The sequence below is a fragment of the Rattus rattus genome, chromosome 4, assembly GCF_011064425.1.
Source record: "Rattus rattus isolate New Zealand chromosome 4, Rrattus_CSIRO_v1, whole genome shotgun sequence".
In the NCBI taxonomy this organism is placed as follows: Eukaryota; Metazoa; Chordata; class Mammalia; order Rodentia; family Muridae; genus Rattus; species Rattus rattus.
In genome coordinates this window covers 159,192,616-159,329,626 of record NC_046157.1, presented here as the reverse complement: position 1 = coordinate 159,329,626, position 137,011 = coordinate 159,192,616, and the positions used below count along the sequence as shown (strand labels likewise).

Here is a 137,011-nt window from a genome sequence, read left to right as displayed (position 1 = left end):
TGAGTAACACTGCCAGTAAGATGTGGCAGTCAGCTTTTTGTTTTTTTGTTTTTTTTTGTTTTCTTTTTTACAAGGGAGCCAGTGCAACAGCCATCACCACCATCACCACCTCTAAGTTCTTACTATGTCGGGGAAGGGACACCTGCTTGCTGAAGCTGAGGCTACGACTCATCGCATTTTGTCCCGGAAGCCCAGTCCACTCCTGACTAATGTGCTACCCATTGGGAAGATTAGCAGCGCTACTGGACTGGGGTGTGTAGGTTACCCTGCTTGTGAATGTGACGTCCTGAGCCAAAAGGAGATGAGGCTCCAAGTCAGCCATAGAGGACAAGTCCTGACAGCACCCCCATGGTGCTGATGAGCTGCACAAAAGGCACTCTTGATTGGGTGTGGCGTTTGGGGGTTGTCATCTCTGGAGAGTCTACAGTCTCTTCAACTGGAACAAGGCGGTACCCATTGCCAGCAGCATTGCTTCAGTGGCAGAGAGACACTATGAAGACCTCTGTCAGATTTGTGTAGAGGGGTGACGGGGTGATTCTGAGGAGTCCTGGACTCCCTGCTTGTCTGGTGTGTTTTGGATCAAGATGCTTTTCTGGAAGGTCACCTTGCCTTTGTGGACAGTTCATGCTGGACGAAAGTAGGGTTTGTTTTGGGTTGAAATGGCTTTCCTTTTTCTCAGTCATATCTCAAGATTCAAAACCTCCCCTGCTGCTGTCAGGACCAAATGATGGAATCACTTTTCTCTGGGAAAATAGTTTAAGCTGTGAAGCCCTTACTGCACAAGGAGGTGAATACTTGGGCCACCAGCCCTTATTTTTGGTTTCTCTCTGCCACAGGACTAGGCTGGGATACAGGAGTACTGGGTATAAACCTCTCTGACTCATGTCCTGCAAACCAAGCCCACAAATAAGGTCCATGGCCACCCTTGGAGTATGGTAATGGAGTGGAAACTTAAGGGTTCTTTGGAAAGTCAGTTGTGTTGGCTGGTGTTTTGCAGGGGCAAACACGGGAAGGAGTGTTTTCCTGAAGTGGACACAGGAAAGGCAGACTCATGAAGGAACTTTTTGCTGAAGCAGACACAGATGAAAGGATGTTCTGCTGAATCATGCACGTGAAAGGACACGTGATGAAGGATTCTTTGCTAACAACATACATGTGGTTCGTCCTACACTGTGTAGTTAAGCTACATTTGTCAGGATGCCATAGAGAAAAATGCACCAAAAACCATACTACTTTTGATGGTGTTGTCTCTGCTTCTTGCTGCTCCTGAGGACTCGGGATAATTGGCAGGATGATGTCAGCCAAGACAAGACATGTGCTGAGGCAAGACCATAGGGCACATGTGATGTTTGAGGGGTATAAATAGGACTCAATGGACAGTGATGGGGGCTGGGCTACGCTTGCTTATAGAGCTAGCTGTGCAACGCTTGTGGGTCTCCTGTCTTTGCTGATCTTGGCTTCCCTGAGAGAGGCACAGGCGAGAACTTCTCCTGGTCCCTCCAGCTGACTAGAACCAAGGCTGAGGCTTGGCTGTCTCTGCTAGGTCATGTCACCACTGTAGCTAACCCAATTCTACTAACCTGGACTGCTGGTGTAACTGTGAAGTGTTTGTGAGTGGATCGAGCTGCCACTGCTAACCTGTGAACTGAACTGCCAATTTCCAGGCAGCACAGATGGGAGTTGCTCCAAACAACCTTTCTAAACAGACCCGCCCCCATCCCTACCCCATATCCTTTCTTTCCCACTACCTCTGGTGGGTGGTGGGCTACAAGGGAGGTTAAAGAGTTGAAGAACCATCATTAAAAACAGGACTTGAAAAAAATTAAAGGTACTAAAAATTAAGCTTATAGAACACAGGTACCTTAACCCCAGTGAGCAAGTTCAATGTTAGCGACAACCTGTGAGCAGGGTTCCTATGTGCATAAAAGACTGAAACTAAGGATTGGGGTGCGGCTAACTGATGGGAAGGCTTTCACAGATGCACAGGCCTCTGGGTTCCACCCCTGGCATCATAAAAGACTACAATAGGAGCGGTGGGTCCCTGAAGATCTTATGATAAGTGAAGCAAATTACCACAAACTCTCTGCTCCCACACGCATTTATCTCCAACAGTTTCTGAGGGTCCTGAACCCAGAAGTAGCTCAGCTCTCATCTAGAGGTCCTACCAGAGTAGAACGACCCTCTTTCTAGTTTACCTGCCAGTGCAGCTCTTGTTAGGTGGACCCTTCCGCAGAGTCTCAGTAGGGTGGTCGGCTTCCAAAGAGAGTGGGAGAGTTGAAGGGAGAGGCCACAGTGAGGGGTGTGTGTGTGTGTGTGTGTGTGTGTGTGTGTGTGTAGCCCAGGCTGGTCTCATCTGTCTGCCCCTGCTTCCTAAGTGCTGGGGTTATAGGTATGCACCATCATGCAGGAACAGCCATCTTAGAAGCTGTTCTCCGAGGAGCACAGCTTCATTTCTCCCTCATGCTACTTGCTACTCTGAACTGCCAGGTACAGGGTGCGGGGACTGTCTCAAGATGTGAATTGAGATGTGATTGTGAGCTTTGCAGGCTAGCCTAAGGCCTAGTCTCCTTGCTCCTGTCATTGATGGGACTCGGGATAGATCTGAATGCCCCTTCCCTAAGGACAGGGTTGAAGACCAAACTCAATAAGAAAACCGGGTACACATTTAAATTTGAACTTCCGATGAATGACGGATAAATCTTTATCACAAGTGCACCTCAAATATTGCCAGACAACCCTAGTTTGGAGAGCCCGGGGCTAGGAGGAAGGGACTTGGGGGTACGTACATTAGAGGGGCTGGGTACATGCTCTAGGATGTGTGACACACACTGATGGGGCTTTTATTGATGCCAAGAATGATCCTCCCACACCAGTCCCCTACTTCTCAGAAGGACCCAGACAGAACAACCAAGCAATCGGGGCCTGAGAGATGACGACCTGGACAGTCCACCATCATGGAAAACCTCCGTCCCTGGGGAATGGAGAGGAGTCACCCTCCCTGGGCCCCAGGTGGGTAATGGAAGGAAGGCAAGGAAACGCAGATTCTGACCTGCTCTGGAAGAGAGCGAGGCAGAGGAGCAGCTCAGGCTGAGGGACCCCCTCACAGTGCTCTTCCCAGGAAGCCAGTCCCAAGGTCACATCCCTGGCCCGAGCAAGGCCCTGCTTCTCCCCACAGCCCTGGGTCTCCTCCCCGCCATGTCCACTCTCAGCCAATCTCAAGTGTCTCTCTCCTTTATTTAGAAAGGAATTGCTCCTGGGAGGGAGATCTTCTTCCCATGACCTCAGCCCAGCCGCACAGCCCCAGATAGGCACAAGCTCAAGGGCAGAAACTAATTGCAATTCTCAGACCGCCGTCTGCCTGACTGTTTTACTCATGCCTGCTCTAGATGAAGCGCCTGTCCTGTTCATCATAGGAGAAGGGGTCCCCAGGGAAAGGCTGGGGCGGGGGCTGGTTGTAGACACCCTGCAGGAAGATCCAGGCTGTGCCCACCACCATGACGGGCGTCACCACAAACAGGCAGAGACGGTCCACTGTGCGGGCCACCTGGTTCCAGTTGTCCTTCTCCTATAAGTAGGGTCAAGACACCATGGGGTGAGGGAGGTCTTCAGACTGCAGACTCACACCCCTAAGCTAGGGCCCAGAACTGGAGGCTCATGGGCTTGGCTTCTATGTGTCTGTGGGGTCACCTCAGGCTTACGTCAGCAGGGTGGGTCAGGACAGGATGCCATTACTCCTACTAGGGACCCAAGCCATTCAGGGCTGCTTCTAGCCACATGGGAACAGGAGGATACAATGGAGAACCATTAAGAAGTTGCCTAAGACTAGACCACCCAGTCTTTGAAAGGCATGGTGCTGGGCTGGGGTACAGTGCTTTCTTTTCTAGCGTATATAAGGCCCTGAGTACCACAAAGGTAACATAATAATAAAGCAAATATTATAAATAAATATATAATAAAATATATTCATATGTAACATACCATATAATATGTAAAATATTTGTTATATGTTGTTTATTAATTCCTATTTTTATAAAATATATTTACACAATATAATTGTATAATAAATATACAATGTATAAATACACTATATATGGTATATAAAAATTATGAATATAAAAGTAAATAACTATAATGAATAGATTGTCTCTGGAGCATCTGAGCAGAAGATGTACTTAAAATTTGTCCTGGTCAAGTAGGGCTGTCTGTCTGTGTGTACCATGCAGTTTGGCCCAGTGTGATGTTGTGGGATTTCATGAAGGAATTCTGCCTTCCTGAGAGAATGTACACCAAGGGTCCCCTACCCACCATGCATCGCTTCATCTAAGTTGACATGTGTATATGAGGGGAAGACAGAATTCACTTGATCCCCAGTGTACTCGCACATCTGATTCCATGGTGAGCTTGGGTCACTCACCTCATTGTAACTGTTCTGGTCCCTCATGTGGTTGACGATGAAGTTCGCCCCATCCACGGCTGGCTTCATCTCATTGAAAAGCTCCTGTTGGACCTGCTCAGAGCTTGCTGGTGGCTTGCCTGTGGACATGGGCCAGGGGCAGGCGTGATACCTATCCCTGACCACCTCCCACACATGGACCAAGCTCCACAGCTACCAGAACTCACGGGCTGTGGTGAGGCGCCGGGCCAGCCCATGCCGCTCTGATTGCTTCTCAAACATGAGGTCACTGCGGGACTTAAGTGAGAAGTACTCCTCTGCCTTGGAGATGTATCCCAGAGAGCTGGTCCTCCGGATGAGAGCCCTGGGGCCCGGGTCTTCCTCTTCTGGGCGGGACATGTGCAGGAGCTTGGGCAGGGTCTCCAGGAAGAACTTTAGCAGTCAAGGGGACACAAGACAGACCATTTCACAAATGTGGAGTCATCTTTATACACTCTGATGAACCCGGTTGCTAAGCAGAGCTCCCAGGCTGACCCCATCGTCTGTCTCCCAGATTCCCCACTGACAGATGAAGGATGCTTTCAACTGTCCTTCATTACTCATAGCAACAGCGGAACTCAGTCACTGAAAATAAATCTTAAGAACAAAAGGAAACTGAGAGTGGGGGTTACATGCCTTTAATCCTAGCATTCAGAAAGTTGAGGCAGGAGAATTAAAAGTTTGAACATACGTTTTATCACTGATCCTTCTCCTCCTCCTCCTCCTCCTCTCTCTCTCTCTCTCTCTCTCTCTCTCTCTCTCTCTCTCTCTCTCTCTCCCCCCTCTGTCTCTCTCTGTGTGTCTCTCTGTGTGTCTCTCTCTCCCTCTCTGTCTCTGTCTCTCTCCCTCTCCCTCTCCCCATCCCCCTCCCCCCTCTAAGTTAGCGTCTCATGTATACTAGGATAACCAGATATCACTGTGTAGCTGAGGATGACTTTGAACTTCTGATCCTCCTACTAGGCTAAGTGGGGTTCACACTCAGTATTGGGCCTTGTGCACCCTAGGCAAGCACTGTACCAACTGAGCTGTGTACCTGTGCCCCTCTCCTGTTTATGAGTTATACAGTAAGACCCTGTCTCAAACAAATAAAAGCCCAAATGTTGAGCTCTTCCTTTAGTCAATTAGAGACAAAACCCATTAAAGGGCTGCAGAATCATCATCCGGAGGATGACTTGTTCCAGAAGAACCCGTTGGCCCACCGTGGCTTAGAGCACAAATAGTCCCAAACACCCTGTCCCCTGTGTCCTCACCTGCTTACCTTTACCTTTTGTTTTAATTTTAAAGTTATATTTATCCATGTACACATGTATGTGGGCACATATGTGTGCAGGGGTACACATGCCACGGTGCTCTAGTGGAGGAGGTAGGGAGGAGCATCCTGCAGGAGTTGGTCCTTCCCTTACACCACATGGGTTGTGGGGATCAAACTCAGGTGGTCAAGCTTGGTGGCAAGTGCTCCAACTCACGGCGCTATCTAACTGTCCCCTTATCTGTCTGTCGTCTGTCTGTCTGTCTATCATCTATCTATCTATCTATCTATCTATCTATCTATCTATCTATCTATCTATCATCTCTATCTATCTAAGTTTAGCAGAGCTGAGGAGCTGACCCAGGTCCTCACTCTAGGCAACAAGTCTGGAGATTCTGAGCCTGGTGCTTCTGATCACACCCATCACCCTCACAGATCCCCCTGGCCAGGACTTGGTTCCCATCTTTTATCAAAATCTCACCTTCTTGACTCCCTCAGACAGCACGTGCGTGCTGGGTGTTCGGAAGTGGATGTTGAGCACGATGACGCAGATCACCACAACCATGGTGACCAGCACCATGCCGAAAAGCAGGAACCTGAGGACACACAGCATGCCTGAGAGGGACTGAGGGCAGCGGCGTGGGCAAGGCTAGGTGTGGGCAGGGCTATAGATACTCACTTGCCTACCAAGGGAATGGCCATGGATGTGGCTGGCAGCCTCTTGGAGATAAGCAACAGGAAGACAGATTGGGCCAGGAGCACTGAGATGGCCACTGAGGTCTTCTCTCCACCTGGACAGGCAGACCTAGCTGGAAGCTCACACTTGGAGTCCACAAGGTCACCCCATGACAGGCCCTGCTACCAATGTTCACAGTGCCACCATACATATCATAGGGTATGGCATCCTGTGCCTGTCTTTAAATCCTGGCACCTCAGCTTATTAGCTGAGTGGTCTGGCAAGTAGCCTGAACTCAAACTCTCTGCCCTTTTCTCAAAACATTGCAAGCATAGAACTCGTTAGGTGAGCTACGCTAACTGTTATGTATCCCCAGCCCCTCAGAAACCTCTCAGGCATCCTGGTAGAACTCCAGCATGCAATTCCTAATCCAAAGACCAGCCAGGCCTGCCTGCTATTCCTCAGTTCTTATACAGAACGCCATCCATGGTCATTTCTCCCCTCACCATGAAGAGCAGGGTTAGGACTGGGAACACCTGTGCTAGGTGGCCTTGGGAGAGGCTGGCAGGGAGCCAGGGAGTGGGACATGAGGCTCACAGTCGCCTGGCAGGTAGAAGACCAGGTTGATCATGAAGGAGATGAGCACGCAGGGTACCAGGATGTTGATGATGTAGAAGAGCGGCTTGCGGCGGATGATGAGGTAGAAGGTGACGTCTTGGTGGTTGGTGCTGTCCATTGGGACACTGGGGTCCACGTTGACCTTGGCTGCCCGGTGCACTATTTCCCACTCACCGTTCTCTGAGGGAGGTACAAGGACGGCTCAGGATCAAGATGGAGGAGGGAAACCATGGGGTTAAGGAGCCTTAGGACAGAATAAGGGTCTGAGATAGAGCAAAGTAGGCCAGAGTACTGTCTAAGGCAGCTGAGGCATGGAGAAATTTTGGGTACTGTGGGGTCCATCTCTGGGGTTGGGCTGGCAGGGCCAGTTTTTGAGGAAGGAGGTTTTCTCTGTGACTTTTCCCGGAAGGTTATTTTATTTATTTGCTTGTTTGTTTATTGTTTCTTCTCTCCTTGGAAAAAGACAGAAGCTGAAGCCACACAGGGTTCAAATGAGGAATATGTTTTGGCTTAAAAGCTATAACAAGGGACTGGAGAAATAGCTCAGCAGTTAAGAGCACTGGCTGCCTTTTCAGAAGTCCTGGGTTCAATTCCCAGCACCCACATGGCCACTCGCAATCATTTATAACTATAGTCCTCTACATGTAGTCCCATGTAGTGCCATGTAGTCCTATACATGTAGTCCCTTGCCCTCTTCTAGTATGCAAAGCATATATGCAGTCAAGATACCCAGATACATAAAATAAATAGTAAATCATTAAAAAGCTATAACAAATCAAAAGTATGTTGCACGACAATTAAAGAGAGAGTTTTTAAAAATCACTGTCTGGAGCGATGAGTCAGACGTTATCTGCCAAGCCTGGTGACTTGAGTTCAGTCTCTGGGAAGGAGAGAACTGACTGATGCAAATTGTCCTCTGATATGGACACACATGCTATGAGACACATGCATGTACGCACGCATGTACACACACACACACACACATACACAGAGAGAGAGAGAGACAGAGACAGAGAGAGAGAGACAGAGAGACAGAGAGAGACAGAGAGACAGGGAGAGAATATAAAATGTAGTACCTTAAAAAAAAAAAAAACTAAAACAAATGCTCTTGGTCCTTGAGTTTGCAGTGCAGGCTGATAGCACTATGTCAGAGACAGTCAAGGCTGCCTTTGAACTCATGATCCTCCTACTTTGGCCTCTGGAGTACTGGACGTACAGGCATATATCACCACACTGACTTTTTTTTGTTGTTATGTATGTGTGTGTGCGCGCACAAACATGTGTATAGGTCAGAGGATAACTTATAGAAGTTGATTTTCTTCCACTGTATGGGCTCCAGGAATTGAACTCACGGCCTCGGCTTTAGCAGCAAGCACCTTTACCTGCTGAGCCATCTCATCAGCCTTGTTTCGTTGTTTTTGAAACAAGGTCTTGAGGTGTAACCCTGGATGGCCTGAAACCCCTGTGTAGACTAGACTGGCTTTGAAATTGGGGCAGTTTTTCTGTTTTTGCCTTCTGAGGGCTGAGATTACAGGCATGTGTGTTACTGTGACATTTTGAGTTTGTCTTCTAAGTCTAGTGATAGTTCTTGGCTGTCATTCCTTGGTCTAGATCTTCGGGAGAACATCAGATGAGTATAATACTCTCACTAGGATATCCCAGCCCTGCAACCGGAATACACGGGTTCTTCTTCTGGATAGGGTTGAGCAGGGAGCCCCACAGAGCTGAGCTAGTCATGGATAGGGTTGGTGATGGCTTACATCCATCCATGAAACCCCCCAGCCCCACCCTCAGTCTCTCCAGGCTTCAGAAGGTCTGCTCCCAGATGCATCAGCTACATCTATCCTCAGAGACCCTGCTATACTCGAAAGTATCTGCTGTGTGTGTGTTTGGGGGCAGGGGTCGTAGTGATGAGGGGGTTCCTGTTTCCTTCAGCTTTGCTCTGGAGCCTCTTTGGATCAGTGACTGTAGGTGGGTAGTGTGTAGGCTGTGCCCTAGCTGTGAGTGTGTGAGGTGCTAGTGCAAGTGAACTTCCACAGATGTGTGCGTCTTCGGGGCCCATCCACCATGACTTCTAAGGTACCTGTGAAACCCTCAGGGTCAATGATGATCCACTCGATGGGGTAACTGCGGTTATCTTCCTCCTCCTGCTTCAGGCTAAGTGTGATCTCCTTGGCTGTATACTTGAGTGAACTGGAGAGAACAGTGTCTGTAAGTCTCTAGATGGAGCTTCTGAGGGCAGGAGGTGGTGGCAGAGTGGGGAGGGCTAGTTGGAGAAGGCTATAGACTGAGGGCTTTTACTCAGCATGGGACCAAGGCCTCTGCCTGAAAGCATTCAGTTCACCACTTCCAGTCCATGGCTGGGTGCCCTGGACTGGGAGACACTCAGGTGGACGCACCTGAATTTGAGGGAGCAGTTCTGCCAATCGAAAGGGAAGTAGGTGACCGAGATGGAGCAGGAGGAGCGGAAGATGGCGGGTGGCAGCCAGGTCACATGGCCCGAGTCAGAAACAAGCACATTGCAGGCGTAAGAAATCTGGAATGAGCCGTCATTGCTGTGGGATGGAGACCATAATCACTGTGTGCCCTGGCCAGCCAGGACCAGAGAAGGCAGGAAAGGAAGGTGGGCAGGCAGGGCTGGAGGCCCAGGCGGAGGGGCATAAGGAAGGGAAGCAGGTGAGGCAAGAAGGGCGGGGAAGGTTCCTCTCAACTTGTTCTCCAGTACAATTTCTGGTAGCCACACCATGTCAGAGGGCAGGCGCAGGATGGTGATGTTCCCAAACTCGTTGGCATTCCACTGTAGCCGGCTGTCTATCCATGCCTAGAAGTCCATAAAGGACGTCAGAAGTGGGTTCGGCCACTGTCCACCCTCCCGGTGGTCCCTACTTCTCCAGGGAAGTCTGAACAAAGCCCGAGAGTTGGGACAAAAGGAATTTGGAGATAGGTAAAGAACAAGACTCAGGTCTGTCAGGACAGTTGTGTAGGACACACATTACACCACTAAGGGGCACAACTTCCACGCCAGGTTGGCTTGTTTCTATGTTGTGAACCTCTGCCAGTTCTGATATTTTGATCAGAAGAGTGTCCTCTAATGCAATCCCACCTTTAGTCCCAGTGCTTGGAAGGCAGATGCAAATGAATCTCTTAGTTCGAGGCCAGCCTGGTCTACTTCATAAGTTCTAGGCCAGCCAGGGAAATAGGGCCAGAGAACCCCATCTCAAAACAATGACAAAGCAAATCAGGACAGAGCAGCAATTTTAGCAGAGAGGAAACCTTGGTCTTCTGGGACATGTCCTCAGAGCTAGCAAGAGGCCTCAGTGGAAAAGGGCAGCTGAGTTCTCTGTAGTCAAGCTCCCCCAAAGGACTGTCCCCAGGAACTTGTGGGTCTCTAGCATAACTAGAGATAGCATAAGGGGACCTGGAACCTTCAGTGTGGGGTCCTTACGTGATCTATCCACACGTTGGTGGTGAGGGTCTCCTCCACTTCTTTCTGTAATCAAACAAGAGGGTTGTATCCAACGGTTCCCATCCACCTTTCACCCAAATTCAACCATCAGAATCTAATCTGCCTGGTTCCGAGGGCAGCTGGAAGGACCAGGGCCTACTACAGCAACCAATTGAGGTGGGTCAGCAGACTATGGAAGCGAAGGGCAGAGGCTGTTGATGTGAGGCCTGGGGGGAGCATGGGCATAGCTTGACAGCGGCAGGCAGAGCTGATGGCTTTGAGTGGCTGTAGGCCTGTGGCACCATCCGGCATAGAGGGTAGTCATGCGTGTCTCCCAGAGGAGGACCTGGTCAGGAGCTTTTGAGCAACTGCTCCTTCTTGCCTTCCTCTCCCCAGCCCAGGTTACCCCACGAAGATCCACTCACCAGGGAGATGAGGTTGGAGAGGGTCAGACTTAGGGCGACATCCACTGTGTCCTCCTTTCGAGCCACCGGCCGAAGTTCTTTGTTGTAGCCTTTTTCCTCGAACAGGTGCTGGATCAGCCTTTGTTCCTCATTCAGGCCCCAGCTGCCTGGGAGGGTTGGGAGAGGGACAGGGTGCTGGTCACTGGACCTAGGAAGGAAGCTTCCCTGTGGTCCTGCTGGGTCAGCCCTGGGCTGGGCAAAGCAGAGGAAAGCCAGCTGCACCCTGAGAGTGGGATACCTAGGGTTAGAAAGGGCCGAGTGGGAGTGGGAATTAGGCATGATGTGAGGGCGGGCACCATGCGGTGAGGGGCCCAGGTAGGCATAGAAGGCCCCCAGGAAGGGAGTCATTTCCACCCTTACCACACACAACAAGGGCAGCCAGCAGCCCCAGTGTGGGCACAGGCCCTGCCATCCCCCACCTCCGACTGACTGGGGTTTATGCCTTCCCTTCAGCCTGTTGGCTGTGGAATGAGGCAGGCAAGGGGACAGGTGCTGGTGGCTTAGGGGTTTGGAAAGAAGAGACCGGAAACGCAATCTGATACTTGAAGGCTGGTGATGAGAGGGTGGGGTTTGCCAGCTAGGGCAGGAGCCTAAGGGCAGAATGCAAAGATCCCAGGCAGGGACTGCCACTGCTGGTTGGTAGGGTGGGGCCTGGTAGGGTAGGGTGGCAGAGGGTGGGGGACAAATGGTGTGTGCGTATGTGTCTCTGTGTGTCTGTGTGGCATGCTGGTAGCTGTGGATAGGGTGGTGACACATAGGTCAGTTACTGCCACTTCTGAAGTGAAAGACATGTTAGCAGCTGCCCTGCGTCCAGCTTCTTTTGAGCATGTGGTATATGTGTATGGAGTGTGTACATGTGTGTACGGAGTGTGTATATATGTGTATGGAGTGTGTACATGTGTGTCTGTTTGTAGGTGGTTCTGTGGAAATCAAAGTCTATTGTTCACCATTTTATCTTTTTTGCATTTCTATTCTATTTAACATTGGTGTGTGTGTGTGTGTGTGTGTGTGTGTGTGTGTGTGTGTGTGTGTGTGTGTGACAGTTGTTTTTCTCTCTCTCTACAGAGGGTTCTGAGGTGAGCCCAGGCTTGTACGGCAGGCAACTGTTACCTATTGAGCCATCTTGCAGGTGCTGTACCTGTACTTGTGTATTTTTCCCCTGTCTTTAAAAATATTACACTTAACCCAGGAGTGGCAGTGCACACCTGCCTTAGTCAGGGTCTTATTGCTGTGAACAGACACCATGACCAATGTAAGTTTTATAAAAGACAGCATTTAATTGGGGCTGGCTTACAGGTTCAGAGGTTCAGTCCATTATCATCAAGGCGGGAGCATGGCAGCATCCAGGCAGGCATGGTGCAGGAGGAGCTGAGAGTTCTACATCTTCACCTGAAGGAAGCCAGGAACAGACTGAGCATCCTTAGGCATCTAGGAGGAGGGTCTCCAAGCCCACCCCACAGTGACACACTTCCTCCAACAAGGCCACACCTCCTAATAGTGCCACTCCCTGGGCCAAGCATGTGCAAACCATCACAACACCTTTAATCCCAGCACTTAGAAAGAGAGGGTGGATATCTGTAGTTCAAGGCCAGCCCTGTCTATATAGTGAGTTCCAAGACAGCCAGGATGTTATACAGAGAAACCATGTCTCAAAAAAAAAAAAAAAAAAAAAAAAAAAAAAAAAAAAAAAAAGAAAAAAAAAAAGAAAAAAATAAGTAAATAAATGAATAAAACCTGTCCACCCATCCATCCATCTATTCAGTGTGTGTCTGCTCAATTCATGGCATGTGTGGAAGTCAGAGGAAACTTGAAGGAATTTTTTTCCCTTTCACTATGTGAGTGGGTCCCAGGGATCAAACTCAGACCACCAGGCTTGGCAGCAAGTGCCTGTACCTGCTAAGCCCATTTCTTTTCTTTCTTTAATTTGAACTGAAGTCCCCTCGCCACTCCTGCATCTATGAATAGCCAAAACCCAAGGGGAAGGGGAAGGAAATCCACTGGGGCAAGGAGGGGTCATTTACAGAGTTAGACATGCCCGTTGTATGGCTAGAAGTAGGGATAGACAGTTTGAGGAAGGGCTGTACTCTCTTAGAGGGCAGAGCGGCAGTCCTGGTCTGGCAGGGTCTTGTCACCTGCTGAACCTCCCTGCTCTGCTCCAGGATGGTATCTTGGTCCTCACCCAGCCAGAGGAGCACAGCCTCTCTCTTCACCCCCTTTGGCATGGTTGACTTGCATACCAATCACTTGCCTGTCTCTGATCGATCACCTAGTGAGACACCAGAGGCCATGTTTTCGGAAAGGAGATGAAGACAAGGAAAGCTACGAAAGAACCGAGGCTCTGGAGCTGCTGTGACTGCTGGCATCCAGCCGAACTCCCCCACCTTACTTTTCAAGACAGGGCCTCTTCACTGAACCCAGACATCACCTGAGGGAGCTGGAGTGGTCAGTGAACTCCTCAGATCTGTCTGCTCCCCGCTGCCCTGCTTCCTGGCCAGGGCTGCGCTTTCCCGGTGTGCTGCTGCTCCTGGGCCCTGAGGACCTGAACCCTATGCATCGAGTACTTTACCCAGAGCCATCTCTCCCAGCCCCTGGTTTTGTTTCTTTGTATGTGTGTGTGTGTGGGGAGTGGGGGGGGTGGTCTTACTTTGTAGCCCAGGCTAGCCTAGAGATCACTATGTAGATCATGTTAGCTTCTAACTCATTGCAATCCTGCCTCTGTCTCCAGAGTGCTAGTACCCCAAGTACGTACGAGCCACCACTTACAGCTCCTTCCAGCTCCTTTGTGGTCTCTGTTACCTGCTTCTGGAGGTTGGCCCCACTCCCATCTAATGCCAGCTCCTTCCCATCCCAGTAAAGTTCCAGATTTTAGGCAGAGTATAAATAACATTTATTAAAGCAGCCGTGAGTGTCTGGTGACACATTTAGAAAGACATGTGAGGTCCAGGATCCCACTCTATTCACACATACAAGATCAACCGGAATAGTGAGACTTTGTTACATCTCACACAGCCCCTTTAGCCTTCAGGACAGCGTGGCCATCGCAGGGTCGCCTGGTTCAGGGAACAGGAGGCTGGAGTTGGCCCTAGTGCTCCTTTCCCAGCCTCTGTTCTTGTTCTGTACCTATCCAGGGTGCCTGGGGCTCTCCTTCTGTCAGGAAAGCTGAGCGGAAGGCCTTCAGGGCCTGCACTAGGAGCCGGGGGAGACTCTGGGCCAGTGTAGAAGGTTCCAAGCCCACCAGGCCACTGAAGACCACATGCTGGTCCCCCAAGCCGGCCCTCACCCAAGCTCTGAAGAGTCCTGTCAGTGTCTTGGAGCCCAGATCTGCCAGCACCTGCAGAGGGAAGAGGTTAGGACCTAAAAAACACTCGTGAGGGTTTTTGACCTGGGGGTTGTTCCTTCCTCCTGGAGCTTTTGAACTTACTTAGATCCTTGTCCTGCCCCCTTTTTCGAAGTCCGTCTAATTTCCTCATCAGGTGATGCTCTAATGAGCCCTTCTGCTCTTACCTCTCTGCCTTCCATTTTCACAGCTACCCGTTATCCTAGCTCACCCTGCCCCCACTCCCGCAAAAGCTGGATCCCCCTGTCTCTTCCTTGCACTGAGGTCCAGTCGGGTCAGCTTTACAGGCCACTGTGAAGAACCTACCTCATGAAAGTTCATGGCCAAATGCTCAGCTGGGATCTGTAGAATCCAAGCGTGTGCTCGCTGAATAGCCGCCAACTTCTGTTGCAGTGGCTCCAGTCCAGGGCAGCCTGCAAGAAGGGGAGCTCCACAGACTATGAAAACATTGACAGCAGAGGGATATCCCAGGGCCCGGTATCCTCTGCGTGGTCTAGATGGGGAAACTGAGGCTGGCAGAGGTTCTGTGATCATGCTAGGCAGAATACCAACAAGGGCTCGGTGCCACGTGTCTCCTTAAAAAGGAATCTGTTTTCTGGGAGGAGAGGGAGTGAGAGGGTCTTTTCTGTTGCGATTTGGAATTTTCTAGCAGACAATCCTACCACCACCTTTCTAGAAACCGCCTCTGGGCCGTTCCCTTTCAGCGACCGGCAGGGGGCGGCATTACCCTTCGTTTCCGCGCGCCGCTCCTGCTTTGGCTTCTGGAACCAAGCTCCTGCAACTCGGGATCCTGGAGGAGACCACGGAGTTAGTGGTTACGCCTCGGAGAGTGTACATGACTCCGAGACTCTGGGGCCTAGGCCTAGCTGGGGCACTCAGGATACCTGAGTATAACCGCTGTTCGCGGGCATTGTGACCCGGTAGCTCCTGGAGCGATGGAGCCGAGTGAGCAGGTGCTGGAACTCCACGCCGCAGCCCTGGCCGGGGGCCGAGCATCTCCTGCGCGCCCCGCAGCAGGCCGAGCAGCGTGTGCGCCAGTGACCGCAGCTCTGCGAGTGGTTCAGAGGTGTTAGCGGCCGACCCCGAGGTGGGGCCCGCTTCCCCATCTCCTACTCCCCACACCTACCCCACTCCCCTTATCCCCCCTATACCCCTTACCCCCTCCCCAACCCTGGCCGGGGAGAACCGGACGGACCACACCGCCGCCGGCGCTGCACACACTGTTGGAGCGCTAGGCGCGCACAGGAGCTCTGGGACCCTAGGCACTGGCGCTCATAGAAGGCACAGAGGCCCGGGGCGTCGGCGAACGGCTCCTCTTCCCGAGCGTTCCAATTTAGAAGTTCTCTGCAGCTAGGCTCGCGAGTGGAGGGGCCCGCTGCAAGCAGATGCCAGATCACCCCTTGTTATGTGGGTCTACAAGCCACCCATCCGCAGCTCCTCCACAGAGATCAGAACAAGGGATGGAAACCGGCTCGCCCAGAGCTGTCCGAGGGACCATTGGCTGGGGGATGCTCACCGCTCATCTGCTCCTGCAGCCAGTCTTTGAACACGGCCACACGGGTATAGACCCCAGGCTTCCCAGGCTCACCACAGCCATCTCCCCAAGAAGTGACTCCAAAGAGGACCTCTCTGGGGCGCGGGCCGGGCTCGGAACAGGTTAAAGGGCCCCCGGAGTCACCCTAAGGGACCAGAGCCAACAGAAAGCAGTGCATCCATCATTTCTCTGAATTATACCTGCCTAGTACTTGGTAGGGGAAGGCGGCTCTGGCCGTGTTTGTGGTTACTACTTGTTTCCATTTTATTTAGGAAGAATTAGCGGTTGGTAGGAATTTTTAGCTAGACCCCAGAGAGAACAGGATTATCTTGCCAAGGGGAGCAACACATCCAGGGCCCCTGTCACTTTTAGTTCATACCTGGCATGAGTCGATGCCCCCTGCCAGGTAACCAGCGCAGAGCATGGTGCTGGGACGCAGCCCAGGCCCCAGGGCCTTTTGACAGGTGTCTGCACTGAGTAGCGGAACGCGGGCCTCCCTCACTGCCTCAGACTCAGGCCCGTCTACAGGAAAGCAGGAAAGTCGGGTTTGGAAGGCAGAGGCTGTGTCTGGAGATCCCCTCTCACTAGCCCTCTTTGATTCCTGCCGGTTTGTGCGATGGAACATCATCCTAGCCTCCAATCTCTTCAGCTTACTTCCTCCTCCTCCTCCTCCTCTCTCTTCCCTCCCCTCCCTCCTCCTCTCCCTCTTCCTCCCCCTCCCCTCCCCTCCCCTCCCCTCCTCCTCCTCCTCCTCCTCCTCCTCCTCCTCCTCCTCCTCCTCCTCCTCCTCCACCACCACCACCACCCCTACCCCACTGGTTCTTCACTACTACTTGCAGCTAGCTTAACCAGGCCCTAGCTGGCAATACCTTCGAAGAGAGCCCCCCAGCCTGCGATGGTGCAGGGAGTGCCGGCAGGAGGCTCCCGAGAACCCTCGGGTAGGCAAATGGGGCGCGCAGGCCCCTCTGAGTTCACAGGCGTCCACAGCTGTACCAACGCTAGGTCATTGTGAAAAGTCTGCGGGTCAAACTAGAGAGCAGATGGCGGTACAAAGTCAAGGAAGAGGATTTGGGGTGCTGTTCCCAGCTCTGAGGACACAGGGTGTGTCTTCTCACCTTAGGGTGGGGCAAGATACGGTTCACCTGCACTTCCTCTGCTTGCTCCCCCTGGGGTCCCTCGGCTAGCATCACAGTCCACAGAAGCTCATTCGAGGCACTGCAGAGCAAGTAGTGGGGTGAAAGGATCAGGGACAGAGGTGGCATGAGGCCCCCTTGGAGGCCCAGCTCCCTCATGCACCCACACCCTCTAGTGAGCCTGTAAATGTGGCTGTTGTGACCCTAGGGTCAGAGAGGGAGACCCGGGAAAGGGCGGATACCCACAGTGGAAAAATCCAGTGTGATGTCCTCCTACCCTGGGATCCCAGCCCCCACCGCGCAACCGGCATTTTGAAGCTTGAGGTTGGGAGCCAGCTCCCGCTAGGGGGCAGCAGACACCTGCTCGCTGTGCTTTGGCCCATGGGTGCTAAGACTCCCATCGGATTGGGTAGCCCTGCTGAGCAGGTGCCTGGGATCTCGACGTCGTACCCGGAGAAGCAGTGTGCAGCCGTGAGCACCCAGGACGCTGCCACCAGAACGCCCCCGCACAGAGGCAGACCCCCAAGTTGCAGCCTCACTAGCCAAGGCCAGGCTCCCAATGGAGCCGTGCTGCCACCGACTATGCGGCCGTGAGCCCGGGTCCTGTTGGCAACGCTTTGGCGTCTTTCTCCACATGGACCTAGGCAGAAACGGCGTCATGAAGGAAACGTTTTAGTTGTCTTCACATTGAGGCCCACCTCGCTCTCTCCTTGGAGCCTTTTTGGTCTCACCTGGCTCTGGTGGTGGGTCCTGGAAGACCGAGGCTTGAGGCCTAGGGCGTCCAGGTCCTGCTGAGAAACCATTCTTTGAGCCTCGCTGCCGCCCTCTTGCGGATCTCCCACCCTATGCTGGGACTGAGCCCTTGCATTTCAACCACTCCCCTCTTGGCTCACCCTCTAGCACACGCAACTATTTGAGCAGCCATGAACTGTGACTTCCTGAGCCCACACTTTCCCTCCTCCTTCCTCAAGTTTGGCATATCCCTTCCACTTGGACCTTCAGAAAGAGTCTGACTCCCCCCCCCCAAGAGAATGGAACCTAAAAATAAGGGCTGGGCGTGGGCGGAAGGAGTCCCCCGTAATAGTGTGAGTCTATTGGGGTGCGGGTTGGGTAGTACTTCTGGTCCAACCTTGGCATTCATGCCGTCTGTGCTGGATCTCCATGGACACGCGCTTTATGGCCCACTGGACACTCCTCTGGGCAGCCTGCAATGCCTGAGTCCCCTGGGCAGACAAAACTGGGGGGACATGGGACACAAAGTCACATCCCCTTGGCAGAGAGCCTCAGTCTAAGTCTTCAAGAACCCTGTCTGGGGAGTCCTAGAGAGGCATGGTGAGCTCTGTGCTACCAGGTATGTAGAGATCAGGAGAGGAGTCAGGGTCTGAGGCCAGGCCCTCAGGGCAGATGGTGCTATGATCAACTGAACTGGGCTGGAATCTTTGGAAAGTTCCTTTCTTAAAGACTTCAGAGGAAAACCACTACCCACCAGCACCCAGGGAATGTGGCTATCTTTGGACCTGAATTACCAAAGCATGCTGCCTTGAGTCTTCTAACACTGTTATCTCTGGATCTCCTCGGCAGCGCTTGCTGTCTCTGCTTCCTGGGTGAGACCATCTGCCCTCCCCTCCTATATCCCAGTTCCAGGCTCCTCCCAGCAGGTGGGCGGAAGGACCTACAGGTCCTCACAGGTGTAAGAGACAAGCTCATTTTCCTTGTCTTTCCTTGACCTCACTTCCTCTATGCCCCTCCCATCCCAGTGACTTTCTCAGACCAGCCCGGCTCACCTTGCAGGGTGCTGGGGGACAGGCGCATGTACAGTGGATGCCCATTGGCAGTCTGGGAGTCTGGGGACAGTAGCAGCAGCAGCAGCAGCAACAACATAGCCAGCGGCATGGTGACCTGGGGCCAAGGCGGGAGACCCTGTTCTCTTTCTTCCTGGACTCCACCCTCTCCTGGGAATCTTTGTATCCCTTAAATCATCTGATCCCGTTGTTTTACACTAAGTTACCTATCTTTAGTGGTCTGCACCTCACCTGGCCCTCACCTCCTGGGAGCCCTCGGGGAAACGATGCTCTGGAGCTATATAGGGGACGGGGGCGGGGGGGTGCGTGGGAGGGCAGCCAGGACTCAGGGAGGGAATGAGGTAGTGGGCTGGACCCTCACCTTTGAAGTCTCATCATCCCACTCTGAGTCTCCCCACTTCTGTGAAAGCAGCCCTTGTTACTGCGGCCGCTTCAAAGGGGCTGAGATGGGGAAGGAGAACTGACCGTTGGGCTGGGGGCCAGGCAGAGGGAGACTGGTGGGCAGGGGCTGGGAGGGGGAGATCCCCATCTGTTTCTGCCACCCTGGGGAGTCCACTGCTCTCTTGGAGGGAGGAGAGCTAGGGATAGGGGTGGGTGTCCTGGGCATTCTCACCCCTTAAGCAAGCCATTGAACTTCCAGCCCCTCTGCCCCTAATTGCTTGCCAGTGTCCCTCCCCCGTGTGGCCATTTCTAAAGATGATCAAAGCATTCTAATTTGCGCCGTAATTGCTGCACTGGGGTAGCGGGGTGGGAAGAGGCAAAAGCAAGTGGGAGATGAAAGGCCTCACTGTGGCCCAGTTTGGGGAGCGTAGGACCCAGCAGTTTCTGAGTCTCTCCCAGACCCCCATCCCTGCCCGCTCAGTGTGTCCAGCATTGTTTTCAGTCGCCGTGACCCTGATCTGGCAGGAGGGGCTCTTGAAAGAAGGTTCATAAATAGGCAGCTGTCCCGATGGCCAGTCACCACCTGGGGTAGGGCTGGACCTTTGGGTACAAACAAAACAAAACTACCCTTGGCACCTTGATTTGTGCTGGCAGCGGGGCCATGTTGGTTAAGGATTTAGGTGCAGGAATTAGGACACGCTGTGACCAGGGGCTGTGTGCTCTTCAAAGGGAACAGTATGTAGCCCGTCTCCCACCAGCAGGATGCATCCAGGAAAGTGGAGAGAATGCTGGTTATAGATTGTTGTGTGTATTCAATGACACCAGGGATTGGAATTATCTACGCGTATCATGGGGTAAATCTCAGGTGGTCTCCAAGTTCTTAGCAGAGAGATGTGGCTCCTGTGTGCCTGCTGAAGCTGCCTGGGCCAGAGTGGCCAGCATAGAACTCTCTTTCCTCACTCTGCCTTCTTAGTATGGGTCAGGCTTTGAGTCCAGTCTGAAGGAAGTAGACTCTTCTCTCACCTACACAGCAAAGGGCAGGGCACATCGTTTCAGATCTGGCTCCTACACCTTGAGAAGATTCCCCCACCCCACTCCACCCCATCCTTGTCTCAACTCCTCAGATCTTACAAATTGTTAGGGGCCTGTGAAATCTCTTCCTGTGAGGCAAGATTCTCCCTTGACTGATGTCAGAACAATCTTTCTATTCTCCCAGGGTGAGATTCTCTGGGCAGTTTTAATACCCAGGGGTAGGGTGGTGCTTTTGTTTCAAGTCTCCAGGGAGCCAAATGGAAGGCCACAGCTCTTCCTCACCCCTCTTAAAGGCGGAGACAGCCCTTAGCCCCAGTGCTTCTACTTTGAAAGGAGGAGGGGGGAGGGCAGGGAACCTTGGGGGTTTTCTTCAATATATCTAGAAAGCCTTAGCGGGTTCAGGTGAGGAAGAAGGGTTGGGGGTGGGGAACATGGGTGGGAGGGATGGTAGGAGTGAAAGAGAAGGAATCCCCAGAAGCCAATGGTGTAGCCTCTTTAAAGGTATGCTCTGGGCGGGCTCTGGGGGTGTGTATGGGGTGTTCCCTTCCCTTACTTAGGCCTCCACACAGACACTGAAGGTCTGCCCCTCGCTGCATCACAAAGTCTCCTGACTGTGAAATCTCATGCATTTAATCGAGGCTCAGTCATGCCTAATCTACCTTGTATTTAAACCTAAATCAGCAGAGACAGGCTGAATCTGGTGAGTTTGGGGCCAACCTGGTCTACATAGTGAGTTTCAAACCAGCTAGAAATACACAGTGAGACCTTGTCTCAAAACAAAGAGATGCCCCTTGATCTCCATGCTCTTCCTGGAGAAGGAGCAGAAGGGGGACAGGAGGATATAGAAACTCCCAGACTGTCTTTGAGGACAGAATCTCTACTTCTCACAGTAACACCTGCGTCAGCATCAGCTGGACCATTGGACACAGGGGTGGCTGTGAGCTGATGTCTGATGCAATGAAACTTGAGAGGAGACTGACATCAGAGCCTCTGTGGGATGAGAGGCCATTCAGCTGTGACTCAGAGAGCCCTGTGAGGCTGACTGTACTCCTGGGCGAGCTTCCGTGAGTCACTTCCTGCTGGAGCCCAAATCATCTCCCCAAAGATATGCTGGAGTTCTAACCCCCTTACCTCAGAATGTGACCTGACTAGGGCTATGCACCAGTGAAGAAGTTTGGGGTGCTCAGTCCAATGTGACGTAGAGACAGAGGTCATAGAATGAAGGTTGTGTGGTGATGCAAGCAGGAATCGAAGGGATGCAGACCCAAGAATGACGAGACTTCCAGAAACACAGGGGGGAAGCTGTAATGTAGGGAGCAGGTTCCTGGCAGCAGCCAGGACTCTCCTGAGCCCTGGGTCTCAGAAATGTGGCTCTGTGTGACACCAGCCTCTGAGGAATGGATGTGTATTCATTTGGGAGGGCGGCTCAATATCTATCCTGCTGGGAAGATTAACAGAATTGAAGCGGTTCAGTCTTCCTGCTAGGGGATGGCGGGGTCATCGCTCTGGGTCTCAAAGGTCACTAGTTCGCTGTTGAACTGAATGAACAGGGAGGTAGAAAGGGAACTGTGGCAACCCCTGAAAAGGAAAAAGGACATGGAAGGTGGCAGTGGGAGGGGGCTCCCCAGTCAGTGGGCGTGGCCTGACTTCAGGGGATGGCTGGGAAGAGAGCCTTCCTCATGGCTAAGAGTTCCCTTCAGTTTGTCAGCTTTGCTTTTCACTCTGACCTTCCCACTTCCCCTAGGCTTTAGGAGGGACCTGGGGAGGTGGGGGTTCTGTCTAGGAGTGTGGGGTGCTGAAGCTGAGCTGCTTGCCACAGATCCGTGGATTGAGAAGCAGGGTTGTACTGGAATCTGCCAGAAGGGCTGGGGTGTGTGTGGGGGGCTAAGCAGACCCTACATCTCCTTTCCCTTCTTGCCATGGCTGGCCTCAAACTTGAAGCCTTAGCCAGCCACAAGACCACCAGGCAGATCTCTGTAGTTCACTGTCCAACCTGTAATGGAGAGGAAACAAACCATTTTCATGGCCAGAATTCTTTTTCTTCTTCTTCCCTCCTTCCCTCTCTCCCTCCCTCCCTCGCTCCCTCCCTCCCTCTGTCCCTTCCTGTCCCCTCCTCTCCTTCTTGGTACTAGGGATTGAACCTACAGCTTTGCCCACAGCAGACAAATTACTTTCCCATCAAACTACATCCCCAGCCTTCTTTTTAGTTAGTTATTGGTTTGTTTCTCCTTTTTTCTTTCTGTCTGTCTGAATCAGGATCTCAAGGAGCCTAGACTGGCCTCAAACTCTCTAAATACAAAGGAGCCTCATCTCTACCCCCCACTTGCTGGGATTACAGCTTTGCCCCATGCCTGACATTCTCTCTTTACTTTGGTTTTGAGATGGTCTCACTACTTTGAACTCACTCTGTAGCCCAGGCTGGCCTGATGTATATTCTCCAGCCTTAGACTCCCCAGTAGTGAGGATGACAGGGCTGTGTAAGCTTTTTCTCTTTCTCCTCCTCACTCTCTTTCCCTCTTTACTCCCTCTCCTCCTGTCTTTTCTCTCGTTCTTTCTTCCTTCCCATCTGCCATCTCTCTTCATATATTTTCTTCCCTTTTTCTGAATGTGGTTTACGCTGTGTTTCTCTAATATTTGGTAACTGAACACCCTCATTTCCGTTATCCCTTGTGATGGTTTAATACTGACCATCAACTTGACAGGACCTAGGATCACCTTAGAGGCAAGTCGATGGGCATGTCCATGAGGGTGCTTCCAAGAAGGGTTGACCTGGTTGGGAAGACCCATGCTAATTGTAGGTGACACCGGACTGGGGCCACGGGCTTCAAACTAGGGGAAAGATGAGCACCCCAATCCTCCCAGTGTGAGCAGTGCAGTGTGAGCAGCTGCCTGTCATTTGTGTTGCCATGACGACCTTGCCGTGATGGACTGTGCTCTTGAACCTTGAGCCAAAGCAAACCCCTCTTTGAGTTGCTGTTTTAGGTACTTGTCAAAGAGGAACGTAACAAATAAACCCTGCCAGCTGTGCAATATGTTTTTCTTGATCAGGATTTCAGATCTTCTTGTTAACATTAAATGGTCTTTTTATTTGTTTTGATTTTTTAAAAGATTTGTTTATTTTATGAGTCCACTGTAGGTGTCTTCAGAAGAGGGCATCAGATGGCTGTGAGCCACCATGTGGTTGCTGGGAAGTGAACTCTGGACCTCTGGAAGAGCAGCGGTGCTCTTAACTGCCCTGCCATCTCTCCAGCCCTTGTTGTGATTTCCTGAGACACAGGTGTACACTGTGGTCCAGGCTGTCCCAGAACTCACTGTAAAGCCCAGGCTCACCTCAAACTCAAAGCAATCCTCCTGCCCCAGTCTTACAAGTGTCTGGGATTACTGGGGCAAGCCATTAAGTCTGACTTAAATGGTCTTTTAGGAGAAAAAAAAAAAGTCTCTGGGGCCAGGGAGTGCTTGCCTGGTATGTAGTCCTCCCAGGACTCAGACGGTGGAGACAGGAAGATCAGAAGTTCAAGGTCATCGTAGTCTACGTTGAGAGTTTGAAGCCTGGTGGGTCTGGGGTGTGTGAGTGCCTGTATGTGTCTGGGAGCTGGGGGAGACTGAGAAGAGACACAAGAGTCATGTGACTCTCTTCAGGGTCACTTCTGCCCCTGCTTTCCACATAAATTAAAATTAAATTTTATCAATCCTATTAAAAATCTTCAGTTAGAGTCCTTCTTATGATGATATTAATTTCTATCAGTTTGTCTCTAAACGTCTATCTGCATCAATAAATGAGATTTCTGCGAAGAATGGCTGTTCATTAATATTAATAATGCTTAATTTCTTTCGTTCTTTTATTTATTTTCTTTAAAGACAGAGTGCCACTGTGCAACTCAGGCTGGCCTGAAACTCCAGGTCTTGCTGGCCTCCAGATGCTGGGAGGCCTACAGGAGCGTACCACCAGTCACCCAGCACCCAGCATCATCCAACACCCAGCATCTTCACCTGGGAGCTGAGACTCATTTTTACTTTAAAACTTCTTCCTTGTAGTTCCCTGCATGCGGGGAGCATGGGGTAGTCTTTAAAACCACAGGTAGCGTGGGGCCAGTACAGGGCATCAAGAATGTCTTTTAAAAGTATGAGATAGGGGGTTGGGGATTTAGCTCAGTGGTAGAGCGCTTGCCTAGGAAGCGCAAGGCCCTGGGTTTGGTCCCCAGCTCCGAAAAAAAAAAAAAAAAGAAAAAAAAAAGTATGAGATAGAACCCTTCTCAGCGAATCAGTGTTTGTTGATGCATTATTTCATCCTCAAATATTTATTAGTGTAAAGCACTGACCAAACGAAGCAGGTCCATGAAACTCAAGGTAGTACAATGTACCAAACCTTCGCCACACCTGTTTAAGGCTGCTACCATCCCTAGAGAAGACATCAGATCTGAGTGTACCTGCTCCTAAATCCTCTCTCCTCTCTCTCCCCTCTCTCCCTCTCCCTCTCCCTCTCCCTCTCCCCTCCCTCCCTCCCTCCCTCTCCCTCTCCTCTCTCTCTCTCTCTCTCTCTCTCTCTCTCTCTCTCTCTCTCTCTCCTGGCCTCTGGGCCCCTGCAGGGGTTTCCTGGGGCACAAAGGAAGGGTTGGTGTCCAGGCTTTTCTTCCTGCTCAGTGATGAATCTGGCCATGAGGAAGTGGGGAGTCAGATGGAGAGTTAGGGGAGCTGCAGTGGCACCTGGGGGCCAGGGCCTGAAAATGGCAGGCGATATTCTGCAGTACTAGGGTCCTGAGGGGAAGAGGAAGAGAGCCCAGGGCTACCAGATTTCTTCAGTGTCTCTCGGGAATCTTGTCTCCTGATTCCAGAGTAGACAGAGCATGGGGTCTGCTGGCCTGGGACTCCTGGGAGTGGGGGGACCCAGATATCTCTCTCCTTTTGTTTTCAGTTTCTAGGCATGGAGGTGGAGAGGCCGCATATAGATACGTATAGATCAAGGGCCCCTCTGCAGGCCACACCCAGTTCTTGCTTAAAGTATCGGGCCCTGACACTAAGGACCAAGAAAGGGGGGTATCCAGGGTATGGACTAGAGGTGAGGGACAGTGTGCAAAGTCAATAAATCCCTGGAGGCAATTAGAGAGTAAGGCAGGAAAGGCTGTGCCCTTCCTCTTGTCGGCTGCAGCCACTGTCCACACACACACACACACACACACACACACACACACACACTTACACATACATCTCACACACATACATCTCTCACACACATACATCACACACACATACATCACACACACACTTACACATACATCTCACACACATACATCTCTCACACACATACATCACACACACATACATCACACACACACTTACACATACATCACACATACACACACTTGTACATACAGCTCACACACACATACATCATACACACACTCACACATGCATCACACACACTTACACATACATCACACACATACATCACACACATACTTACACATACATCACACACACACACACACACACACACACACACACACTTCGAAGCCCTGAAGGGTGGGGCAACCTGGGAGGGGGTGCGGGGCTGTTGCTGCTTTGCCTTGGTCTTGGGGATCCTAAAGAAAGAGACAGACGCTTGTAGATTGGGACCTACCTGGAACAGAAGGAATCTGGGGTGTTGGATGGAGAGGGCTACAGAGGGCCAGACTCTGCTGCTGTACCCCTGCCTCTTCTCACTGTTTCAGAGCCTGTAAATGGGCGGATAACTGGGAGGACTGACTTGAGGACCTGGTAGCCTAGCTCCTGCATGACCTCAGGCTGTTTCTGCCTAGCCTTAGGCTGCCACACCCAGTGACCAGAAGGAGACAGTGGGAGATGAAAGGGCACAAGAGGACTCAGAAAGGTGAAATGGGGTTATGGTCCCTCCAAGATGGGTCTTGCACACTTGAGGGGTAGCAACTCAGAGGAGGGCCTGGGTCAGGAAACTAGACCCCCAGCCCCGTATCTCCCCAATCTGGACCTTGAACTGTCAAGTCGAGGATTGAGACTGCAGTCTCCTTCCTACCCCCAATTCTTAAGTCTTCTGAGAAAAGATGACGGAGCAGGACCCTTGGGGTTGTCAAGTCCATGTTGGGGAGGGCTGGTCCCTGGGTCCCCGGTGTTCTGCTCCAGGGCCTGGCTAGGCCTGGCATCTTCCTTGAGGGTGCTGGCTTTTGAGTCATGCCCATTACCCTGACAATAAAGCCAGGCTGCGTGACTCCGGCAGCAGTGGAGCATCCTGCCCACCTGCAGGCACACCCAGATTGCATTTACTGAAATAAATTGCTGGAGAATATAAATCCTGCACACATGATTAATGGGAGACAGGGAGGGAGGCTGGCAGCCGCCATGAGGAGCCCCTGGGAACAGAGTGACATTCCAGGCACAGAGCCAGCAGATGCAGGGCCTCCGGGAAGGGGATCTAGCAACTGTGCTTCCAACCGCTAGGGTCAGTGTGATTCTCTCCAGGGCCACTGTACAGGGGGGATCTGGCCCTACAACTAAAGCCAGCCCCAGCCTAGCTCACCATCGAAGATGCAGAGGAACCTACTCTGAGCTGGGAGCTGGAATAGATCTCCTGGCTACTGGGGTCCTGAGTGCCTATGTGTGGGAGGGGGTTATAAAGAGAAGGTCTCAGGAGGAGGTAAGGGGGCATGGAGGACCTGGTCAGCTGTTCAGCTCATCAGCAAATCACTTAAGGTCCCTCCAGCCTCAGTCTCCACATCTTTTCAATGGAGTCAAGCCCAGACCTCTGTCACTGGGCTGTTGAGAGATCAACAATGTTCCCTATGCAAAACCCCCATGAAGGTGCTGGCTACACAGGCACCATCTCAGACAGCAAATAGCAGGACTGTACATCTGTCCCACCATCTCCAGCTTACAAGTATTTAAAAATACTATACTTTTGAAGGCTGGATAAATGACTGAGTGGGTAACTGTGTCTAAGCCTAAGGGCCAGCGTTCAATCCCAGAGACCCACATGGTTGAAGGGAAGAATTGACACCTGCAAGTCGTCCTCGGACCTGCACACACTTGATGTGACATAAGTTTACAGACAACAAACAAACAAAACATAACTAAAAATGTAATTAAAAAAATCCAGGAGCTGTTTGCCGCTGGTGGTTTCCAAGTGGAGCCTCTACCCACGATTAAGGAAGCCAGGAGAAGCCCCGGTGGGCAGTGACTGTTCTCTTCAGGCTCTGATCTCCCGCCCCGGTGACCCAGGCCTAAGCGTTAACGCACAGGATGGGTCTGAACAAAGCAGCCATAACATTTGCTGCATAGAAACCTGGGATGGACTGAGACTAAGGAGCTGTGGCCGTGATGAGAACAGACCAAACCAGACCCTGACCAGCAATGGTCGCTGTGCTTGCAATGAGTCAGAGACGTTCGCAGGTGGGGACTCAGGAAAAGAGCGGAAACTTGGCCTTGGTGGGAGCCGGAGAAGCATTGGTGGCAGGCTCAGTGGCGGGACCTTGGCCACACTGTAGCCCGCTCAGCTGTGGAAGCCTGGCTGCGGTCAGGGAAACACTGGGGAGGAGAAGGAAATGATCAGGAAATGATCCCCATGAGGGGCGCAGGGACCCTGGGTTGTTCAGAGGTTTTGATCCCCAAGTCACAGACCTTCCTCACGTAGGCGGCCCTGAGGAGGATTTGTAGGCGCGGGGCGCCTCCTGGTGGCTCGTTGCGAGAGATGCAGGCCTCATGAGGGCCGGGAAATTCTGGGTAGTGACGCCTCAAGGTACAGAACTGTCAAAGGACCCAGGATAAACCCAAGAGGTTTAGAGCAGGAGAACGTGGGGTGTGGTTCAGAAGCCCCTCCTTCTATGACACCTCCCCTTCAGGAGACTCCTTCAGACCTATGCAGCAGAAGGGGCATCTCTGTTTTGAGATCTGGGACTGCTTTTCTGCACTCCAGTACCCCAACACTGGACCTCTGTCCCCAAATCACCTTCTTCCGGATCAAGTGTAGCTCTGCAGGGCCAGCTTCCTGAGTAGTTGGACACATTTTCTGTGTTTCCTCTGTCTCGGGGAGTATGGAGGATAACGGTTATGTGCCACCACAATTAGTTTAGGAGCAGTTGGGGATGGAAAATCCAGGGCTTTGAGCATGCTGGCAACCACTCTGCCCACTGAGCTGTATCCTGGCACGGTGCCTTGTTCAACAGGGCTTAAGGGTTGTGAGTCTGTGACGTCAGAGGACTGCACCAAATAGGTTGCACCCAGAAAGCTGAGTTGGAGCAACAGGCAGTTTGGATTAGTGGTGGTAGCTGGCCCCTAGGCCTTCGCTCTATCCTAGATCAAGGAAAGGATAAGCACCGCCTCCCTTCTTTCCCCTACTTCACCCTTCCTCCCCCCTCACCCCTCACTCCCTCCAACCCACCATGGCCTTTTTAGTTCTGCTTGACCATCCCCACTCAGGGAGGCTCATAGCTTTGGCTCTCCTGCAAGAATGTGCTTTGGCAAGTGTAGAGAACAGACTGAGGGCATCAAAGCAGAGGGTTGGGATTCTGGGTGACCTCTGTGACCTCATAAGGCATTTATTTGTATTGCTTACTTCACTGAGTTTCCTAGGAGGCCCATTTAACAGACCAGTATATTGAGGCACAGAGAGTTGGATACTTTCCCAGGTCTGGACGGGAACCACTAGGAGACTCCTCTGAGGAGAGAAATGATACTTGCTGAGACTTGCTCCGGGGTTCACATTGGTTATACAGACACTGTAGGACCTTGGGGGCAGGGGGATAAAATTAGCATTCACTTATGAAGTTTATTGAACCTGCCTATTCTAGGCATCCCATAAACGGAGTTCCTAAAACCAAGGCACAATCACTAGACTCTCAGATCTAGGGCCCTGAAGAAGGCCCAGCAAGACTGTCACACACCCTGCTTGAGTCACAGCACAGGGATGGAACACCAGTGGGGAAGGCAGGCTCAGGATGCGGGGGGGGGGTTGCAAAGCAGAGAGAGGGCATTACCCCTGGACTTCTCTGGAGTCCAGTGCTTCCCTTTTGTTCTGATAGCCTCTGTCTGTGCCCCACTGACTTCAAACCTTCTCCCTGCCCAGGTCCATCTCCTCCCTGAGAGTCTCTTCCCCAGCCAGTCCCTCTGGGATCAGCTACAGGCAGCAGTGTCTACTGAGGACAGATCACAGGGTGCCTGCCCTAGGCACAGCTCATGGGAACAGGGCCTGACAGCAAGGCCACCTCTGTTAGGACTTCCAGGCTTAGCCACTGTCCTTTCAGAACTAAGAGGGACATCAAAGGGCCAGCCACTGATGCCCTGCCTCTGGGGGTGTTCTCCAGAGGTGTCCTCCCCTGTCTGCAAGTCTGGTCTGTATACCTCCCCTTCTATGGGGCTCTGTTTCTGTCACAGTGTTCCTCCTTCCGTGTCTTTTACCACCTCCTTCCCTTCCCCAGGTCCCTTGCGACCCTCCCCCAGTCCACAGCTCTCTCAGTGCCCAGTCTTTTCCAGGTTTCCTTTTCAGAGCGATTCCCTGTTTTGCAGAGGCAGGAGCACGTCCCCACCAACCCTGGCCGGCCTAATATCTTAATGCAAAGCCATTACTCACCGAGCGTCCAGGCAGGGCAGGCCTCTCCCCCCCTCGTTTGTCATCCAGAGTGAAGCCTCTGCGCTGTTCCTCTGGGACCAGATTAAGGGACTGACAGGCTAGATGAGCAAATTTAGTTGCAGCCCGCCCCTGCCCCCTCACTCCTCCGGCCTCAGCCTCCGTGCTCTGGGTCCCCAAACTGTGGCGCCAGCTTCGGTAGGAGGGCCTGGGGACAGATATAGCTCTGTTTCAGTTCCTCCAATGCCCAGCAAGGGGTGAGGCCTACAGGCCTGTGCTTCTGAGGAAGAGAAGAGATAACAAGCCGGGTCTAAAGTGGTTTGGACTTCTGTGGCTTGGTGAGCATCTAAGATAAAAATGTAACTAATGCTGATGGTCCTTAGAGCCCGCCAGCTCTGTTTGAAGCTTGGGATTCATTCCTGCAATCTTTGCAATGCTATGTGATGGATACTGTGACTATGCCCCCTTTTCACAGGCTCAGAGAGGCTGTGTGACTTGGCTAGGGTCACACAGCAAAGTCTACCTATCAGGCTTAGTACTTTGTACCTTTGTCAGTTTCCAACACTGAGGGAGCGGCCCTAGGGTGCCACCATTTTACACAACTCTAGAGCCTTCTCAGTGGCTTTACCCCACTGTAGTCCTGCTCTTGCTTCCTGAGGAAAGGGTGCTGTCTATACCACTGGCCAAAACCAGTCATGGAAGCAGAAGTGTGAGGCTCCGCTCACCCGGTCTGTCTTACCATCCTGCTGCATCTGAGGGTTCACATCCTCACGTAGGGTTCTTTTTTTTTTTTTTTTTTTTTTTTTTTTTTTTTTTGGAGCTGGGGATCGAACCCAGGGCCTTGCGCTTCCTAGGCAGCGCTCTACCACTGAGCTAAATCCCCAACCCCTCACGTAGGGTTCTTAGTCTGCAACACACTGTCCAGTGCAACTATGCGTCCTTTTTATCTCACTGCTTAGAACCTGCTCCCTGCACCCCCAGGAACTAGGGCCCAGAGCCCAGAGCTGAAAGCCCAAGTTTGCCTCCATGTGAGGAGTGGGGAAGAAGCCAGGAAGTCCACCTGGAGCCTTTCTGTTGCTGTCTGGACACCAACTCTTTCCACCTTCCCCATCAGCCTAGTTCCCATAGTAACCACCAGTTTGCTGTCTCCTAGCAACAAAGTGGTCCTTAGAGGGGGAGGCAGAGCAGCAGAGTGACTGACATTAAAGGCCAGAGCATTTGAGTTCAAATCCAGGCCAGGGCAGATTGTAGCTGTCGAGGTCTTTGGTCAGCCACTTACCCTCCTTGAACCTCTGCTTTCCCTTTCTTTCTTTCTTTTTTTTTTTTTTCCGGAGCTGGGGACCGAACCCAGGGCCTTGCGCTTCCTAGGCAAGCGCTCTACCACTGAGCTAAATCCCCAGCGAACCTCTGCTTTCCCATCTGTGAAACGGGAGGCTATTGCTCAAGGATCAATCATTTAGCTAAGAATCTGAAATGGTAAAGGGTACCCAAAGGTGGGGACTGAACAAAAGAGGACCAGCTGGTAAGCCCTAGACCCTGGTGGAATGAGCTGAAGTATGGGCAGGAGCCCCTGGGTGCTGGAGCCTCTTCAAAGAAGCAACCCTGGTTTGTCCCATGCCACTCAGGCTCTCTGGCTCTTAAGATCAGTTCATACAGTTATGAACAGCAGCCGAGACCAATTCAGGCAGAGGGGCAATTACCCGACCCCAATGCTTAGGGATGAATTCTCTGAGGTTGGCTGGAGGTGGTCATAGGGGAGGGAAAGATAACGCACTTCCCAGATTGGGAAATTAGCTGTGCTTTTTGGCTTCTCTGCCCTTTGGGGGAGGAGCGAAATGGTGTCAACAAGAATGGCTCCTGCAGAGGTGTGTCAGCAGTGGGTGCTCTGGCAGGGGCACAGTTTTGTGTCTCCAGCCCTGGTTCTTGGAGCCTGGTTTTTAACCAGCCCTTGGGGGCCCCTGGTCCCAGGTCCTCACGGTGCAGGGGGAAGGGAAGGTTGAGTGGGACATTGACCTACATTCACACATCACTGCGTCTCCCGCACCAGCCTAGGTGAGCCCCCTGAGCGGCCCTCCAGTCTGAGCCTCCCCCCCACCTTGCCCAGCCCCCCTCCCAGGGGCCAGGCCCGAGGTCGCTGCGGCAGCTCGGGCCGCCTGATTCAATTAACTAATTCCCGACAAGACAGATGTGCAATTCTGCGTCGCCTGCCATTAGGTGGAGATGAAGCACCCTGCGGGAGGAGGGAAAAAGAGAGCGGCGGGGGCGGGGCAGTGACGTCACAGCCCAAGGCTGACGTCACGGGCGGCCGGCTCAGTGTCCCGCAGCGACCTAGATAGAAGGCCCGTATGCATCACTCTGTAAGGAGCCAGTACTTGTTTCCTGCACAAGTCTAGGTCTCAGGGTCTCTGGAATCTACAGTGGGTTCATGATTGGGTCCATCTGGACTGACGCCTAAGGGTTTCTCCACTCTTCACCACCCCGAGTCATTGAATTTGCGGTAGTCCCCACTCAACCCATACCACCACCCGCTCCATTATCTCTACTTATTTAGGGTAGTGTTTTCTGTGGGCACATGCTGGTTACCCGAGGGTGAGGGCTCTCTCTCTCTCTCTCTCTCTCTCTCTCTCTCTCTCTCTCTCTCCATCAAGGCATGCACACACGTGTACACAGACCTATACCTGTAAAGGGGGGGGCATACACAAGTATGCCAAGGCGTCTTCCCAGCCACATGCAAGCCTCGAGTCTTACTGGGCTAGAGCTCTTGGAGGTGCTTAGCTTTGCAAAAGCCTCAAGGAGGAAGCTCAGCTTTTCTCAGCCAGACTCTAAGGAGCATTAGAGCCCAGGTTGGGGAAGGGGCAGGAGAGGGGGATGGGAGCCTTGTCAAGGACACTAGCAAGGAAAGGGAAGAAAAAAAAATGAAGTGGAAGAAATAAAATCAAAAGGCTTTTAAGGCTGCTCTCCCCAAGCAGTTGATGTCTTGGCTGCGATTGCCGGCAATGAAATATTGTGCTCTCTGATCGCTTAATGCACAGAGCCCAGCAGCCCCCTCCCCACTGCCTGTGGCGGCTTCTCCCCTCCCCCTCTGCAGCCCCCTCCCCCTCTCCCCTGGCAACGCAGCCTCCCTGCTCTTATATGAGCCCAGGGCTTGAGGTAGAGTGCAGCTTAGCACTGCTTAGGACCAGCCCTGGGAAGCCATAGATTGTTAGGGATGCTGCCCAGCCTGGACAGGAGAGAGAAGCCCAGGCTAAGGCATCAGTGCCCTCTCCCTGCAGTATGCTGGCTTGAGGAATTTTTTTTGAGATGTGAGGGCACACCTTCAGCCAGATGGAAAAAGGAAATCGGGACCCCTTGGTGGCACATAGGGGATCCCCAGCTACAGAGCCCTTAGAACATGGTGACTCGGGGTTGAGACCCTTGGGTGATGGGTGATGGGGTGGGCAGATGGCTGAAGGGTGTCTGGCCTGATTCTCGATCTATAGTCACGATGGAGCATGGTGACAGTGAGAAGACCTGACTTTAAACCTCAACTCTTCCTCTCGACTCCTGTCACTTTCTGGCCGCATGACCTTGAACGAGCACAGCACCTCGTGCCTAAGTTCCACATCAGGAAGGATGGAAAAAAATAATAGGAATGGCCTCATAGGGTTATGGAGGATTAAAAGAGGAAAATATATGCAAAGTGCTCAGCACAGGAGGGGCCTGTAAGTGGGGGTAATTATCTCTGTAATCTCCCCAACAGCTCCACCTCCCCTGGCTGGACCGTGAGGCTCCAGGCTGGAGCAGGCAGAGAGGTGGGGGAGTGCCTGCAGCCCCTTCTCTTCCCATCCTCCTCAGCTCTCCCACCCCACCCTACCCTCAGGCAACTGTTCACTCTGTGAGCCTTTCTGTCAGGGCCGCCAAATTGGCCAAATCTCCGTAATGCTAAAAAATTGGTCCATTAGCTGGCAGGGAACATTGACAGCCGTGAGCATGACTGCTGTAGCATCCAGGGGTGGATGCTAAGGGTGGTGGGGGGTACCAGGGCTTCTTCAGGGAAGCCAGCCAGGTGTGCATATGGGCGCACTCGTGTGTGTGTGTGTGTGTGTGTGTGTGTGTGTGTGTGTGTGTGTGTGTGTGTGTCCCTGCCTCGGTGTGCCTGACTTACTGCCGAGAGCTTTCATTGCATTGCCTTGTGTGAATCCTACAATTCCCTCAGAGGTTGGCCCTGCTGGGATTCCCTCGTAACTGATGAGGATGCTAAGGCTGAGAGACAGGGAGAGCTCCAGCTCAGCAAGTGTTGGCAGAGGACACCTTTCCTACTCTCAGATTCCATTGGTTTCTGTAGACTTCACCGTCCCCCAAATGCACCCTGAGCTGTTTTCCCAAGCTCTTTAACCTTGCTCTGAAGCTGGTCTCTTGGGAGGAGGAACTTTCTAGACACAGCACCCACACTGGGCCATTGCCCAGCCTTCATCAACGGCTCTTCTTTGCTTTCCTGGACAGTACCGTCCTCCGGATCTCAGCAAATCAGGGGAGGTCTTATCGCCCCCATTTTTCAGATAAAGACAACAAGCCTCACGGAGGCCAAGTATCCTGTACACAGCTAGTGAATGCTGGTGCTGAGATTTCAACTAGAACATTCTCATCTCATCTGAGATGTCAGTCAGTTTCTCCAGTGATGGAGAGCTCCCTTGATTGGGGGGTTACAACCCACCCGAGGAGGGCTTTACTCCTAAGGTTTCTACTCATTCTTTCCGTCCGGGGGACACAAATTGAGACCCTTCCTGCCCAGAGCCCATGCTGCTGCACAAGATAGAGGCATCCCCTGTCCTCTGCAGAGACCCAGGGGGTCCCCAGCATCTTCCCTCCATTGCTGGATCACTTACCTCTAGACCACAGAGCTGCCGTGATGGACAGGAGGAGGTGCAGGTTGTCATCCTTGGATTTAGGAGGGGAGTACCTGCGGATGGGCCTCAGGATCCCTGATCCTTCCTCTACTATCCCTCAAGTATCCCAAACACGCCCATTCCAGTACGTCCAAAAAACAAAACATACCACAAAGGACATGATGAGACGCTGAAGATGTGACTGCTCTCCCTAGCCTCCCTAAGTGACAAATACACCAGGGTCAATGGGACCCAGGGACAGGTGAGGCTGAGGAGAGAAGGTTGGCAGGCTGGGAAGAAAGGAGTTTTCTCTTGGCTGTTATCTACCCTGTGTCCTTGGCTGTTGCCTGGCTGGGCTGTCGTGTACCCACTGACCTCACTGTCTGTATGAACTGGCTGAAAGCACTCCCTCCCACCTGATAGTCTGAAACCACAGCACTGATGGTCTTGCTGGGGAGCAATCAGATCTGAGAGAGGATCCCTAATGATGGGACATGAATGGGTTTGCCTTACTTCCCTGCTCTCTACCATGTGGGGATGGAGCAGGAAGATTGCCTTCTACAAAAAGGAACAGGTCCTCAGCAGAACCTGACCATGTCAGCTCCCTGACCCATACATACTCCCAGCCTTCCCAACACGTATCCCAGGCCTACTGTGTTTGTTACGGCGATCCCAACTGGACACGGTTCAACCTCAGAGTGGCCACCACTGGTTATCGCTACCTCCTAGAGCTGATCATGGCTCACAAAATGGGGCTGTCTGCCTTCCATTGTACTGGAGACAAAAACTGGAATTCAGGACTGGGAAAATGACTCATGTGTTAAACTGCATGCTGTGTAAACACAGGGACGCCCCCCTCATCCAGTTCTCTAGAACCCATGTTCAAAACAAAAGCAAAAACAGGCTCAGCAGTGCGTGCCTGTAAATCCCAGCACCAAAGAGGGAGAGAGTCTGTCTCAAAAGATAAGTTGGAGGGGCTGGAGAGATGGCTCAGTGCTTGAAGAGCACTGGTTGCTCTTGCAGAGGACCTGGGTTCTGTTCCTGGTACCCACATGGTGGTTTCTCCAGTTCCAGGGAATCTAATGCATTCCTTCAACCTCCACTGGCACCCAGCAAGTCTACTGTGCATACATATACATGCATGTAGGACTCCCATACATATAAAATACATATAACAAAAAATAGCACAGCAAGCAATTGGGGAAGGCACGTGACGTGACTCCAGCCTCTGGCTTCTGCATGGGTGCATTTCTAAAACAAACAAACTCCAAAACAAAACCCTGGCGTTCAGCTTACATATTTCTTTTAAAATATTTTAATTTTATGGGTATGGATGTTTTGTCTGGATGTATTTGAGCCATGTGCTTGCCTGGGACTTGCGGAGATCAGAAGAGGGTGTTGGATGGCTGGGAGCCACCATGTGGTTGCTGAGGATTGAACCCGGGTCCTCTGGAAGAGCAACAAGGGCTCTTAACCACTGAGCCATCCCTCCACTCCCTTAGCTTGACTCTCAGTGGCTTTTCTTATTCCTCCCCTGTAGCTCTGGTGAAGCCAGCCAGGGGAGGACTGGGAGCAAGGCTATTAAGCATTTATTAGAGTGACAAGAGGCTGTCTGCTAAGGAAACTGAACTAAGTACTGGGCACACCTCCGTCTCTGCTGCTTCCTAAGTAGCCCTAATGGACCGCTCTGTTTCTTTCCCTTTGACACGGCCTCTGGACCGACAGTGGTGCTGTGTAGCAATTATAACTTTGAACTGGGGTCAAGCAGTTCAGACTCAAATCCTGCCTTGGAGGCTTTAGGTAAGCTCCTCGGTTGCAAGGCTTGGTCTGTCCACCTGAGAAATTAGATCACAGAGGTCTCACTCTGAGAAGTCGATGAGATTAGATAGTGCTAGGTACCGGGTGGGTCCTGATGGTGATGGCGGCGTTGCTAGCACTGGTGATGGGATGGCGATGACAGGATGTTGATGCCCGTGGTAGAGATGATGATGAATTCTACAAAGACGAGGATAGTAGATGAGCTGATGGTGGTACTGATGGTGGTACTGGTGGGGGTACTGGTGGGGGTACTGATGGGGGTACTGGTGGGGGTACTGATGGGGGTACTGGTGGGGGTACTAATGGGGGTACTTGTGGGGGTACTGATGGGGGTACTGGTGGGGGTACTGATGGGGGTACTGGTGGGGGTACTGGTGGGGGTACTGATGGGGGTACTGGGGGGGGTACTGATGGGGGTACGGATGGGAGTACTGATGGGAATACTGATGGTAATGATGGGGTACTGATGGGGGTACTGATGGTGGTGGAGAAGGGGGTGAAGGTACGGATGGAGTGACGCTATACCAGGCCACATTGAAAGAAGAGAATCGGCAGATAGGAAGTGGGGTGGAGCAGTACAAGAAACAGAGGTGGGGTTCAGTTGGCCTTGGGTCTGCCTCCTCCACCCCTGCCACTGAAGCCTATGTGCTATTAATCCACCATCTCCAGCCATCCTAGGAGAAGGCAGGGGACCTTCTGCTTTCTAGCCTGACTCTGGCTGGGTAAATGGCTAGGCTTGTCTGATTATGGCCAGTGCAAGTCGTGACTAATCTGCTCCAGGGGTCTGTCCACAGGTAACCACAGTCTAGAGGGATGTGTATGGATTGATGCCTGACTGCAGGTATTGTCATGCACCTCAAATCTGTGCCCTTTCCCTCGGGGCTCCGAGAGAGTCAGGGTAAGGCTGTGGAACTCTAGGAGGGGACAGGTATGTGGCTGGATGGGTTGATCCGATGTTTTTGGGTTTAGAGTCTGTTCAGTTCAGATCCTGTCCTGCTAGGGATTAAGAAGCCAGGGAGGGGTTCCTGGCTCTCTCTTCCTCTCTCCTGGGATACTGGTGGTATCTCCACAGGAGTAGTTGTTTTTTGCAAGTTGAACAGCCAGCAAACACCTGCGTGGAGGAGACTCCCAGGGTTGGTGCTGTGTTCATTATCATGGCCTTTGTTGGCTCCACAGGCTGTGATCTGGACAACACTCAGGTGCTCACAGGCTGGACCACGGGCCAGACCGAGGTCTCCTGGCAGGCTGGTCAGGCTCAGTACTTCACCCTCTGACTCCTGCATGTGCCTAGCTCTCTATTGCCTCCTGGCTCCCCCCTGTGCCCTCTCCGCAGCCTGGCAAGGGCTCTGACGTGTGAAATAAAAAGGCATTTTAATTACCTCTCAGCAAAACAGCAATTAGAGAGAATCACAGCACAACAGCACCCCCTCCACTCCCCCCACCAGGCCCGCCTTCTGCCCTTCTCTCCAGTTCCCATCCAGCTCAGAGGCTGGATGTCATGGGAAGTCTTCCAGTCCGATTCAGCACCTCTGTTCCCTAGGAGGGAGTGGGCGCTAGGAGGTTAGGTCTAAAGAGTGCAAGAGACTGCATAGGAAGAGCCCCCAAAACCAAGGGCAGGCTTTGTGCCTACATCTTAGAGACAGCGAGTAGCCAACTCTTTGAGGTCCAGGTGGGTACCATGTATATGTGTTCCTGACGTCCTGGTGCCAGCTGGTGCCTGTGTGCTGTGACCAGCACATGAACATACTGTGTGCTAGCAGCCTGTCAGCTACCTGGGTCAACATAACCTCAGGAAGACAACACTGCACCGGGCAGGCAGCACATTTCCCTCAACGGGCTTTTAAAATAATTGCCTGGAGCCCTGAGATGTGGCTCTCTGCCCGCTGGCCAGCCCCACCCCAAGGCTCTGCTGCAGGGGTCACATCGCTGTCCATCTGCACAGTCTGGGGCTCCTAAGCTACATTTTCAGGGAGGCGGGGTGTACTGCTGGGATGTCCCCATGGGTGGCCTGAGGCTGGGGGGTGGCGGGTGGTGGGTGGCTGATTGAAGTGGTAATTGCAGGCAGCAGGCCCTAGCTAATGCATGTTATGATTAAGCCCATTACTGAGGGAGACAGCTCAAGCGTGGTGGCGGGGGTGGGAAGTGGGGGAGGTGACCGTGGGGGTGACTGACAGCTTTTCTCATGGGGGAGGGAGCAGGTGGCCATTGCTTCCTCTGCATCTCACCTCTCTCCCCAGAACTGCTTTGCAGAGAGGAGAGAGGGCTTCAAGCCCCACTCAGGTGTCCAGAGGCCAGCCTGCACTCGTGAACAGCAGTTCCTGGCCATTCATCCTGGGGTTCTTGATGCTGGGAGACCTCTCAGCCTTGTTGCTGGGGGCATTGTCATTGGGTTGCGGGGTCAGACTGGCTGTAGCTGGATGGGCATCAGGGACGGGTTCCATTTGCCTCATCAGGTATTACAGCTGCGGGTCCAGCAGTCACATGCCAATGACTTTGGAAGGGCTGGGCCAATTCGCTGGTCTTCTATCATGTCAGCATGAAATCTGACTTACTTGTCTATGGAGAGTATTTTAGGATTTTCATTGAACAGAGTAGTTACACGGTTTTCCAAAGAACACACAGCAAAGCCTAGATTAGACCCTGGGCAACTCTCGCATCTTGACTAGGCTACAGATCGGCTGGGTGGCTTTGTGGAATTCATGGTATCTTGGTTGTATTCTCTGTAAAATAGGGGAATCATGGTGCTCACTCTTGGAATCATTCTGGGAACTGAAGAAGATAAACTTAGCCTTAGAGTTCAGAGTTAGGCTTCTGCTACTGTGATAAACACCACGACCAAAAGCAACTTGGGGAAGAAAGGGCTTGTTTCAGCTTACAGTCCTTCGGGATGGGACATCAGGGCAGGAACTCAAGCAGGAACCTGGAAGCAGGAACTGAAACAGAGACCATGGAGGAATGCAGCTTGTTGGCTTGCTCCCATGACTTGCTCACTCTGCTTTCTTATAGAACCCAGAACCACCCACCCAGAGATAGCACCACCCACAATGGCCTGGACCCTCCCATGGTAGTCATTAATCAGGGAAATGTCCCACAGACTTCAATCCAAGGGACACATTTTCTCAGTTGAAGTCCTTTCTTCCCAGATGATCCCAGTGTCTTCAAAGTTGACAAACAAACAAAAGCCAAACAATGTAACCAGGTTAGGTCAGTGCTTGATGCTCATGTGTTAGCGTTAGCTTTGACCTTTGACTCATCCTGTGGCAGGATTTGACAGGGTCATCAAGATTATAGGCCTCTAGGATCCTGTAACTCAATCACATGTCTGGATACTACTGTGAAAAGGTTTTGAAGACTCAAGGATTCCAATGAGTAGACCTCAAAATGGGGGATATTGTTAGTATGAATTGACCTAGACATGAGCACTTTACAGCAGAATATTCTCTTGGTTGTTCAGTGTGATCCGGTAGATGTTCAGATTAGCTCTAAAGCCCTGTTATTGGCTTTAGAGATGCTGATAAGAAATGCAGGTGTCCCTAGCATCCCTCAGTGGACAGCAAGCCTGAGGCAGAAACCTGAGGCATCTAGCTAAAAGGAAGAGAATTCTGCTCCACCAGCGAGCATAGGGAAAGACCCTGAGCCTCAGGGGAGAGTGACAGTCGAGGCTGACACCTTGATCTAAGTCTAGTGGAACACTGAGCACAAAATATAGTCAGCCACACCTGGGCCAGGAGCAAAGAGACTGTGAAGGTGTCCAGCTGTGCTCTAATGACTGTTTGGGGCAGCTTTGTTAGACAGCAATAGACAACGGGAACTTCCTTTGGCAACAGTGTCAGAGGTCCTGGGCTATCTTTCCAGGAGGGACTTTGGAACCAGTCTGTTGGGAGTCGCAGATGTGACCGGGATTCTAAACTGATGGACCTAGTTGCTGGCTAACTCTGTGAGGCCAGAGTGCCCGCTTCAGGGGCCAGCAATGGATGAAGGCTGGGCAGGAATTTACCACCAAAGTTCTATGCTTGGGGGTCAGCCTGGAACCTGGGGGGGGGGGTCCCGGAATCCTGCCTCTTGTTTACGGAGGATGCTGTAAATGAGATGCCATGCTAAGCCCTGTTCCAGTCTACGTCTGGATGGGTGGGTGCAGAGCATAGAGCTAGGCATGGACATTCATGGTATGACACAGGTGCCTCCTTGAGCCCTGAGCTCTGTTCTGGTTCTCCATCCATTCTACCAGGTCTCTGCCTGCCCTGGACACACTCGGACATTCTAGAAAGCCCCACCCAGGGCCAGAGCCAGACATAGCCACCTTAGATTCCATGTCCCCTCCCCTCTGCAGGCTCCCTTTCCTGAAAGGGACAATTAGTGGCTCAGCTTTAATTATCTAACAATCCCCTTCAGCTCCAATCACTTGAAATGATGATGAAGTGCTGGGGGAGGGGACTGGGAGACCCTCTGAGCCAAGGAAATTTTCATTTGGGTCCCTTTGGTCGACTGTCACTCTCCCCTGAGGCTCAGGGTCTTTGCAGTAATGGGCAGTGGCTATGGTGGCCCTGATAGGAAAGGGTGCCGAAGTTGTGAGGTCCAATGCCACACAGCCCCCATGCCCTGCTCTCGTTCCTGTCTGCTTCGAGAGCCGAGCTGACTTTCCATCAAAATGGTTAGCCCCAGAGGCCCACCTGTCAGAGCTTCAGGCTTCCAAACTCTGCTTCCCAATACCACATCCGTTCTCCCTCTGGTTGATACTGCCTTGTGTGCTCTATTGGGTTGGACTATCCAGGGTCAGAGCCAGGCCTAGCCAGCCCCTGAGATTGACCCTGTGCCTGGTGCCCAAGCCTCACTAGGCAGGATGGATGGTGCTTCCAACAGACCGAGGAAGGGAGGCTGCCATTGGGAACAGAGCAAGTCACAAGAGAATGTCAGGTAGGGACAAATCCGGTACAAGATGTACCCAGAGCAGCTGACGAAAGATGGCTGAGCTGCTCCAGCCAGGAAGATCCAGGAAAGGCCTTTGGAGGCAGGATGTCTGGACAGGAGGCCAAGGTCCTAGCCACAAGGTCTCCGACTCCTTCAGAGCTTTCTGGGTAAAGCACCTGCCCTCAGTATGATCAACATGTGAAGTTTGCTTTGGTTTGGATCTGGGTTTAGTTCTGGACCCCAGCCAGCTTCAAGATGCTCTTGCCTGGATTTCTGGGCACAGATGTGGATCTGCTCCAAAAGTAGAGTGGGCTTAAGGAAGAACACTCAGTTGCCATAAACAAGGATGTGGGGTAGGACCAAGGAGGCCTCAGAAGCCAGGGGCTCACAAAGGGTGTGGGCAGGGCTTCAGAGGATGGGAAGCAATGGGAAGGAGACTCTTCGGGTCGGTCCCCTACAAATGTGCATGGCTTAAATTATTTGAAACTAAAAGGTAGTTAGACATTTACTCACATAAAACATTGTTCTAGGGGCTGGGGAGATGGCTTAGTTGGAAAATGTCTTCTGTGCAAGCACGAGAGCCCAAGTTCAATCCTTAGAGGCTGGGTGTGGTGCTGTAATCAGTAAGTACAGGTGGATTCCTGGAACCCACTTAGCAAGTCTCTGTACTAGACTCTGGCAAGAACAGTATGGTGGGGACTCAGGGAGGGAGGGCATGCCCCAAGCCGTTGGAGCCTGAAGAGGTCACTGGGGAGTGCCCGCAAAAAACCAGAAAGATGACCAACAGTTGTCCAAGAGGTGACAGAGGAAGGAAGCTCCAGTCGGTAAGCACTAGGGTCCTGAGGCATCTGAGAGCCACCTGTGTCCTGGAAATGACACTTAATCAGAGTTACATAGGGAAAAGAGAGCAGGCGGGGAGACTCAGACTGGGAAGGACAGAGAGGGACATAAAGGTGGCGACTTCCAGGCTGGAGAGCAACAGCTCAGTTGGGTAGATGCTTGCTGGGTAAGCATGAGGACCAGCATTCTATTCTCAGAACCCATGTTTAAAAAAGTTAGGTGTGGTACCCATGCTTACAAGACTCATACTAGGAAGGGAAGGGACACAGGAAGTTCCCTGCCTTGATGTCTAGCCAGCCTAGTCTACTGGCGAGCTCCAGACCAAGAAGACCTTGTCTCAAAAGACAAGGTAGGTAATATCCAAGGAAGGACACCAGTACTTGGCCTCTGGTCTCTACACATACTCATGAACATACTAGCACACACACACACACACACACACACACACACGCACACACACACACCCACACACATAGAGACACACAGAGACACACAACCACACAGACAGACAGACACACACACACACAGATATACACACACAGACACACGCACACACAGAGACACACAGACACACACACACAGACACACACACAGACACAGACACACAGACAGACACACACACAGACACACAGACATACAGACACACACAGACACACAGGCACAGACACACACACACACACACACACACAAACACACACACACACACACACAGACACATGGCCAGACACAACAACACACACACACACACACACACACAGACATACAGACACACACACACACATACAGACACACAGACACACACTCAGACACACAGACACACAGACATACAGATACACAGACACAGACACACAAACGGACACACACACAGACATACAGACACACAGACACACAGACACACAGACACACACACACACACACACACACACACACACACACACACACACACACGGAGGAAGCCACTGCCTTAAGGGCTACATTAAAGTGACTAAGCTTAGTCATCATGAGGGGTGACTCAGGGTTCTGCAGACTGGAGGCGAGTGGGAAAGTCAGTGAAGAGCTAGGGCTTCACATAGGAGCTCAACTGGGGACTTAAGAGAGATTGGGTGCAGGAGATTTCAGACTTGGTCTCTGTCACCCCAGCCACCAGGGAGTGACATTTTATTTCACAAATTAAAAAGCCATTTCATGTCAGGCGTGGGGGTGTACCCTTTAGTCCCAGCACTTAAAAGGAAGGAGCAGGTAGATCTCTGAGTTTGAGGCCAGCCTAGGCTACAGAGTGAGTTACATGCCAGCGAGGGCTACACAGAGAAACCCTATCTCAGAAAAGGGGGAAAGCCATTTCATAGCCTGACACGCTTAATGACTCTAACTGTGATCCTGACTACTTACAGGTCGCAGCAGGAGGATCACCTGAGCACAGGGGTTCCAGACCAGGGACTACATATAAGACCCTATTGCAATAACTAACTAATGAATAAAATACAATTTAAAAATCCAGGTTGATCTGTGAGTTATTGGATGGGCCGAATCCTGGGAAGCCAAAGGTGACAGATCAGGCAAGAGAAAGCAACTAGGTGGCCGGTTCTAGCTACTCCCAGACCTCACTGAGGGGCCACCACAGGACTGATGGGCACTCTTAACTCAATCAGTGACAGCAACAGCATTAGTAAAGGCATGGGTATGGGTGGGGGGTGGGGGGACACGTATCTGTGGCCCTCCATCCCCCCCAACACTTGCTGTGGGCATTCATTTTATCAAGAAAAGCCATAGCCAGCAACGTGCAGTCATCTCTAAGAGCCAACCTTTCTCTCCCCCCCCTCCCGCCACACCAGCCACTAGGGAGAGTCATTTCATTTCTCAAATTAAAAATCCATTTTGTGCTGTGAATAATGGATGGATAAGCCCAGGGAGGCCAGGCAGAGGGCAGGAAACTGGTTGTGGCCTAGAGACAACACACAACTCCTGCTAGGAGACGGGGGCACTGGCTGGATCAGAGAGAGGCTGTGGTGGAGCCCAGAGCCGTCCCACTGCTGGGGCCAGGGTTCTATCCCACAAGGTACAGAGCTGAGCTGGCACTGACCAGAGCTGGGCCTTGGATTGGCTGGTCTGGCTTTAGGATATGGCCCTTGTTTAGGGTGAGACACACAGCACCTAGTGCATGCTCAGTAGCCGTGAGTCCTTTGAATGCTGCTGCCCCAGAGATGGAGCTACAGGGGCTCCTTCCCTAGAACACAGACCCAACGACACTCCATCAACGGAGTAGTTGGGATATGACTTTGGCTCGTGTGGAGGCAGAGAACCGCTTCCAAACTCTCTTCTTCTGTCCCTCGCACCCCCTTGTGCCTTCTCTGACTGCCACCTGCCTTCTTCTCCCAAGTTGGGCTTCTAGAACCTCGTTTGCGGCTCTGCTGGACTCAGCTAGGCATGGCCTCGTCCTGTCAATCGAATCCTCACCAGATCTGGGAGCACATAGCAACTAAAGGAGGATCTCTGAGAACCTCAGAGACTGATAGAGCAAGATAAGCCTGATAGAGAAGGGGTGGGTCATTGGACCCTTTCTATGGACAGCCTAATCACAGGACCCATCAGGGTGACAAGGACCTAGAGGTCAGTGGACCCAATTCTAAGCTAACTTCAGCTGACCCTGGTCCTGCACTCAGGGCTCAGTGTGGAGAATAAGATGTCGAACAGAACAGGAAGATTGGGAGGCCCAAAGAACCTGGCTGGGAGACAGATGAATGGATCAATGGCAGCCGAATGTGTGAATGATGACCAGAAGGGAGTCCAAGGGCTGACCCCAGAGGAAGGAAGCAAAAATTGAAAAAAAAAAAAAAAAAAAAAAAAAAAAAAAAAGGACTGAGGACTGGGGTCCCCATCTTCCTGTGGCTGCTGTGGGAATCCCTGGAGAAGCATGTTTGCCTCTATGCCTTGCCTTCGGAGTAGTCGGCTCCTTGAGACAATATCCATTTTTATATTTCTTGGAAATTTCACGGCATTCATTTCGGGGAAAATAAAAGCTGTCATTGCCGGAGAAATGATACCAATCAGGGCCTGAAAAGGCTGGAAAATTATCCTCCTAGAGATGGAATGTTGAGGGGAAAATGCAGATTAAAAGCACAAAGAGCCACTCTGCCACCGCCCTGCCCTCCCCTCCCCCTCACGGAAACAGCGTTTTGCGTAATTCCATCGCTCCTCAGTAGAATTAATTGGACCTGAGAAGAATGCATTGGGCAGAAGAGGACCCTAGGATGGTCAGAGTGAGAGACAGCCCTGAGAGTGGGAATTGGAGGTGGACAGACTGGACGGGCAGGAGAGTGGTAGGGGTGGCCGCTGAAGGCCAGTAACTGGGTAGCTGACTGAAGCTGACGGGAGTGTGACGGGATGGTGGGCCCGTCTCTGCAGTCCCACCTCAACATGGATTCCGTCACATGGGTCTTCACCAATGCCTGAAACATTGCTTAGGCCAGGCCTGCAGGCTGGAACCAGCGGGTTGAGATTGCTGGGGCTGTGTGGTCCTTTTCTGGGGACACTGAAAGAGATAGGTAAGTCAAGGCAGAGAAAGCAGATTCCAGAAAGAGCACCAGTCCTTCAGAAAGCTCCCAGGTCTCTGTCACATGTGGGCTTCACCCTGTGGATCCAGTGGAGAGGTAAAGACGATTCTGCCTCCTGGAAGGAGGGAGGTCCCCAACATTTAAAAAAGCAAGTACAACCGGAAGGGCTGGAAGGCTGGACAAATTCACCCCGTGTAGTCCCGTGAGGGAAATGGGGCAAGATTCCTCCCTCTCCCGTCCTATATCCTTTTCTTGGCCTTTCTATGTGGGTCTGGGACTTCCTGTCAGCGATGTCAGGAAAACCTAAGGTTGAGAAGGCCACAGCTTCAGCCTCTCCTTGCAGCCTCCCTAAAAGGGCCCTGCACCAACCAGAACCAAGACGGGGCAGGCATGAGCTCCAGTTAAAAGGACAAAGAAGTCCTGGTGCTGAAGGTGCATGACCGAGTACTGGGCTCTAACAGGCTCTTCACCTGCGCCTCCCACAGCCCTTGGAATCCTTCCTGGGCTGAGCTTTTGTGGGCTCGGCCCAGACGGCCCTCTCGCCTCCAGATCTCCAGCTTCAGCCCCTTTACCGCAGACTGGTAGGTGGCTCCAAGTGGAGGAACCTCATCAGAAGGGACCGTGCTTCCTCCTCCCGGGACAGATCTGGACTCCGGAGTCCTGGAGCTTGAAACTGGTGCACCACCCTCAGGAGCGTATCTCGGCGGTCGCCATCCCCACCTCCGCACTGCTGGAGCTGACAGGTAGCCCAGAGGGAAGCAGGGAGAAGGAGGGGTGCAGGGGGCGGGAGAAGGAGGGTGGAGCCGCCGGCGCGCCCCCTCCTTCGGGGCTGGCGGGCGGCGCGGCGGCAGAGGAAGCGGCGGGCGCACGGAGAGAGCCGCAGCCAGCCGAGCTCCGCTCTGGCTGAGGCCGGGATTTGCTCCCGACCCCTCCCTCCGTCCTCGCCCGGCCCAGACGCGCACCTGCCGGGTAAGTGTCATTCGGGTTCGCCGCCTCCCGGGCCATCATCGCAGCCACCTCCGAGGCCACCGCGGCCGCGGAGCCGAGCTTCTCGGCTTTGTCTGTGTCCTCCCGGCTCCGGCTCCAGCTGCGGCTGCGGCTGCGACTCCAGGACTCGGCTCTCAAGCTCCGCTGACTGCGCCGCGCGACGCAGGAGACTCCGAGCTCAGGGCTGGCGCAGCAAAGGGGGTGAAACTTCTCCCAACTTTGGGTTCTGGGGAGAACCTGTTGACGCCAGGAATGGCCCGGGGCATTGATGGGTGGCAATGATGAAACCAGTCTCTGGTTTTCCATTAGGGCCGTCGGGGGTTGGGGGTGGGGGAAAGATGGGGACTGGAGAGGGCTGCTGCTTGGGGAAGGGACTGGTGGGCTTTGGGACCGTTGAAGAGAAACAGCCGGAGGGTGGCTTGGGAGTGGCCCTGCAGACTTCCCTGAGGACAAAGTTTGGGTGCCTGGTCGCTCTTTAGTTCGGAGGACTGAAGGAGGCTTCAGGGTCCGCATAGAGGCGCCCCTGACCACACCTCCTTTCTCCAGCTTCTGCTTCCCCCCTCCCCCACCTGGTTTGGCTGGAGCGAATGACGGGCAAGAAAGGCACAGGCAAGGGAAACAGGTTGTCAGTGATGCCCCACTTTGTGCCCCGTGCTCTTTTGCTTTATGTCCGGGCATCCCTACTCTGTGGTGAGCTTGTGGAGACCTGGGAAGTCAGGTTAAAGGCTACGATTCCAGTAAGAGATGGTGGCAACTGAGCCCTTCTTCCTAAGGTGGCAGAGTGAAGTGGGATCCTTGGTTGTGGATCCCAGGTGGCCTCCATCTTTTTAAACTAACCCCTACCCCTTGTTTTCTGGGTCCCCTCACTTTCTAGGGCCTCTCTTGAGCCTTCTAATGTTCCCTTCCTACAGCTGCGACCGAGGGCCATGTGGGCGCCGACCAGAAAGCCCGCAGACAGAAGCAGCCCATAACTGACCAAACAAGGGGTCTGCAGCCAAAGCCTCGGCACAATGGAGGCCCCGTATTCCATGACAGCGCACTACGATGAGTTCCAGGAAGTCAAGTACGTGAGCCGGTGTGGCACCGGGGGCGCCCGAGGGACCTCGCTACCTCCAGGCTTCCCGAGGAGCTCAGGGCGCAGTGCTAGCGGGGCCCGGTCGGGGCTACCGCGCTGGAACCGACGGGAGGTGTGCCTGCTGTCGGGGCTGGTGTTCGCCGCCGGCCTCTGTGCCATCTTGGCAGCCATGCTGGCGCTCAAATACCTGGGCCCTGGCGCGGCGGGCACTGGCGGAGCCTGTCCCGAGGGCTGCCCGGAGCGCAAGGCCTTCGCGCGCGCCGCCCGCTTCCTGTCTGCCAACCTGGACGCCAGCATCGACCCGTGCCAGGACTTCTACTCGTTCGCGTGCGGGGGCTGGCTGCGGCGCCACGCCATCCCCGACGACAAGCTCACCTATGGCACGATCGCGGCCATCGGAGAGCAGAACGAGGAGCGCCTGCGGCGCCTGCTGGCGAGACCCACCGGAGGCCCCGGCGGCGCTGCGCAGCGCAAGGTGCGCGCCTTCTTCCGCTCGTGCCTCGACATGCGCGAGATCGAGAGGCTCGGGCCGCGGCCCATGCTCGAGGTCATCGAGGACTGCGGCGGCTGGGACCTAGGCGGCGCGGCCGATCGCCCGGGGGCGGCTCGCTGGGACCTCAACCGACTGTTGTACAAGGCACAGGGTGTGTACAGCGCGGCCGCGCTCTTCTCGCTTACAGTCAGCCTGGACGACAGGAACTCCTCGCGCTACGTCATCCGTGTGAGTTTCCCCGCCTCCCCCCCACCCCCGACATTCCTCGCACCCCATCTGAGACCCCGTATCCTCAGCCCCGCGTGCCCTGAACTGGATCCTGCGTCCGAGATACGGTTCGGACAGCGAGGGGCGCGGGGAGGAGCGGGGCGCGCAGGGGCAGAGCGCGGGAGGAGGGCGCAAGTAATTTCCCTGGAGTAATTGCGGTGTTTAGCTGAACTGCGGGAGCCGCAATTCCCAGCCCTCAGGCAGGTGGGGTTCGGGGAGTGGAAGTCCGCAGGCGATCGCCCTGGATGGCTGGGGTTGGCCAGGAATTCCAGAGGTTCCAACTCCGGATATAGTGCCCTACGGTGTCACTACAGGTGGGGAAAGTGAAGGCTGTTGGGGAAGGAGTGGAGAGTGGGCTCTCCAAGGAGTCTTCCGGCCAGGCTAATAGCTAGCTTCTCTGGAGGGAGGGAGGGGCTGGTTTTCATGCTCCTAGAGCTTGTGACAACAGATCCACGTTTGACTTGTTCGTCCTCTCTTCTTTGATATTTGAGTGGAAACGCTAAAAAACTGGCACTTCTGACCTGGGATCCCCGTTTTCCTCCCCAGATTGACCAGGACGGGCTCACCCTGCCAGAGAGAACCCTGTACCTAGCTCAAGATGAGGAGAGTGAGAAGGTGCCTAGGCAGAGGCTGGGGCTTCTGGGAAGGAAAGAGCCCCAGAAATGAGTGTCCCAGGGGTAGGTGTCTCCCTCCTCATAACTGAGGAGCTCTTGTCCTGGTGTAGGTCCTGGCCGCATACAAGGTGTTCATGGAGCGCCTACTCAGACTACTGGGTGCAGACGCTGTGGAACAGAAGGCTCAGGAGATCCTTCAACTGGAGCAGAGGCTGGCTAATGTGAGCAGGAGGGGCTGGGAGTTTCCAGGACTGGGACAAGGGGTGGGGAACATAGGTCAGGTCTGGGTCTATCTGGTCTCCACTCCAGATCTCTGTGTCAGAATATGATGATCTCCGTCGAGATGTCAGCTCCGTGTACAACAAAGTGACTCTGGGGCAGCTGCAGAAGATCACCCCCCATGTGAGTGCTCCCAGACCTGGCTAATGGGTGGTGGTTGGGGCAGGGTAGGGGCTGTAAGTCAAAGGTCTTGAGGTACGTCTGAGGTCTTCCATGCTCCTCAATGCCTTTGTTGCCTCTCTGTGACCCCTTTGTTGTTGTCTCCCGTTGCTTCCCTGCCCTCGGGCCCCACAGTTGCAGTGGAAATGGCTGCTGGACCAGATCTTCCAGGAGGACTTCTCTGAAGAGGAGGAGGTGGTGCTGCTGGCCACAGACTACATGCAGCAGGTGTCCCAGCTCATCCGATCCACACCCCGAAGGTGAGGCTGTAGCTCCTCCATCCCTGCACTCTTTGCCTCAGGGCCCCTCCATCAGCACCCTGGAGCTGTCCACTCGGTAACCTTTGTAAACCACACAGAAGGCCGAAGCCACACAGAAGGAGGCAGGTGGGAGCGCTGGTAGGGGAATCTAGATCCTCCAGTCATATGCTCACTCCTTCCCCGTGGGAGCCTGGGTAGGCTGGGATCCCCTTGAGCTGCCCTCACCTCCTGGGATGGTGAGGTTGAGGGTTTGGGATATGTAGCCGAAGTTATTTACAGCCCATGCGTAGATCCTTGGGGGGATCCTGCTAGACCCTGGACATCCAGGGAAGGAAAATAAAGCCACCAAGGAATGCATTTCTGAGTACCCAGTGTCCCACACCAAAAGGGAAATTGGGAAACAATGCAGTCCATCAAGGTCGGGCTTAATGGATCTTGTTAGTAGCAAAATCCTATTCTGTGCTTCTGGGGCTTGGACATTTCAAACTGATTTCTGCATATCTAAATTGATCTCTTTCTCCTTAGTGGGGCAGGGTGGGTTCTGAGTCCTATCCTAAGGAGCACAGGTGGGTAGGACAGTGATGACCTACATACGTATCTGTCTAGACAACCCCCTGCTTTACCTGGCCTCCAGGATCCTTCACAACTACCTAGTGTGGCGTGTGGTGGTGGTTCTGAGTGAGCACCTGTCCCCACCATTCCGAGAGGCACTGCATGAGCTGGCCAAAGAGATGGAGGGCAATGACAAACCCCAGGAGTTGGCCCGAGTCTGCCTGGGCCAGGCCAACCGCCACTTCGGCATGGCTCTTGGTGCCCTCTTTGTACATGAACACTTCTCAGCTGCCAGTAAAGCCAAGGTCAGGCTGCCAGGGGTCCAGGGTGGGGTGCGGGGGGTGAGCTCAGTGTGGAGAATGGAAGATCTCACAGATCCCCTTGTGGCGCAGGTCCCAGGTTGGGTAGAGGGGCTTAGCTGTGTCCGAGGCTTTAGGATGCTCCTCCCCTGGGACTTTTGCTTACAGTCAGCTTCAAGTGGCTTGCCCTGTCTTTCCCCTGAGGGTCCTTCATGCTCAGGAGACATGGCCTTAGGACTGTATAGACTTGCGTGGGGATGGTTTTCCCTTCCAGGCAGGGGGTTTGCTGTCCTACTCCCCAGCCTGGTGCCCTGTACTGAAGAAGTGTTACCAGACAATAGGAATACCTTTGGTGTCAGGTGCTGTGGGTCGGATCTAAGACTTCCTTAGCTGACCCTTGATCCCTGACTCCTGATCCTGCAGGTACAGCAGCTGGTGGAAGATATCAAGTACATCTTGGGCCAGCGCCTAGAGGAGCTGGACTGGATGGACGCCCAGACCAAGGCAGCTGCTCGGGCTAAGGTGAGGTAGGGCTGGGGTCCTGGTTGTTGACTCCACAAATATTGTCTGAGTTCCTGCTGGGTATCAGGCACTGGGAATAACAAGGGGGGCAGATACAGATATGCCTTTATGGACTTGGAATCACTCGGTCTGGTCTGTCCTCCCTCAGTCCCAGACCCATGCTTTTTTGCCTGTGGGAGGCTGTCTCCTGAGGCCCTGGGCCCCTTACTCTGATCTCTCGCCTGCAGCTCCAGTACATGATGGTCATGGTTGGCTATCCAGACTTCCTGCTGAAACCTGAGGCTGTAGACAAAGAGTATGAGGTAGGCAGGATTTCACTACCTCCAGGCCCCAGGAAAGCCCACTACCAAACTTGGAGGAGAAATCATGGCTCCTGAGGAAAGGGCCCGGCCCTGCTCCAGCTCGTGGCTGAGCACTGCCCGTCCCCATACAGTTTGAGGTCCACGAGAAGACCTACTTCAAGAACATTTTGAACAGCATCCGATTCAGCATCCAGTTGTCTGTCAAGAAGATCCGACAGGAGGTGGACAAATCCACGTGGGTACCTGGCTCTGAGCTATGGGTCGAGGAGGGCCATGAGGGAGGAGAGGGCGTGTTGACATGCTGGGCCGGTGTAAACGTGAGAGAGGACAGTAAGGTGGTGGCTTAGCCCAGAGAATGCACTGTTAGAAGCTAGCCGAGATGCCAGGACCCCCTTGAAGGAAGCTCGGGTGTGAGGATCTCGGGGGAAGTCCCCGTGTACCCTCCAGGTGACTCTGGTCTCCTCACACAGGTGGCTGCTCCCTCCGCAGGCGCTCAATGCCTACTATCTGCCCAACAAGAACCAAATGGGTAAGAAGTTGTGTCCTGCCTTGCCCAGGGTGGGCCTGGAAGTGGATCTGTTTCCCACTAACCATGCCTTTCTCTTAGTGTTCCCAGCTGGCATCCTGCAGCCCACCCTGTATGACCCAGACTTCCCACAGTGAGTAGGGAACGTAAAGGGTGCAGCTGGGCCCATCAGCCCCCTCTGCGGGTGTCAGGCTCCTTCTCTGGCTTGCTCTCGGGCTCATGTTTAGCTGGCTTTCTTCTACATCCCAGGCTCCGCCCACAGTGAGCTGGGCTCTCCTCACCAGACAGCCTCTCAGAGGCGTGGTCACAGGCCAATGTAATCTGGGCGATCCTGCACTCAGACTAGCTCAGGTGATGCCAGGTTATGCCAAGCTAACAGCTAAAGCCAACCAGCGTACCCCTTACCCACTTTAGGCCCCATTAGTTGTTTTGAAAGCGGAGGATCATGGTAATACAGAGGGAAACTTAGTCCTCAAGTGAATCCCTCAATTTCTTCCCTGCTTCTTTGAAGACACAGCCTTCACCAACCTTGTAAGATGTTGTTTCCCAAAACACAGCTCGACATGGGTCACTGGTCCCTTTCATGGAATGTGAGGAAGCTGGGGAACACATGCCGAGGGTCTTGGAGATGGGTAGATCTCTGGGGCCTCCCTGGCCACCTTCCAGAGGCAATAGGAGCCTGGGCAGCAATGTGGGGCTCTCAGAGGGCAGGTGGGATAGGGTTTAACCTGCTGCTGTCGGTCCAGGTCTTTGAACTACGGGGGCATCGGTACCATCATTGGGCATGAGCTGACCCATGGCTATGATGATTGGGGTAAGGCCTCAGAGGGTCTTGGGGGAGGGGCGGACAGTAGTGGGAGGAGTCATGGAGGATGAGTTGGGATTGGCTGGTGGGAGGGGAGGGGCTTAGTGCCCAGCCTGGCCCTTAGGGTGAGGCTCGGACTTTGAGTGCTGGCCATTGCCCTTGCTCACAGGAGGACAGTATGACCGCTCAGGAAACCTGCTGCACTGGTGGACTGAGGCCTCCTACAGCCGCTTTCTGCACAAGGCCGAGTGCATTGTTCGCCTCTATGACAACTTCACCGTCTACAACCAGCGGGTGAGGCCTTCCACCCTCGCCTCCAGTGCCCCTTTGGCTGGCCACAAACTAGAAGCATGCATGCTCATGTGCACACACGTGTACCCAAATAAAGTACATGCACATATGTTCTTGATTCCCATGGACACAAACAGCCACATAGTTCTCAAAGGTCCACATGGTACTTGTGTAGGGGTGAGGGGAGGAAAAGGGGACATGCAGTAGCTCAGGTTAGCCAGATCTGTGGGAGGCCAGCAGGCCCCATGCAGCTTCTTCTTCCTCTCCCTTTCCGCAGGTGAATGGGAAACACACACTTGGCGAGAACATCGCAGACATGGGAGGCCTCAAGCTGGCCTACTATGTGAGCCACCCAGCCTACTCTCTATCTCTGCTGGGGGACAGGTGGGAGCTTATGAGAACCCCACATCAGGGACACAGCCCATCCCTTCCCGTCCTGCTGATGCTCTGGCCTAGGCTGGGGTCCTCGGGATGGAGGGGAGAAAACAGACACCATCTTACTGGGAGAACACAGAGGACTACCTGGAGGAGGTGGCGCTATCCAGGGATCAACATGCCAGAGTGGGAAGCCGCACAGGCAGGGAATACAGAACTGATGGTACAGAACTGGGGTGGGGGGGAGGGGCCGTCTCCTCCTGGGAGGAGACCAAGTGAAGGATGGAGAAGACGCAGTGTGCAGCGCAGGCGTTGGCCACAGCGGCTCCCCGCTCTCCGCACCCGCAGGCCTATCAGAAGTGGGTCCGGGAGCATGGCCCAGAACACCCACTGCACCGGCTCAAGTACACCCACAACCAGCTTTTCTTCATTGCCTTTGCCCAGGTGAGCTGGGTGGAGACCAGATAGGGGTGGGAAGGGGCCAAGTAGGGAACACAGTGTCCATGCTCAGTCTCAGTTTCAGTCTTGCCCAGGTTTCACATGAGCATCCCCAGGATTCGGTCTGTCTGTCCGTCTACCTACCTGTCCATCCATTCACCGGTCGGTCTGTCCATCCGTCCATCCATCCATCCATCTAGCCATCCATCCATCCATCTAATGCCTGTCCTCTTGGAGGTGATGTCCCATGGATTCTGCTGGGTGGGGGAAAGGGCAGAGAACAGGCAGTAGACATCTGGCTCCATTTCCTCCTCTTCCCTTTTCCCATTGGTCCCAGAACTGGTGCATCAAGCGACGGTCACAGTCCATCTACCTGCAGGTGCTGACAGACAAACACGCACCTGAGCACTACCGGTATGCGTGTCTGCCTTCCTGGGCAGTCCCCTCCTTGTGTCTGCATGGGGTTAGAGGGGCAAGAAGGGTCAGGGGTCAACCTGGAAGTGGTAGGGTGACCAGTGAAGCCCACACTGCTGGGGTCTCTCTCCCACCTCAGGGTCCTGGGTAGCGTGTCCCAGTTTGAGGAATTCGGCCGGGCCTTCCACTGTCCCAAGGACTCTCCCATGAACCCTGTCCGTAAATGCTCTGTGTGGTGAGCCTGGCCTGTGTACCCGCACGTCCCCACTGCCCTGCACGGATCACCTCTGCCAGCTGCTGGGGCAACGTCAGTCCCCTATGTCCCTGCTCCAGGTCTATCTTCCTTCCCAACTTTCATGTGATTGTCTTCCCACCTCCTGCAGTCCTTCACTTCAGCAAGAGCCTGGAGTAGGGGTGAGGCTGGGTTCTGGGGGCACTCAAGGGGGAAATATAAGGTCCCCACACCTGGCTCTAGGCAGCTGGACCCCTCTGGGGCTGGGCTGTACAGGCCCCACTGCTGTGCTCTTGCTGATAAGTCTGGTCAATAAAGCTGCTGTACTCTATGTGGAGGTGGAGGGTCCCTCTGGGAGGGAGGCGCAGCCCTACAGCACAGCTGGGAGCCTGGAGAGGCATTCCGGCCCCCTCTGTTTCACCTCTCTGCTAACTACTGCTTCCTCCCTACCCAGATCGCCTTCCTCCTGTCCCCATAGCATGTAGGAACTTTAGGGTGACACAGGGACTTGCTGGCAATGGAAAGCCAGGTTTGTTTTTTCAGTGTTCCAGCTGGGCCTCAATGTCAGATTCTCCTTTGGGAAGGTGTCTGGGGCCCCAGGTTCGATCAACTCGAAGCCAGCCTCCATAGCATCTGGCCTTCCACAGCTTAGAGCGAGGGATGCTATGTGAGCTAAGTAGTAGGCAATTAGCTGAGGGGCTGAGGGCGCAACCAGTGGTGGAAGGGATTCTGCCTGGGCTGCCCAGTGGTGTGCCCAGTCGTGGAGGCGCAGTGCCAGGTGAGGAGATCACCATGTTGGGCAGCCTGACAGTCCCTGCGTCTATAAGGAAGGAAGCCAATGGTCATCTGCCTTTTCTCCCAGGTAGTTCTTTCCTTTGATGGCACATCTCCACTTTATCATAGCAGTGCTGGTGTGCTCAGAGAATGTCTTACCAGTGTTCCCGGCTTCGGGTGACATTTAAAAAGTCCCAATTATCTCAGCTTGGGCTACAGTAATGTGGCCCTGATGAGGGAGCAGGTTCTGAGAAGGAGCCCCCTGAGTGGCCAGTCAAGGAGGCCAGCTTTCCTCCTAGTCTGTGATGATTGCAGAGGATTCCCGGTTGTTGGGGAAGACTGCCGAGGGCACACACCAGCTCAGAACTGTTTGCTGGGGACATTTCATGACATGTTCCTTGGAGGTGAGTCTCACACGGGAATGGTTTCCAGAGCTTTTCTCCTGGACTGGGTACATACATACCATGCCCCTTGGGAAGCTTGGGTAGAAGGACACTTGCCACCACCTGTGAGATATTTTGAGGTACTGATGTCTGAGACCTGCCCCCCCATCTCCTAGACTCACCCCACCCTTCTGGCCTAGGTATAGGGAGAACTGGGGCTCCAGACCCAGTCTCCAAGTCACTACCAAAATTCCCCAGCTGAGGTCCAGTTCCTTCTGCCACTGTGGATGCAGCCCAGGAAGGCCTCAGGGCAGTAGGCCAGGCTTTCCCTGCTACAACCATACCCTGCTGAGGCTATCAGTGTGGTGCTGGGAGAAGACATGAATCTCCTGAGCTAGAGATGGTTCCGGAAGTAGGTAATCTGGGGCCCAGTATCATCCGCTAGCTCCCACACTGTTGTTGCTGATAGACTCTTATGAATGCCTTCAACACGACCCAAACACCCGGACACAGTAACAGGTCACCTGCTGGCTTCCGAGTCCTCTTGTGTTCAGGTGTCCAGACTCTTTCCATGTTTTCTGTTAAGAAACCACATACAGCAGAGGCCATGGCAGGTCCTGGGGACTGATTAGATATCCTGAGGTGGAGGGGCTCACATAAGCCCAGCACAGCACTGAAGCCCCTGCCTTAGGTTCCTTTCTGTTTGGGGTGAGGGGGGGCATCAGTGCAGCTGCGAAGGCCCTTCCAAGCCATAATGACAGGAGTCTAGAAGCCCAGAAGGGTGGTGATAGGACTGTCTCCAGTGAGCTCATCTTCTCAGCAGGTATACTCAAAACAGCACACTGGGAGGACAAACACAGGCCTCCGCTAAGCATTTAATAGCAGGGAAATAAAGGAGCTGGAGATGTTCTAACTGGGCCTCGCTTCAGCGTCCAGGCATCCACCTGTATGTCCACGTGCCCAGGGCTGCTCTTCTTCCCAGCAATAGTTCCTGGAATCAGCTGCCTGGGCTTTTCTAGACTGAATCTGATTCCACCATCTATCTTCGTGACTGGCCCTCGAGCCAGGAGTTACTGCTGTGTGACCAGTGGGAGATAGCTACCTTCTCTGGGCTCCTAGCAGCATAGGAGTGAGGAGTGCCCCTAATACTAGCTCACTGCCACATGTGGTAGACCCACACACGACCACCTCCTCTTCCCTCACCAGTGTGGCATCTCCATAGTACCCTACCTCAGCTGTGCCTTATCATGGCTGCCAGGAATGGTCCACAAGTATGAGTTCAACTCTGGGACCTCATGGCCAGGGATTCTGGGATACTTTTCAGCATGGTGGGAGATATTTCTTTGAACAAGTGGGAAAGGATTTGGAGCTAGCTACAAGGATATCTGGATGGGACATCCCGAATGGATCTATCTCCAGCTTGGTGACCCTGAGAGTCATGTGACACCCTCAATGGCCAGTGTCTGGTGCCAGTGAGGCCCAGGCTGCTCTAACACATTCAGAGAGGCTCAGATTTAGGTCTCTTTATCCCCGTGATTGACTTCCTGAGCTGTTCCAGATGTCTAGCACATCAGGTGTGCCCCAGTGCCAAAGACCCTAGGTGACACGTTTTAAAGTTTGCTTGAACCTTATTGCAAATGTTTTTTTTTTTTTTTTTTGGTTCTTTTTTTTTTCGGAGCTGGGGACCGAACCCAGGGCCTTGCGCTTCCTAGGCAAGCGCTCTACCACTGAGCTAAATCCCCAACCCGCAAATGTATTTGAAGTGAGGGTCTTCCACATAAAAATTGGGATGGACACCAGGGGGCTTGGTCTGGCCCTTTCTACTCCCTACCCCTATGCACATATATATAAATATATGTATATATACATATAAATACATATACATATATACATATATACATACATATAAGCATACATATGTATATATATATACATACACATACATATAAACATACATATACACATACATATATACATATACACATACATATAAACATAACTATACATACACATATACACATACATATACATCATATACATACACATACACATACATATACACATATACATATAAATACATATATATACCTACATATAAACATAAATATACATACACATATACACATGCATATATACATACATATACATATGCATACATATAAACATACATATACATATACATATACACATACATATAAGCATACATATGTGTACATATACATACACATACAATAAATATACCTATACATCATATACATATACATACACATATACATACACATATAAACATACATATATATTATGTACATATACATACCCAATCTTTTCTGTCTGTAGTGCACCACATGTATAAGATGGGACAGTTCCAAACCTGAAGAAGGGACAGTTCTTAGAGGAGTTAAAGGCGTATGACCTGTGTAGCTGTTGAGGTGTCCTGCCTCTCTGTCTCTTCCGTCTGACCTTCCCAAGATGGCTTTAGACACCCACTTCTCCTTACACCGGCACTGCATAAAGATTGTGGTAGTATGCATCTGTAGTTCCAACATTGGGAAACAGAGGCCAGGTGAAAGGAATTTGTGGCTATCCTTAGCCACACAGTGATATGGTTAAGGCCAGCATGGGTTACATGAGACCTTGCTTCAGAAAAAAAGGGACAGGGAAAATGTTCTCCCCAGCTGGCAAAACGCATGTATGCAAAGGTCTGAGTGTGAATCTCAGAATTCATGTAGAAGTTGGGCATGGTGGCACACCTGGAATCCCACTGACAAGAAGGCAGGCAGAGAGGGCCAGATAGCCAGAAGGCTGCAGGCCAAGGAGCATAGAGTACCAGGCCTACGAGAGAACCACCCCGATCAAAAAGTGGATTACCTTGAGAGTTTGTGCTCTGACCTCTCCTAATGTGTTGTGTACATAGGCATGTGTGCCCCCTCACATAGGTACCCTCCACATGAATGCACACACAAACACACACACACACACACACACACATGCATACACAATGAGAGAGGGGCAGAGACAAAGAGAGGTAGAGACAGAAAGACAGACAGACAGACACACACACGCATGCACACACACATGTGCACATGCACACACACACACTGACACACACCACACACACACAATGAGAGAGAGGCAGAGACAAAGAGAGGTAGAGATAGAAAGACATACACAGGGAGATAGACTGAGTCAGAGGTAGAGACAGAAAGACACACACGCACACACACAGAGACAGGGACAGCAAACGAGCAATTTCTTTTTCGTGCTGGCCCCAGATTGTCTAGAGGCTGAGGACTCCCTGCCCACCCATTGTCCTTTGGAGCCACCCCGTGCCAGGGCAAGGCAGGACGGTGGCCAGACTTCATAGCCCAGCCCCCCCTCTCGTCCCCATGGCCTCTGAACCAGTGAGAGATTTATTTGTAGAGACAAGAACTAGTTCTCTCCCACCTCTTACAAGAGGAGAGCTTCTGTTTGAATTAGTGTTTCCCCCCTTGTTCCCTGCTCCCTTGGCAAAGGGTCACAGACATTTCTATTACCTCCAAACCCACAGGGTCTATGAAGGGGCTTCGTGGGAAGCCAGGACTCTCTGGGCTTTGGAATCAGCCCGCTGTTCAAGTTTAGGCCACTGAACAGCAATTGATCTGCAGGAGGTGGTCCTTGGGAGAATTCATGGAGAAAAATCCACCGCTAATCATGCTATTTATAATTCCTTCATATGCTTCGCGAAGGGTTCAGGACAATGAGAAACTCAGCCCATCCTCCCCAGGGAGGTCCTTGCCTCAGAAGCTCACTTGTCATTGTGCTTTGAAGTCCATGGATTTGTATGGCATGTAACTGACCGAGGGACCTTGGCAGCCTTACAGAAGAGCACGGATCTCGGCCTCACCCGTCAGGCAGTCAGTGGGCCCTGCCTGCAGTACCACCAGGACTGAGGACTCTTGTCTCCCTTTCCTGTTGAAAGAAATGGTTGTCCTGACCCCACGCAGACTTTCCTATAGTCCTTGTGATGATCTGGAGCCCACATCTGGTGTCCTTGCTCCCCACGGCCGATACCATAATTTCTTCCTTTATCTAAGGCAAACCACAGCACCCTTCCCTCACAGGTGTTACCCCCTGTCTGCCAACTACCCTCCTCCTTTGTTCGGACTTAGCCATCGGGCATGAGTTGTGGCCCATTTGGAGCCTCTGAGGTTTCCTGAGGTGGGGACCCTCCGCTTTTGTTTACGTGTAACCTACCTCTGAGGTGACTTCCTGTATACTCCATGGGTTATAGCTCCCAGACTCTGCTATCTTTGTGCAGCATAGCCGTGCGCTGGTGGTATAATGGTGGGCATAGCTGGCTTTCATTGTGCCTCATTTTACCACAGATTCCCCAGCTCAAGTCACATTTCTGCCAGACGGTGTGTTCAGGTGAAGCAGAAATAAATCCACTTGGCGGATCACAGTGGATACCCCTTCCTCCCCGCCTTTGCCACCGCTGTAATCAGTACAGGGTTCAAGGTGCCTAGAGTGATGTATGGGGCATTGGGTTCAGTCCCAAGCGGGCTAGAGTCCAGCATGAGCTCATCTTGTGGACCGTAAAGCAGGCGCCAGGCTTCCACGACCTCAGCTGCTGCCTGGATGCACGAGCCTCTGGCAGCCGCTCACAGCTGATTCATTGGGCCGGCAGGCAGCTCAAATCCCCAAGCTGCTGTCACACGGAGCTGTAAAGGCGCATCTCTCCTTGTCTATACTTTGCATAAATAAGGAAAAAAATTCTCCCATCTTCCTGTGGGACCTAACCGTCGCAGGGGCTGCTGTCAGGGACTTGGGAGGTGATGTCTGAAAGCGAGGAAGACTCTTTAGGGGAACATTCTCCTTTTACCTGAGGAGCTCTGGCCGTGGTAAAGGTCTGAGATGCCATGCCAGCCAGGGGTGAGACTCTGGAAACATGATGTAAAAGGTGCCAGAGTACCATATCGCCATCCGGTGGCCCCCATTTTAAGGTCAGTGGGGGGGGGTCTCACTCCCGGGGCAGGGGAAGACCGTTTCTTCCCTGAAGGGCAGTTCAGCAAGCTCCTCCCCCTTTGGGTTCCCTGGCATCATGCCAAAGCTCGATGCTTGCAGGCTGACATCCCCAGTGGGCAAGGTTACATCAAGGGGAACTTCTAGCCGCTTGCAGGTGCTGCAGGCTGGTGTGTGCTGCTAGCAAACATGGGAGCTTGGAACAGCAGGAATAAGTAGGCCCTGGGGCCACCTTTGATCAGGGGTGTGATGGGAAAGCCCACACAGCTTCTGTAGGCCTCTGGAAGGTGGGAGGCTGGTGGGAAGCTTCCTCAAGGGGCTGGGAGCCTGTCACGCAAATGCTAATGCTAGAGGCACCTGTTTCCAGGACCTACATCAGATGCAACGGCGGCGGCAAGGGCGAGAGGAGGGCACACCTGGCACCTGCCTGAATCTTCCCAAGTGGCTGAGGCAGCTGTGCCCGTTTTTTCCCCTTTGTGGCACTTTCTATACCAGCTGTCAATGCTTGGAGGGACTCTGGGAGTGGGGACAGGAAGTGAGAGCCTGCAGTGGCCTCTGGCCCGGCCTGGGGCAGATCTGTGTCTGGGGCAAGGTGACCACTATCATAGGGAGTTATCTGGCCCTTAGAGATTTGGCTGAGGGCACCAGGCGCTCCTGAGTGCCCGCTATGTGCTACAGTATCTTCAGGTATACTTCTGTCCTATGTTTTGTCACAACCCTGTCAGTGGACAACCTGTGGTAGGAATAGTCAGGCTTCATAAGTAATGCCAAACTTCAGTGCTGGGATGTGGCTCAGTAGGGGGAATGTTTGACGAGGCTGTGTAAGGCTGTAGGTTTGATCCCCAGTAGAAACCCAGCATAAACCCAGCATGGTGCTATATGCCTGTAATCCCAGCACTTGAGAGATGGAGGGAGGGGGTTCAAGAGTTCAAGACCAGCCTGGACTGTGAAACTCTGTCCAAAAACAGCCAAGCCGAGCCAAACAAAAAACGTGGGCCGGAAGATAGCTCAATATAAGTAGGTAAGGCCAGACACATGTGTACATGCAGGAGGTGGAGCAGAGGATCCCTGGGGACACTGGCGCCCAATCTAGTCCACTCGGTGAGCTACGCAGTAAGTAGGAGACTCTGTCTTTAAAAAATAAAAATAAAAATCAACAACAAAACAAACCAAAAACCCAAAAGTGAATGGCTCCTGAGAATAATGTCTGAGAGGCTTTTCTGATCTCCACATGCATGTGCACATACATGCATCTTTCTACACAAGTGCACCATAGGAACATTTGTGTGGGTGTAGACAGACAGACAGACAGACACACACACACACATATTAAATACTGTTTTTAAAGTACTATTTGAAACACCCCCTCCCATCCTTCGTAGTACAGCCTTAGCCGTGGGTGCCTTGAGATATCTAGCAACAACAACATAAAATACTCACGGTTCACCAGACGTTTAAAAACAGCCTTCAGAACATGAAGACAAACCCCTGTAATTTTTTTTTTACCTGACGATGTTTAGAGCTATGTGCTTCTCAGCCCAGTACTTTTGATATTTCCCTAAGCAAGGATAAATATTTGGAAAGCTGTTGTAAAGTTTCTTACATAATAGCATAAGACAAAAAAGAAAAGAAAAGGGGAAAAAAAAAAACCCCACCTAGCACCAGGCAAACACTTTTTCTTTCTGCTGCAGTAAAAATGGCAGAAACAATGAACAGTAAATGATCTGTCGACAAACCGAAAGGCATATCTTTGTCAGCAAATACTCCTGAAAGATATGGGGGAAACACCGCCGTTGATTGGAAGGACGAATATTAGAGAAAATTACCCAGTGTGGGAGGTTTGCTATACAGTTGACTGAGAGTACAGATGTTCCTCAGCTTAAGGTATCTGCCGGATTCTCTTCCAATCACGAAATGCACAAGATACAGCAGAGAAGATATACTGCCCGCAGTAAACGCCTTGTTGAAATAAAAGCAGTGGCCTATGGGGAACATGGTAGAAGTTACGCTGATGGAAGAACCAGAGGGAAAGGATTTTTAAAAAGGATTCTGGGTAACAGTCAGGGCTCAGGTGGCTTCCAAAGTCACCCACCCCACTCTTCAGTCCACAATTATAGCCCTGCAGGCACACATCGATGTAGGAGGTGTGGCGTAAGTTTATAAAAGCAAGATTGTCCTATTAGATCGAAATCTTTGTGACTCTTGGTGACGTGGTTGGGTCTGGCCTCAAAAGCTTTCTAGACTGGAGAGAATGAGTCAGGAATAATTGTGGCAAAGTCCTAGAAGGAGGTGTCCTGAGGATTCTCCACCCCTTTCCTGCCACATCACCGATCCTGCTGACAAAGTCTCACTGTGCTGCCCCAGCTAATCTGGAGCTCCTGAGCTCAAGAAACCCTCCTACCTCAGCCTCCCTATAGCTGAAACCACTACTTCCCTCCTCTGTGCCTCTCTGCCTCCCTTCCCCTCTCCCTCCTCTTCCTCCTCATTCTCCCTTTCTAAAACTTTTTTGAGACAGTATTTCACTCTATACTCCCAGCTGGTTTATGATGCCCAAGCTGGTCTTGAACCTGTGGCTATCCTCTTGCTTCAGCCTCCCAAGTGCTAGCAATTCCAAGGCTATACCACCATGCCTGGCTCTCACTCAAAATTTGTGTGCCAACATTTACTAAGGCAACAAGGGTTGTCTTGTTTAAGGACTTGGTAAAAAGCTTGCAAAAAGGGAATGTACTTTCCCTGCTCGCAACCCTTTAGTAAAGATGTCCCTTCAACGAAAAAGTCATAGAATGCCATCTTTGAATCTTGAATAAAGTCTTATAGTGGAGAAGGAGAACTTGACAACAAATTTGAACAGGATTCTCTTTGCATGGGTGCAGGTACATGTAAGAGCATTCACAGTGGCCAGAAGAGTATTAAATGGCCTCCTCTAGTATTTCTCTGCCTTATCCTCCAAGACAGTCTGTTTCTGAGCCTGAAACTCACAGTCACCAAGCTCTGGAGATCCTCCGGGCTTTGTTCTCCTTAGTGCTGGGGTTTACAGGCGTGTGAGACCATGTCTGGCTTGTTATTCAGGTACTGGGATCTGAACTCTGGCCCTCATGTTTGAGCAGCAAATGCTCTCATCACTAGCCATTAGTCCAGTTCCTGAAAAGTCTTCTCACAAAGACTTGATTCTTCAGCCAAAGATGTATTTATAGAAATTAAATTATTGCTGGGCAGTGGTGGCTCTCACCTTTAAGCCTAGCACTCAGGAGGCAGAAGAAGGCAGACCTCTGTGAGTTCAAGGCCAGCCTGGTGTATAGAGTGGGTTCCAGGATGGCCAGGGCTATACAGAGAGACCCTGTCTTGAAAAAAAAAAAAAAAAAACAAAAAACTTGTACTTATTCTCTCTCTCTCTCTCTCTCTCTCTCTCTCTCTCTCTCTCTCTCTCTCTCTCTCTCTCTCTCTCTCTGTGTGTGTGTGCATGCCATAGATTTCTTGTGGCAATCAGACGACAATGTTGTAGAGTTGGGTCTCTCCTTTTATCTACATGTAGATTCTGGAGATCAAACTTGCATCGTAAAGCAAGCACCTTTATGTGCTGAGCCATCTTGTTGGTCTCCCAGCAATGTGTGACCAATAAAGTCCTTGTACTCACACCTGAGACTTGTAAGTAAAGACTAATCTAATCTGCTTTTCAAAATTCAGGTATTCTCTCCATGCACCGTAAAACTCGCCTCCTTAACGCACACAATCTAGTACTTTTCAAAACGTTCACAGAGTTGAGCATCTATTACCCAACAGCTAATTCCAGAATGGGCTGGTTTTTAAAACCACAAGTTTGAAAATGAAGAGGTCCTTGGGTTTTGGACAAATTTATAAAACATAAACGTGTAATGGCACTCCATTGTGTTGAAAGAGCAACTAACTGACACCCAGGAAGACAGAAATATATCAGCTGGAGCCAAACAAAAGCCTTGCATAATTGGTGGGTGGAATTTAAAAACCAGTATGATGGTCCTGGCAGCTCCGTTAACGATGCCTTCTTCCATTCAGCTCCCATATTTTCACGACAGCCACTAAAATCCTGTATTGAAATAAACTACTCCAAGAGCCAAGACTTCAAATTGTTGTTTCCCAGTGTTAAATCAAGATTTTAGCAAACAAGGAAACATATCCAATCTCCCTAATATTACTAGTGGGAGCAAAGTGTGTTTTTTGTACCTTCATAAATGTACAAATAAATTTGTAGTGTTGCAGAATTTACTGGGAAACACAGCTAAACCCACCTTTACGTAATTCTTTCAAATGTCCTCATTGGCTAGGTCAGGGAAAGAGAACTATGGGGGGGGGGAATCCACCAAGTTCCCAACGCAAGTCAGAGATGATTAGGGGAGGTACATTCCCCTCTGGCTGACCAGTTCCTATATCTAGATATCACACACTCCAAGTCCCCCCCTCAAAAAAAAAAAGAAAAAAAGAAAACAACACCCCCCAGATAAACAAACAAACAAAAACAGAAAAAAAGGGGGGAAAGAGTGCATATTCCCAGCAACAGCCAAAGTACCACGTCCTGAATTCTTATTCAAAGGCTTGTGAGCCCAGCACCAGTTCTCTCTCTCCTTCAACAGCTCCTGGAAGCCTTAGCTTTGCATCCTTCATCCCAGCCACCCTCGTAGACCCAGTCATTGTAACCTCCTCAGCTGACTGCTGCCTCAGGGCCTTTGCACCGCTGGGCCCTGTGGTTCAGGCCTTCACTCTATTAGGGATTCTTGCTCAGCAGGCTGTGTTACCCCTCCCCACCAGAACCCTGTGGTCCACGTGTCTTTCCTTCTGCAAAGGACCTACTAAAATGCCGGGAGTGTGCCTCACGCTTAAAATCCCAGCATTTGGGAGACGGCAGCAAGTGGGTTGCCATAAATTTGAGGGCAGCTTGGGCTATAGAGTCTCAGGGGGAGGGGGAGGGAGAGCGGGACGGGGAGGGAAGGAGATGTTACTAGAGGATGGGAATATGGCTTAGTGGTAGAGCAACTTTCCTAGGAGGCACTAGGCTCTGGTTTTGAGCTGAAGAAACAGGAAATGACTATTGTTATCGTATTGCACAATACTTTATTATTGGCCCGTCTCTCCCGGGGGAATGCAGACCTAGGAAGCTAGGGACTTTTCTCAGTTCAGAAATTTAGGTGCAGCCTGAGATGACCTGGGAGTGGTGGTGGGGGATACAGCTCCTTGCATTTCCTAGCTGAGTGAAAGACGTGGAAGGGCTGAAGGACTCCAGAAGCTTCCGCTCTATGGATTGGTGTGGCTGGGCCCATGAAGGGTTCTGAGTGTGGACCTGGCCCAGTGATGGTGAGGAAGGACTGTGTCAAAGGCTGGCTAGGGGAAGCCAGCACAGCAGCCTTGCTGCCTGCCAGCAGACTAGACTGAGGAGTGATGAGAAGCTAGCCTCTTCCTTATGTCTTAGTCCTGGGTCCAGAGCCTGCAGGGATGGATCCAAGCCTGGAGAGAGAATCAATGGGTAGATGCATGTTTACTCCTCCACAAATTATTGCTGGAATCCTGTGTTGCTAGGGGCTGGTGGATGAGGGCAAAAGGAGAGTTGGGACTGTCCCGGGAGGTCCGAGCCTCAGAGCTGTGGTGGTCATGCTGTCTGGGAAGGAGCTAGCTCTGTGGGATCTGAGGCTGGCTGCTACCTCAGAGGTGATCACTCCCTTGTGAATGCCTGGGCAGGGGCCTAGAAGCTGCAACCCTATGTAGGGCTAAGCGTTGAGGCCACTAGAAGAAAGCGAGAGGATCCTGGGGTAGAGCCCACAGCCAGCATGCAGGGAGCACTGGGTAAGGGCGCAGTTGGGGAGGGGACCATGAGGAGACATTAGTGGGAGGTCAGGGAGCAGAAGGACCTGGTGAGAGAGCGGGGACCTGGTGGGTGGACCCTGGCTGAGTTGGAGTTTAGAAATCAGCAGGAGCCCCCAGTAGTAGCATCAGTGCCCTGGCCAGCAGTGCCAGGGCCAGTGGGGCGGTGGCTGGACCCAGGCTACTGGCGCTGTTCTGGACCGGGGTGGTAGTGGTGGTGGTGGTGGTGGTGGTGGTGGTGCTGGTGGTGCTGTTCTGGACCGGGGTGGTTGGTCTGTTCTCTTCTGCAGGGGGCGCCAGGCCACAGTCGGTGTAGGGCTCCAGGCAGCCTGCGAAGGCCATGACGTGCGCGATGTAGTTCTGTTCCTGTACTCCGTGTAGCAAGTGCGCCTGCGGGCCACGTGCGAATATAGCCACATCCTCCCCACCGTGGGTCTCCGACTTCACCGGCACAGCAGCCTGCTGCTGGTATGATGGGTCATCTGGAGGGACAAGATGTTCAGGGAGAGGATCTCTGACCTGAGTCCCCTCCGCTCGACTTTCAGGCAAGCTACGCTACCGCACTCACGGCTTTCAGCGTCGGTGACGTTGGGTCTTTCCCCTGTACCGACGTAGCCTGGGCCATTGCCATACAGGATGGAGGTGTAGGGCTTGCCATCCAGAGCATTGAGGGGAGCCAGCCCTGCATGGAGGAAGACAGACACGTTGTCCTACCAAGGACTGATGCTTAGACTAGCCCCGCCTTTTGCCTGGCCAGTGGGTTCAGTCGTTGCTAGATTTCCCACAAGGCAGGTGCCCTTTCTGTCCGTTTAACAGAGAAACGACAGCTCAGAAGTTCGGTATGTAATTGACACAACAAACAAACAAACAAACAAACAAACAAACAAACACAAACACCTGTCACTGTCTCCCAACCTACCGAAGATGGAGGTCCCTCGAAGTGTGTAGCCACCAAAGGAGAAGACATGGGAGTGGTCAGCAGTGACTATGGTCAGAGTGTCCTGCTCACTAGTGAGCTGGCTGGCCTTCTCGATGGCTGAGTCGAACATCACAGCTTCAGTCAGCGCCAGATAAGCTGTGCCCAGATGGTGACCGCGGTCGATCCGGCCCCCTGCAGGAAGCCAGTGTGCTTGAACCCGTCCCTGCCCATTGTCCCCTCTTTCCATGGGAGCTTGGAGACTCACCCTCCACAAATAGATAGAAGCCTTTGGGGTTCCTGCTTAACACATGCAGGGCTGCCTCTGTCATATCCTGTAGAGATGGGTCCATCAGGGGGTCTCGTTGAATCTCGAATTTTGTGTCTACAGGCTCAAAGAGGCCTGGGGGACAAAACCAAAAAATGATGGTGACTGCCAAGCTTGGTAGTGGGGTCGTGGTACGTGTACACACGATCAGTGGTTGCCATCTGAGGTGTTCCACCTCAGGAAGTATGGGGCCATTACCCATGAGATATGTCACTGATGGATCCAGGGACTTCTGAATGAGTTCTTGGCGATTCCAAACATACTGGGAACCCTAGGGGGACATAAACAACTGGTAAGGCCCAAAGTCCTTCCCTGGTCTCCCCTGTATCACTATTAATTTGCACCCCATCACCTGGTGCTTTGACAGCCATTCCTGCACCAGGTTCTTGCCGTCCAGTCTGGTTCCAGTCTCATTAACATCATTCGGATACTCAGGGTCTGGGGTTCCTGCAGGAAACATGTATTTTCGGCCCCCACCAAGGATCACCTGTGGTCAGAGAGGATGAAGGAAGGTGAGCTTTAGGGCCTCTGCCTCCTTTTCGAGCCAGCTCCACACCTGGTGTGTGGGAACTACCCAGCCCTCAGAGACTCCAGAAGATCCAGGGAGCTCAGTGTACAGGCTGCCTGGGACCACCTCTTCCCCCTCTCCTCCATTACCTCTCCCCTTCCCTGCATCTCCCCTCCCTAACCACACTCCTTCCCCTTCCTTCCCCTCTCCTCCCCCTTCCCCTCCCCTCCTCCTTCCCTCCTTCTTCCCTTGCACTCCCTCCCTCCCCTTCCCCTCCCTCCTTCTCCCTTGCCCTCCTCTCCCTCCCCTTGCCCTCTCCTCCCTCCCCCCCCTCCCCCTTGCCCTTTATCCCTCACGTTAATGTCCATGTTGGAGACGAGTTGTGTAGCAATGTCCTTGCAGCCCTCCTGCAGTGCAGAGGCAGGCATATCCGCATCCCCGTACCAATTGCGGTTCACAGTGTGAACATAGGTGCCTGCTGGAGATGCATGCTGCACCCTGGTGGTGGTCACCACGCCTACGGATTTTCCTGAAGATGGCAAAGGTCAAGGTGAGACATCCAGTACCCCGGGCTTGCCCCCATCCCTGAGCCTGGCTCTGACTCACCTGCTTTTTTGGCACGATACATCACGGAGAGGACCTCGTTGCCAAATGTGGTGTTGCACTGGTCAAATCGCGCTGCTGCGCTCACACCGATGGTCTTGTAGTTCGTCTTGACCCCACACAGGTAGGCAGTGGCTGTGCTTGCACTGTCTGGGACCTGTCTGTCCACACTGTATGTCTGGGGACAGAGATACCACCCAACTGGGCTCAGAGCAGACATTTATTTCTTCACCCAAGCCTGGAGGCTGGTCATTTTCTCTGCCACCCTTTCCCTGGGTCCCCGTCAGCTTCTTCCTCACATTCCAGATGTGTCTCAGTACTCACCTTGGACAGAGCCATATATGGGAAGTGGTCCATGGCTAGAGGTGTCTCAGGTCCTAGATTACCTTCCAACTGTCCCTTTAGGATCCGAGTAGCTGTCACTGTGGGCACCCCCATCCCTGAAGGAGCAGAACCGCATCAGAACTGAAACCCAAGGCCTGCTTGTACCCACCAGTGGCCCTGGGTACTTGGAGTACAGGGGTCCCAGGGTGGCCAGGCCTCACGCACCATCACCCAGGAAGATGATGAGGTTCTTGGCTGACGTCTGAATGGGCTGCAGCTTCTTGGCAACATTCAGGGCCTCGGCTGCCTTCTGGTTCCAGAATGCCGGGTTCTCCTCCTCCACTGGCCAAGGGAATAGCAGAGGAAGGGTCAGACTGAAGGGCCATGGGTGGGAATGGGGTCTGCGTCTGAAGGAGCCTCATTACCTGGAATGACGCTAAGGGACAGTTGTAGCCTGAAGCCCAGCAGCAGCAGCACCCAGGCGCCCTGCATGGCTGGGTCTGGTGGTGGGGCTGCAGCAGACGAGGAGCTGGGACACCAGGGGATCAACAAAAGCACAGAATGCCTGGACTTAAATAGGGGAAGACTTTGTTCCTAACCGAACAACCCCACTCCCCTCCCCTGGATCGAAGTGGCCATGCTGGCCCCGCCCCTGCCCTGTGAACTGAACTGAACTCCTGCTTGCTGGAGGAAAATGGCAGGGTGTGTCTACAGCAGCCTGGGCTGGGGGTCCTGACAGAGCAGGCTCCATGTGAGCACTAGGTGTCCTCCCCAAGTAGGGAGGGGCGTTATGCAGTATGCAGCTACCCTCTTGCCTGTGCCTCATGCTGCCACGGTGCGTACCCACTTCTTGCTCACAATGCCTGTCTCTCAATCACGCTTGCTCCTGAGAGCCAGGGGAACTAGGCTTGTTCTGGGTGCTGGAGGTGGGTCTGGAAGGACACGGCTTGGATGAGGGGCCTTTGTTTGGCTTCCTGATACCTGGAGTCAAATGTCAAAAGAAACAAGGCACGTTGAGTGCCCTGCTGTCCACTTGGCCTCTCGTTAAGCTTGACCTGGGCAAGTACTTGGGATGTTTTCTCTGTGCTGTGTGTTTAAAATGGGGTTGCAGACAGACGTCTGTCTTCCACGTGGAGACAAACCTTGCATGGTGGCCTCCAACAAGAGCAGCTGTGTGCTATGGTTTGAATAAGGATGGAGTCCGTTCCTGGGTGCACAGGTTGCAGGCTTGGTCCCTGGTGTGGTGATGATGTTGGGAGGTGATGGGAGGGAGAGGTGACTAGGTCATTTGAGGCTATATTCTTAGAAGGAGTTAAGGTATTTTTCATGAGATCCTACTTAGTCCCTACTAGAGGAGGTTATAATGACAGACCAAGACTGGCCTCTCCTCCATTTCTGGCTCCCTTGGGATCTTTCTCTTTGTCCTCTCCTGATATATTCACCATTGGATGTAGTGAGGAGGAACTCCGTGAGACTCAAGCCCTTATGAGGGCCAGGGCGTTGGACCTCCAAACCCCCGATTTAAATGTGATCCTCACCATCCTTTGCTGTTGCAACGGAAAACGACGCTATGCACTGAGTGTGCTTGGGTGGATGACTGCATAAACGAACAAGAAACGGTTCCTATAAGTAACTGAACATCATTAGCCTGAAAAGGAAAGGGATCTGCCAAGTGTTGTTACAGAACTCAGGAGTTGGAGGTAGGAGGATCAGGAGTTCAAGGAAGCCATGGCTACACAGTGAGTTAAAAGCCAGTGTGGTGAGTATTTCCAATCCCAGCACTCGGGAGGCAGAGGCAGGAGGATCTCTGTGGGTTTGAGACCACCCTGGTCTACACACTGAGTTCCAGGTCAGATAGGGCTACATAGTGAGACCCTGCCTCAAAAATAAATAAATAAATAAATAAGATTTTAAAAGCCAACATGAGATAAGAGATGGGGGTGGTGGGAATACGGCTCAGTAGCAGAGGTGGGGAGGGGCCACTACAGCTCAGGGCAGAGCTGCTTCCCTAGCATACATACCTAAGACCCTGGGTTCCAGATCCAGACCATAAGCAAAACACTAGGACCACCACCAAAACAACCTCAGACCCAACTGGGACAAACCAAAGTCAAAGCCAAGGGGATCCCCAGCCACACTCCCATGAGCCATGAGGAGATTGTGTTAAGTGCCATTAGCCCATCACAAAGGCACAAGCCCTGCCTCCTTGTTTTTGCTCAGGCACCACCAAGAGACCTAACGTTTCCTGTGTACTTAAGAATGGGGAGGTGCTGGAGGGATGGCTCGGAGGTTAAGCGCATACTCTGTTCCCACACCAGATCCAGGTTCGGCCCTCAGCTCCCACATCAGTCGCTCACAGACCCCTGAAACTGCAGCTCCAAGGGACCTGATGGCTTCTCAGACACCTGCACTCATACATGCACTCTCGTACACACCTACGTGTGGTTGAAAATAAAACAAGGAGCTGGCGAGATGACTGCTCTTCCAGGGGACCCCAATTCAGTTCCTAGCACACACAGTAGCATGCAAACATCTGTTAGTCCAATTCCAGGGGAATCAGATACAATTCTGACCTCTGAAGACACACACACACACACACACACACACACACACACACACACACACACACACGCCTCCCACACAGACATACATACCTAAACACCCATACACATAAAATAAGAATGGCTGGTGGGAGGGGGGTGTAAGGAAAATCTTTAAAAACAAAGTATAAAAAGTTTGTTTAATGAGGTTCATGAAAAGAAAGAAGAAAAAGCAAAGACGGATGATCTATAGCCAGGGCCTGGGGGATGGGAGAGACAGGAGATTTTCTCTAATGGGTTCAGTGTCTCCTCTCTGCAGGACACCTGGCCATGTGCTGCCCAGACACATGAGGTCCTTAACACTGCGTTTGTAGGACAGACCTCTAGGTGAGCCTCCCTGCCTCCCGCCTGAGCTCTAACCACTCCCTCTACTTCCTGTCGGCATGCTGTCCTAGGAGAATTAATTTTTTCAAGTTTATCAACCAATGATTTTATGGCCCTACAATAATTATGGGAACAATGATAATTCTATCCATGGTACACTACTGAATGAGGAAATCAGAGTAATTAGAGTTTTCATGTCCTTAAGTATTTCTTTGTGCTGGGAGAGGAAAATCCTTGGCTAAAGTTCAGAGGTGACTGGGTACGGGGCAAGCTCTTAATCAATTAATTAAAAATAATAAAAAAGAAAAAACCCAACCAAGCTGCAGGGTGAAGGTTCGTGACCTTACAGTGAGTGCTATCAGAGGGACTTAGCTATGACACACAATTCCCTTTCAAATTATTTAGCTTCCTCCTTCCCTTATTTTCAGTCACCATCACCACCATCACCACCACCATCACCATCATCATCACTATCACTACCATCACCACCACCATCACCATCACTACCACCACCATCACCACCACCATCACCATCATCATCACACCACCACCATCATCACCACCATCACCATCACCACCATCACCATCACCATCACCATCATCATCATCATCATCATCACTACCACCACCACCATCAACCACCATCACCATCACCACCACCATCACCATCATCATCACTACCACCACCACCATCAACCACCATCATCATCACCATCACCACCATCACCACCACCACCATCACCACCATCATCACCACTACCACCGCCATCAACCACCATCACCACCACCATCATCACCATCATTACCACCACCATCACCATCACCACCATCACCACCACCATCACCATCATTATCACCACTACCACCACCATCAACCACCATCACCACCACCATCACTACCATCACCACTACCACCACTACCACCACCATCACCATCACCACCATCACCATCATTATCACCACTACCACCACCATCAACCACCATCACCACCACCATCACCACCATCAATACTACCACCACTACCACCACCATCACCATCACCACCATCACTGTCACCACTATCACCACTATTAACCACCATCACCATCACCACCATCATCACCATCATCTGTGTGTGCCTGTGTGTGTCTGTGTGTGTGCACATGTGTGCACTCCTGCCATGTGGGGGTCAGAGGACAGCTCTGTGCAGTCAGTTCTCTCCTGCTACCTTTATGTAGGCTCCAGGTGTTGGATTCGGCTTGTGTGGCAGGCACCTTTCCCTGCTGAGTCATCTTGCTGGCCTCTATTCCCCTTTGAAATTGTAATGTTGGCATAATTGTAGAGTCCTATTCACAGTTGTAAGGAATGAGGTGAACTGACTGCCAGGTGCTGGGAGAAAATGTGGGGGACTTATCTTAGTCCCAGTGACACAATCCCCAGACACTGTGGCCAAGCCCCCAGTTTTATTTATGTGAGTTTGTGCGGGGATGTGCAGCCCCCCCTTCCTTCCTTTATTTTAAATATTCATTTCCACTTTTAGCTATGCGTGTCTGTGCATAAGTATGTACACGCGGGGCCTGTGTAGTCCAGAGGAAGGTGCGGAATCCCTCTGAGTGTTTACACCCCATTGTGAAGTCACCTGAACTGGGTGCTGGGAACCCAACGTGGGTTTTCTACCACGGAGACTTTCTCCAGGCCTTTCCTCCTGCCTTTCTTTCCTCTTTTCCTTCTTATTTCACAGGGTGTCGCACAATGGAGTCCAGGCACCTGACCCTTGGGAACTTGCCCCAGAGTGGGGAGTACGGCTGTGTTTTGCCTCGCCCAGCTTCTGTTCAGCCTCACTACCTGAGTGGGTTCCCGTCATCACCATGGCCACCACACCTCTAAACCCACAAGACCCCTCTAAAGCCATTCACTGGCCTCCCCTACCCTTTCCTCCATCCCTAACCCCTAACCTACTAATCCATCCTTTTGTCCGAAAATGTCATTTCTTAGACACTGTGTCAATGGAATGGAATATTTTGTTATCATTTGGATGGGAATTGTTTTTTGATGTAATTCTTTGGAGCCTTGCTCCAGTGAGTACGGGTCCGGAACTCTTCTGTGTGGCTGAGTGTATGACACAGGATGGATGGAGCACCTTGTCACTTTCAGGTTTAAAGCATATCTGTCTTTTCAGCCTTCGACGAGATGAGAGGTGATTTGGTAAAGAGTGGTGCCATTGTCTTCCTTACTGGGTCCCTTTATCATGAGCACAGCACCTGAGCTCCTTGATTTCGCCAGGAAACATGTTTCCTGATGGCTTGACCAGCATCCCAGTGTTGGCCCTGGATGGAAAAGCTTCCCTAACACGAACCACACAGACCATGACAGGGGCGCACTGACTGGAGGTGCTGATGGGATAGACTCCCTCTGTGAATATTCAAATAGCCCATCAAGGGATGGAAACAGCAGCTGAGTTTGACTGCACTCACGGGAGTGTGGGCCATGCAGGAGCACGACTGGGTTATAAACCAGGGAAGCAGACTGGGAATAGAAAACCACACTCCCCTACTTGTACATCTTTTCTAGTCTATGAGTTATGGAGTCCAGTATTTTTGCTAGCATTTGTTTATTATTTCTTCGTTTTTGGCTAATTGAGACAGGTTTGACTGGCTTCATCGTAGCTATGTAGCCCAGGTTGGCCTCTTAACTCTTGACAGTCCATCTGCCTCAACCTGATGGGTGCTGGGATTACCCGCGGCTACATTCAAATCTGGCTCAATTTACGTTTGTTTACCTTGAGAGAGATGGAATCACTTAGCCCAGGCCGACATCATACTTACTCTGTAGCTGATGATGACCTCAAACTTCCCTGTGTTTTCCCTCCTAGTTGCTAGCATTAGAGACATGTCACCATGTCAAGTTTACACAGTGGGGGATCCAACTCAGGACTTAGTATGTTAGGAAACACTATCAACTGAGCTACATATGCAGCCCCTACTGACAAGAGGTCTCATAGAACTAAGCCTACACTTGCTGTGTGGCCAAAAGATGACCTTGAATTCTTTTTTTTTTTTTTTTTAAAGATTTATTATTTTTATTTATGGGATTACACTGTAGCTGTCTTCAGACACACCAGAAGAGGGCATCAGATCTCATTACAGATGGTTGTGATTCACCATGTGGTTGCTGGGATTTGAACTCAGGACCTCTGGAAGAGCAGTCAGTGCTCCTAACCGCTGAGCCATCTCTCCAGCCCCCTATTTTTATATTTTTATTTTATTTTTTGTGGTATGAGGAGCAAACCTAGAGGTTTTGTGCGTGGCAATCGTTCTGCCAGTGAGCCACACTTAAGGGCTGTAAGATCACAGGAAGGACTACCCTTAACAAAGCAGGTCTGTTTTTCTTCTTTTTCCCCTGAGACAGGGTCTCACTATGTAGTTCTGACTGGGCTAGAACTTGCTATGTAGATCAGGCTGGCCTTGAACTCACAGACCTGATTGCCTCTGCCTCTCCTTTGTATGTGACACCGCACCTGACACGATTTCTTTTTCTTTTGAATTTGGACACAGTCGGAGAGTCCTGGCTCCCGCTGTCATGTTCATGGCTGTCAGTAGCAGAAACAGTTTAAAGGCAAAGAGGCTTAGTTTGGCTCTGGGCTTAAGGGCATACAATCCACTTTGGCAGGAAGGTGTGACAGTTTGTCTTGGCCGGAGTGTGTGGTGGAGGCTCCTCAGATGATGGCAGGTCAGGAAGCAGAGAAAGGACCTGAATCAGGCCTGGGCTATAAGCCTCAAGTCTCACCCCATGGCCTAGATCCACTCCTTAGGCCCTAAGTTCCAAAGGTTTCACACTCCTGAAATAGCATCATTAGAAGAGGACTAGGCGTTCAAACACAAGTTCAGAACTTGCTGACATAGCATGAAAATCTGCCTTCTTACAGCCTGCCCTCCCCCAAACCTCAAACACACCAGGAGGGAGGGTGGCACTGGAGATACAGCTCAGTAGGTAGTCGGCCCAGCATGCAGGGAGCCCTGGGTTTAGTCCCCAACACCACATATACTCTAGCAGTGCACATCTGTGATCCCAGCACACAGGAAGCACAGGCAGGAAGATCAGCTCCAGGTCACCCTTTGTCGACTACATCAGGAGTTAGATACCAGTTAGATACAGGAGACCATGTTGGAAGTAAGACAGACAGGAAGGAAGAAGGAAGGAAGAAGGAAGGAAGAAGGAAGGGAAGGCAAGGGAGGGAGGGAAGAAAGGAGGAAAATCTACTAAAGTTTTTTTCTTTTGGTATTAATAACTTACCTTCTGGACATATAACCTAGCTGGAGCTCCAGGCTCCTGAGTGCTGGGACTCTGGCATGCACCACACACCTGGCCTTAATGAGCTCTTGCTTTGCTCCCCCTTGGGTTACTGGGTCTAAGAACCAACTGACTTCTTGGGAAGCATCCTGGGACTTCTCCTCAGGGCCGAGGTGCCATCTTAAAGTCATCAGGAAGTTGCCTGAATCTCTTCTGAGGGTCTCCTGGAGAACAAAACAGTTTAGGTTGATGGTCGCTTGGGAAATTACCAAGTAAACAACCATCTGTGAATGTGGAAATTCAGTTATTTCTTCTGCATGTGCTTGAAGACAACAGACTATGGCTGATAGTATGCCAGACTATCAGACCTGTATGAATTTTGTTCAGCTTCTGAGACACATATTAGTAACACACTTATGTAAATCTAACTCACCAGACTTATCATTAGATATTCCTTGACAACTTTCCCATTTAATTCAATACATCAAGAGAACCCAATTAGTTGTATTTTGTCACTGTTTGGGAATTTAAAAAAATGGGGTCTTGACTGTCGTGGCGGCACATAGCTTTAATCTCTGACAGAGGTGGTAGAACTCTTGTGAGTTTGAGGCTAGCCAGATCTACTTAGCAAGTGCCAGACCAGCCAGGGCCACACAAACAGACCCTCCCTCTAAAAGAAAAAAAGAAAGAAAAGAAAAAGAGGGAGAGGATTAGTTTTACTGTGTGACCAAGGCTGGAGTGACACTCATTATGCAGTCCAGGTTGGCCTTGAACTTAAGCTCTTCCTACTTCAGCCTCCTACATGCTGGGATCATCTATGTCTGGGGCCCAATCTTCCCTCGGCTGGCTCTATCCCAGAGTCCTTTCTGCCTACCGGATGTCCCACCTTCTATTTCCTGTCTCAGCTACAGGTCTATCAGCTTTAATTGACAGGTGTTGCATCCATATAGTACATAAGAGATTTTCTCTACAGTCAGAAGACTCAAAAAGGGAAATACAGAATGTTAGACAGCTTGGAGAAATGCACTGCTCTCTAGCAGAGGATTTGGTTTCCTCACATGACTGAAGCCCCAGTGAGGGACAGTCTGGTAGACCAGTCTTGGTTTCCTAAGCCAGTTTGCTGAAAGGGTAGTAGAAAATGAGATCAACCTCCTTCATTCTTGTACTAAAGGCAGACCAGCACCCTGTCTTAAATAGGAAAACAAAGCAAAAACCCCAACTCTGGACATTGCTATATTGGAGGCCATGTTTTCAACATATTAGCTTTCTAGGACTTTTTATTTTAATTTAGCGACAGGGTCTCATGTATCCCAGGCTGACCTTCTACTTGATAGATAGCTAACAAAGGAAATCTTTGAATTTTTAATCCCCCTGCCTCTCTCTTAAAGGCTGGGATTACAGGCAAACCACGAAATGCAATGCAATGTAATACAACACAACACAATACGACACAACACAACATGACAAAATACAATACAGTACTCAGTCTTGTGCTATCCTGGGGACCAAACCCAGGCTTTCATGCATGCTAGGCATCAATCAAACTATATTCCCAAGGGGTGGTGGCAGCACACACCTTTAATCCCAGCACTCAGGGGGCAGAGAGAGGCAGGTGGATCGATGAGTTTGAGGTCAGCCTGGTTTAAAAATTGAGTTCCAGAGCAGCCAAAGCTACACAGAGAAACCATGTCTCAAAAATCAAAAACCAACCAAGCAAACAAACAATATTTCCAGTCCTAGGGACACATTTTAGATCCAACTCACTTGCTGCCAGCCCTTCCCCCACCCTATGCTACCTCCGGTGGCATCTTATTTCTGTTGACAAATCAGACAAGTGACAAACAGGTGAAGAGAATGCTGGAGTGATGCCTTGGTAGTTAAGACTGACTGCTCTTATAGAGGGGACCCTAGTTCCGTTCCCAGCACTTACATAACCAACTGTAATTCTAGTTCCAGAGATCCAACATCTTCTTCCAGCCTCTATGGGCACTGTTCTTACATGCACATACTCAAATCCAGACACAATTAAAAGTAATGAAAATAAATCTTTTAAAGTTAAATCTGTTCTTTCCCCCTTTCTAATTCCACATCACTAGCACCTGTCAAGAATTCCCCATCATCATCATCATCACCATCACCATCACCATCACCATCACCATCATCATCATCACACCATCATCATCACCATGACCATCACCATGACCATCACCATCACCATCACCATGACCATCACCATCACCATGACCATCACCATCATCATCACCATCACCATCATCATCACATCATTATCATCATCTTGGTGGTTTGAAAAAACAGGTGGAGATTGGCACTACTGGAGGTGTGGCCTTGTTGGAGTAGATGTGTCTTTGCTGGAGGAAATGTATCATTGGAGGTGGGCTTTGAGGTTCAAATGTTCAAGCCAGGCCCAGTGTCACTCTCTTTTCCTGCTGCTTGCCCATCTTGATGTAGAACTCTCAGCTACCTCTCCAGTACCATGCCAGCCTACACACCACCATGCTTCCCTCTTGCCGTGATGATAATGGACTAAACCTCTGAAACTGTAAGGCAGCTCCAATGATAAGAGTTGCCATGGTCGGGGTTGGGGATTTAGCTCAGTGGTAGAGCGCTTGCCTAGGAAGCGCAAGGCCCTGGGTTCGGTCCCCAGCTCCGAAAAAAAAGAAAAAAAAAAAAAAAAAAAAAAAAGAAGAGTTGCCATGGTCACGGTGTCTCTTCACAGCAGTGAACTTTAACCCAGGGCCTTGTGTGTGAAAGGGAAGTGTTTGACCACTAAGTTATATCTCTAAAGAATCTTATTTTCCCCTTGAGACAGGATCCAGCTAAACAGCCCAAGATGGCCTTAGCTTACTAGGTAGTCCAGACGGAGTGGAATTTGCAGTTCTCCTTCCTCAGCTTTTCGGTGCTGGGATTAGAGGCAAGCACCATCATGCCCTGCTTCTGTTTTTAAAAAATGTTTTCTTATGACAAGGTTTTGGTCTGTTAACCCAGGCTGACCTGGGTACTTGCTAGGTATCTAAAGATTGCTTCAAACTTATGTCAATCCTCCTGCCTCAGTCTTCTGAGTGCTGGGACTATAAACGTGTGCTACCTGAGCCTAGCAGGTAGCCTTCATTTCCAGGAACACAGGAACTGTGACTCCAGCCTGCTTTATGTCATGCTTTGCAGGTGACATCTTTGCATGCAGTTTAGAAAATGTTCCCTCAGGACATTTTCTCACGTTTCCACATACATGTAGCATCTCTGTCTCCTCTGTATACCTTGGGCTGGGTCAGTGGAAGAGTACCATTAGCATGTCCCATTTCCATCTCAAGCACCCAGACAAACAGACAAACCAAGAATCCTAAATAGACACTCAGATTCACATTCAATAATTGTTCTTCATATGTCTGTGTATCTGTGTGCCTGTATGTGCACACTCCTGGTGCCCATGGATTAGAGGCAAGCACTGTCAGAGGTCACAGGACAACTACTTGTCAGTGTTTCCTTCTACACATGTGGGTTCCAGAGTCACACTCAGGTTGTCAGACGTGGCAGCGTCTGCCTCCACCCACTGAGCCATCTCACCTGCCAGGTCTGCGTGTCCTTGGCATATAGCTTGCTTTGAGGTGAAGAAATGTGAAAAACAGCAAAGTGCAGAGGTTTTCTGAGTTTTCCTTCCACAGTTTGTGTTAGGTTAGATTTTCAGTGCTGTGGCAAAATAGCTGTTGTTGTTGTTGTTGTTGTTTTGTTGTTGTTGTTGTTGTTGTTGTTGTTGTTGTTGTTGTTGTGCAGGCTCTCACTCTGCAGCCTGGTAGGCCTAGAATTCACTGTGTAGGGCAGCCTGGCCTTCAGCTCCTCTCCTCCGCCTTCACCCTCCCTGGGATTAGAAGTATACACCACTTGGATATTCCCAGCTGAGGTAGAAGAGTGCAGTGGAGTAAACCTGGTCTCCTCACAGCAGCCAAGCAGCACAGAGGAGAAAAGCAAGGATGGGGCTGGGACAGGATGCGCCCTCTTGTGCACATCCCCCAGGACCCATCTCCTCCAACTACAGGGTACCTACTACTTTCCAGTGATTTCATCAAATGTGACTTATTGATGGATCGATCTACTGATAAGGTCAGAGCCTCATGATCCAATCAAAAGCTTTACCCAGAAGACAGGACTTGCAATCCTTTTGCTTTGGAGAAGGATCAGGAGTTCAAAGTCAGCCTTAACTACATAGCCAGTTCAAGGATAGCCTGGATACTGGAAACCCTGCCGTGAAAAACTAATGAAGCAAAGGTTCACCTCTGAATGCTGCTATCCTGGAGACTCAACCTTCAACGTGTGAGCCTTAGAGGGACATTTTAGGTGCAAACCACCACAAGACTAAAAACTGGAGGAGAAAAATAAAGCCAGTTGTCAGGCAGTCCTCTTCCCATCACTTCAGGACATTATTTTTTGTCACCAAGTCGGTCAACTTTCAAAAATGCAAACCTGGATGTGGGGACACACGTCTTTAATCCCAGCACTCAGGATTCTGACACAGGCAGATTTCTATGAGTTGGAGGCCAGCCTGGTCTACATAGTGAGCTCCAAGTCAGTCATAGTTACACTGTGAGACTCTGTCTCAAGAACAAACAAACAAACAAACAAACAAAAGCAAAGAGTGCCGGCAAGATAGCTCTGAAGATCAAGGTTTTACCAAACCAGAGGACCTGAGTTAGATTCCCAAGGCAGACACCATCGAAGAAGAGAACCAGCCCTCAAAAGTTGTTTTCTGGTTAACTTGGGCCGGGCAGAAGCCTCCCTGCCACCTGAATTTAGATATATCCTGCAAAGAAGGCAAGAAGGGCTGTTCTGCTATCAACCAGGTGGTGACCCGAGAATACACCATCAACATTCACAAGCGCATCCATGGCGTGGACTTCAAGAAGCGTGCTTCTCAGGCACTCAAAGGAATCTGGAAATTTGCCATGACAGAGATGAGGAGTCCAGATGTGTGCTTGATGCCAGGCTCAATAAGGCTGTCTGGGCCGAGGGAAGAAGGAATATTCTGTATCTCATCTGAGTACCTTTGTCCAGAAAAACATAATGAGAATGAGATTCATCCTCTACACGGTGGTAACGTCCATGCCTGTTACCGCATCCAGAAATCTACAGTTTGTCAATGTGGATGAGAGCTAACCTGCCGAATGTCAATAAAGTTGTAGAACTGATTCAAAATCAATCAATCAATCAACCAAACAATCAATCAACCAATCAATAATCAAATTTGTCCTCTGATGGCCACATGAGCATCATGGAACATTCATATATGTGTACCACACACACAAACGCATACTAAAATAAACAAACATAAATAAGAGTTTTAGAAAATCATTTATGTTCATTGGTGTTTTGCCAGCATGTATATCTATGTGAAAGTGTCAGATCTTGGAGTTACAGTTATGAGCTGCCATGAGGATTTGAACCCAGGTCCTTGGATGAGTAGTCAGTGCCCTTAACTGCTGAGCCATCTCTCCAGCTCCCAACTATGTTTTTAATGGAAAGAAAAGTTAACTATGGGCATTTCTTTTCAGAGGCTTAAGTCAGTTGTGGAGGCTCATGCCTGTAATTCTAGTGCTTGGGTGGGGGCGAGGATGAGGCAGGAGGATTACTGAAAGTTTTACACTGGAGTTGACTTCAGAGTGAGACTTTGTCTTAAAATAAAAAATAAGATGGGAAGATAACCCGGTGGCAAAATGGTTGCTGTGCCTTACGATCCAGAACCCAGGAAAATTCCAAACAACAGTGCATGGGTCTATAATCCCAGGGGCTCCTAGGAGGAGACAGGAGACAGAGGCAGGAGAATCAACTAAAGCTCTTAGGTCAGCTAACCTGAACTACACATCTGTGGACAAGTGAGGCCTTGTCCCAGGGTCAGCTCTGCATTGCATATACTAAAATTGTATGGATACAGCGATTAGCATGTCCCCTGAAAGAGGGTGGAACACATTTGTGGAGTATTTCATATTTTTCACAACATTGAGAAAGAGAGACTACTCAAGGCAGAAGACGCCCTCATGCATCCATGTACCCCCACACATATACATATATACATGTAACAGCCCCCCAGATCTTAGTCTGGCTACCTGTTCTTGCTAACTGAAGTATGTCAACCCAGGATATGGTTTTTGTGCTTAAAGTTCACCCTAAGAAAGGCTCGGGTTATAATGGGATCCCAAAAGCTCGGTGTAGTCACGGTAGGCTAATAAAGACTTTCTTCAACCTGTGTCCAAGCAGCCTTCTATGGTGGACACCCCACAACAATGCACACACAACAGACACACATTATATACACAAACAAAAATAAATCATACCTTAAACGAACAACTAAAGAAAGAGGAAGAGAAGAAGAAATAGAAAAAGAGATAGCTCAGGGCTCTGAGGTTTGAGGGCAAGGTATCAGTGTTATCTTGCCTTATGACCTATGGCACTATGACAGCAAAAAGCACATTCCAAAGAAACAGATCATATCCTTGGACTAGAAGCCAGAGTGTGGGCTGAGGTAAGACAGACAACAGGCAAACAGACAGACAGAACAACCCTTTTTCTAGTTGTAACTCAGGTCCATTGAGAACTACCTGAATGCTTCTCAGATATAATTAATGACTCCCTCCCCCACTGTCTTCTCCCCCTTCCTCCCAACTCTCCTCTCCTCCTCTCCTTCCCCACTTCTGACCTCTCCTCTCCTCCCAGTGCTGAGGACTGATCCCAGGGTCTTGTATCTAGGTCCTACCTCTTAAAGGTTCCACTGCCCTTTACCATGGCCACACTAGAGACCACATTGCTTTCAAGCTGGGAAACCTGGAGAGGTACCTGAGATACACAAACCACAGCCGTACCATAGCAGTCTGTCTCTCTTCTCTGATCTAATGCTTGCATAGCAAGCCCTTCTATTTGTGGCTTTTCTGTTACTATAACTGGATACTTGAAGCTGTGTTATTTTCTTTTCCATCCTTCCTTCCATTCTTTTGAGATGTGGTTTACTCTTAGTCCGTAATCTGGCCTTGAACTCACAATGTAGCCCAGGCTGGCTTCTAACTTGTGGCAATTCTCCTATGTCAGGTTCCTGAGTGCTAGGAGTACTCGTAGGTCACCACATCTGGTGCCTTCTTCATTTTTAATTTTGTCTTTGTTGCTGTTTTTGAGATGGGGTCTTGCTTACATCTCATATAACCCTCAATCTTACAATCCAGCCGCTGCCACCTCTCAGTGCTGGGATTACAGGCATGCATCACCGTGCCTAGCTCCCCAAACTATTTTATTAATGAATTCAACCTCACATTTATCAATTCCTTTTCTCCCTGCCGTTGGGTTAGCAGTTTCATAAACTCACCAATTTCTGTCATAGAGTTCTGGAAATTCTTCTCCAGTCTGAAGTCATTAAAAATTCACATTTCTCGGAGACCTCATCTTTCCCGGCAACCTCGTAGAAGACACCACTTTAGGGTTTTAATTGAATGCAGAAAGCATCCAGAAAGACAGAATAAAGCAACTGAACTCAACAAGGCCAGCGATATAGAATGATCTGATAGTTCACAATGAAAGCCATTCATTATTCTATAGCCTACAACATTGCAGTTGGGTGTGATGGTTCATGTTTGAATCCCCTGACCTTGGGAGGCAGATGTAGGAGGATCACCAAGAGTTCAAGGCCAACCTTGACTTTGTAGCAAGTTCCAGATCAGCCGGGGATACATAATGAGATCCTGTCTCCAAAAAGAGTAACATTAGAATTATGACTATTAATAAAAACCAAGACACAGACTTACGAGTTATGACTTTTATACAATTTTGGATCATATATTAATAATACATTCAAAACTCCATTTATACAAAAATTCATTCATACAAGTGCAAGTCTAATATGTGTTTTTAGGACTTTTAGGGACCCTCTGGAAAAAAAAATCTCAAAATCCATTGTAGACAAGGGGCTGATGAGATGGCTCAGTGGGTAAGGGCTCCTGCTGCCAAGCCTGATGATCTGAGTTCAATCCCTGGGACCCACTTAAAGATAGAACAGATGGCCCAGAGTAAGCTTCTGATCTCTACACTTGTGCTGCAGAATGCACAATTGTGCTCATGTGTGTTCACACATGAGTGCATGCACACACAGACACACAGACACAGACACAGACACACACACACAGACACACACACACACACACACACACACACACACACACACACACATACAGAGGTTAAGAATTGGAACCTTAAAAGGGGAAACTTTGACTTGAGGAAGTTTGTCCAATAGATGAAAAGCTTAAAGCACTTCATTAACTAGGGCCATTTTATAGGAGGTCAACCAGTTGGCCACTTTTCTTTTTTCATTTTATTTTATATATGTGAGTACACTGTTGTTGTCTTCAGACACACCAGAAGGGGACACCAGATCCCAATCACAGATGGTTGTGAACCACCATGTGGTTGCTGGGAATTGAACTCAGAACCTCTGGAAGAACAGTCAGTGCTCTTAACTGCTGAGCCATCTCTCCAGGCCCAACTAGGACCATTCTAAAAGAAAACCAATGAAAGTATCTTTCGAAGGGGTCTCGCCACATGGCGACACACCTCTGTGACTCCAGCAGTAGAAGTAGGAAGATTTAGTTAAAGGTCATCCTCAGCTAAATATCAAGTTCAAAGCCAGTCTGGTCTACATGAGATTCTATTTCAAAAACAAAAGCCAGCTAGGTGTGGTTGCTCAGGCCTTCAATCCCAGCACTCAGGAGGCAGAGGCAGGTAGATCTCTGTGTGTTCAAAGCCAATCTGGTATATATAGTGAGTTCCAGGACAGCCATAAGAGAGTAATTGAAAAACCCTGTCTCAAAGGAGGAAAAACATTACACACAAAACCATGCAAAACAATCTTAAATCTTAGATTTCCAGACTGACTGCCTAAAAGATAAAAACAAACAAACAAACTAAAAACTTTCATAATTTCCTATTCTGAGCAAACCAAACATGGATGTGGTGGCACAGGCCCAAAATCCTAGCACTCAGGATGAAGGATAAGAAGTTTGAGACTATCTGGGCTACATAGTAAGACCCTGTTTTGAAATACCAAAAGCCAGGCAGTGGTGGCACATGCCTTAATCCCAGCACTTGTGAGGCAGAGTCTGGCAAATCTCTTGAGTTCAAGGCCAACCTGGTCTACACAGAAAGATCCAGGACAGAGAGGGCTATACAGAGAAACCCTGTCTCAAAAACAAACAAACAAACAAACAAACAAACAAACAAACCAACTGAATGAGAAAAAAAAAACACAAGCAATCAAAAAAAACAAAACAAAACAAAACAAAAATGAAATACATTTATGAATAAAAGAAATCTACTGAGAGTAGAACATAGGGGAACAATGCGTTTGTTCCTCATCCGACCCGTGTTTTCTAGCACCAGTCCCTCATAAGGCCCAGGCCACACCATGAAGCCAAGGCATTTGTGCAAGAGAGTAACGCTGGCCATAAGGGTAACTCAGCAGCTCCTGGGTCAGATCAACTGCCCTCTGACCACAGATCTCAAGGCGAGGATGCGAGCACACAGAAGGAAAGCGGTTTGTAAAACTACACCAATGAACGTAGCCCCCTTGTACCGCTACTCCATGGCAAGAGGCTGCTGCCCAGTAGCGCCCCCTGCAGGCCTCCTTCCATCCCTTGTGGCTGAGTTGGTAGGCTGTTCACTCACTTGGTCAGCTCCTTTCTGTTTTCAAGCTTATGCCCCAGTAACGGATCCTGGCCCAGTCAGTTCACAATACACACTTAATGCTATTCCTATTGTTCTTAAGCCATAAGAAGCTACTATCATGCATTAATGATTTAGGATTAAAAACAATCTCTAGACTAGGGCTGTGGATAAGCCAGTAGAACCCTCCTGGCCCAGAGGTATGGTGTTGTACCGTTGCAACCCTAGCATTCAGGATATAAATGCATGAGGATCAGAAGTTCAAGGCCATCTTCTGCCATGTGGAGAGTTTAAGGCCACATGAGCTGCATAAGAACCCATCTCAAAAAGTAATGTGATTTCTAGGTTCTGGGAACATCTTTAGACTCTATACTTTCCTCACATATAGAGCTGTTTCCTGTCTTATATTTAGTTCTGTGTAACAGTTGTTCAGGAGACTAGCACCATGTTTCTAATCATTATTAGAAATTCTCCTCCCCATGGGGCTGGAAAAATAGCTCAGCAGTTAAGAGTTAGCTCTGCTCTGGCAAAGGACCCAGGTTCCCAGAATCTACACATGGGTGACTCACAGTCAACTGCAGGGGATCTGATGCCTCTGGGCCCCTTAGGCACCTGCACTCTTGTGTATATACCCACACGGAGATACAAAGAATTACAAATATTAATAAATAATGATGGAATAAATCTTTAAAAGAGAAAACCCCCTCTCCTCTTCACCCCTTTCCTTTCTTTGAAGGGGTTTAAGGTCTCACTCAGGCCTGAAACTCACTATATAGACCAGGCTGGTTTCAAATGCATCAATCCTCCTTTCTCCATTTCCCAAATGCTGCGATTGTAGACATGAACCACCACGCTTGTCTATAACACAATTTTCAAATGTGGAAACACAAATTTTCTAACAGATCGAAATTTATTGGTCTATTTTCCATATCATATAAAAAAGGGGCCGGGGAGAGAGCTCAGCAGGTAAAGATACTTTTGAGTCCAGTGACCTGAGTTTGATCCCTGAGATCCATTGGGGGAAATAACCAAGACCTGGAAGATGTCCTCTGGTCTCCACACATGCACTGTGGCCCAAAGGCATGCCCGTATGCATACATATCCAAAATAAAGAAATATAATAAAAGATATGTAAGCCCCGAACTTAAGCTTAATAAATAAACTTTATAATTTCATTTTTATTATTTATTTTTGAGACAAGACTCAAAACTCAAGGAAATTCTCCTGCATCAATTTCCCAAGTTTTGGAACTATAGATATGTATCACGATGCCTGGCTAGAAACCTAACTTCTTTAGAAATTCCTAGATGTCTAATGTATATGACTTAATTTAGTATATCTTGACCTTAAGGTTTCAAGTTACTGAGAAAGGTTTGTGTTTTGAGACAGGGCTTTTGCTATTTATTCAAGCTGGCTTATAACTCTTGGTCTTCCTGCCTGGGTAACCTGAATACTGGGATTACAGATACCTCTGGTGAAGGACATCTTTTTAAAGATTCTCTCTCTCTCTCTCTCTCTCTCTCTCTCTCTCTCTCTCTCTCTCCCTTCCCCCCATCTCTCTCTCTCCCCCTTCCCCCATCTCTCTCTCTCTCCCCCCTCTCTGTGTGTGTCTCTCTCTCTCCCCCCCATCTCTCTGTGTGTCTCTCCCCCTCTCTCTCTCTCTCCCCCGTGTGTGTGTGTGTGTGTGTGTGTGTGTGTGTGTGTGTGTGTGTGTGTGTGTGTGTACATGTGAATGCAGGTGCCTAAGAAGCCCAGAAGAGGGTGTTAGATTCCTTGGCACTGGAATTACCATTAGCTGTGAGCTGTCTGAAGAGGGGGGCTTGGTCCTCTGCAAGAACCCCCTGCCGGCACTGCTGCCTGAGAAGGTTTTGAAATTACACATGTCTAAGTGTGCCCTCTGTTGCCCTGGCCTTTTCACCCCTTTCTGAGCATTTGTTGTTGAGGAGCCCTAGGTAGATGCTGAAGGTTGTATCTGCCTGGGAGCGGTGGTGCATGCCCATAACCTCAGCACTTGGGAAGCCAAACTAGGAATGCTGCATGCTTGAGGCCAGACTGGGCTCCACAGTGAGTTCCAAGCCAACCCGAGTTACAGATGTGGACTTTGTCTCAGGGGGAAAAAACATAAGGAAATATGGGAACTAGCTGCCAGAGACTGAGGTCCACCTCAGCATTCCAACCAGGGAGTAAAAAGGAGGCCCATGCTCTAGATGAGGAAGATGCTTCGGAAGGCAGCCCTCCTCCTCCGTGTCTCCTCCCTATAAACCGGCAGTTCTCAACTGTTCATCCCTCTGGTGGATCGCATATCAGATATTTATCTTACATTTCATAACAGTAGCCAGATTACAGTTATGAAGTAGCGACAAAAATAATGTTATGGCTGGGGTTCACCACACCACGAGGAACTGTATTAAAGGGTCGCAGCATCGGGAAGGTTGAGAACCACTGCAAAAGCTCCCTGTACTCCGGAGCCCTCAGGTTGAGACAAGAGCCACTCTCTCTTCTCAAGACTGACAACCCTGGAACAAACCTGATTGGTTCCTGCCAACTCCCATGCCCTGAACATTGGCCTTTGAGTGGCGAGCCTCTGACTGCAGAGCGCGAGGGGTATATTTATAAACCGTTCATCCCATTTACATTCACCTCGTTTACTTGTTCTTAACAATTATGTGTAAAGTGCTCCTGGAGATTCGATGGGTATCGCACAAAGCCTGCAGATGGCCCAGCTTCTGTTGCTGTGCATTCCTTCGTGGTGATCCGCAGTCAGGGCACAATGCATCCAGTTGTTCGAGTGCTGGCTTAAGGGACAGACTTTCCCAAAAGCCCCTCCATCAAGCAGGCTGGGAAGCAGAGAGGGGTGGCCTGGTCTCCTCCTTGGTTGCAGAAATGCATGGGCAGGCCTGGCCTGAGAGGAGGCAAGTTACATCCCAGGGATGGGAAGGTCATGCGTCTCTGGATAGGTCGAGGCTTCAGTGATTCTACATCTCCCCGATCCCACTGTTTAACTGTTTACCTAGTATCTGCCTATCAGAGCCCTGTGTAAGGATTACTCACTCGTGGAAGGAATGGAACTACATCTCTAAGTCCGCGGCAGAATCATTGCTGTCACACCATCCCTGGGTGTGACACTGTCACTGGTCATGTGACTCAGGCATAGAGGTGGACACAGGAGCCCAGATGGGCCCAGAGGGCTGGATTGTGTCCATAGACTTTGTAGATGGAACATGAGGGCCAGAGAGCTGGCTCAGCGGTTAATAGCACTGACTGCTCTTCCAGAGGTCTTGAGTTCAAATCCCAGCAAACACATGGTGGTTCCCAACCATCTGTAAGACAGCAACAGTGTACTCATATATAATAAATAAGTAAATCTTTTTTTTTTTTTTTTAGAAAAAGAAACATTCTTTGATCACTGTAGGTAACTGGTAGTGTGTCCTGATATCCAGTCCTGTCTAGGTACAAGAAGATGCTTTACAGGAAAGCTGGGCTGGTTGTGGTGGAGGATGAGAAACACCTGTGTTACACACCTGTTGAAATAGCCAACAACAGCAACAAAGCAGTGGGCAGCACCAAATTCAGATGTGATGGTGTCAGAAACAAAATGGAGGAACTCATGTCAACCCCTACAAAGTAAAGTGCTGCAGGTCATAGAGGCAGTGGCCAAATGACATCACCCTATGGACACTGGGACTCTGGCTCTGATTCATTTGTCAGACCCTTTGGACTCTGGTGTGGCCAGTAAACATGATTAGAGGTTTATCTGTCACTTCGGTGCCTTTCCAGATTCTACTACAAAGACTGTGACTGGCGACAGCACTCATTAAATTCTCTCTGCAGAGGAAAGCCGGTTAAGAACCTTTCCACTGAGTGTCTGTTAGTGTCATAAAGTAGTGCTCAGAGCTGAGACTCCATGTTGTTGCTGGATAAATCCCTCAGAGGTAATCGAGACTCAATTACATGGGCCAAGAGAACGGGCCAAATGTCTGTGTGACATTTACCATGGCTATTTGAGTGGATACCTTTAGGTCTGGGTTCATGCTTCAAACTCATTTACACAAAATGAAGTTATTATTATTATTATTATTAGTAGTAGTAGTAGTAGTAGTAGTAGTAGTATTACTATCATCATTGTTGTTGTTGTTGTTATTGAGACACTGCATGGTCTGGAAATCACTGTTTAGACCAAACTGATCCTCAACTCACAGAGATCCACTTGCCTCTGCCTCCTGAGGCTAAAATGCCACCATGCCCATCTAACTTGACGTTATTATAATGTTAATAATACTACTCTACTTCTTCATTTTTAAAAGCCTGTTCCTTGCTCTAATTGTGCTGGCCTGCAACACTTGGGAGGCTGAGGCAGGAGGACTGTCAAGAGTTCAAGGCCAGCTAAGGCTACATAGTGAGGTTTGGGTCAGCTTGAGCTCTCTCAAAAGACAAAACTACAGAACTTAAAAAAACAATGTAGGGGCTGGAAGGATGGTTCAGGGAGTAGAAAGTGTTTGTTGCCACAGTTTTACCTGAATGCCTGACACGGCTGAGTTTGACACAGGGACCCACATGATAGGAGGAAAGAAAGAGTTATCAACAGGATCTCTGACATTGAACTCTCTCTCTCTCTCTCTCTCTCTCTCACACACACACACACACACACACACACACACACACACACACACACACACACAAAAAAACAGGTAAATAAATAAATGAAGTCAAGAGGCAGTGAGGGAGGGGCCCTCACCCTTTCTGCCTGGTAACAGGCAGACAAAAGATTCTGCCAGAACCATAACTCTTACCCTCAGGCAACTGTAAATTCACCCCCCGATATTTTTTAAATTTAAAAACAGCATCTCACTTTGTAGCCCTGGCTGTCCTGGAACTTGCAATGTAGACCGAGTAGTCTGTAATTCACAGACATTCCCCTGCCTGTGTTTCCACGGTGACATGTGTTGCCGTGCCTGCTTCCAGGTTCTGTGAGGCCATCTTCCCAGCAACCTCTCATGGAACTATGGGCTGAACAACACATTTTTAATCCTTGTGGTCCAAGGTTATCATTTTATAACAACTAGTGTAGTTCTCATGGCTTCCCTTAGAGCCTCCTGTGCCTCTGTCTTCCCAGGGTGACTGTCGTCCACAGAGCAGGCGTGTTTCAGGCAGGAATCCCCGACTCGTTGCTGAACTGTATTCAGACGTAGAGAGTCACCGTCTCAGCTGTTATGTATAGAAACATTGGCAGGACGGAAAAAAAAGGGTCCCTTGCATGGAAATGGCGGACATGGCACAGCTAATTGCACGGACAACCCAGAAGTCGCTTAACTGATGACGTGCCGTCATCACACGGACAGTGCCGGCACACATTGCGCAGAATGGAAATGTGTTCATAAGTAAAACTGACCCTGCACGCTGGCCTCCACTTTCCTCATACAGGCCAATGCCAGCAGCAAACAGCTTGGCTAGCTGTCCTTCTAGCAAGTGCTTTAGCAAGAAAATGCTCAGTGACTATGATATCTCTCACCCACTTGTCCTGGTAACGAAGACCGTGTTGTATGACAAAAAGCCATTCCGAAGTCTGTGGTTAGGCCTTGTAGCCATAACTTATTAGAAGCAACAGGTTCTGAAGCTGGGGGTCCAGATCTTAGCTCTATGGGAGACAGACGATGGAGCGCAGGGAAGAGGTGAAGGTTACAGAAGAGTCTGGAGAGGAGCTGGGTGATCCCATGAGCAGAGTGAAGTTGTATAGTTGTGTGTAGGCAATGGTATAGTCGTATATAGCAGTTGTACACGTGATAAGGTTTAGCAGGGACTCAATCCCCCCACCCCAAAACTTCTGTCACACTGGAGAAATGGAAACCATGTCTATAGTAAAGTCATGGGGACAAGGGCTAAATGCATAGGGTTCTCACCAGATCATCTCATTGTTATTTTATTGTGTGTGTGTGTGTGTGTGTGTGTATGTGTGTGTGTGTGTGTGTGTATGTGTGCTTCGTCTACATGTATATCTGTGTAATGTATGTTGCTGGTAGCTATGGTAGACCAGGAGAGGGTATGGGATCACCTGGAACTTGAGTTACAGATGGCTGTAGCCTGCCACCTGGGTACCCCGAATGGGACCTGGGTCCTCTGGAAAATCAGCCGGTGCTCTGAGCCTCCGAGCCATCTCTCCAAGGCCTTTACCTCATTTCTTTAAGATGACGTGTGGCTCTAGAGGGTGTGAAATGGCTCCACACAACCGCCACCCCAGAGTCCCAGGAAGAGCAGGAGAAAACCAACTTCTCAAAGTCACCCTTTGGCCTTCACATGGGTGCTGTGGCAGCCACACACCCACACACTTCAGACAGACAGGCAGACACACACACACACACACACACACACACACACACACACACACACACACACACACTGATGATGATGAGAATAAGGATGAGGAGGGAGAGGAGGAGGAGGACACAAAATTTAAAAAGTGGCACACGACTCTGTAGTAAAGTCAAAACTTCCATCAAAGCAGCGTGCGCCCCACTAAAAACTTCCTGGCCAAGGACTGACTGTGTTGTCCTTTAATCTATAGCCTGATATAAAACTAATTAATTGATTAAAGTTTGCCCAGTAGCTCGTCATCTCTGACCTTTAGTCAAGAATTTTCCTTTCCAAGAAGAAAGATATACATATAATTAATATTTGCCAATTAAAATATTTTTCTAGTGCTGAGGATCCAACCCAGGTCCTCAGTATGCCAATCATGTACCCTAACTGAAATGTTTCCCCCAGCCCTTTAGGCTAGTCTAGAATTCATGGCAATCCTCCTGCCTCAGCCTCTTGGGTTCTAAGGTTACAGTCATGAGCGGTTATGCTTGGCAATAAACTATCTACCAACTGTTATACCCCTACACCCCTAGGCCCTGTAATATTTCTTGATGAGTCTCAAAAACAATAGTATTACCCCAACACAGCCTGAGAATGGGACACCCCAGGAGGCAGAGTGGGGGTAATTGAATGGCTTTTGTTTTTCGGTAATGGGGATTGAACTTGGGGCTGGGCACGCTGGGCAAACCCTCTGCCTGTGGTGATTAGTGGGCACTGAGGACTCCTCTAGGCCTTGCTTCTGGATTCAGAATCAGCAGGCACAGTTCTGGGGTAGAGAGGAGAGGGTTCCGGAAGGCTCTGCCCAAGGGAAGGCGGGACCGCAAAGGACACCGGGAGGCCAAGCAGACACTTGGGAATTAGGTCTGTCGCTCAGATGGTGAAGGGTCTGAGCCGAAAAGGTGTATCCAGCTGGGGAGAGAACTCAAGGAAGCCCCCTGCCTCCATGCCTACCCCCTTTAATCTTTGAAATATGTTTAGATATTCTTTAAAACATTCACAATATAAAATTTACCCTCTAAACTTTCTATTATATGTCATCTTTTATTTGACACAAGATTTTACTCTGTAACCTCTGTAGTCCTGGAACCTGTTATATATACCAGGTTAGCCTTGAACTCACAGAAATCTGCCTGCCTTTGCTTCCGTACTGGAATAAAAGTTGTGTGCCCCTATGCCTGAATGGCTTTTGATTCTTGGCAGGGTATAATAGACTTGCCTTTAATTGAACACAAGGTAGGATGGCCGGGACACCTGATCCTCCTGCTTCTATCTCCTGACTGGGATTTAATTGTTTCTAAGAATTTTACTTCCTGGAAACCTCCTGTTTAATAGACTTGTACAGCTCTGTTCGCTGTGCGTGGGGGCTGGCTTGCCCAAGGAGCAGGAGAGCTTTGTTCATTCAAGGTAAAATGAGTGGAGATTAAAGAGGGATATTGTTAGGACTTCTTACGGAGTTCCAAAGAAAGAAGAGTTAGTCACTGTCTTAGTTCTGGTGTCTGTTGTAAAGACACAAAGACCACAGCCACTCTTACAAAGGACAATATTTAATTAGGGCTGACTTATAGTTTCAGGAGTTCAGTCCATTATCATCATGACAGGAAACATGACAGTGTCCAGATAGGCATGGTACTGGAGAAAGAGTCAAGAGTTCTATATCTGGATCAGCAGGTGGCAAGAGAGAAAAGAGAAAGAGAGAGAGAGAGAGAGAGAGAGAGAGAGAGAGAGAGAGAGAGAGAGAGAGAGAGAGAGAGACCAAAAGGGCCTGGTTTGAGCTTCTAAACTTCAAAGCCCACCCTGAGTGGCACACTTTCTTCAACAAGGCCACACCTCTAATAGTGCCACTCCCTATGAGCGTATGGGGCCATTTTCATTTAAAACCACCACAGTTACTAAGGGGTGTACTTTGGGTCACTCCTTATTTGGATATATTAAGTCATGCATTCCTTTTTCCTGCTACCCCTGTCCCTTCCCACAATGCATCTGGCTTTAATTGTATGAGTACCCAGTTATGCATAGATACAATATGATGAATTCGGAGCCTCCCTAAAAACATGGCTTGAGAGCACAGTTCTGTAATATTTCTTGATATTTCTGTGTTTTATTGAACATGTATGCACACCCACTCGGACTAATTGGGCCCTTCTGCTTTTCATACCTAGATATGTTTGGAAATCTACTTGAATGGGAACTGCCTGGATTTGATCGTTACTAGTAGCAGGAAATGTACATCACTGTTCAGTGATGGACGTACCCATAGCCTGACATAGGTGGAGGTTGCAAGAGGGTCTGAGGTTGCTAGCTGCATTATTCTTAGGGGATGGGGTGCATAACCCACCACCCATAACCCACCTAACTTCTGCCTTCCTCTCATGAGGGCTGGGTTACCGCTGTGCACAGTGAACCTTTCCCCTTTGCTGTGCTGTTTCTGTTTGGTTTTGTTGACATGTTTATTATGCATTACAGTGGGTTTCATGGTGACATTTCCATACACGTATGTAATGTATTCGGATCAGATTCCTCCCTTTTGAAGGCAGAGGGCAGCTTCTGTGTGTGTGTGGAGCACACTCTGCCTGGCCATTCATCCATCCAAAATGCTTGGTAAAACAAGAGTCTTTCCCCTTGACATAACAGCTGCAGTGGTGACATATGAGAAGAGCGTGACTTAGCTCAAGTATTCGCAAGATCGAGCGCTGGCACGGGCCGGGTGAACAGTACACTCACCCTTTCTTCCTGCCTGAGGGAACAGGGGTCAGTCTTATATAAGCTTGAGGGCCACTCCAAAAAATCTAGCCAGTGCCACATCTGGCCCAAGACAGCTGTCCCACCCCAGCCTGCTGCTCCAGCTCTGCTCTGCTCTGCTAAGAGGCCCTTGGTGACGTCACAGGGCAAATGGCGGTACAGTTCTATAACACGTGAGAGGAGGCTTACGCCGGGAAGCTGGGACCCAGAAAGGGAGGGGCGTCGGTCTTAGTCTTTCATTACACTTCACAGAAGCAGCATCCTCCTGGGTCCCGGGAGAACTACGTTCACCTCTCTAGAGAGCAGCAGCCGCAGTAACTAGCCACCAATCACGACTCTTCACCTGTTAGCAATTCCCCCACCTCCCAGCACTGCCACACTCTGAGGACTAAGTTTGCAACACCTGTGCCTTTGTGGGACACATAGCGACTAGATCCAAACCATAGCTCTTGCTCCCTTTTCCTGCCTACTGCGACAGTGGTGTGGCTGTCCGTCTTGAGCCGGAGGTCTATTTGTCTGAGACCCTGATTTTTATTTATTTTTATCATGTTTTTTAAAAAGCATTTTAGTTTAATTTATTTAATTTAAAATTTAATTGTGTGGATGTGCCTGTCTCTGTGTGTGGCATGTGCGAATGAATTCAGGTGCCTGTGGAGACCCGAGGCGTTAGGTCCCGTTGGGGCTGGAGTTACAGGAAGCCGTGAGTCACCTGACATAGGTTCTCTATAAGAACAGTAAACGTCCTTAACCTCTGAGATGTCTCCCCAGCCCCACGGACCCTGCTTCTAAATTTTCATCCATTTACAAAAGTTTTTTTTTTTTAAAGATGGCTTGTTTTCAAACAACGTTTGTTTTGTTGTTTCTTTCCTCCCTTCTTCCAGATCCCCTCACCTTCCCCTGTCCAGAGCTGGGATTATGGGCATATGCTGCTACACATGGAGCCCCGGCTTCAATTCTGCTGGGTATCACTCAGAGGTGGGATTGTAGAATCACATTTGAACCTGCTTTCTTATCAGAGCTGCTTGGGTGTGCCCGGTGCCTGTAGATAGTACACTCACCTACGCTTGGGCCCCATCTCCCTGCCTGAGGGAAGAGGGGTCAATCATACAACACAAGCTCTGAAAACTCCAGCCAGTGCCACATATGGCCCAAGACAGCCGCCCCGCTCCAGTCACAGGCTGAATGCATATAAAAGACACCCAGCCTGAGGTCTACAGGGCAGGCTGAGTACACTACCGAGAAGTGAAGACCCATGTCTTAAAGGTTCCCCTCCCGGTAGTCCCAGCAATACTATTGTCCCTATAGCAGTCACTTTGGGACCACATCCTGAGTGTGTCACGGCCTTGGGCAAGGCTAGTGAGAAGACAGTTGTAGGGTAGGGAATCAGAGGACTCTCTGTGCTTCCCTGGGTATCCTGGGTCTGGGGGGACTAAAGCCAGGTCCTGGCTTAGGCTGGGTGCTTGGAACCCCACTTTCTTTGAGCCTAGCTCCAGCTGGCTCTCAGGAGGTGCGAGGAATCCCTGACAAGACAGTCGTGAATGGAGGATGGTCCCAGCAGCATACAGGACGAGGTTCTCTTTCAGGATCCGTTGCCCCTGGCCTCCCATCCAACCTGTAGTAGACATAGGACCCCTGACCTAGCCACACCCTGAGAGCCAGACTTTAGTTCACAGGGCAGGGGTGGGGCCAGAGTGATTACATCTAGAGGAGGGACAAGGACCCTTTACAGCCAGGGACAAAGTCCATCTCTGATTTGAGCCCAGGCTGGCTAAGCAGGAGCCGATACCTTGGTTCCCCAGCTGGGCGTCCCATCAATAGCCCCAACCATGCAGGGAGACTGGGTGCTGCTGCTGCTTTTGGGTCTCAGGATACATCTGTCCTTTGGTGTCATCCCAGGTAAGAAGGCTCCTTTCTGACTCCCACAGATGGACTAACCCACTACCCCACCTGGACTAACCTGGGTATACCTCCTCTTGTCCAGCGGAGGAGGAGAACCCAGTCTTCTGGAACCAAAAGGCAAAGGAGGCCCTGGATGTTGCCAAAAAGCTGCAGCCCATTCAGACGTCGGCCAAGAACCTCATCCTCTTCCTGGGAGATGGTGAGACATGGCCACCCTAAAGCCCTTGTACCCCAAGTACCCAAGGCCACTGACGGTTCAGGAAAGTCTGGGAGCTCAGGCCTGACCAGGTTCTGTTCCTTTAGGGATGGGGGTGCCCACAGTGACAGCCACCAGGATACTAAAGGGACAGCTGGGTGGTCATCTAGGACCTGAGACACCCCTGGCCATGGACCACTTCCCATTCACGGCTCTGTCCAAAGTAAGTACTGGAACACATAGCTAGGATGGGAAATGGCTGGAGGGGGAAGAACCCAGAACTGGAGCCCAGGTTAGCAACCAGGACAGCATAGACATGTCCAAGGAAACAGGGACTAATGTCAACCAGTAGCACCCAGCTGAGAGTGTCTCTGTCCCCAGACATACAACGTGGACAGACAGGTCCCAGACAGTGCAGGCACAGCCACCGCCTATCTCTGTGGGGTCAAAGCCAACTACAAGACCATCGGTGTGAGCGCGGCTGCTCGATTCAACCAGTGCAACAGCACATTTGGCAACGAGGTCTTCTCAGTGATGCACCGTGCAAAGAAAGCAGGTGAGTTGGCGTTGGGCCTCAGGGTTACGGCAGGGCTGGATCACTGGGTGATCTTCTATGATCTGCAGGGAAGTCTGTGGGCGTGGTGACCACGACCAGAGTGCAGCACGCCTCTCCAGCCGGCACCTACGCGCACACGGTTAACCGCGACTGGTACTCGGATGCAGACATGCCTTCTTCCGCCCTGCAGGAGGGCTGCAAGGACATCGCCACACAGCTCATTTCCAACATGGACATTGATGTGAGCTCCAAGAACCAGCCAGAGGGTTGGACGAGGGGTGCACCTTGGACTGGTCATAGTTCCGGGCGTAAACCGCCTGAACTCCAAGTCCCTTGCAGTATACATATGTAAGGGGTGGGTGTGGAACAGCCAGGAGAATCCTATCCCAGAGACATGGTGGGGACACAGGAGCTGTCTTTCAGGAAGGGTTAGGGGGCTCATAAAACCCTAAGTCTACCTGTGGTATGCTCTGACCAAAGGTGATCCTTGGTGGAGGCCGAAAGTTCATGTTTCCCAAGGGGACTCCAGACCCTGAATACCCAGGTGACTCTGGCCAGTCTGGAGTCAGGCTGGATAGTCGGAACTTGGTGGAGGAGTGGCTGGCAAAATACCAGGTAATGTGGGTTCCGAGGAAGGGGCCAAGGCAGGGCGTAGGGCACGACTGTGCCTCTCAGGGCTGGCTATGTGCTAAGACTGGCTGTGTCCCTCCAGGGGACCCGGTATGTTTGGAATCTAGAGCAGCTCATGCAGGCCTCCCAGGACCCAGCAGTGACTCGCCTCATGGGTAATACCCTGGTTCTGCCCTGGCACCTCTCAGAGGGCCTCCGCTGGAGCCTGTATGTGTGCCAGCAGCACCCCCACCCCGAACTTGGTTGTCACTGTGAATTCCTGTGCCCCTCAGGCCTCTTTGAGCCGGCAGAAATGAAATATGATGTCAACCGAAACGTCTCAGCAGACCCCTCCCTGGCGGAGATGACAGAGGTGGCCGTGCGCCTGCTGAGCAGGAATCCACAAGGCTTCTACCTCTTTGTAGAAGGTGAGTGGTTGTGCGGGGCAGAAAAGAGAAGGGGGAAGGGGTCCTGAGCAAACGCAAGCATTTCCCCCATCACTTGCTTCCTGCAGGAGGTCGTATTGACCAAGGCCACCATGCGGGCACGGCTCACCTGGCACTGACTGAGGCTGTCATGTTCGACTCTGCCATCGAAAAGGCCAGCCAGCTTACCAATGAGAAGGACACGCTAACGCTCATCACTGCGGACCACTCCCATGTCTTTGCTTTTGGTGGCTATACACTTAGGGGGACCTCCATCTTTGGTAAGCCAAGGGGCAGTGTCCGGTGATGTTGCTTCAGATCTATGGGGACAGATATCACAGTGCCTCAGTGTCCTCACCTGTCAAAACGGCACAAAATGGCCTTGTAGAGAATGTAACCATTGAGCAAGCAAAATGAGTTCACCCCACACTCCAAAAGCTGTAGTCAGTATGAGGACAAGACGTCTCCCTTATTCCATACAGGTCTGGCCCCACTCAATGCCCAGGATGGCAAATCCTACACCTCCATTCTCTATGGCAACGGCCCAGGTTATGTGCTTAATTCAGGCAACCGGCCCAATGTCACTGATGCCGAGAGTGGTAAGTACCACAACACTGCTTAGCTTGGGGCACTCGCAGAGGAGACCAGGGCAGATGGACACTGCTCCCCTAAACACCCTGTCTCCCTAGGTGATGCCAACTACAAGCAGCAAGCAGCGGTACCCCTGTCGTCAGAGACCCACGGTGGGGAGGACGTGGCCATATTCGCGCGTGGCCCGCAGGCGCACCTGGTGCACGGAGTGCAGGAACAGAACTACATCGCTCACGTCATGGCCTTCGCAGGCTGCCTGGAGCCCTACGCTGACTGCGGTCTGGCGCCCCCTGCAGACGAGAACAGACCAACCACCCCGGTCCAGAACAGTGCCATCACTATGAACAATGTCCTTCTGTCCCTGCAGCTGCTGGTCAGCATGCTGCTGCTAGTCGGGACAGCCTTGGTGGTGTCCTGATGGTCAAGTCCCCCACTGGGCTCCTCCCTCTGCTGGTTGCTCCCCACGACCCCCCATAGATTCCTGTGCCCTGTCAGTCCTGAGTTCATCATTCTCTACCCAAGGGTCTCAACGCTGGCCTTTGCACCCCAACTTGGTTGTTCTCTTATCCAGATGCTGAAACATTATCTTGGCCCACAGTTCTAAGGGCCACCTCTGGGAATATACTCTGAGATTTGCTTTATAACTCTGGGCTTCTGCTTCTCAACTGCAGTGGGAGGTACCAAACAGTATCCAGAAAGCTAAAGTTTGTGGCTGTCCCAGACTCCCCTTCAATCCATCACCCTTCACAGGGACCAAGTAACTCACATTTTCAGGCCTTAGCTTGTTCCCATGAAAGGAAATCTCAAAAGTCCAGGAGTCTGTGGGTTCTCAAGCAAGCAGCCCAGAGCAGCCTTGGGCCCCCACCCCTGGTCCATCTCAGGCTGCATATAGAAACCGGACCAAGAATATTACCGACTCTTGTCCCCAGTCCTTGAAGAGACACAACAACAACAAAATTAAATGCTTATATAAGGTAATGCCTCCAGTAGTTTTTAGTAAGAAAATCCCTGGACTTCTGGGGTACGGAGGACAGGTGGAGAGGTGGGTAGTGGAGATTAGGAGGTCAGAGAGAGGCCACCTGAGGAGTGGACGGCTGAATGAAAATAGACAAAGCAGAGTGAGTCACACACAACCGCCAGGCTCTGCCTTCTGATCAAAAGCTGCAGGTCTCCAGAGGGCCAGACAGCTCGGCTACATAGCCCAGCCCTGGCCTAAGGCCCTACCACTGAGCTGACTGGAGAGAGAGGGCAAGGAGGGTGCAGCAAAGAGACGTGAGGCTGCAGGGAAGACAAAGACCCAAGCTGAGCCTGGACTTGGAAACCACAGAGAACAACATAGGTGGAGGCCAACTTGTGACAGTGGCAGTTGGCCTGGCCCAGGCAGACTTGCTTCCACTTCCTAGGATTCTTCATTGTTCTCCTTCTCAAGGTGGGCAGAGACCAGTCAGCTCTCCCCAAGGTGGTCAGGGCATATAGCTGTGGTCACACCTGCCTTGGAAAACACCCAGACTCCCCATCCCAGGAAGCAGGGGCAACTCAGGAGGACCCCCAGGCTTCCCAACTTCTCACAAGGCAGCAGTGAGCATGTGCCCAGTGTGGCCAGGGGCATCTGGTTTCCCAACTGCAGTGCCCCCACCTGTCTCCTGAGACATGGCTTTAGCAGGGACTGGGAATCCACAGGTCACTACGTAGACAGCTCTAGGATGTTGTGGAGGGGCCCTGAGGCAAGGAGCTGGGAGTGCAGGTATTGGAGATCCTCAGCCTCACCCGGGGGTGTGGAGGATGGGCGGGAACACCTGTTGCAGATACTTCATAGCTAGCAACACCTCCTCATCCTCAGAGAAATGCTCTTGGAAGATCTGGTCCCGCAGCCACTTCCACTGAGGGCTGAGGGCAGGAAAGGAAGGATGGAGAGCATCTGGAGAACTTTGAACGTACCTGAGAAGGTGACCCAGAGTTCCAGGACCTTCCTCCGGTTGCCTGTCCATCAGGAATGGGTGTCCTTCATATGAGAACCGATCTGCAGTGGCCTCAGAGTTTCTGTGTTGTACATGGAGATGACGCCTTGCTGAGGGATGGTTAGACTTTGACATAGAGATCTGGGACACAGAGAGCAGGTTGACCCAATCTCTATGTCCTGTCCTGTCTCAGCCCTGGCAGCCCCCAGATCCTACTGCTCACCTCCCTGGGGCTTCTGCTTCCCAACTTCTGCCCATAAGGGGCTAAGCAGATGCTCCTAGGACACCCTGTGTAACACCAGGGTCCTAGACAGAGGCTCTTCCGTCCCTGGGTTTAAGGGAACATGGAATCCTCTGCCCCCATAACACCATCTCCGTAGAGACCCTGGTCTCTCCCTCTGACCTCCTTGCTTACGTGGTAGATATTATGGCTTCCAAGGCTTGACTAAACCCTGTGATTACTCCAGGGAAATTATTTATCTCCTCCAGTGCTCTACCTGAGCCCAGCTCCTCCTAGCTTCCCTCCCAGTACCATCCCCCTCTTAGATTCTCTTGGGGAGTTCTCACAAACAACAATGGCACTAGCATACAATAGCAAGTGTTTGTGTGGTTCAGCCAGTGAAAAAGAATATGGCCATGCTGTTCATGTCCTGAGCCTCATTCCGCAGCTGGCGGAGGGCAGTCAGTGACATTGGCCCACGTGCTCACAGTAGTAATTAAGGTATCTATGCTCCGGGGCCCCTTCATCTTCTGTGGGCTTCACTCTTGCTATGACACAAAGAATCTTCAGGTAACTCCTAACTAAGCCTGAGACCCACTGCTCTGTGGTGAGCACTCCTTTTGGTCCACCCACAGGCAGAACATATTGTCCCTAACCGCTCAGTGGAGCAGCACTAGTCATGTGTGACAGACTTCCTTGGTGGCCCTCCAGTCAGGAAGGTAGGAGGACCATGAGAATGGCTGAGCCTTTCCCCCTGGTTCCTTAAATGTATACGCAGACATGACCTGAGAGAAGAGATGCCCTACCACAAGTGACAAGAGGGTGGGGCCTGAGGTGACTTCTAGACACAACCCACCCCAGTGCCCAGGTACTTTGTTCCTTCATACCAGCCAACCAAAGCCCTGTTGGTTCTGTGGGCTTGGAACTTGATCACATTAAGTCTGCTGAATGTGACACCTAGGAAAAGACGCAAAAAACGAAACAATCTTTCATCGCCAGGAGGCAAGACGATCTCACTGTTCCTGGGGAAGCTCCCTTGAGAGAAAGGTGAGAGTCCCCGAGGTGCCTTCTTGGAGGAAGCACTGCCCTCCCCCACAGTCGCTCAATACTCCTGTGCATGTGCATAATGGGGTGGAAGAGGCAGCTGAATTCTCTGTGAGTTCAAGGCCAGCCTGGTCTCCATAGCCAGTTTTAGGCCAGCCAGGGCTACATAGTGAGACCTTGTCTCAAAACAACAAGGCAGTGCCTTTCAAGGACCTAATATGGCCCAGGGTCAATTTGGCTCTCCCTTATGTCTCATTTCCGTAATCTACATCCCAGGGGAGCAGTCTGCCAGAACAGTACTCTTTATTATTATTACTAATGAAGCAGTGTCTCGAGAGATACATAGCCCAGGATAGCCTGGAGCTCACTATGTTGCCTAGGCTAGTCTAAAGCTTATGAACACAGTGACCATTCCACCTCAGCCTTGAGTGCCGGGGCCCATGGGCGCAGGGCATCATGCTGGCTCTCCGCAGGACCATAATAAATGTAGAGGCAGCTTCTCCAGGCCACAGCAAGCATAGTAGGGGCTTAGTGGGGCCGGCAGGTGCTCAGGGCAGCAAGTGAAAATGCCCTGGATTTGGGGAGCAGCCTTGTGGCCAGGTGTGGTGAGAGTGAGTACAGAAGGAGGTGGCTGTGGGAGGGCCTTGGTGAGTAGAGCTTAAGTGAGGAGAGGTTTATGTTTGCTTGTTTGTCTGTCTGTCTGTTTTGAAATAGTATCTTACTGTGGAGACCAGGCTTGTTTCCGCCTCTAACTCCCCAGTGTGGGATTGAGATGCTGGCTTTAGAGTGCTGGGATTAAAGGTGTACACCACCCTGCCCAGCCCCAGTTTGGGTTTTTGAAGCAAGCTCTTTCATAGCCCAGGCTGTCCTCCAAACATGCCTCTCTGCTTCCCCTCCCCACAGCTAGGATTTCAGAAGCTGGCTGCCAGTGTGGGATACCTCTTTTTCATTTTCTGTTTTGTTTTTTGAGACATGGTCTTATGCTTCTCTACAAAAAAAAAAGACCTTGAACTACTATTTCTCCTGCCTCCCCTCTTGGTTTTTTGAGGCAGGGTTTCTCCGTGTAGCCTTGGCTGACCTGGAATTCCATTTGTAGGCCACTCTGGCCTCAAACTCACGGAGCTCCATTTGCCTCTGTCTCTTGAGTGCTGGGATTAAAGGTGTGTGTGATCACGCAAGATATGTATTCATATCAAGTGCTGGGATTACACACACACACACACACACACACACACACACACACACACACTTTCTGGTTTATGGGTTTATCAGATATGTAATTCATGTGTGGCATATCCCAAGCTCACTTACCTTATTTATTTATTTATTTATTTATTTATTTATTTATTTATTTATTTGAGATAGTCTTTCTGTTGCCCCACCTGCCCTGGGAATCACTTTGTAGACCAGGCTGGCCTTGAACTCAGAGATACACCCGCCCCTGCCTCTTAACTGATGGAATTAAAGGAATGTGCCACCAAGTCTGGCTTGATGGACTTAGGTTTTTGTCGTTTTGTTTTTATTGTTACTGTTTTTGTTTGTTTGGAGGAGTGGAGTTTAAGACAGGGTTATTCTGTGTAACTTTGGACGTCCTGAACTCACTGTGTAGACTAGGCTGGCCTTGAACTCATAGAGATCTGCCTGCCTCTGCCCCTTAAGTACTATGATTAAAGGCTTGCCCAGCTATTTGCTTGCTGTTGGGTCAATATATTTTCTTTGTAGCACAGGCTAGCCTTAAATCTCCCTGCCATGACTCAGAAGACTTGGCTTATGACCTTGAACCACCACACCTATCTGGATCACATTTCTCTGATCCACTTAGCCGTCAATGGGCACATAGTCTGAGCCCGCACCTCTTAGCGACTGTGAGCTTAGACTACCCCCAGACTACAGGAAGCTTACAGTTTCGTATCCTAGGCAACACCTACAGTGCTCAGGGTCTGTGCAGAGCACTCATGCTGGGATCCCTCTACCTGCCCACGAGAATATGAGTCAACATCAAACAAGGGTAAAGCCCACCTGCTCCTGAGGAAGACCCAGGCCTTGCCTGGCTTAGCTCAGCATCTTGCACAGCCTCCAGACCAATTTGCATTCAAGCACACTCAAAAGTAGCTGTGGTACAAATGAAGTTCTCCAGGACCCATCAACCCCATCTTTCCAATTCAACTTTCCTCCTGGCCAATGCTCTTGGATACCATACCTGCCCTGAGTCAGGGGACAGGCAATTGGGGGCAAGACTCACTGGAACAAAAGAGAGACAGATGCTCATGGGAGGGCCGGAGACCACTGCAGCATACGATTTTGTCTCTTCCCTCAGACAGTAGCTGTCTCCAGCCTCCCACCTAACGTGGGGAGATGTCTGGGACCCACCCACAGCCGCAGATTCAGGACGTCGTCGGCCTGGGCTTCCATACCCTGCCAACTCCTTACAGTCAGACAAGCTTCAGGTCACAGGGTAGGGTGGGGCCAAGGTAGTGCCTAAGGATCAGGGAGAGGCAGGAACTGTCTTCCCGTATTTAAGAGGAGCTAGTGAGGGCCTCAGCTAGTGTTGTGGTGTTGCAGAGTCCCCATCCGCCATCCTCACAGACCAGTACTCCACCATAGCAATGTGGGGAGCCTGCTGCTTGCTGCTGCTGGGCCTCAGCCTCCAGATGTCCCTGAGCCTCGTCCCAGGTAATGAGACTCCTTCAGGTGTCGCTCGTTTTTGCACTCATGGATCTTCAGTCTGACCCTGCCTCTGTTCTTTTCTTCACCAGTGGAGGAGGAGAACCCAGCATTCTGGAACCGAAAGGCAGCCGAGGCCCTGGAGGCTGCCAAGAAGCTGCAGCCCATTCAGACGTCAGCCAAGAACCTCATCATCCTCATGGGGGACGGTGAGTGAGTGAGGCCTGGCAACCCTGGGAGCCTCACACCCCAGGCACCCGAGGCCCCTGGTGGGCCTTAGGGGATTAGTCCTGGCCACATTCTGTTCCTTCAGGGATGGGGGTGTCCACAGTAACGGCTACCCGGATACTAAAGGGACAGCAGCAAGGCCATCTGGGACCTGAGACGCCACTAGCCATGGACCGCTTCCCACACATGGCTCTGTCCAAGGTGAATCGCCACAGGGTGGCAAGAGCTGGGATAACAGGAAGGTGGTTGGGGAGAATCCAGAATTGCAGGAAGAGACGAGGACTAATATCCAGCAGTAGAGTTGAGCTGAGTGTCTCTCCCCAGACATACAACACAGACAAGCAGGTCCCGGACAGCGCAGGCACAGGCACGGCCTTTCTCTGCGGGGTCAAAACCAATATGAAGGTCATTGGCTTGAGTGCAGCTGCACGCTTTAATCAGTGCAACACAACGTGGGGTAATGAGGTCGTCTCGGTAATGCACCGTGCTAAGAAAGCAGGTAGGTTGGGACAGGGTGGAAAGACCTGGACAGACCTGGGGGGGGGGTTCTGGGTGATTCACGTGACTTTCTACAGGGAAGTCTGTGGGAGTGGTGACCACCACGTCGGTGCAGCATGCCTCTCCAGCCGGCACCTACGCACACACTGTGAACCGTAACTGGTACTCCGATGCACACATGTCCACTGCTGCACTACAGGAGGGCTGCAAGGACATCTCTATACAGCTTGTCTCCAACACCGACATTGATGTGAGTTCTAGGCAAGAGAGGAGGGCTGGAGAAAAGTCACTCAGACCTACAGTCTGAGCTCTGAGTCCTCCTGGGTATCTGAGTGGTGGGTTGGGCATGGGCAGCCCAGGAGTCCCTTCCCTCAGACCTGCTGGGACCAGATGTTGCCAGGAGGGAACAGAGCATCAGTCGGGTCCCTCTGATTATAGGTGATCCTCGGTGGTGGCCGCAAGTTCATGTTTCCTAAGGGAACACCAGACCAGGAATATCCGACTGACCCTCAGCAAGCTGGAACCAGGCTGGATGGACGCAATCTAGTTCAGGAGTGGCTGGCAAAACACCAGGTGTGGGGTGGGGGTGGGGGGTGGGGCCACGGCAAAGGGCAGAGCAAGAATTAGTGAGGGCTGTGCGTTTCAAGGTATGTGCTTAGTAGACTGGCTGTGTCCCCGCAGGGCGCCCGGTATGTTTGGAACCGCACAGAGCTCATCCAAGCCTCCCTCAACAGATCTGTGACACACCTCATGGGTAATAACTTGCATTTCTTGTGTGTGTGTGTGTGTGTGTGTGTGTGTGTGTGTGTGTGTGTGTGTGTCCCTAGTGTGCGGTCTAGTAGTCACCATCGATTTTCTTATTCTCCAGGCCTCTTTGAACCTAATGACATGAAATACGACATCGACCGAGACCCTACTCAGGATCCCTCCCTGGCCGAGATGACAGAGGTGGCCGTGCACATGCTCAGCAGGAACCCCAAAGGCTTCTATCTCTTTGTGGAAGGTGAGTGGTCCTGCCTGGCAGGAATGAGAGGAGGAGGAAGCCGAGGAGGAGGAGGGGAGGAAGGGCAGGAGGAGGAAGAGGAGACAGGGGTCTAGCACTGGCTCAAACATCTCCCCATCTCTGGTTTCCTGCAGGGGGCCGCATCGACCATGGTCACCATGAAGCTGTCGCCTATCGTGCACTGACTGAGGCTGTCATGTTCGACTCAGCTGTTGACAAGGCAGACAAGCTCACCAGTGAGAAGGACACGATGATCATTGTCACCGCCGACCACTCTCATGTCTTCTCTTTTGGTGGTTACACACAGAGAGAGGCCTCCATTTTTGGTAGGCACGGGGCAGGCAGTGTCAGATATTGTTGCCTCGCAGGGATCTGGTGACAAAAAGTGCTTCAGAGGCAGCTCAGTTTGAAAAACAGGTCAACCCCTCTCCCTACAGGGCTGGCTCCCTTCAAGGCTGGGGATGGCAAATCCTTTACCTCGATCCTATACGGCAATGGTCCTGGCTACAAGCTCAATAATGGCATCCGGGCTGATGTCACCGAGGAAGAGAGCAGTAAGTTCAGTGTGGGGTTGTCAACACGGGGCTGAGAGTGCTCACGGAGGTGGAGGATCTACTCTGAACACCCGTTCTTGACAGGCAACCCCACGTACCAGCAGCAGGCGGCTGTACCCCTGTCGTCAGAGACCCACAGTGGGGAGGACGTGGCCATATTCGCGCGTGGCCCGCAGGCGCACCTGGTGCACGGAGTGCAGGAACAGAACTACATCGCTCACGTCATGGCCTTCGCAGGCTGCCTGGAGCCCTACACCGACTGCGGCCTGGCGCCCCCTGCTGGTCGGAGCAGTGCAGTGAGCCCAGGCTACATCTCGACCTTGTTGTGCCTGTTGGCAGGGACAATGTTGATGCTGATGGTGTCAGCTGAACCCTGACTACCTGAGCTCACTGGACTCTATCTACTACACTGTCCCATAGCTGACTTGCTCAGCACCTTCTGCCAGTACTGTTTTCTGGGCTCCAACTGGCCCTCGTTTTTTTTTTTTTTTGGAACCCCATTTGTAATCTCAGAGCTAACTTGGTTTGTCGGTCCTGCAACTGTATCTTAGTATGAGGCCTCCTCCACCCACAGGGCTTCCTGGCACTTTTTCCCCTGTAGTTTTTTTGAGACAGGGTCTTGCCTAGTCTAGATTTCAGTCCACCATCTTAACCTCAGCTTCCCCAAATCTGGAATTCTAGGTGCCTCCTGCTGTGTCTGGCTACCATAAAATGTCAAGCACTTCTTACCTTCCCGGACCCTCCTTTCTTCTGGGGACAATAAAGCCGATTGTTACACAATGTCAGTACCTGTTTGTCTACAGCAGCTAGAAGAGTGGTCCTTGGGTGGACCTGTAGGTGGGTACACTAACACAGTTGTATGGCAGTAGAGGGCCAGCCTCTCAAAATCATGAGGTGAGATGTGTCAGCGATGGAATGTCACTGCAGCCATCCCGTGAACATGAAGTCCTGGCACCGGTCGATGACAGGTTGGTCAGTAGGAAGTAGGAATAAGAAACCTTGCATTCAGGCCAGGGGTAGACTCAGATAGCCAACACCAGTGGGAACATTTTGTGTCCCAGAGCGGAGACAGTAAGGTCCTTTGGGCTCCCCAGATGCCACACTCAAGTATTTGACCTCCTGGAACACATGGTAGTCCAGGGCCATAGAACGCAGTCTCTCTATTATGCCAATCAATTCCCCAGGTGTCTTGCCTGTTTGGGAGAGCCAGGGCAGAGCCAGTTCAGGAGCTAGAGGTCTTCATAGGCTACAACAAAGGCCTGATGCTTGGCCTCTGTTATTTGTGAGGGAAGGGAGAGGTTCCAAGCAGCTACCACCTTTCGAAACCATGGTCACATAACCAGGTAGCTAGACCCCTTCCTCCTCGTTCTGCACACACGCCAGGCTGCATGTTTGAGACTTCTAGTTAAAAGCAGAAAAGCACTGGGCACTCAGTCTGATGCATAGTAGGTCTTCATTGATAGCCTGGTTCTTTTGTCTTTGCTTTTCTTGCCCAATTTCTGCTTCATTAGAGAAACAGTGGAGGGGGAGGTTAGCCTGGTCTATAGAGCCAGTTCTAGGGCAGCCAGAGCTACAGAGAAACACACAAGTGTACACACACACACACACACACACACACACACGCACAAAACAAGAGCTCAACCCAACATTCAAGTTTAGAAGACTTGCCAAGACATTGAAAGTGTCTTCAGGAACATAGTTATAAAATCTTTCCCTCCAGCCACGAAGTGGTTAAAGTCCCACCCACTCTAGTCTATCCAGTATAGGGAAGAGTGTCTGTCCTTCCACACTTCAGCCCTGCCCTAGTCAGCCCTCACTTTCCTCACTGGAATTAGGGAGTTCCCTGCAGGGCACTGTACTTCGGGTTGGAGCCTCTGGAATTCCTGCCCACCTGAAACACTAATTCTGCAAAGTTTCTTGTTCCCTCCTCCCACACTGTCCCCTGTAGGGTACCAGCCCTAGGGCAGCAGCGAGTGGGGGGTGGGGCGAGGACATCCTCGTGCAGACAGTGTAGTGAGGAGTTTCTGTTGGCCAAGCTCATGTGAGCTAGAAGGTGCCCCCAGCCCCATGGGAGCTTGTCCACAGCTAGCCATCACATGCAGATGAGTGCAGTCTGGCTGGCTGTGTTCAAATCTGTTGCAGTCTCTGTCCCTTCCTCCCAAGGTGTCCTTGGGTTCGGTGTCCTCTTGTCTGCTTTTTCCTTAAGAATTCCTACATCCTTCCAGGGACATGGGGAAAGGTGCCCAACCTAAGCAGAATAAGCACCCTCATGAAGTGGGAATTTCTGGTTTCTTTGGAGACTCGGTAGTGCCATGTGGTGTTTTTCTGGAAGCTGCCTGGACAAAAGGTGTGTGATGTTTTGCTGGAGTGGACACTTAAGAGGACAGATGATATTTGGAAAGGGTATAAGTTGAGCCCAACGGACAGTGGACCACAGGGTGGTATTGGTTCACCTTGCCACCCCTTGTGGGTCTTCCGTGGGCTTTGCTGATGCTGGTCTTTGCTGCTGATTCTGTGGCATTGGTTCCCCTTGCCTTCTTTGCTGATCATCATTTGCCGTGACTTTGGAGAGAGAAACTCACCAAAGAACGTCTCGTGATATTGCGGCCAGTGGCTTCTTGCAGTCCCTGCAGACTCAAGGCTTATTGGCAGAGCCTTGTGATTTCCACTGGGCCGAACTCCCGTTGCTGGTTCATGAATGGTGTTTGTGAGTGGATCAAGCTGCTGGTCCTGATTCGTGTGAAATGAACTGCTGATATCCTGACATTGAAGATTGGAGTCGCTCCCAAAGAACTATTATTAAACAGGTCCACATAGCCTTGGCCGTATTAACCTTCTCTTTCCACAACCTCTGGAGGGTGGTGGGCCAGAAGGAAGGTCAATGTGTTTAAGAACTCTTATTAAAGTAAGTTTTGAAAAATCAAAGCCTACACCCCCATACAGCAGACTTGCCAGGCACTTGAGAAGCACAGTGAGTCCCACCCTGTAGACATAGGAGCGTAAAGAGAAAGTCTAGAGAGCATCATCAGACAGGCCATGTGCATTCTGGGAACCCAGGTTGCACGTATCAGTCGGGTCGAAGTAATGTTTTTGTTTCCTTTCCTTTTGTTTTTGAGATAGGGTTTCTCTGCATATCCTTGGCTACCCCTGGAACTCCCACTGTAGATCAGAGATTCCTGGAGGGCTAGGATTAAAGGTGTGTATCACCACCACCCAGCCAAAGCGACCTTCTTTAAATAGCCAAACATTGGAAACAGTGGCAGAATTTTATCAGTGGGGCAAAGATAAAAAGAGTATTTCCAGCTGGGCGGCGGTGGCACACCCCTTTAATCCCTTTGTTAGGCAGAGGCAGGTGGATTTCTGTGAGTTCTAGACCAGTCTATAGAGCAAGTTCAAGGACAGCCATGGCTACACAGAAAAACCGTGACTGGGGGTATTTCCATAAATAGCAAGCTATGCAGCAGCAAAAAATGAACAATAGCATGTTTATTAAATGTGAAACATACCTTGGAATTTAGCTTCAGACCACTAAATAAATAAATAAATAAACAAACAAACAAATGGAGGAGGAAAGGGTTTATTTCACTTATGGTTCCATATAACAGTCCATCCTCAAAAAGCAGTGAGGACAGGATCTCATGAGGGGCAGGACCCTGGCAGCGGGCGCTGATGCAGAAACCACGAAGGGGTGCTGCTTACTGGTTTGCTCCCCATGACTTATTCCCCATGGCTTGGTCAGCCTGCTTGTTACAGAACAGACCACCAGCACAGGGGAAGCCCCACTAACAATGAGCTGGCCTCCCTCATTAATCGCTAAGGAAATGCCCTTACAGGCTTGCCTACAGCCCAATGTTATGTAAGTGTTTTCTCAACTGAGATTCCCTTCTCTCACAAGACTCTAGTTTGTGTCCAGTTGGCATAAAACTATGCAGCAAGCCACAGAAGTCGGTAATACCTCACAGCAAGCCATTTGGATTTGGTCAGTCTTTCCCAGTGCATACGAAATGTGTGTTTACAGTTTGGGTAAGCATATGGTAACATGTATAAAAATGCATGTTCCTTAACTTAAAAACGTTACAGAGCTTGGCAGTGGCACACAACAGTTCCATCACTTGGAAGGCAGAAGCAGGCAGATCTCTGAGTTTAAGGCTAACCTCGTCTACAGAGTCAGTTCCAGGACAACCAGGACAGAGAAACCCTGTCTCGAAAAACAAACAAAAATGAAACCACAAAAGAGTCAAAGTATGTTACAGAGCCAGCAAGATAGTCCGGAGTAAGCCACCTGCCTGAACCTAAAGCCCTGAGTTCCATCCCTAGAACTCACATGGTGAAGATGAGAGTAAACTCCTGAGACCTCTGACCTTTGACCTCTGACCTGCACTCTCAGGTGGCTATGGCCCAGATGCCCATGCACACAGAGAGTATAAGTAATAAATCAATGTAAAAGAAAGTGCCACAGCTAAGAACTATTGATGACGGCAGGTGTGGTAGCTCATGCCTGAACTGAAGCCCGAACTGCAGCCCACGGGAGCCGGAGGCAGCCTAGACTTCATGGTGAGTTCCTGGTCAGCCTAGCTTACAGAGCAAGACCACTCTTGCTGGGGGCCACTGCATGTAGAACCACACACCTGTACTTTCCCAAGACTCAGGAAGCTGAGGCAGCGGGAGACTGAGATTGAGCTCAATTTATGCTCCAGGGAGAACTTGCCTGGAAATGTATAGGGGTCCATCACAGCCTTCAGCCCTGTGTGTGGGGTGTGGTCTTCCTTTGGTTTTCATAGCTGCTGACCATGGAGGGGTTTGGAGGAGGTGTGATGGGGTTTGAGGTGGCTGTGGCAACTTCTTCAAATAGTACAACAGTTAAGGTTCCTATGTCCACTGACTCTTACACACACACGCACACGCACACACAGGCACACACACTCACACCGCAGTATGCTGTTTGGTGGCATTTTACCTACAGTAGAATGAACACTTCAAAATCAAGGGCTAGGCATGTATTATGGTTCTGTAGTACCGTGAGTACCCACTTTAGATTCCCAGAACAAACATAGGTGAAGGTGGGGCTGAGTGATCTAGCCATCGACCTGACAGAGAGCAGCAGCAGTGGAGTGGAGTCAACCAGAGCCTAGAGTGCTACAGAGGGCAGAGCTGGAGAAGTGACCCAAGCCCTTAGGAGGAGCCCAGAAGATCATGTGTGACTCTCATTGGAACAAGAAGCTGTGAAGCTGAAGTTGACTTGGAGACCCCAACATGTCCCAGATGCTAGAGCCTTGGGATTCCAGCTGAGGAAAGCTGCTAACTGGGAGTGGGACCGGCCCAGGAGAAAGAAGTTTGTTGCAGTCGCCACAGATGAAAAAGGAGTTGGAGATGTGAAGACCGCTTTGACATCAGACATGGAGATGCAGAGTCTGGAGTCTGCCCAGCTGGTTTCCTGTCTTGCTTTGGGGATTACGGTTAAGTGATTGGATGAAGCTCAGAAGAGACTTTGAACTTTGGACTCTAAAGGCTATAGACAACCCAGCCTCTAGGAGCCACCTGGATCTCTGTGCCCACCTTATGTCTGAGGCACCTGACGTGGGGACACTAGTCACAGCCCTTCCACTGATGCTTTGATCCGCTGTGGGGTCAGGTATAGGCCCCAGAACCAGGTGTGGCAGTATACACTTGTGACCTCCGCTCTCAGTAGATGGGGAGTTCAACCAAAACTGGAAACCAAACAAACACACCTCACCAGTGAATACACACAGTGGAACTGTTTTCAGCTTACAGGGAGGTTGTGAGTCTGTATGTGTGTCAGGGCATGGGGACGCCTCCGTTCCTTTTACCCTGGATCCCTGTCTCTCCCTAAACTGACAAAGACACTCTGTTTGAGAGAAACTTGTACTTAGCTCAGCATGAGGGGTTTCTGGGTTGGGCCTTCAGGGAAGGGTGGGCTCCAGAAAGGGAAGACCCCAGGTGGTAGGTTTTTTACTATATGTTTGTTGGTGTCCCATTACTTAAGTCCTTTCCATGCCTGTGGGAGCTTATCCTAGTGCAGGGCCCAGGCACCTACAGGGTGTTTGTGGGTCACCTGCTTAGCCTGCTAAGGACCATTGCTAAGGAGTAGAAGGCTCAGGAGCTACATTCTGCAGCTGGAGCGAGCCTCTGCTGACTGACAGAAGTGAGCTACCAGGGCTGGTAGATTACTGATGGGAACTGGAGCAGACTAGGGCCAGCCTGCTCTCCACTCCATGCAGAGCAGACTCTACATACAACAGTGATGCTAGAGCAGCCGTAGACACTTAGCACCCTGCAATGCACCCTAGACCTGGTGGGCAGTAGAAGGTGTGGAAAAGAAGGCTGATTCAGGGGATGGTGCCCCAGGGATCAACCAGAGCTTCTGTGCATCTGGACTCTGGTGGGGTTTTTGCTGTTTTGCTTTCCATAACAGTGGGTTTTTTTTTGTTTTTGTTTGTTTGTTTTTTGTGTAGCCTGGGGTGTCTTGGATCTCATGCAGTAAACCAGGCTGGTCTTGAATTTAGAGATCTGCCTGCCTCTGCCATTCAAGTGCTGGGATTAAAGGCTCATGTCACCACCACCCTGGCTTTCTGGTGTGTTCTTGTTGCTTCTTTCTGATCCCTCTTCCGACATGACCTTTGAGAAGGTTCAAGCCATGAAGTGGAAACTTAAGGGTTCTTTGGAAAGTCACTTGTGTTGGCTGGGGTTTTGCTAAGGCAAACAAGCGAAGGAATGTTTCATTGAAGTGGACTCAGGTGAAAGGCTAAGGCAGACTTGTAAAGGAATGTTCAGACGCAGGAGAAAGGATGTTCTGTTAAAGCAAGTACATGAAAGGGCACGTGATGAAGGATTCGTTGCTTTGCTAACGACTCAAATGTATTGGTCTGTCTTACATTGGTAGTTGAGCTCCATTTGTTGGGACTCCATAGAGAGAAACTTGCTAAAAAGTTTTCTGGGGATATGTTGTGGCTTCTTGCTGCTTCCGCAGACCAGGGTTGATTGGTAGAGTGACATCGGCTGAGATAGACTCACATGCTGAGGCAAGACCTGTGGAGGACACGTGATGTTTGGAAGGGATGTAGATAGGACTCAAAGGTCAGTGAAGGAGGCTGAGCTTGGCTTGCTTGCATAGCTGAATGCTTGTTGGTGCATTGCTAAATGCTTGTTGGTCTCGAGACTTCACTGATCTTTGCCGGGAGAGTCACAGCTGAGAACGTTTCCTGTCGACCCTGGTCCCTCCTGCTGACTTGTTCTCAGGCTGAGGTCTGGCTGTCTCTGCTAGGTGATGTTGTTGCTGCTGATTCGTGTTTGCTGTCCTGACTCCACTGAACTGAACTGCTGGGATATCCGTGAAGCATTTGCGAGTGGCTTGAGCTGCCACTTCTGACAAGGCAGACGGGAGTTGCTCCAAAGAACCATTTCTAAACTGGTATCCTTTCTTTTGCACTACCTCTGGTGGATGGTAGGCTAAAAGGGAGTTTAAAGCATTTAAGAATCATCATTAAAAGTAGCCTTGGAGGACCCCCGTTGAAGGAATCAGAGAAAGGACTGGAAGAGCTCAAAGGGGCTCGAGACCCCTTATGAACAACAATGCCAAGCAACCAGAGCTTCCAGGGACTAAGCCACTACCTAAAGGCTATACATGGACTGACCCTGGACTCTGACCTCATAGGTAGCATTGAATATCCTAGTAAGAGCACCAGTGGAAGGGGAAGCCCTGGGTCCTGCTAAGACTGAACCCCCAGTGAACTAGATTGTTGCGGGGAGGGTGGCAATGGGGGTAGGATGGGGAGGGGAACACCCATAAAGAAGGGGAGGGGGAGGGATTAGGGGATGTTTGCCCGGAAACCGGGAAAGGGAATAACACTCGAAATGTATATAAGAAATATTCAAGTTAATAAAAAAAAAAAAAAAGAAAAATATTAGCCTTGGAAAAGATTAAAGTTACAGGCCTAGATCTTCCAGAGGGGCTTCTCTGAGGACAAGGATGTTGGTAGCTATGAAGTATGTGCAGCAGGTGTCCCCTCTCACCCTCCACACCCTGCAGGTGAGGTTGCAGGCCCCCTGCTTCTGGCTCCCAGCTCCTTGCCTCATGGACCCTCCACCAGCAGCATCCTAGGGCTGTCTACTTGGTGACCTTTGAATCTCCATCTCTGTAGGAGGCAGGTGGGAGCACTAGATCATGAATCCAGATCCCCTGGTTGCATGTTAGTGTTCACTGCTGTGCTGTAAGAGCCTGGGAAGGGTAGGATCCTCCGGGATGGTAAGTTAGAGAGCATGGGTGATTTCTGGGGCAAGTGTGACCATAGGTATCTGCCTTGACCACCTTGGGGAGAGCTGACTGGTCTCCGCCCATCCGGGGACAAGAAGGTCAACTCTGAGGCTGTCTCCGTGAGTCTAGAGTGGACCCTATAGGGAGATGGGAAACTAACTACTGGCCCTGACCCCTTAGCCAGTTTCCTAGTTGGAGCCTGAAATACATTCTTCTGTGTGCCTGGGCCTTTTTATACTTCTGGCCTTGGTATGTTACCTGCTCTACCTCTGCAGCCGGCTAAGGGGGTGGGGCCTTATGCAAGAACTGAGCTGAGTGTGGCTAAGCTATTTGGTCCTTGCAAACCTGAAGCTCACTGCAGGAGGTGGAACCCGGAAGCCATGACTCAGCCCTGTAAAGGCTGCTTGTGTCTGGGATTTTCAATACCCCTCCTCCTCACTCACTCAGACTCCATTTCTCACTCCACCCGAGCGCCCAGCTTTCCGTTTGGCAAAGCACTGCTGGCATTATGCCGGTAATGGTTCACTTTATTATTGCAAAGTCTCCCAGGAGAATGAAGGAGGCATCCTTTGCTTGGACATTAATGTGCAAGCCGGGCACAGAGGCACATACATGTCATTATGACACCTGGGAGGTTGCCGGAAGATCATGAGTTTGAGGCCAATGGTGGTAGCTGAGGACTGTCAAAGAGCCATTGCCAGCTACATCGGCCTCTCCAGGCTCTGTTGGGTGTGCTGTGGACACCAAAGCCAAGAAAAGCCAGCACACTATTGTTCAGTCCTTGTCCTGTGGGGACACCAAGTACCTACATGGCCCTCAGGCACAGGCTGTGACTGAATGCATGGTGTCACATTTTCTGGGAGCCGACATCAGTGTGACAGACACCAGCGTGGCAGTCCCTTGGCTGCTGGGTATCCTGTTAGGCTGAGGCTGGTTGTAACACTGAGGCTTGTTGTTAGAGTCCATGGTGAGTAGCAGGACTTGCAACTGAGTTATGTGTGAGACCAGAAACCTGAAGCCAAGACACAGGGAACCAGAGGGACAGGAGGAGTCTGGAGGAGAACGATAGCCAGTGTCACAGAGTTTTACTGCCGAGAACCGACACCATGACCAAGGCAACTCTTAGAAGGACAACATTTAATTGGGACTGGCTTACAGGTTCAGATGTCCATTATCATCAAGGCAGGAGCATGGCAGCATCCAGGCAGGCATGGACAGGTAGAGCTGAGAGTTCTATATCTTCACTTGAAGGCTGCTAGAAGATCAGCTGCCATGTGGTTAGGAAGAGGATCTCATTGCCCACCCTCATGGTGACACACTTCCTTCTACAAGGCCATACCTCCTAATAGTGCCACTCCCTGGGCCAACCATATTCAAACCACCACAGCCTGGAACACAGGGGCAGCTGTGGGACAGTGTAGTAGAGTCCAGTAAGCTCAGGTAGTCAGGGTTCAGCTGACACCAACAGCATCAACATTGTCCCTGCCAAAAGGCACAAGGTCGAGATGTAGCCTGGGCTCACTGCACTGCTCCGACCAGTAGGGGGCGCCAGGCCGCAGTCGGTGTAGGGCTCCAGGCAGCCTGCGAAGGCCATGACGTGAGCGATGTAGTTCTGTTCCTGCACTCCGTGCACCAGGTGCGCCTGCGGGCCACGCGCGAATATGGCCACGTCCTCCCCACTGTGGGTCTCTGACGACAGGGGTACAGCTGCTTGCTGCCGGTACTTGGGGTCACCTAGGGGAACAAGTATTTAGGACAGAAGGCCTTTGACACTAGTATCCTCTACCCTCGACTTCAAGAGTACTTACTACACAGAACTTACGACTCTCTTTGTCAGTGACATCTGGCCGGGTACCTTTCTCAAGTTTATAGCCAGGACCGTTGCCATATAGGATTGAGGTAAAAGGTCTGCCATCCAGTGCATTGAAGGAGGCCCCCAGTCCTGCAGGGAGAGGGAGAGGGGGAGAGAAAGGGAAAGGAAGAGGGAGAGGAAGAGGGAAAGGGAGGAAGGGGGAAGGAGAGGGAGAGGGAGGGGGAGGGGGAGGGGACGGGGTAGGTGAGACACTTTGCCACTGTCCTGGTGTGGAGCCAATACAGACCCAAATGCTCACCTTTGCCTGACAACTGGCCTATCTATACACATTTGACAGACAAGGAAACTCAGGCCGAGAGAAGTTCCTGCTATGTGACCGATATATTTGATCCATTTTCCTTATCCTTGGCCTACCAAAGATAGAGGTCCCTCGAGGTACATAGCCACCGAAAGAGAAGACATGAGAGTGGTCAGCAGTGACAAGGATCATTGTGTCCTTCTCACTGGTGAGCTTGTCTGCCTTGTCAACAGCTGAGTCGAACATGACAGCCTCAGTCAGTGCACGATAGGCTATAGATTCATGGTGGCCATGGTCAATGCGGCCCCCTGCAGGAAACCAGAGATGGGGAGATGTTTGAGCCTGTGCTAGACCCCTGTCTCCTCCTTCCCCTCCCCTCCTCCTCCTCCTTCCCTCCCCCCCCCCCCTCCTCCTTCCCCCCCCCCCCTCCTCCTACCCTCCCCCCTCCCCCCTCCTCCTCCCTCTTCCTCCTCTTCCTTCTTCCCTCTTCTTCTTCCTCTCCCTCCTCTCTACTAGGCAGGACCACTCACCTTCCACAAAGAGATAGAAACCTTTGGGGTTCCTACTGAGCATGTGCACAGCCACCTCTGTCATCTCGGCCAGGGAGGGATCCTGAGTAGGGTCTCGGTAGATGTCGTATTTCATGTCATTAGGTTCAAAGAGGCCTGGGGGACACAGAAACACAGGGATCCCAGGCTGTGTTGACACTTACATGGATGTCCTGTGAAGTCCTACTGAAAATGGCCTGGTAGGAACTGGACAATTACCCATGAGGTGAGTCACTGCTGAGTCCTGGGAGGCCTGAATGAGCTCTGTGCGGTTCCAAACATACCGGGCGCCCTGCAGGGACACAGCCAGTCTTAGCGCATACCTTTGAGGTGTAAGGCGCTGTCCTATGCTTGCTGGCCCCATACCCTGGTGTCCCTGTCACCTGGTGCTTTGCCAGCCACTTCTGCACCAGATTCTGTCCATCCAGCCTGGTTCCAGACTGAGCTCTGTTGCCGGAATACTCAGGGTCTGGTGTCCCCTTGGGAAACATGAACTTGCGGCCCCCACCAAGGATCACCTATAATCAGAAGGTCAGGACAGGAGGAAGTGGGATTCTTCTATCTCCTCCTCCTACCCATTCCTCAGAGCAAGCTCAGGCAGTTGGCTGCCCATACTGCAGTGAGTGACATCTCAATGCACCCCTCCTCCCTTGCTCTTGGGGCTCACATCAATGTCCATGTTGGAGATGAGCTGCATGGCGATGTCCTTGCAGCCCTCCTGTAGTGCAGCAGTGGCCATGTGTGCATCTGAGTACCAGTCACAGTTCACTGTGTGTGCGTAGGTGCCGGCTGGAGAGGCATGCTGCACCGACGTGGTGGTCACCACTCCCACAGACTTCCCTAGACATGACAGGGATCAGGTGGGCCACCTACTGCTCCAAGCCTGCTCTAGCTCCTTAGCCTGGCCCCGACCCACTTGTGTTTGTTTGTTTGTTTGTTTGTTTGTTTTTGCATAAGTCCTTGCTATGTAGCTCTGGCTGGCCTGGAACTCACTATATAGACCAGACTGGCCTTGAAGTCAGATCTGCCTGCCTCTGTCTCCCAACTGCTGGGAGTAATGGTGTGTACCTTCATGCCTGGCTCACCTGCTTTCTTTGCACGGTGCATCACTGAGAAGACCTCGTTGCCAAATGTGCTGTTGCACTGGTTGAATCGAGCAGCCGCGCTCACACCGATGGTCTTGTAGTTGGCTTTGACCCCACAGAGATAGGCGGTGGCTGTGCCTGCACTGTCTGGGACCTGTCTGTCCACGTTGTATGTCTGGGGACAGAGACACTCTCAGCTGGGTGCTACTGGTTGACATTAGTCCCTGCTTCCTGGGTCTACGCTGTCCTGGTTGCTAACCTGGGCTCCAGTTCTTCTGGGTTCTTCCCCCTCCAGCCATTTCCCATCCTAGCTGTGTGTTCCAGTACTCACCTTGGACAGAGCTGTGAATGGGAAGTGGTCCATGGCCAGGGGTGTCTCAGGTCCTAGATGACCACCCAGCTGTCCCTTTAGTATCCTGGTGGCTGTCACTGTGGGCACCCCCATCCCTAAAGGAACAGAACCTGGTCAGGCCTGAGCTCCCAGACTTTCCTGAACCGTCAGTGGCCTTGGGTGCCTGGAGCTTGAGGACCCCAGGGTGGCCAGGCTTCATGCACTCACCATCCCCTAAGAAGATAATGAGGTTCTTGGCTGATGTCTGAATGGGCTTCAGCTTCTTGGCAACATCTAGGGCCTCCTTTGCCTTCTGGTTCCAGAATGCTGGGTTCTCTTCCTCCACTGGTCAAAGAAGAGACCGGAGGCAGGTGTCAGTGGAAGGCTGTATTTATGAGTGGGGACAAGCAGTTAGGGGAGCCTCCTTACCTGGAATGACACCAAAGGACAACTGTAGCCTGAGACCCAGCAGCAGCAGCAGCAGCAGCACCCAGGCTCCCTGCATAGCTGGGGCTAGTGGAGGGATGGCAGTAGATGGGGAACAGTTCTTGCTTGAAAAGCTCAGTGTCTGTCCCTAATTCCCAGGCTCCTCCCCAACCCCACCCCTCCTACTCTGGAAAGGAAGCCCTGCTGCCTGGAGAGAAGTGGCAGGGTGTGGCTAGGCCAGCCTCTGGGGGTTTGGGGGGGTGAGGTTGGAAGCTGCTTTTCCCAGGGTGAGGATTTGTGTCCTGTGCTGCACGGACCACTTTCTGCTCTTGTCGTCAGGACCTATCTGTCACTCCTGTCCCGAAGAGCCAGCTGGACTGGGATATACTCTGGGGTGGAACTGGAAACACGTAGCCTGGTGCAGGGTCTGGATTTGGCCTTCTGACATCATGAGCCCACTGACGTGGGAACAAAGTCACAGAGTGGCTTCAGTGCTGTGCTCTATCCTCTCGCCTGACTTTCAGGGAGTCAGTGGGGTACCAAGACCTGGAATCCTGGGATGACTATTGCCTAGGAAATATCGGGGCACCATTGGTTCATGACCTGTTTGGTGTCTCAAGTTATTAGGGCAGGCTGGGAGAGCCTTGTCTTTGAGGGTCCATCATAAGGATGATGCCCAGAACATGCCAGGTTGAGTGGGTGCAATACCCTGAGGCAAAGCTGAATCTTCCTGAGAAGCAGGCAGGGTTTACTCCTGATCCTTATTCTCATAGGCGGTGAAGGGACGTCTGTACATGCCTTAGCACAGCTATAGGTGTAGTTTAGGATAAGAAACAGATGGTGCATGCCTTTAATCCCAGCACTAGGGAGGCAGAGGCAGGCAGAGTTAGGAGATCAGGGTCAGCCTGGTTTACAGAGTGAGTTTGAAGACATTCAGAGAGCCACAGAGAGAAACCCAGGCTGGGTGAGGGACAGGAGTCAGGGGTAAACCAACCAACCAACAGAAACTATGAACTTTCTGTAGCCTGGGGGAGGGGGTTAGGTTAGGCTCAAAGGATCTCTGGGATCCAGTGATTCCACCTCAGAGTATATTTTGAGAAGAATGCAGTGGGTTCAATATTATCCCCAGTGGCCAAGAGGTGTGGGGTCAAGCCATGTACCCATTGATGGATGAGTGGTTCAGAGAAAGATGGTCCACGGGCTCAATGGAATGTTGTCCAACCTTTAAATAGAGGCAGTCAAGCCCAGTGGGATACCCCTTTAGTCCCAGCACTCTGTAGGCCAAAGCAAGCTACCAGGTCATCCTGTGCTGCATATACATAGGCCCTGTCTAGTTACTTTCCAGACTGCTTCCATTTTCCAGTGTAAATTCAAGATTATCGTTGACTACACGGAGAGTTTGAGGCCAGGTGGGACTTAATGAGGCCTTGTCTCAAAAGCCAAACAAGACCAAGTATGCCTGGGCACATCTTTAATTCTAGCACTCAAGAGGCAGTGGCAGGCTAATCTCTTTTGAATATGAGGCCAGCCTCAGCTACATAGTACATTGCAGACCAGTCAGGACTACATAGTGAGACTCTTTTAAAAAAGGGGGTGTGTGGGGAGAACAACACATTACTTTTTATTTTTGGCTGTTCTCAGCATTGAATTTAGGACTTTTTGGGTAAGTGTTATACTGCTGTATCCCCAGTAGCCAAATAGTGCTACTGCTATATTATTATTATTATTAATTATTAATTACTATTAGTAATTACTTGGTCTTTTTGAGACAGGGTCTCATGTAGGCTGACCTTTCAGCCCTGATCTTTCTGCCTCTACCTCCTATGTGCTGAGACTGAAGGCACACCTACCCTCATTTAGATGATAAACTTTATTTCATATAGTTTTTAAAATAACAGTTTAAAATTGTTTCAAAAGAAGGAACTTCCTTCATTTAATCGATGCTCATAGCAGCCCCCCTCATACCTCCTTACTTCATGAGTCACAGGTTTGACCTGGAACCCCAGGTATTCCATTGGCTCGCCAGCATCTACCTGCCCCTCCTCAGTCCCCACGATGTCCACATGCCTCCTGGGAACTGAAGGTCTCTGAAGAAGTTGCATCCCATGTTAAAGATCCTCTGTGGAAGCCAAGCATGCACAGAGAGACATGGAGTAAATTATTAACTTTAGTAGAGACAGATACAAGTCTTCCAGTGCTCATTTAGGCCTCATTTGATTAGAGGCTTATTGTTTTTGCTTTTTTATTTATGTCTTAAATTGGGGTTTACAAATATTCTTTTTCCCATGAAGGGACAAAAAAGAAAAAAAAAAGGGAGAAAGGAAGAGCAGAAGAGAGGGTAAGGAGAACCTTGAAGACGAAGGCCTGCTAAGACCCAGGGAAATGAAGAAAACTCTGCTTGTGGACTAACAGTCAGTCAGAGGACCCAGGGCTCTTCATCTGTGTGAGGTGACATTCCAGGGCAAGGCTGTACCAAGAGGCCGCACCCAACCAGAACCCCAGCCAGCACCCAGGGGCGGTGGAGTGTTGCACGTGGGGCTCACCTTTTTTTTTTTTTCTTCTTTTCTTTAAATGTAGCAGAATTGGAGTTTACTAAAAGACATTTTTAGTAGCATCTTTAAGCATGGGGTTAATGGAGGTGAGGAGGAAGAGGTGATTGGGAAGAAGGCAAGCACAGGGGAAAGGCTGAGTGTGAGCTTGGGGAAATTTGCCTGTGGTTTGTTTGCTTGCTTGTTTCCTGGGAGGCAAGGGTCTCATGCAGCCGAGGCTAACCTCAAACATGAACTTGCTACATAGCCAAGGATAATCTAGAACTCCCTATCCTCCTTCACCTACCTCCCAAATATGGGATTACAGGTAAGTGCTACGACATATGGCTCAAAGGCTTCTTTTGGTGGACAAGTGAGAATCAATGTTAAGAAGTGTTCAGGGCAGTAAGATGTCCTGCTTAGTGGAAATTCCTTCCTAGAGGGTCACTAGTAGGCCAGACATCTCACTTTATATGCCTTAGAAAGCTTCAATACCAAGCAGTGTGGACAGGTCAAGAGGCAGGGTGAGCATGCCCTTGGTGCCTCTTGTAAGGAGCTGGAGTTCATTCCACCAGAAAGAGCATTGACCCCTGTTGAGACTACCTGTGAGGCCATCAGCTTTCAAGGAGTCAGATACTCTGACATCTGGTAGACTCTCGTCCCATAGAGTCACCCAGAGTAGACTGGAGGAGCATTCGTTTTTGTTGGAGTCCAGGAACACTCATGTAGACAATGAGCTGTTGCCACCCACTTCACACTGTCAGCCTTCATCAACATGGAATGAGCCAGATTAATGTCAAGATGACACATGACCGAGTACAGCAATGCTCAGGGATCTGGAGTAGTAGATTAAAAGAGCACATAATATAATTAGATTAAATCAGAGCTTGCTTAGGCCAAGAACATTTCTTCCAATAACAGAGCACACATTTTTGCCATGAGGGAAGATCACTGAAGTCTTTACTTGGAGCCCCGGCTTCCTTCGGACTGCCCAGTGCAGAGACCAAATTAGCAACAGATCTAAAAGGGCACAGGTCAGATGCCAGCACTTGAGAGCAAAAGACTCCCTACACAAGGGTGGACGAAACAGCCCCAGGGCAGCCAGCAGGCGTAGAAGAATGTTGCCCATTGTAGTGGTTCACTTATTTGTGTGTGTGACCCCAAAAGAGAACAAAAAGGTTACTAAAGCAGTCAGTAGCTTTATTAGTCAGGGTTCTCAGAGGGACAGAACTTGTAGAATGAATCTCTTTCTCCTTCCCTCTTGTCTATATGTGTATACATACACATGTGTGATACACACACACACACACACACACACACACACACGATTTATTAGAATGACTCACAGAGCCAGGTGGTGAATCCCAGCACTTTGGAGACATAGACACTTGGATCTGAAGACCTGGAGTTGAAGGCCAGCCTGGTCTAACAGAGTGAGTCCCAGGATAGCTTGGGCTACACAGGAAACCCTGTCCCAACAACAATGTCTTACAGGCTTTGCTTCAGTGAAGGGATGGACCTGCCAACAAGAGCTAGCAGACAAAGAGAGCAAACTTCCTCCTTCCATGTCATTTAAATAGACTGACTTTAGATTAAAGTGGATCTCCCCACCTTAGAAGATCTGGATTAAAAGTGGGTCTTCCCACTTCAGATGACTTAATTAAGAATAGCCCTCACAGGCATATCCAGCCACTCAGGTTTTAGTCAATTCCAGACGTAGTTAAGTTGACAACCAAGAATAGCCACCACTGTGCCCTTTTGGAATGTGTATGACCCTTGAGATGGTTAACATTTTCAACCTGACAGGATCTAGTATCATGTGGCAAGCTCTGGGTACACCTGTGAGGGTTATGTCGATTAGGTTAACCTCTGTTGCCTAAGAGGGGTTCGCTTGCTCATAGTAAATGAGATGGAAAAACCATCTAAGTGTAGATGGCCCAGACTGAAGGTCTGAGGTAAAGCTCTTGCTTTTTACCTGCTTGCCTTCACAGCTCAGCTGTGAGCTCATGTACCCTGTTTACAAGTTCTTCTCTTCTATTCTTAAGTTCATGAGTACTGTTTGTGAGTCCAGCTATCCTGTTGCTACCTCTGCTGCTTCTTGTTGGGATGGGTTCTCCTCAGGACCACATTGGGACTGCTGAGGTTCCAGCCCCATGGGCTAAGCAGCTACTGGTTCCCAGTAGCAAGCAGACAGCTACTGTTGGACCTTATCTTTTAAGTCAATAAATTCCTGTACAAGTTAGTAGCTGACAGTCTTCAGTGATCAATACCTTTTGCTTGACCTGGCTTCAGAGCAGAAGTAATATTCAGGGGAGTGATGTGGCTTGTCATATGTATGTGTTGCTTGACAGTGGAGGGGGTGAATCTTTCCATCCATGGGCAATAGCATGAAGGAAGAAAACAAAGTTAATGAAAAGAGATAGAAGGGTTCCCTCATTCCAGGCTGTGGCCGAGAGACTCTGGGTGGTGTCAGTTCAGCAAGAGTAGAAAATAGTGGTCTTGGGTTGTTGGAACCCAGAGTGGTGGTAAAGGGTTTATAACTTTTCCACAGACCCTATCTGATGCCCCTAGTAGGGCCACAGGGGGTTTGTTGTGATTTAATGAGAATGGGCCCTACAGGCTCATATATTTGAATACTTGTGGAACTGTTTGGGAAGGATTAAGAGGTGTGGACCTGTTGGAGGAGGTGTGTCACTGGGGGTGGGCTTTGAGCTTTCAGTCAGTATTTAAGTGCTTAGCTACTGTTCCAGAGCCATAGCATGACTGCCTGTCCACCATGCCTGCCTCCCAATATGCTCCCACCATGATGGTCACAGACTCAACCTCTGAAACTGTGAACCCGTGAACCCCAAATTAAATGCTTTTTTTTTTTTTAAACAAGTTGCCGTGGTCATGTCTACCTTATAGCAATAGAAAGGTATCTAAGACAGGGTTGGATGTGAGTTCATCTTTATGTCTTTGGGACGAGAAATTCTGAGAGTGGAGCTAAGTGGTGAGTGTGTGAGGCAGGAGCCTAGCTAGTACATCTCTCCCTTCTCCACTCTTGCCTCAAGGAAAATTAAATCTGAAGAGAAGTGATGAGGAAAACATGAACATGGAGAGGGGAATCTACCATAAGGCAGGATCTAAGCAACTCTCCCAGGACTTGGTCTAGACAGTTCAAATCAAGTGACGGGAAGCTGAAAGGTTAGTGACTGATTGTGAATGAAGAGTTCCTTCTTTTGTTAAGTGTAGGCTTAATTTCAGTTCCAAAACTCCCCACTAGCTGAATTGAAAAAGCTTGAGCTCAGAGGCAGTAGGAGTTTTGAAGGGTCTGGACAGGTTAACAGCAAAATTTGAGAATCTCCCACATCTGAACTTACAGGGAAGCAGAGAATAGTACCTTGGAGTTTTTGAAAGAGACCAGCTGTCGAAAAGCCCATCTCTGTGTAACTAGGACTAACCTGAGTGCCTTTAAGCCCCTCCCCCGCTGACTTTGAGAGGACAGGAAGGTCCTGGCTGGGCTGCAGAAGGGTGATGTGGTGATAAGGTGAGGGGGAACCTGAGAAGGGTAAGAGGACAAGGACTGCAGTGGGAAGGGAGAGGTGAGGAGGATAACGCTGACATCTGTGGTGAGAAAGGCTCTGGAGCTGATGAAGGCAGGAAAGAAGTGAAAAGATGAAAAGAAAGAGAAACAGATTAAGATGATTAAAACCCCAGAAGTCTGCAAAACTAGGGTTTCAGCATTGGTTGGACTGCTCGTGGATTTGGTAGCTGTTTGTTTATTTTTAAGACAGTTTCTCTGGGTAGCCCTGGCTATCCTGAAATGTTTTTTTTTTTTTTTTAACGGAGCATATATACTTACGAATTTTATTCATAGGCAAACATATGAAACTGGAAAAAATATGTAGTGTTACTCAGGTCCAGAAAGAAGACAGATGCTATTACATTCTTACACATGGCTCTTAGCTTTCATTCTTTAGTTATGCGTGCTTACCTTGGAGTGCTTGTGGAAGCCAGGAAGCTAGGAGTCTCCTCTCTCTCTCTCTCTCTCTCTCTCTCTCTCTCTCTCTCTCTCTCTCTCTCTCTGTGTGTGTGTGTGTGTGTGTGTGTGCAAGTGTGCATGCGTGCATGCACACCCCCTTAAGGGAGAGGGGATAGCAAGACAAAGATAAAGTGGAAGCAGAGAGGGCGAATACTTTGAATGGAAAGGATTTTGTTTCTTAAGATTTAGTTTTTAGTTTATGTGTACAAATGTTTTGCCTGCATTTATCTAAGTGTATGGTGTGTGTGTCTGGTATAGGTAGAGGCCAGAAGGAGCTACTGGATTCCCTAGAACTGGTGTTATTATGGCTGTAAGCTGCCAAGTGGATTCTGGGAATCAAACCCATGTTCTCTGCAATAGCAGTAATGCTCTTTGGAGTGGAAAGATTTAATTAGAGAAAGAAGTGGGAAGGCGGGGATGGGGTGGGGGTGGTTAACCAAAACAAGTGTGTAAACTTACTATATTGTAGCACGCACACACACACACTGTATATGGAGAGATCCCCTTCATAGCTGGATAACACTGTTCCTAGAAGCTGTGGGTTACTAAACAAAAATCCCAGAATGAGGTTTGGAACACTTTCATGTCAGTCATTGATCAGGGATGCTCCAGTGACATCCAAAACAGTACAGGTTCTTCTTACCATCTGCTTGGATACCTACCAGAGCTATATAAGACCTGCCAGGTAGAGCTGGAGAGATAGCTCAGCGGTTAAAAGCACTGGCTGCTCTTCCAGAGGTCCTGAGTTCAATTCCCAGCAAACACATGGTAGCTCACAACCATCTGGGATCCGAAGTCCTCTACGGTGTGCAGCTACAGCATACTCATATAAATAAAATAAATAAATCTTAAAAAGAAAGGCCTTCCAGACATGTCTACTTGTTATGGGAGCAACTAACCAAAGACTGCATTTGAGGCTGCATTTGAGGCCCAGACACTGAGTGCTCAGCCCTAAACAAGACATGAATACCATTCTTCTAAGGCGCGGGGGACAAGGTGGAGGAAGAAGAAGAAAGAATACAAGCCAGAAGGCAGAGAGGACTTGGAAATGCCATTCTTTGGTGATGCCACAGTCATCACAACCATAAACTCACAGGAGCTGAAGTTACCTGCCAAGGCCATCAGAAGATAGACACTGTCAACAATTAGTCATGGCTGGAGGAGGGACTTACTGGGCTCAACACCTCTTGCTGTGAACTCTGGGAGAGGGTGAGTCATGATCTTCAGCCGTGCACCACTGTTGGGCTAGCCAGCCTTCCTCAGCATGAGCTGCCTCGGAAGGAAGGAGCAGGCTGGCAGTGTGATTGAGGCCAGATGCATCTGCTCACGCCGAGGTTCTCAATCTCCATCTCAACTGGCATTTTTCAAGATGGGACAAACTGTGGTGTCCAGGGATGGTTTTTTAGGTGGAAAGGGCTAGTTCAGCTACAACCACAGGGTGTAAAATATCATTGAGCCATTATGGAGATGACGTCTTCAAGAGACAGATTCCTTGGGTCCAGCCTCCCAGGCACAGGAGTGATGGGTCTGTGCTGTGGAGCATCATTGGTCTCTCTTTCCACCCCTTTGATGATATCGAGGAAAGAATCTCTGAATGCCTTTAACATTGTGTTAACTTTACCATCTCTTTTGAAGTAGAGCCCCCCCCCAGGCAAAGACTCACTGCTATTTGCAGGCTTGGAATATGCAGCTGCCTTCTATTCGGGGCTGGTGATGGTGGTCTTCCTACTTTTTAATTAACTTCGTTCTTTGACAATTTCATGCATTTATACAATGCGTTCTGGTTACTCCCCCCACCTTCTTTTATCTCCTCTCTTGTTCCCTTTTTCTTCCCCTTCCTCCTCCTTCATCATAATGGGCTTGAGCTCAAACTTGCTATATAGCCAGAGATGACTTTGAACTCTTTTTGTTGTTGTTTGCCTTTTATTTTTTGATACAGGTTTTCTCTGTGTAACTGAGCCCTGGCTGTCCAAGACTCACTTTGCAGACCAGGCTGAACTTGAACTCACATAGATCCGTCTGCCTCTGGGATTAAAGGCATGCCCCACCATGCTTGGCCATGTTCTTGAACTCTTGATCCTGCCTCCCCTCCCTCAAGCTCTGGGTACTGTGGATGGAAGCTAGGGCTTTGTGCACACTAGGTGAACACTCTACCAACTCTTGCTCCCTAGCTGGCCCTCTATTTTTTGGTAACTGTAAGTTTTCCTTTCTAATTATATCAAGGAAAAACCTAAGCTTGTTTAATGAAAAACATTAAATAAATATGACCCCAGGCAATTATGTGGCTATGGCAAAAAAGAATCATTAAAGTGATACATGAATAGTTGAATTTAGAGAAGTACTAATTGAAAGAAAGAAGTCCAGCATCCTCTTCTGGCTTCTGTGGGCACTAGGCACACCAGTGTTATGCACAGACACACATGCAGACAAAACACCCAGGCACACAGTTAGAATTAAAAACATTTAATAAAGAAATGCAGTACATTTTGGATCTGGGCTCGCATTCACTTCCACCATTTTCTGATTATCTTCCAAAGTGTTATCTCTCCAAGCCTAAGTTCTCTCACCTGAGAATGAGCAAGAGACAAGGACTTGTAGCTGCTATGGGGATGTAGTGGGAGATCTTAGAGGTTTAGTATGCACTGAAGGGAGGGGTGGAGAAACAGGAGGTCATACCCTGAGCTTCAGAACAAAGAAACGAGCCTTGGAATCTTGGAGGTCTTCAAGTGGGAGCCAAGGCCAGTGTTAAAGGAGGTAGCTCATTCTGGGAGTGACCCTTTGTCCTAATGGAGCCTGTGAGGTGGGGCCTTGCTTTGATCATTCCATTTCTGGCAAGAAATATATCCCCTACACCTGCCCTGCATAGGGAGCAGAAGAAGCCTTGAGTTAAGTGTAAGGAGCAGATAAAACCTCAAGTGAATGTGTTGTTGACATGGACTGAGCTATCAAGGATCCCAGTGCCTCAGGCCCACAGAGTGGCAAAGCCTTTCCCTGGTCCGAATGCAAATTTTAACAGTCTATGCGGAAGTTAGACAGTCTTCTGGGATGACTGTTCCCCACAGAGACCTCTTTATAAAGATGAGCTAAATCTGCCTCCTTGTTCAGTGTGTACAAACACACCTCCCTGACTCAGATGTATGTATAGAGTAAATGCACAGCCCACCCAGTTCCAGCTCTTCTGTGCTTATGCCCTGGGGCTGCTGTGGGGACGTAGAGGGAGACTGTGTGTAGGTCCTTTCTTCCCTATCTCATCACCCCAGTTAGGTCAATCCCTGGGTCATGCAGGAACTTGCTGGGCCCTGGGGTGGGAACAGGAAGGAGACTGATTTAGCACCAAGGCAAGAGACAGTCCCCTTTCCCCTACCTCATCCCATAGTCCCTGGGGGAGGAGACAGTGCACAGCTGAGTCCCTTCTGCAGCTTCAGCCAAGGCAAGAGGCTGTGAGCCTATGAGGATCTAGGAGTTCAGGAGTGGGCCTGGTGGAAGCGGCTGTCTGTGGGCACCCTTGACTGTTCACTTACCCACCAGGCGAGACCTCCTCTGTCTAGCTGTAGTGGTGGCAGCATCAGAGACAGCTGGCGGGGATGGCTCAAAGCCATCCTTTAAAAATGTAGTATTGCGATGTGTATGATGTGGCGGTGTGCACACCTTGGGGAGCATGTGGAGGTCAGAGGGCAACTGTGCAGTCGGTTCTCTCCTTCCTTTTTCTCATTGTGGGTTCTGGGGCTTGAACTCGGGTCATCAGGTTTGTGTGACAGTGCCTTATCTGCTTAGTCACCTCCCCCGCCCCTAACTCATCCTTCTGAGTTGATGGATGGCCTGCTGCATGGAGAGATGGAAAGTCCCAGGTGCCCAGTGCTGCCTGCATTCAGGGACTTCTCTGTGACTTGGTGTCATGAGCACCAGGAGGATGATTTCACTCCAGCAGCAGTCTGGTTAGCTGGAAAATCTACTATGGTAAACTCTGCTGAAGGACAGTCTGTTTCCCACCCTCTTCTGCATTCATTTTCTTGGTATTTGGCTGACTGCTCTCCAGAACTGTACAATGTACAATTTATGAACACTGTGAGCACAGTGAAGTTCATGAACCTGTTTGAGTACAATGACCTTTTTAAGTAAAATAAATTACTTAAATGGATCTTATCCCCTAAGATGACTTTATATACTCGAACCTGAAAAAGAAACCCTTGATAATCATAAAAGTTCATAGAAAGGCAGAGCAGGTTCAAAGAGATTATCTTATCTGAAGGTTTAATTGACCACTTATGATTCTTTTTCAGGAATGAGAATAGAACTTGGGGAATTCACACAGGCCCTGACAGTATTCCATCCTCAGCTATGGCTCCTGACACCTTCCACCCTATAACTTCTATTTTGAGACTGGGTTTTGCTAAGTTGCCGAGGCTGGACTTTAATTCACAGCCAGACTTGAACTTGCTATCCTCCTGCCTCAGCCTCTTGAGCAGCTGGGACTACAGGGATGTGCTAACAGACCTGGATACAGTTAATTTTTAAAAATCTATTTTCATGTGGATGCCTGTATGTGTATCTGTGTGTCACATGTGTGCCCGGTGCCTGAGGAGGCCAGAAGGTATCGGATCCCTGTGGGGCTGGAGTTATGGACTCAAACCTGAGTCTTCTGGAAGAGCAGCTAGTGTCCCTAAGTGGGTGAGCTATTCTCTCCAGCCCCACAATAAGGTTTTAGTCATAAACAGGATTTATCTATATACAAATTCAAGATCATTTTGTCAGGTCCAAAACACCCCTTTCTCTAGAACCTTCCATTTTAAGGGGGCAGTGCTGGGGTGTGAACCCAACTCCTTAACCTGCTAAGCTGGTGTTCTGTCATGGAGCTGCCCCTAGCTTTAGAGCTTTCTTCTAAAAAGCTCTAAACATCACCTTTGTTCTGGCACCCACCAAAACATCACCTTTGTTCTGGCACCCACCAGAGTGGAGTTCATTCTTTAATCTGTCAATTCCTTTCACCCCAACCCCAATCAATCCCCCAAGTCTGTGATTTTGGTCCACAGAGGCCTTTAGCTGGTATCCTGTAAGGCCCTGGCCAGCTCTTCTGCAAGTTGCCTACAGTGTCACCTCCTCAGGCCTCCAAGGTCTGCTTGCATTGCCTCAGGGCTGCCCTACACCCTGGGCTCCACACCTAGACCTCAGCTTAGACACAGGAATCTGCAAGGTTTACTGAAGCAACCAGGATGTGTGGCCACCAGGCCTGCTGCCTGTGTCTTTAAGCAGACTTTACAGAAGCATTTTAATGGTCTGGGAATACCAGGGTGCCTGTCAGCAGGGATTTTATCTTAGTTACTAGAATAATGGATTGTTTAATACACTCCTTGCTGAATGTACAGGAAAGCTTTTAGGCCAATTGTGGATCCATTCTGGCTAAATATAAACAGCGTTCCTCCCTACTTTTAGTTTTTTAAATCCAAATTATACACAGATGTAAAGTGTCAAATGGATCTGGCAGGTTTATTAAAACAAAATGGGAGAGTACGTCCATGCTCCTAGATGCATTTCCCATCCCAGAGGCACTTTCCCCTCTCAGTATTTATTAGTGTGTGTGTGTGTGTGTGTGTGTGTGTTGGGCATGTGTGTGCATGAGCATATGGTTGAATGTGGAGCCCCCAAGTTGATGGCAGATACCTTCCCTGGTTGATTTGTGCTCTACAGACCCAGAGCTCACGGATCCTAGCTCGTCTAACTAGTCAGGTCACCAGAGTTCCATCTCTGCCTCTTGAGTGCTGGGATTGCAGGCAGCTGCCAGGGCCGCCTGCTTCTGTGTGAGTTCTGTCCCATCTCCTGTGTGTGGAAAGCACTTTATCTATTTAGCCATTTGCCTAGTCCACCCCCAATCCACTTGGGTTTTTAAATTTTTTTTTTTATAGTTCCCACTATTTGTAAAAAACCACACCTCTCAGAAAAAACAACAAACAAAAACAACCATTTCATTTCCAGTTTTAAGCTGTTATCTACTGATATTTTCCACTAATATTATGTCGTGAACTATTCCTGAGCAGCCAAAATACTTTTTTTTTAAAGAAATTGACACAAACCTGAAATTTGGATGGGGTCTTACGGAGGCTTTGTGTCTCCTCCATAGGCCACCGCAGGAGTGGGTTTGTGGGGGTTGGGGGTGGATCTCTAAGATGCCTCAGAGCTGGTGAACCAGGGAACCCAAGTTTCCTCACAGCTTGGCACTGTCACTCAGCGTGGCCTGGGACAGTGCAGCATCACTTCTGCTGTATTTGAACTCAGCAGCTGAAGAGCCTGGGGGACTCAGGAGGAAGGACAAGAACAGGGCGTGTTGGTGGGGTGGGTAGCCTGCAGCCATCTTTCTTCCCCACCTTTCCACTGAAGAAAGTAAACTGGCTCCTCACCTGTCCCACCTCTCCATCCTCGAAATATGGTCTCGGAGCAGTGTGTAGATTATCTTAGAATGTAAGTGCTGTTGCCAGGCGTGCCAGGTACAGCCAGGGAAAGGCTTCTCTTGGACTGGTGTTTCTCTACTCACACCCCATACTTTCCTTACTGTCAGATGTGGATCATCTTCAGCGTACTTAGTGCCGATCTAGTCCTGGCGTCTTGACTTGACGTTCTCTGAGCCACTTCACTCACGGGCTACCTCAGGCAGGGAGCTTCCAGACTCACACACCTGGTGGTGCTGGCCTGTTCCTCCATCCTGAGCGCTGCTGCTACTGTTAGGTGTGTGAGACATAAAACAATCCAATTCCTCCCAGGGGCGTTTGGTTAAGGGTTGAGCACTTTTAAATGCCATTAAAGTTAATGATGGGCATTTATTCTAAGTGCCTCTTTACTGCTTATTTTTCCTTTCTGACAGTCTTGCTACATAGCTCTGGCTGCATTAGTATTTACTGTGTAGGCCAGGCTGGCCTCCAGTGCATGGCTATCCTCCTGCCTCAGGCTTCTAAGTGCTGGGATGACAGGTGTGAGCTGCCTGCTCAGCTACTTTTTTTTTTTTTTTTTTTTTAAAATAAGATGTTGGGAGCCATGGGACTTGACTCTAACTGTATCCTTCTCTGGAGCCTCAGCCAGCTGGATGGCCCTCATGGTAGCTTAGATACTTTGAACACTCCACAGACACCTTAAGGAGTTACATAGCAACCACGGTTGGCTGTTGCTGAAGCACAGCTCTGGCCCATGAGTACCAGGACCATGCAGGTCCTGGGATTGAACTCGTGGTGGCAGGCTTGGTGCCAGGTGCCTTTTCTGGCGGGGCTACCTCACCCACCCTTCCTTTTGTGTCTAGCATCAGCCCTTGTTTGGCTCTTGTTTCCTTGAAAATGTCAGTGATAACTTCATTTTCCCCATGTGATCTGTTTTCTCCATAGAACTTCTTTTCCCTTTAAAAAGAAGTTCCCTTGGCTATCTCTATTTACAGATAGGATTCACTAAGTGACTAGAAGCCCAAGTACCCTAGGGACTTGGCAGGCTGACTCCCCAGGAGAAGCCTGGCTGGGATATCTCTGGGGAACCTCTGCTGCCAAGTTTGTATTTCATGTGGGGACAGGAGGTCCCCAGGGACGATGTTTCCAATCTCCTGCCTGGCTGTGGAGTCCTCAGGGCTGACCAGATCCTGCAGCAGAGGGGCTGGGGCTGTGGTGTCTGTATCTCATGGGGTCCTAGGCACAGGAGACTTTACCAGGCCTGGTGGCTGCAATCCAGAAAGCTTCAGCTTAACTCTCCAACCATAGCTCTCTTGCCTGCTGATGTGCGGAAGAAGCAGTTTATTTACCACAGTGACAGCATTGGCTTCTGTAGCCATTTTTCTCCACCCCCCAGCCCAGAGCAGCCCAGGCTTGTTGGATGCTGTGCAGTACTGCAGCTTGCTGCTCTGCATTCTTTGTTGATGGCCTGGTACCTGCCTTTCTCCAGTCTAACAGGGACTGTTTGCTCACTCTCAGCTTCCAGTGTAACATCCTCCTCTGTTTTCACTCCCCTTGCAATGAATTCCCGAACATAAGCTCGTTGGTGCCTTTGGTGATCTTGGGGAGGTAGTGAGAGTGGATGTTCTGTATTCTTCAGAAACCAATAACTAATAACCTTTAAAGAAGGAGATCTGGCTCTAGGTTCCCAGCTAAGCCCCACTCTGCCCACTTGGCTTCTAAGGCTCTTGGATTGCCCTGCGTGCCCTCCAAGAGCATCCTCTTCCCATGGTTCATCTGCTCCACACATGGTGGCTCTTTCCCCAATTGAGTCAGCGATGCCCTATGGCTCAACCCTCTTCTCAGGCCAGCCCATCCCCAGCAGAAGCCTCCTCTGGTCTCTACTGCTCCCACTGTGCCCATGCTGCCCCAATTTTGGGAGACCACCCACTCCAGGATTTTGGATGTCTCCCCCTCTCAGCCCTTCCTCCTCTTACCTGGACTGCCCTCGCTCGATACTTTAGTGGGTATCTGGCATGGTGGTGCAGTGGGTACCCTCACTGGTGGCTGTAGTAGATATCTGGGATGCCTCTGCCTGGCACCAGCTCCCTGCCTTACCGCGCCTCTAGTGCGTTGTGCTCCAGCTTCCTGTGGGTTGTCATACCGGCCCACTGAGGTCCTTGCCAGGGCTCTTTGCTAAGTAGGCCTGTGGAGGGTGTCAGCCTTTCTCCCCAGGAGGGCAGGTTACAAGCTCCTGCCTTACCTCCCTCATCCATGCTGGGCCCATAGCCTGCTCCATCTTCCCCTGGGAACATGTTCATTGCCTGCTTTTCGAGACCCCAGTCATAGAGTGAGATTGTGTCTCTTTCTTCCATGTGGACCTGAAGGGGCCCCTGAGGAAAAGCCAGTGACCTGCTCTGTGCCCTATGCTTCAGCCTACAGTGGCAGGCAGGTGTCTTAGACAGCTGAATGAATGAGCACTTCTTTTGATGAGGTTTTGTTTCTTGTCATCTCTTTTGCCTTAGTGTGCGGTGCCAACTGCCACCCTGAGAGGTGTATGGACACAAGTTCATCAATGCACTCATCAGTGCTGAGTGAATAAACAGGAAGAGAAGTGATTCAGCTTTTGTGCTGTGGGAAGATAGATGATGGAGCACTGGGAGGCAACAGAAGAGGACAGAAGGGTCTAGTCCTGGCCAGGTGCAGACTGGCTGCGACCCCTCAAAGGGAGAACTGAGACTTCCATTTGTCAGATAGGTTGGGGCAACCCAGGACTGCCATGGTCTCAGGAGTTCTCAGTGATATGATGTCTAACCTGAGGGTGAAGCAAGCCTGTTGTACAAGCTTCTAGTCCAGCACCTGCTCTCTAAGCAAGTCCAGGCTGCAAAAATTGTCCTTACTGACCGGTCAGCTGCTCCTCATGGGGGTTAGGGAGGTGGTGTCTCAGCCCCCTCTGTGTCTTGAGAGAACCCAGTACTCAGCACAGCTTCCTTAAGGGTTCTGTGGGAGGCAGTGAGAGGAGGGAATGGAGGCCTGGGCTTGGCAGAGCAGAGAAGCTGCTGCTTCTCAGATTTGAGGGATGGGCTGTCAGGCTGAAGATCCAGGACTAGGAAGGCATCAGACTCCTCTTTACCCAGATACTGGACCACTATCCCTCACTAATCTGTTGGTCTAGGAAAGAGAGCAGAAAGGAAATCCTAGGCGAGTGAGGATGGGCAGCTGAAGGCTGAGGCTGACAAGGCATTGAAGGAGGCAAGGAGCCCAGGGCAGGTGAGGTGTCTTTGCTCTCATCAGACAACAGCCCATCCTAGGGCTGTGATATCCTTGCAGCTGTGCCAGTCACTCACTGCAATGAACCTGCCAGGGGACTCCACAGAATCTTTTTTGAGGAAAATCACCATAACCATATCAGATGGGTCTGTTAATCCTGCTGCCACAGGGAACAGGGCCTTGGTTGCTTTACTTTTCCTCCTAGATTCTAGTTGCTTTTGAAGCCAATTCATACTTTTCCAGTTTGGTGAAAGGAGTATAGGTTGTGTCCAGTTCCCTAAGGAAGAGGCTGCCTAATGGTCATGAGGGTAGGATTTGCTAGTACTTGGGATGCTAAGCAGGTGGCGGGGTCAGGTGGATCTGGTGTGA

The 137,011-nt window shown here is 50.7% G+C and overlaps 6 protein-coding genes and 1 pseudogene across 10 annotated transcripts; 3 read left to right on the top strand and 4 right to left on the bottom strand.

The window, feature by feature from the left end:
* Window positions 1-3,215: 3,215 nt before the first annotated feature.
* Chrnd (cholinergic receptor nicotinic delta subunit) lies at window positions 3,216-11,296 on the bottom strand. Of its 4 annotated transcripts, none has more exons than XM_032899604.1 (12): window positions 11,245-11,296; window positions 10,846-11,000; window positions 10,421-10,465; window positions 9,687-9,796; window positions 9,375-9,530; window positions 9,059-9,168; window positions 6,955-7,155; window positions 6,361-6,472; window positions 6,163-6,277; window positions 4,621-4,825; window positions 4,415-4,533; window positions 3,216-3,565 (listed from the first exon to the last, which is right to left on the bottom strand). In XM_032899604.1, the coding sequence occupies exons 1-12, from the start codon at window positions 11,294-11,296 to the stop codon at window positions 3,383-3,385; spliced, it is 1,563 nt and encodes a 520-aa protein (XP_032755495.1). In that variant the 3' UTR covers window positions 3,216-3,382. The 4 variants fall into 4 exon arrangements, with proteins under 4 accessions (XP_032755495.1, XP_032755496.1, XP_032755497.1 ...); XM_032899605.1 differs by having other exon boundaries at window positions 10,846-10,991; XM_032899606.1 differs by lacking the exon at window positions 10,421-10,465 and having other exon boundaries at window positions 10,846-10,991.
* Window positions 11,297-13,747: 2,451 nt separating this feature from the next.
* Window positions 13,748-18,781, bottom strand: Prss56 (serine protease 56). Its single transcript, XM_032899603.1, has 13 exons — window positions 18,673-18,781; window positions 18,018-18,125; window positions 17,620-17,676; window positions 17,339-17,528; window positions 16,871-16,970; window positions 16,625-16,784; window positions 16,135-16,277; window positions 15,738-15,900; window positions 15,417-15,596; window positions 15,106-15,270; window positions 14,949-15,011; window positions 14,528-14,634; window positions 13,748-14,215 (listed from the first exon to the last, which is right to left on the bottom strand). The coding sequence occupies exons 1-13, from the start codon at window positions 18,779-18,781 to the stop codon at window positions 13,967-13,969; spliced, it is 1,794 nt and encodes a 597-aa protein (XP_032755494.1). The 3' UTR covers window positions 13,748-13,966.
* A 28,718-nt stretch (window positions 18,782-47,499) lies between these two features.
* Window positions 47,500-54,874, top strand: Ecel1 (endothelin converting enzyme like 1). The gene is made up of 17 exons (XM_032901547.1): window positions 47,500-48,439; window positions 49,025-49,093; window positions 49,203-49,313; window positions 49,402-49,494; window positions 49,666-49,790; window positions 50,425-50,647; window positions 51,065-51,163; window positions 51,391-51,465; window positions 51,597-51,700; window positions 51,936-51,994; window positions 52,073-52,124; window positions 52,738-52,805; window positions 52,966-53,090; window positions 53,365-53,430; window positions 53,811-53,906; window positions 54,238-54,314; window positions 54,454-54,874. Exons 1-17 carry the CDS (start codon window positions 47,654-47,656, stop codon window positions 54,551-54,553), a joined length of 2,328 nt encoding a protein of 775 aa, XP_032757438.1. The 5' UTR covers window positions 47,500-47,653; the 3' UTR covers window positions 54,554-54,874.
* An 11,755-nt stretch (window positions 54,875-66,629) lies between these two features.
* LOC116899598 (intestinal-type alkaline phosphatase 2) lies at window positions 66,630-69,704 on the bottom strand. The gene is made up of 11 exons (XM_032901543.1): window positions 69,638-69,704; window positions 69,438-69,554; window positions 69,213-69,328; window positions 68,892-69,066; window positions 68,642-68,814; window positions 68,130-68,264; window positions 67,976-68,048; window positions 67,718-67,852; window positions 67,453-67,644; window positions 67,102-67,215; window positions 66,630-67,015 (listed from the first exon to the last, which is right to left on the bottom strand). Exons 1-11 carry the CDS (start codon window positions 69,702-69,704, stop codon window positions 66,630-66,632), a joined length of 1,683 nt encoding a protein of 560 aa, XP_032757434.1.
* Window positions 69,705-82,306: 12,602 nt separating this feature from the next.
* On the top strand, window positions 82,307-82,405 carry LOC116899788 (annotated as a pseudogene).
* Window positions 82,406-96,938: 14,533 nt separating this feature from the next.
* On the top strand, window positions 96,939-108,034 carry LOC116899599 (intestinal-type alkaline phosphatase 1). 2 transcript variants are annotated; one of them, XM_032901545.1, is made up of 11 exons: window positions 96,939-97,100; window positions 97,186-97,302; window positions 97,407-97,522; window positions 97,681-97,855; window positions 97,924-98,096; window positions 98,336-98,470; window positions 98,568-98,640; window positions 98,758-98,892; window positions 98,979-99,170; window positions 99,372-99,488; window positions 99,579-100,458. In XM_032901545.1, the coding sequence occupies exons 1-11, from the start codon at window positions 97,031-97,033 to the stop codon at window positions 99,896-99,898; spliced, it is 1,623 nt and encodes a 540-aa protein (XP_032757436.1). In that variant the 5' UTR covers window positions 96,939-97,030; the 3' UTR covers window positions 99,899-100,458. The 2 variants fall into 2 exon arrangements, with proteins under 2 accessions (XP_032757436.1, XP_032757435.1); XM_032901544.1 differs by lacking the exons at window positions 96,939-97,100; window positions 97,186-97,302; window positions 97,407-97,522; ... (6 more) ...; window positions 99,372-99,488; window positions 99,579-100,458 and adding exons at window positions 105,309-105,375; window positions 105,459-105,575; window positions 105,680-105,795; ... (6 more) ...; window positions 107,533-107,649; window positions 107,734-108,034.
* Window positions 108,035-117,121: 9,087 nt separating this feature from the next.
* Window positions 117,122-120,866, bottom strand: LOC116899600 (alkaline phosphatase, germ cell type-like). Its single transcript, XM_032901546.1, has 11 exons — window positions 120,426-120,866; window positions 120,225-120,341; window positions 119,997-120,112; window positions 119,666-119,840; window positions 119,248-119,420; window positions 118,964-119,098; window positions 118,800-118,872; window positions 118,563-118,697; window positions 118,149-118,340; window positions 117,744-117,863; window positions 117,122-117,655 (listed from the first exon to the last, which is right to left on the bottom strand). Exons 1-11 carry the CDS (start codon window positions 120,499-120,501, stop codon window positions 117,366-117,368), a joined length of 1,602 nt encoding a protein of 533 aa, XP_032757437.1. The 5' UTR covers window positions 120,502-120,866; the 3' UTR covers window positions 117,122-117,365.
* Between the last annotated feature and the right edge of the window lie 16,145 nt (window positions 120,867-137,011).

Bases quoted from the DNA above. Each gene is read 5' to 3' on its own strand.
- LOC116899600 (XM_032901546.1), bottom strand. From the start codon at position 120,501: ATGCAGGGAGCCTGGGTGCTGCTGCTGCTGCTGCTGCTGGGTCTCAGG. The intron at 119,841-119,996 runs GTGAGTACTGGA...CTCTGTCCCCAG, and splicing joins CATTCACAGCTCTGTCCAAG to ACATACAACGTGGACAGACA. The intron at 119,421-119,665 runs GTGAGCCAGGCA...TGTCATGTCTAG, and splicing joins GCACCGTGCAAAGAAAGCAG to GGAAGTCTGTGGGAGTGGTG.
- Chrnd (XM_032899604.1), bottom strand. From the start codon at position 11,296: ATGGCAGGGCCTGTGCCCACACTGGGGCTGCTGGCTGCCCTTGTTGTG. The intron at 9,797-10,420 runs GTAAGGACCCCA...ATGGACTTCTAG, and splicing joins CCAACGTGTGGATAGATCAC to GCATGGATAGACAGCCGGCT. The intron at 4,534-4,620 runs GTGAGTTCTGGT...CCATGTCCACAG, and splicing joins CCGGCGCCTCACCACAGCCC to GCAAGCCACCAGCAAGCTCT.
- Prss56 (XM_032899603.1), bottom strand. From the start codon at position 18,781: ATGCCGCTGGCTATGTTGTTGCTGCTGCTGCTGCTGCTACTGTCCCCA. The intron at 16,971-17,338 runs GTACGACGTCGA...CTTGCTCTGCAG, and splicing joins GCTGCACACTGCTTCTCCGG to TGCCTCGAATGAGCTTCTGT. The intron at 15,597-15,737 runs GTGAGCATCCCC...ATCTGCTTGCAG, and splicing joins GCTGCAGGAGCAGATGAGCG to CGGGCCCCTCCACTCGCGAG.
- Ecel1 (XM_032901547.1), top strand. From the start codon at position 47,654: ATGGAGGCCCCGTATTCCATGACAGCGCACTACGATGAGTTCCAGGAA. The intron at 51,164-51,390 runs GTGAGGTAGGGC...TCTCGCCTGCAG, and splicing joins AGGCAGCTGCTCGGGCTAAG to CTCCAGTACATGATGGTCAT. The intron at 52,806-52,965 runs GTAAGGCCTCAG...CCTTGCTCACAG, and splicing joins CCATGGCTATGATGATTGGG to GAGGACAGTATGACCGCTCA.
- LOC116899598 (XM_032901543.1), bottom strand. From the start codon at position 69,704: ATGCAGGGCGCCTGGGTGCTGCTGCTGCTGGGCTTCAGGCTACAACTG. The intron at 69,329-69,437 runs GTGCGTGAGGCC...CTGCTCCTTCAG, and splicing joins CATCATCTTCCTGGGTGATG to GGATGGGGGTGCCCACAGTG. The intron at 67,016-67,101 runs GTGAGTGCGGTA...TTGTCCCTCCAG, and splicing joins CGTCACCGACGCTGAAAGCC to ATGACCCATCATACCAGCAG.
- LOC116899599 (XM_032901545.1), top strand. From the start codon at position 97,031: ATGCAGGGAGACTGGGTGCTGCTGCTGCTTTTGGGTCTCAGGATACAT. The intron at 98,893-98,978 runs GTGAGTGGTTGT...TGCTTCCTGCAG, and splicing joins CTTCTACCTCTTTGTAGAAG to GAGGTCGTATTGACCAAGGC. The intron at 99,171-99,371 runs GTAAGCCAAGGG...TATTCCATACAG, and splicing joins TAGGGGGACCTCCATCTTTG to GTCTGGCCCCACTCAATGCC.